The sequence below is a fragment of the Melanaphis sacchari genome, unplaced genomic scaffold, assembly GCF_002803265.2.
Source record: "Melanaphis sacchari strain LSU unplaced genomic scaffold, SCAv2.0 Contig116_pilon_pilon, whole genome shotgun sequence".
In the NCBI taxonomy this organism is placed as follows: Eukaryota; Metazoa; Arthropoda; class Insecta; order Hemiptera; family Aphididae; genus Melanaphis; species Melanaphis sacchari.
Genome location: NW_020270453.1, coordinates 764,457 through 908,635, shown reverse-complemented (window position 1 = coordinate 908,635; position 144,179 = coordinate 764,457). Strand labels below are relative to the sequence as shown.

The following is a 144,179-nucleotide window of genomic DNA, read 5'->3' as shown; positions in this document are numbered from 1 at the left end:
AAAAATTGGTTAAATGATTTAAAAGATAACAGTTTTATTTAAAATTTTTGAAAGTATTTTTAAATAATATTTTGAAGTATCTTTACTGAGTATAATACTGAATTATTTTCAAAAAGTCGTTTAAAAATACTGCATTTAAACTTTAAACTATGATATATATATATATGTTTAGCTTTGGTTTTAAATTTTAATCACGTTAGTTGCCAGATCACAGGTAAATAAAAATATTAATAATAATAATTTTTAAACATCTGAGTACCAGATACCTACATTTAAAAGATCTCTTTAAGTTTTTTTATTGTTGATGATTATTTAATTATACATAATACATAAATCGTATTTGTACAATTGTACACTTCTACATTTGAACGAAGGAAGCACAATAAAATATGAATCATGAGAATTTGCGTTTATTCAGTTTTTAATAATTAAAAATCATTGGTATATTACATTCATATTATATTTACATTCATTTTGTACTCGACCGAACTATGGCGATGTAATAAACTAATAACGAGTAAAACATAATAAACATATAGTGCAATATTTGTAATATATTATATTATTATCGGTAGACCATGTGATAAGTGATAACCGACATCGCCATCCGTCGATTAATACATTTGCCAGAATTCAATCAAGAGCCAAAATACATAAACACTTTCCATTTTTATTTTACTTTTAACGCTGTTTTACGTTTTAGGTTTACTGTTGGTGCTAATGAATTAGAACTGTGAACATACTTAAATCTCATTGAAAATATCCATAAAAAAAAAAAAAAAAACCATTTAGAATATTTAGATACTAGGAATAAATAATTATTAATTTCCCAGTATAAACATTAATCATATTATACCTACCTACGCTTAAAATGTAGCAGTGCCCACTTGATAACATATCTTTATTGGATATGCATCATGCATGGTTTAGCTAGGTACCTATACCTAATAATTCAATATACTGCTTTATAATAACATTCGCAATTAATAAAACATTTAGGTACCTAGTACTTACCTAAAGTTACAACAGAAACATAAGTTATCAAATACATATTATCAACAAATTTGAGCTCTATTACGACTGGCATGTAAAATATATTAAATTTAAGCAATTTATAATCCTGATATATTCTATAATGCTATGAGACATGCACGTGCACTTCGAAAATTGCCTATATCAAACTCCTTAAAAGCGGTCTGTATCGAGCTCTATTGAATTTTCTTTTTGTGGTTCTTTTTCTTCCGTAATCGTTTTTTAATTATAATTTCCTAGCTGCCATCGTGTACTACGTTAACCTGTTTAAAATGACACCTCTTATATGATTCAAAGCTTCTTTAATTACTCGGTGTAATGGTGTCATTTTGAAACAATACAGTGTATGAAAAAATGAAGATTGCCTATAAAATAACCTATCAATAAACAATCAAAAATAAAAAAAACGCAAAATACATGTTATTTTATTATTTTTTTAAAAAAAGTATTCTTTATAATATTGTTCAATTGAAAATTTCTATTCAACAATAGGTTAGTTGGACTAGTGATTGAGTGATCTAAGATTTAACAAAATAGGTAGGTATATTTTAAATTAGAAATTACATAATATATTGTGTTATAAAACCTATAACAAAACAATAATGCAATTTTATAGTTTTTAAAATAGCTTATAGCTTGTAGACAGTGTTTGGAAAAGGAACTAATTTACGTAGACGTTAATGGTGTTAAAAAAATAAATCCTATTTCCGTTTCTAATTTAAAAGAAATAACTAGTTCCTTTCTCTGTTTCTAAGTAAGGAATATTTTTTGTTCTTCAGTAATTTTTAAATGTTATTAATAATATTGTCAATAATAAATAAACAAGTTAATTTATAGAGATATTTAAACATACAGTTATTTAATAAATAAAAATGACTATATATAAGATGATAGTGAAAAAATAAGAGTAGGTATACTGAAAAAGAAATACTGCAATAGAAGCTGTTTACAGCTATATTATGACATAGTTAAAATATTATAAGCTATGTGATACAATTAAAAATATAAAATAAAGTAGTAAGCCCAAAGTTCCAAGTAATTATTTTAGTTTGAACAAAATAATATAATAAATTATACATAAAGTATAATTTATACTAACAACTAATGCAGGTAATTATAGTTTTATGGAGAATAGGTAAAGCCTAGATCAAGAGGTGAAAACAACAAATTGTTTACACTATATGCATAAAAAACACATTAAGGGTTATCACATTACCATAAGTCATTGATAGAACCCATAAATACGGGTAGAGCATCTAGCATTGATAGAGAAGGTAATTAACTGTAGACTTATGCACAACAAGCTTACCACAGTGAGTTATAGATTCTTTTTAATTGCTTTAAAGTTTTACAAATAAAATATACATTTTTATTTATAACTTGTAAAGTGTTATTTTATTTTCTATATATCTACTTTCCTCAATACGTTTTAAGATTACGTCGTTTAAATAATAATTGTGATACCGATCGCAGCGTTCTGCACAGTGATCACCACAATAATAATAAATAGATAAACTTGTACTGCTGGACAGTTTTTTTAGTAGCTATAATTATGTTACAGATAAGATGATGACTGACACAACATTTTGCAGAAATTGTCAATATTATTATATTTTGTAGTGTATATTATACATGTTTAATTAAATATTGACTTTGAAAATTATAAAAATTAAAAATAAATTAAATTAAAGAATAAATAGACAAAAAAATACTCCTCTGAAAAAAAGAACAAATTTCAGTATGTTCCATCACATAAAAATAAGCTGTCTTTAACAATTTCCAAAAATTTGAACAAAAACATTGGAATGAGTTAACCTTAAGAGCATAGGTATTTCATACTTATTGTAAAATTGCAAGAGCATATAAAATAAATAAACACTTCATCTTTCTTGAGGTGGGTGGTTGGGTTGGATAATTAACAAATCTAGCAAATATATATAGAAATATATAATATTATGGATTAAGGTGTTTATAAAAAAAATATTCTAAAATTAATGAATTTAATGCCTTCAATTACTTCTGAAGCAGAATTAAATATGTATTTAAGTTAATTTTATCTTTAGAATAATATGAAATACTATTTACCAAGAAATATCATAATTTAAAAATATATATTTTTGTTTTGGAGTAACGAGGAATAATTTCTCAGTTAAATATATAAGGTTGATCATTTTGATTTGTATAATTTAAATTATTTTTATACTGAAAAAAAATATTTTTAAAAGGTATAAGATATAATATAATATATCTAACCTATTCTTAAGTGTATAAACAATATTTTATTAAGCATACAAAAATGTTAAATTACATTAAGTTATACCAGGAAAGATGTTAGATAATTCATTGCCAACATGTTAATGTAAGCAATTTAACAAAAAAACAAATGGGTAATACATAGTAATACTGAATTATTATTATTTTTATTATTTTATTACATAATTAAAAAAAAAAAACTACTGATATTGAGTATTTATACATTTTTCAAACAAAATAATAAGATATTTATGAAAAAAAAAAAAAATTTAAAGATAACAAGCATATTATGAAATACTAAATTAAACCCATTACATGAATTATTTCAATTATGATAATATAAGTTAGGCCACATCAACAATTATTTTCTGAGAGGCATAATACTTAAAATAGAATACTACTTTTATTATTATTGTAGAGTATATTTTATAATATGTTTTGTATGACGTATAATTTAAACTCATTAGTAATAAAGATATAAAATATTAACTTTGTACTATGACCCAAGTATAAGTGGGTAATTGTTTTAAATACTTAATACATAATTAATAAAACAGTCATAGGGTTGGGAAATAGAGTTTTAAAATAAATAAAAATAAAAATAAAAACAAAAACAAAAATTTAGTGAGATTGAAATATATTTAAATATTTTTAAAGTTAAACAATTAATATATGGTATTAATACACTACAATATTGATAATATAAAAAGAAAAAGGGAAACACATTAAAACAATGTATAAATGATTAATTTTAATGCTGTAAAAAAAAGTTGGAATATTTTACAATACATGAGATAAATCTTACTCAAGAGGGAAAAATAATGGTAGATACTTCTCATAGTATTCCTTGTCAGAATCAAGGAATACACAGAATATTATGCGTTCAATCTGAAAAAGAAATGTTAACACACAATAAACATATTTGAATGCATTCTTAATAATCAAGTTTACAATTAAATTACTTATAGATGATAATGGCACCAATCATAATTTACATTAATTTTTAACACAAAAAGTAAAAAAAAAAGTTATAGAAAAACATAAATAATTTAATGAAAATCAAAATAAAAATATTACATAAAAATTTGACCGTAGAAAAAGAATGATAATAATAATGGTTTGTACTATTAATATCTATTTATTAAAAACTAATATATAAATTATAATTAAAAATGTTTTTGTATTTATTAGAATAAATATTTTTTTTTAGTTTGATTTAAACTTTAAATCAATAATTGGTAAAATAATGATGAAGTAAGGACGTTTTGGTGGTAAATTTGATAAAATATGTTAATGTTTTTATTTTTCTAAAAAATAAATAATAAAAGGTATTGTTAAGAACAATAATTTGGGTTCTAAATGTATAATTTTATTTGAAAAATGAAACTGTGATAATATATTACTAAACTGTGTAATAATTTAAATATAAGTAATGAACTCAATCAGGATAATTGTGATAATTTGAGGATTACATATTTCACATTTATAAATAATAATAGACCAAGAATATAGTTTTGGCTTATGAAAGTGAATTGGTACATTGTGCTATGATAGACGAAGATAAAAATATCATCTAAATATTTTATACAGTAGGGTCTCACGGTAATCCAAACAGGCTTAGGTTAGGTTAGGTTATACTAATACACACATGTATCATAATTCATAGTAATATGCTATACATGTACTTATTAACTGACATTTTATACATAATTATAATGATTTTGTCGATTTTGATTGTAATCATTGTGTTTTTCAATAACAAATTTTATGAATAATACTGCAGTATGGATAGACTAATTTAAAAATTTAAATTGCAAGAAAATTGATTTTTTTCTAAGTCGTAAGTAATTCGAACAAATCATTAATTCGAATGATCCCTTTTTCCAACCTCATTTGGATTAATGAAACCCTACTGTATATACTTTTAAAATAAGAACAAGTTTTTTTCAACTTATAATTTTTATGAACTTTAATTGATAATATAGACTTAGATGTATAAAATTATAAATTTAAAAATTTGAAATGTTACCAAGTTATGATCATGTTCTAAAAAGTCTCTTATAGCTTTCAAGGCAACAATGGATGCTTCTTCTTGTGGATACCCTAAACATATTTTCATTAAATTAATATTTAAAATTGAAATTATGTAAAACAAAATATACAATATTTAAAATTTACCATAAACACCAGTAGAAATACACGGAAATGCCTAAAAATAAAAATATTAATCAAATTAAAAAAAAAAAAAAAAAATTAACAATTTAAACTAAATTTTAATACTTACAATTGTTCTTAACTTCTTTTCAACGGCTAAATCCAAACTGTTTTGATAAGCTGATTGCAGTTCTTCAGCATTTTCTCCTTTTGGCCCAACTGTATGAATAACATCTATAAAGACAAATAAGCAATAACCAAACAGATAGTAATATAAAATTAAAATAAGAAAAATTTTCATTGAAAAGATTTATTTAATTCATATAAAAATTTGAAGTTAAGAAAACACTACACACATATGTGATGTATCCGTCTTACACACATACAACATTACTAATTTGGGTTCAGCAGAATCCATTTCATGTTGTTAGCTTTAACATTAAAGTAAATTTATCTACTGTCCTATTATCAAACTTCAAGGTAAGATTATTATCTAGGCCATCACATAGGCTTTTATTAATATTATTTCAAAATGAATTATAACTGTGTAAAATATTACAATGGAATAAGTTTTAGAACTTTCAAAAAAAATTTCTTTTTACACACAAAAATGATTATTAATAAATATTTTTATACTAGGTAGATTATAATGCATTTGTTTTATATAATATATAATAATATTGTTAATGAATTTATCAACTTACACTTTGCAGGGAGTTTGTAACCTTTAGTGATTTTAGCACAACCTGTTCTACAACCATTTAATGTAGCACATTCCGCCTGAAGTTCTCGACCAGCAGCTTTATGAATAGCGCCGTCAACTATGATATTTTGAATAATATATATTATAAATAATAAATTTGATATGCAATTATTTATAAATTAACATGAAATAATGTCAATATATTTTTACCTCCTCCCCCACCAGCTAATTTAGAATTGGCTGCATTGACAATAACATCTATTCCTAATTTTGTTAGGTCGCCTTGATACAAAGATACTTTTTCATTTAATTCTTTGTTAAATTCTGGTTTTGGGCCATCAATAGGTTTCAAAAATGCTGGTTTACCTGTAAAAGTAGGAATAACTTTATTAACAAAATTATATTTATTCAAATACAGTTATTAGGTATAAATAATAGCTATAATTAATTATATATTGAATAGTTAATAATGGTATACTGCATAAAATAAAAATATATTATTTTAAATTAAAAAAATACAATAAAATACCTTAAATTATTTTATTAATTAAAAACAATTAACTAGGCAGAAAATTTAATTATTTGAATTTTATAGTCTATAGACATGTCTGTGAAAATTAAGACAATTTTACTTTTTAAGGCAGGGGTTTTAGTAAGGCACTTCATGTAGAATTACTTATACAATATATCAAATTTAGAAGGTTAATTCTAAAACTTAATGTCTAAAGGCATCTGCAGATAGTCAATACTTGACTCTGTTTTATCTGTTTACTATAACTTTTCTGTTATTATTTATACTTTAAAAAGCCACTTCACGTTATTATGTTTAAATAAATAAAATAAAAAATTATTATTTTTTTATTCTTAAAGTTTATAAATTATATGTTGCAAGTAATAAAACATTAATGAAAACAAAGATAATTCTAATGTTCATAACATTTTGATGCATTTAATAATAAGGCATATGTTGGTATTGGTATTATTCAGCAGTAAACATTGTAAGTCAATAAAACAGATTTTTATTTTACAAATTAAATTTTACTTTTTATATTATTTATAAAATAATATCAATAAAATCACTTAAAATTTTGATTTAAATTTTTCTTACTGTTTTTAATAAGCAGGAGATATCTAAAAAAAAATTGTTTTAAATTTGTATTACTATTATTTGTAATAGGTAGGTGAAAATTTCAGGTTTAAATACTTATTTAAATGATTATAAGTGCATTAAGTAAATAAGTCTTGATAATAAGTTTTTATAAAATTATTATAAGTATTTATTGATTATTTCCAAAAGATGTATGGTTTTTTATGTAATGAGACAGTTGATTATAAATAGGATAAACATTGAGAAATAATGTTTTAAGAAAAAAGAAATTTTTTTTTAAGAGTTTTAGCATATTAAATCATACATATATGATTATAATAAACTATTTAAATTATATAGGTGTAAGGATAATTTATTATATGGCTTTTCAATATTAAGGAAACAATTTTGACTATTTTTACAAATACAATAATCTTTTTTCCTAATAAAATATATTTTGTGATGATAATAATTAACAATTTATATCTTTATAACATCACAAGCTAATATTTTATTATCTTTTAACTTAGCGAATGTTACAAATTTTGTTTAACAGTTACAGTTGCTTAATATGTTTTTTTTAATACCAAGTCCTCAGACTTATATTGTATTTTCATTATTAACAAGATTTTACAGCTAGAGCTTTTTTTAAACTAGGTTTAGTAAAAATTAAATAAGAAGCTACACGAAACAAACTAAATTTAATACAATAATGATTTGAGTAATGGAATAATGAGTTTATATATAACTAATTAATTATTTTATATAATACAAATAAATAGCAAATAGTATTTCTTTCTTTAATATCTTCTGAATTAATAATTATCTATTAATTGGGTACTTCTTTGTATGAATATTATGTATTATTTAATTTAGATAGTAGATAACTTGCAATAACTCTGTCTCAAAGTAGAATATGAGGCACGCATCTTTCACATAACGGTGCAGCCGTATGTGTTGTCTCCATCTTACAAACGCATGACATAATACATTTTTATTTACTAGTTTTAATAATGTAATTTTAGTAATGATATTAAAGTGAATTGGCCTATTATCAAACTCTTAGGTAAAAGCATTTACGGAGTTCCTTCGTTGAATTTTTACGATATTTTAATTTTTAAGTGAGTTAAGTATGGAAAATATAAATATTTTAAAATGCTCATAATTCACTTAGAAATTAAAATATCGTAAAAAATCAAGGAGAGAACACAGATAATGTTTTCACCTAAAAGTTTGAAACAGGTTAATTCATTCTAATATCAAATCTAAAAGCACACTATTAAAACTGGTGAACAAAAATAAAATTATTGTGTCATACATATGTAAGACGAAGACAACACATGCAGATGTGACGTATATATACTACTTTGAGACAAATATAGTTATAATGATTAACAAAAAAAAAAATAAAAATAGGTATTGCACCAACTTAACAAATTAAAAACACTATCGCTGAACTTAAATTGAATTTTTCTCAAGTGATATATAATTTTTTCAATCAAACTTTAAATTTATTATATTATATATACTTAAATAATATTAATAGGCCCCATTAAATTGAGAAAATGTAATTATGTAAGAAATAAAAACACAAGTATTTTAATTTGTTCAGACAACATTTATGTATTTGTCTTGTCATTTCAATGAAAATCAGGAACATCAGTCAGTAGGAAAACTACACATACCTATTTTAATTAGAAATGAAAAAACAATAAATATTTCGTCGGTAAAAGAGGATAAAATAATGAAAAACCATAGTTATAATTATTAATAAGTAATGATACATAGAATAACCATAGCACCTCTTAACCTATAAAATGTTTGATGCGAATAAGGTAGATTGTTATACTGAGAACCCAGTTCGAATGCATTGAAAAGCGATAGGAAAAATACAGAGAAAAATATGATTCGGTATCGATTAGTTTGGCGTCGACGAAAAGCGACGCAATCGCGCGATATACGATGGCGATTGACGGGCGGCCGAGGTGGGGAAAAGGGAAAAAAGTTTTGAAAATAATATGGACGTGATCCTTACTCGTGCTGTTCAAGACCTGTCTAAAGTATTCCGGCCATGGTAAAATGGAATCCAAGCTAACCGTAGCCATTTTACGGGAAATCCGAACAAAATAATTGTTGGCAGCGAAACGACGGCCGGGCACCAGTGTAGCAGTGAAGAAACGGATCAAACTCCAACGGGACGCCGACTAACACACAAATACACAATGCGAGCAACAGCAACAACAACAGTGACAGAAGTAGTACCGGAAACCGCCGTAGAGCTGACGAATTTGTTTTAATATCTATAATAGTACACGAAAATAATTTAATAATCGGCTACTACTATTATTATTATATTTACTTGTCGATCGAGACGGACAGAGTCGACGCGAGCCGATACGACACGAGAAATGCGACGCGAAGTGGATTGAACCGATAACGAATCGAGAATAATAATAATAATAATAATAGTAATATTATATTATTTGTAATATAAGTAATATACTTATATAATGCGTCGCAACTTGGGTATTTACGCGATGACGGCGCACCGAAATATCATAGTATTATAATTATTTTTATTAAAATTAATAAAAAAAAAAAGTGGAAAATTTCCCGATAACAGAGTGTAATCGGCAATCGCACTTCGCACTGATAATGTGCTGCGACCAGTCGTGGGAAGGAGTGAACAAATTTAACACTGTCGCCTGACCGACGGGTCCACTACACTAGTGCGGCCGACAACTACTGCTTCTGCCGCCCGATCGACGGACGGACCTCTAGTGCGGCTGACAACTACTGCCACAGCCATCGCCGACGCTGCATAGATAATTCTTATATTATCTACGCGTCGTTGCCGTTGGGGACGTTTTATCTCGAACGATAAAAACGATAACGTTGATGACGATAACCCCACTACCACAACAGCCTAGTTCACGGTTCTTAATCACCATTCACAACACAATATTTGTTATTTTCCCGTTGTCGACAGAAGCATTTCGCTGGTCGTACTCGCGGTAGTACTGTAGTATATAATTTTTCTCGATAATCGTCTGCTCATGTTATAATTTCATACGACGACGGCAAAAACGATTACTACAAGGCAGCAATTGTGGTGGTTTAGATATTTCTGCTATCCGTTTTCACCCCGTTTGCTGACGGAACCACATACGATCGCGCGCCCACTCGAGCCCAGCGCCTAGAACCACCCGCCCACGCATAAGCGCGCTCTTCGATCATGGTAAGTCTGTATTAATATTTGATATTGTCGATACTTGATAGGTCCACTGATCATATTATTATCATTATTGTATTACTTACTATTGTTTTTCTTACACTGAACTATTGATTTTTATTTCGAGTGTAGTATGTGGGTACTTGAGCAATGAGCATCCTTTGTAAGTAGGGTATTTTTCATTGGTGAAATTTTGTTAGACAATGAACTGTGAGGTAAATTAATTATTAAATTTCCCTGATAATACCCAAATTTACAATAGTATTTACTAGCAGCTTATAGTAATAATAATGAAAAAAATATCTTGATTAGGTATACCCAATTTTTTTCAAGGTAACCTTTTATCAAGACCTGTGAGACCAATACTTTAATAGTGTTCAAAATAATATATTGGCTTATAATTTCATCTTTTGGTACCTACTTACATAATAGTGTATTTAAATTTAATATAATTAATAGAATATATGTTAGACATTGGTTTACCAACTTTACCAGATGGCAAGTTGCTTAATGTTAAAAAAATGTACTAAACAACTGAAATTTTAATATTAAATAGTTTGGGATATGACAAAATACCTTCTGAAAAAGTGTACTATGTTTACTCACAAGATTTCTTGTGTTTATAACATAAACATATTGTACAACAAAAAGCTAAAGGCACTAAAATTGAACAAATTAAAATCTAACATCTCTGTCCAACATGTCTCATTATGAACTATAAATTGTTATACATACATTGGTAGGTACTGAATTTTAAAATTCTACCTATTGGTATTTAAAATTTGTATTTTCTATAATTTACTAGGCAGTTAATTGTTAATCATTAGTTTAACTAGAGATTAATAAAATGGCAATATTTTATTTTTATAATAAAATTATTAAAATTTATATAATTAAAAAACTTTAAAAATATGAGGAAAATTTATTTTTAATTACTTGTACCTATGTATTTAAAATTTAAAATTGTTTAAAAACAATTTTAAAATATTTAAAGGTATATATTTATTTATTTGTAAACAAACAACAATGTTATATATTGGTAAATTTCAAACATGGATTGCTCACCTCCTATAAGTAATGCGTGTGATAGAAGTGAAGAGTACTTAAAAAGTAATATACAAAGTTAAGGTGAAATTTAAGATATATGTAAAGAAAACATAAATATATATAGTAGAATTAATATTTCACAGGATTATAAACTCTTAAAATAAATTAACTTTACTAATATATTAAATTAATAATTTTACTAAAGTTTTCTTAAGTTGTAGTAATTGTTATATTAGTTAAGATTTACGTATCTCAACTGCAATATTAGTATACATTTTAAGCTCAAAAGACTCAACAATTAGTTTTGATTACATTAATATTTTTTTTTATACCTAGTACCCAACCTAGTAATAAGTTTATGCTCAAAAACATATGATTTTTATTTTTGCATGCTAAAAGTAATACATTTTTTTTAAAAGACCTATCTAGATTAAAAAAGTAAAAGTTTTTATAAATTGTGTACTAGAAAGATTTTGGTGGCTTTAGTATATATTTAATAATTTTGTTGTAAGTTATTTTTAACTTAGTGAGGTGGAAATTAAAATCCTTTCCAGGATTATTATTAAAAGTAATAACTGATCGTACAAAAAAAAAAAAATATATATATATTACTCATAGATTTTGTGTTTTAAATAAAACCTTAATATTTTTAAATATATAAAATAATTTCTTAAAATTGATGTCACATTATCAATATATATTTTCCATTTAGTAGAAAAGTTATTAATATAAAACTAAATTAATTTATGGTCGCCGGTGGTCATGTGGCATGGTAGTAATGATGAACTATGGGCGCCAGTGGTCACAAATGTATAAAATTTGAGAATTACAGATGGCGGTTAATATGTTAAAAACCTGATTATATCTGTTGTACAAACATTTAATATTTTTCTTATTTAATAGTATGATGGTATCATCAGCTCAACAAAATAATTTAGCATTTAAATTTAGATTCAGTAAGCAGTTCATGTAGATAACAAATAATATAGGTTCAAGACTGTTCCCTGAAGAACGCCATGACATATCTAAAGGCTGACTTTAATTATCATTTATTTTCACATTTTGTAATCTATCCATTAAAGAAGTTTTGAATGATTTATTTGCTATTTAACAAATCTCTGATTAACTTAATTTTCTTAGTAAAATGTTATGGTTCACAATACCAAAAGGTTTTTAAATGTCCATGAAATACCTGTTACTTTGTAGCTAAATCTAAATTTTTATAAATAAGATGATTGACAGAAAAGTATGCATCAGTTGTAGATTTTTTTTTTGAAGAAATCAAATTAATTTTTTTATGAGAATTCATTGTTCTCAATTTTATACATTTCTTAAAAGCTTTGACAGGTTAAGTGATAAAAAAGTAGGTCAAATAGGTCAAAGTTATAAATATGTAGTTGATATTAGTTTAAGTACATTGATTATTTATTATTTCCAAAGTAATAAATAATATTGATTTTAACTGTAGAATACGAATAAAGTATATTTTAAATAAGTTGACAAGTTATTATTTGAAATTTTAAAATAGTTTTTTACTCCTAAACATAATTTAATGTACCTAAATGTTATTGTCAATATAAGCTAAGAACAAAAGTATCTATCATAAAATTAAAAAGGTTAAAAATATGTTAAATTAAATTTACATTAGGTTAATAAGAATGATTTAAATAGTATACATCTCTTATCAGATTTAAAATTGCTTATTTTAATAAAAATATAAATTTACAAGTAAACCCATTCCCTAATAATAATTTAATCAATTTAATATAGTATTTTAAAATAGTTTTTTTTAAGTAATGACGTTTGCTTATTTATGCTAGGTTATATAAAAAATTGATTAATTTAATGAACTAATTGATATAGTTATTGTTTCTTGTTAGTTATTTAAACATTTTAAACCTTTAAACTTGCAAATTACAAACAGACACATAACTACTGGGTTACCTAGGAATTTATAATTTATATTCAAGTACATACCTATTTCTGTGTACGTTTATGTGGGTGTGTGTGTTGTATATAATATAGATGATATGATAACATATTATTACAAGGATTATCATTTTATTAAACATATGGAAATGTATAAGTATAAGATTAGCTTACGCTTATAACTACAATTTTATACAATGTATAGGTATAATTTTTTACTTTAATAAATTAGTCATGATATTTTTAGTAGGAATATGCTAATTTATTTTGGTTACAAAATCAATTATTGATTTTATAGTATTTGATCAAATGATAAACATCATCAAAATTTTTGAAAAGTAAAATAAATAAATACCTATTACTTTTATTATCAATAAAATTGATATTACAAAATAATAAATCTAAAATTTTTGCAATGTAATGACATACATTTTGTCATATATTTTTATTTATTGTTTAAGAATAAATACAGTAACAGACGGTAATGAATTTTTCATTATAATAGGTAAATAATAATCTGTAAATATCAATGTATAATTGACTAATATTAGATAAATACTATAACTACACAAATTGGAAAATATACTTTTACACATAATTTCTTTAGAGCAATAATTTTGAAAATGTGGAACGTAGTGTTATGCCATTTATGTATTTTACAAGGAGGATAGAATATTTATTTTGTTTTATGTATTTTAAAGAATCTGTTTTTGAACAAAACAAAATCATAATTATTTTCAATTATCAAAACTGAATGGTCAGCTATTTTATTATAATAGAATTATTATATCAGAAAAGTGTATCTCACTTTAGTCAAAACAGATTTTACACTAACCAAATTTCATGAAAAAGTATTAACATATTAACAGAAAGAGTATCCATTTTATTAATTTCTTTTCTATTGACATATCTCTATAATTTTGCATCTACAATTAAAAACAAAATGTAAATCATGCCTTTTAGAAAATATTGTAGAGCACTGCTGTTTAAATATAATTTCAAACATTGATTTATAATCATAATTATTATTGATTTATAAGTCCACCCATCATATTAATTTTAAAAATGTGTACTGTAATTTTATCTAGTTAATAGTTATTATCTACTATTAAAGTTTGAAGTTATTATAAAGTTTTATTCAGTGGTATTTAAAAGTGTGTGTATATACTATATATTAAAGTTGTGTGTTTTTATATGTGTTTAACACATCTAAAAATATTATAGCTAAGTTTAGGAAAAATAATAATTATTTTTTTAATGATTTTGATGACAAAAAAATATTCTTAAGGGGTCATAACAATTTTACATTAAATTAAGAGGAATATATTATCAAAAAGTTTAAGAAGTACTGCTCTATAGGGCGTACAAACCAAATTTGTTAGTAATTATGTATAAATACAAATCAAAAGGTTATAGAAACCTGAAACTATGGAGGAAATCATGTTAAAATTGCAATTTTTTTTGTTTGTGTTTGGTTTTAATTTACTTTAATGTTAGTATGTAATATTTTAATTATAGTTATTCTACTGTCATTACTGATATATATTTTTAGGTAATTAAGTGTTTATAAAATTTTATTTTAATGTCATTAATCAGTAGTCACTAATTAATATTATTTGTTACTTATCTAATCAACAGAACTTGTTAATATCATTTAATTTAATTCAAAATATAATTGCTAAAGATACTAGATAAATACTAAATTATTTTCAAACTTGCAGTTATAAACTTACGTCTAATGTAGCAAATTTTTGTTCTGCTGAAAGAGTCTTGTTTACTATTAGAATAATTGAACTTTTATAAAATTTTAAGTTGAGAACATTATTTGTGTTTGTACATTGCCTGTTTTACAATATTTTAATTTTTATGCAAATTTTTTGTATGTAAAATATAATTTAAAAATATTCATGACTACAGAAAAATTTAAATATTGTAAAAAGTCAACTAACAAACTTAGATAATGTTATCTTTAAATTTAATTATAGGTGAATAAATTAATTTACTGAACTGTAATAGTTGAATAATATTTATAATATTAAGAAAAACAGTTTGAAAATAAGTTTATATTTCTATTATTTTAGATCTGTTAATGAACCAATTTGTTAGTTATCAAAATCTTATAATTAAGAGTGTTTTAGATTATTTTGTCAATATTTAATATACTCAAAAGTTTTTTCTCTAATTTTCCCTTTAAATTAAAAGTTATGTAATATATATAATTATATTTTTATCAATTTTTTTATTTAATACCTAATAATAATTAAATTTTTAAAGGTGCTACTATTGTAACTTATTGGTTTTGATTTGAAACAATTGCAACAGCTGTGTCAACAATAATAAATAAAAATGAATTCTATTACTAATTAATATAAATTTAAATACATTTAATTATTTTATGACCTGACAATGGTGAATAATTTCTTAAATTGAAAATAACTACTTATATATCGACTGTTTATGACTGGTGTAGGATTTTATGTGAAATTAAAATTGTCAAAATATGAAATAAATAATTACGTTGATGAATTAAAATTAATTATTTTTAAATTATAATTGAATATAACATTGAATTAAATCATTTTTTTTTTTTAAATTTTCAAGAAAGAAATTGCTTTAAATTTTTAATAATGCAAAGTAAAACAATGGCTAACCATATATGGTTTTAAATTTAAAATAAAAAAATGAAACTATGTTGATTCAATCTTAACACTGACTTATATTTGTTAAATGAGTATATCAAAAAATGTTGTCGTTATTAATATTCAATGCAATAAAGTACATTATTGTCAATCAAAAAAATGTTGTTAGGAAAATCACAAATAAAATTTAAATTTTAAATGTTTAAGCATTATTTTGTTTATTTTATAGTCAGTTTAGAAAATAAGTTGACAGTTTTTTTTAAGTGCTGTTGTAAATTGTAATAAATACAATTATTTTTGTATCAGTTTTTCTGTGCATTTTGTTAAATAATAGCTGAATTAAAACAGACATGATAATTTAAGGTAATTGAGATAAATTTGTTAAATGCCATTAAATGTTGTATATTATTATACGCACTAAAAATATTTTTATGAATACTTATATCAAAGTATAGTACAATTAAACTATCAATATTAATAATACAAATTAACAAATTATTTTAGTTTTTAGTATTGTAAATAAATTCATGGAATATTTTGAAAATTTTACAGATAATGTTAAAATTTACATGTATATATGACAACATTTGTGAAAATATGTAAAATAAAATGTGCCTTATTTAATCATATAAAATAAATTTATCATGTTTTAGGAAAAATATGTATATATTTATAATCAAATATCGTGTGAAAATTAATAAATAATATTTGTTAAATTTGTTAGTTTTTTGTTTTGGTAAATCATAGTTAAGTTTAAGATTTATCACCATTGATTAACACATATTGAACATTTAATAAAATTAAAATTATCTTATTTTTGTCATACCTGCATTATATTTATGTTATAATTTTATTTAATAATGAGAAATTTGTCTTAACAGAATTTATAACATAATTATTATTATCAAAATATTAATTTGACTAATTGAAAATTGCACATTAAACTGATATTATATCTATATTCCACATATATTGGCTATCTCCATTTTACTAATACATTACATAGTAAATTTTATGTTAAGAAGAATCTGTTCTGTTATTTTTAATATTACTGAAAATTGACCTATTATCATGTTTCAAAGTAAAAATATTGTTATGTTAATATTGTATGTATTTTTAAAGAAAGTTTTAAGCATTTTAACATCGTGAATTTTAAAATTATCGTAAATTATTATAAAATTAAAATATCTATAAAGAAGCTTTTTAAAGTTCTTTAAATAATGTTTTAACTTTTAAACTTGATATTAGGTAAATGTACTTTAATATTAAAAATAACTGTGCAAAATGGATTCTTCTTATAGTAAAGTAAGGTAGTAAGAGGTAAACAATTTGCAGATACTTGTATTACGTCTTTATATTACAGAATAGTACACATCTAAAATAAATTATGTTTCAGATTAATAATTAAAAAATTATTTATGTTTGTAAGGGTAAAAAACTTTTTGTCCGAGTATATTTTTTTTATTGTAATTAACTTTAATTAAGTAGTTATAATATACCTATATTTTTTTATACAAAAATAATTATTGCTTTATTAAAATTTAAAGTATAATATTATAATATTTATGTATCATATATTTTAAGAATAAATTACTTTAAATTGTTTGAAATATAAAGTTCAAAGAAAAATGTATGTACAATTCAACTTTACTTATATAGACAATTAACCTATATTTAACCTATAAAAAGAATTTTGATTCAAATAATCATTGTTTTTACTTCAATTTTATGATTTTTTACACTAAACAAGTAAATTAGAAATAATGTGTATTGATTTTATTTGGCCTAAAAACTTAATGTAGGCATAAAATGTATCTATAGAAGTCAGTAGAGAGATGAATTTTTTATCATAATATGAGGATCACATTTTTTTAAATTGGTTTATGTTATTTTGTTATAAAGGTATATTATACAATGGTTAAATATTTTAGGAAAACATGTATTTAATTTTTTATTTTAATCAAAAATAATATAATATTTCATGTACATTCATTTACAAGAAATGTAATAGTTTATTTAATTAATAATTTTTTTTTTTTATAGTCTATGGGAGATAAAGTCACAAATCTTTGGAAAAGAGCCAGCGATGAAGGTGAAAATAGGGATGAAATTCCTTGGCACTTAAAATATGGTAGTAGAACATTAGGAACATTTGCAGGCGTTGGTATGTATTATTATAAAGTACAATGTATTTCCTTATAATTGTTACATATTTTACCATAAATAATTTAAATTATTATTATGTCTTTTTAGTCAATTTATTCACTGGTATTTGGAATGGACTAGGATTAATTTTTTTAAACACAGATTGTTTATTTGGTGGAATTTTACAACTGTATGTACTATCAAGTAGTAATTATTAAATATTTTTTTATAAATTGTATACCTATATTAACTAAGTTGTGTGTAATTTTAGACTACTTGGTATTTTACTTATTGCGTTAGAAGCACCTTTTCTTTGTGTATTTATTGATTATATGCAGAAAGTCAGTGATGTTGCTGAAAATAAACCTTACTGGACTAGAGCTATTGTTTATGTTGGGTAAGATATCAGACATATTGATTAATACTTAAAAATTTATTAAATATTGTTCGATCCAGTATTAAATTAAATTGTTATTTTTCAGGTTATCATTAGTACCAATGCTTCTATGTTTTGGTCCAAGTACATTAATAGCCAGTGCTTTAGTATTTTGTACTGGTTTATTGTATGGTCTCATGTCAGTTGGGAAAAAGTAAGTTTTTATCTACCTTTTATCTACACATTTTATTTAATAACTATATAAATAAGATGTTCAATATTTGTGAACTTTGTGTTTGTTACAATACTTACTACTAAGTAGAGGATCTAGGGAAGACATGGGAGCTATTGCTTCTCCTGTTGATAATGTTTCTCAACCCATGGGCGGACATCACACAACTTTAATGGAAGATCCAGATGTGTGGCGTCCCACTTAAGGCAAACTGAACTAGATTTTTAAAGTGTATTAGTTTTGCTTATTTTAATGGTAGTTCATCCGCTCCAATCATTCCATATAAAATATGCACTTTAAATAGCTAAATAGGATTTTGATGTACTTATAGATTTAGTATTCATGATTCATTACTGTAGTAACCCAAAATGTATTTTACTGCAGTAATATTAAATGTAGAAACGGTTTTTTTTTTAAAATTTCAATTAAAAAAATTGCACGTTAAAATCAAATATACTTTTTGTGAATTACTTGAAATTTTAAAATTAATTTTGATGTTTAAAATTTATTTATAAATGTTTAATAATTTTAATAATTATTTTTAAATACTTGTTATAGGGCACCAGCAGAACAAATGAAAACTACAGCATCCACATTAGAGCCATGAAACATGTATAACATTAGTGGAATATATAATATTTATTTATATATAACCAACCCAACCTTAGAATTCACTAAAACCAATTAAAAATAATTTATTGGTTCCCTAGTGATTTTATTACAATCACTATCCACATGCATTCCAATATACTGTGGTCTCCTAACTGATGATACTCATTTATCTATGGTAATCAGGTCCAGCAAAATTATTTAATTAATTCAATATGTATCTCTTAATAGATAAATTGATGTTCATTAATGGTATTCCTCTACTTTTCACCCCATTCAATTGTATAATAGATTTTCACTTAAATATCTAAAAACCTCAAATAGGATAATCTTTATATTTATTCAACTCTTACAATTTAATCTTATTGCATGCCATTAATGTATATTAATTTAGTTGTCATGTTTTAAAATAATTTTTAATCGAGTATTGAAATTTTTGTTGCTAAAATATAGATATAACAATTAAAAAGTGACTGCAGAATCTCTATTGAATCATTTTTATAATAATTATATTCAATATTATTAATTTATAATTTTGAAGTTATTTATTATGGTGAATAAGTTTTAGGTTACTTTAAAAGTAACTTAAACTACTTCTAAATATTTTGTTTATTTATAATTATTGTTTTTCCTAGATATTTAATTAATTTTAATTATTAAAAAAAAACCATGCTTGCATCGTAATATCCCTTTTAAATGTTCCTGGAATTGATATAAAATATTTTTCATATTATAATATAAACAAGTTTATGTATTATGGTAATCTTTAATAATGACTATTTATATAATTATTTATTAATATTATTTCATTAAATAATAATTAAGCATTATAGAACAAAATTAAAAATTACCTTTTGTTTTAATTAATATTATTAAAAAAAAAAAATAATTTTTCAAGTAACAAAATTATTTTCTTAAAATTAATTAATTAAATAAAAACAAATATGTTCACAATTTCGTTATTGTTTTTCCGACTTAAATTATTAAAGTGTAATAAAAACTATGAAAATGTTATATTTCATATTATCATTATTTACATTTAAAATGTATTCATAAGTAAATGATATATAGTAAAGAAATGTGTTAAAAAAAAATTATATATTATTAGGCATTACAGATATGTACAATCCATATTGTATATTCTACTAAAAAATAAAGTTTCTAGTTAATAGGGATTTGAATTGAATAATTAATTTATTCCTTCAATCGTATTAATCAAATGGAGCATAATGTGTGTTTGGTCACAGTTGCTAAATGGTGGTTAAACACCATCTGGCATTGCTAACTCTCGGATGGATAATCACCCAAGTTCTTAGCGACGAAGTCATGTCTATTGCACAAGAATACATGTTTCAAAAAACATAACGTATCATATCTTATCGTAACAAAATATATCTCAGCAAATGGTCATAGTTGTCAAAGCTTAATTTAAAAAAATATAATATATGCATGTATTAATTATTTATTGGTAACATTCTCTGATAAGCAAAAGTAATTAAATTCTTTATACTTAAAAACAGTTCTTTAATTATCTGATAGCTTATTCATATCTTTAATATCAACAAGTAAAAAATAATAATTTTTTTTTCATAACATAAACAAATATTTATCGTTTTATAAAATATCAGTGATTGATTTAAAAATGAATAAAATATGAATTGTACTTATCATTTTTTAACTATTAATAATATCAATTATGTGAGTACAAATACATAGAGAATTTAGATTTTTTTCTTCAAAATAATTTACTATAATACATAAGTTATTTAATAAAGTTATAATAATAATAATATTTTAAATTATAAAAACTGTATGGAAGCTTTTTGTTCATTTTTTTTTTATAGAAATATTGTTATTTTTAATAAACCATATTAATTGAATTTAGCATTTAGAAATTAGCTGTTTTCATGAAATATAGGCAAAAACATATTATCTATCAAATAGTTTGACTTTTGAATATTAAGTCATAGTTAAACATTGATTATTATCTATAGTTTTAGTTATAAGTTTAGACTATTAACTATTTTAATATTCATTGTAACTTATAATTGCTACAAATTGTTGTGAATTGGCAAAAAATATGTTACCCTACTAAATTAATACATAAGAGTATAGTTTATTAAATCCATCACAATACTTGCATACTTAACTACATATTTTATGGATTTTATAGCAATATTTTCATCAATATTTAAACGAAATATTAATCATTGTATTATTAATGTGACATTTAAAAAAGTTATTTAGAAAATAAATAAATAGAATTATATTTCAACTGTATTCAATTAAAAAAAAACATATTACTAACTTGAAGTTGTTGTTTCTATTTAAATCATTATGATTTACGACTGTATCCATAATAATATATTATATTATATAAAATGTACCTATTATAAGGGTTAATGATTATAGAAATATAATTAATTATATTGATAACTTTCAGATTGTTTTTATTAATAGTGTGTCATTTTTTCATTAATTTATTTTTAAACATAAATAATACTGAACTTTTAGTCATTTTATTTGTTTTTTTAATGAACAACTCATCAAAATTTTAAATTCTTACTATAGTTTATCTATATTATTTGATATTTAAGTTTAATTTTTAAATACTTTTATGTTACAATACTCAAAATAATTTTCTTAATATTATTCTTATTCTTAACAAGTTATTGGTAAAAGGTACTAGAATTGTAATCCTTACATAAATGTGTTTGAAAAAATATTATTATGTATTAGGTACTTACTCAAAATTTATTTTGAGTTGAAAATATCAATTGCTGTTTGTATGCAATGAGAGTTTTTCTTAATGACACTGACTTTAGTGATTATTTTACAAGAATATTATATTATTCTTATTTAAGTTGTAACATTTTTATGGAATTATTCAAAAAGTTGTGAAAATAATACTGGTACATATTTTGGAAAGAGAATTGAATCAAAGGAATCACAATTTTTCTATTTAGTGTAGAATTAGTAGGGACCATTATTTGATGACAAAAAATATTATTATTATTTATGAACAACAGGCAAATATTATATTTATTAGTTGTCTTATCTTTTACTTTTCTCTATAATCCTACTCTTACACATAGGTAGATTTAATTAGTTTTTAGATATTGACTTTAATATGGGTCATTATTATGAAGTTTGAAAAATTTACTATTCATATTATTTACAAGAATATTTACAATACTTAAAATAAGATTTATTTAAATTATACAACATAGTAATATAGTACATAAAATTATTATTAGTTTAAAAAAAATGAATTAGAACGAAGTACCTATGTACTTATAAGTAGTATTAAAAAAAAAAAAAACTTACTTATTTATACAATTTATTAGGTATTTAAAGAATTTAATAATTTATTATAATTTTATCACGATTTACCATATTTTATATGCAATTGTTATTCTTTCATTATCGATTAAAATTAAACGTTTATTAATTTCAATATAAATTTGAAAAATTTAAATTTCAATAAATTGTCACATCAAGTGATTAAACAGATGCAGTGAACTAAAAATATTAGACAAGTATATGGTATTAAATTAGACTTAATACAAATAAATTTATAATTCCTAAATATAATTTTGTTATATTAGGTAGGTACTTTGTTAACCCATCTATTCCATTTACCCTTTTTTAATTCATCACATTATTTTATACAAAGAAATTCATATATTTGTGTTCATAATTTTTGGGTTCACATTAGGTATAATACATAATAGGTCAACTTTCAAATTAAGTGAAATAGGATAAAAATGTATAAGGTATTGAAGTGAAGTTTTCATATACTTAGTAGGTATTTCAGGTATTTGGTAAGTAACTTATTCTATTAAATTTGTCTTTGAAAGATACGAATATCAGGAAGTATAAATAAAAATTGTAAAAAAAATTAAATTTTGGCTTCCGGGCGAAATAAAACAACTATATATTGTATTAAATATACTATTTAACTATACTGAAGGTCCTTGAGTGTTTGATATGATTCTCATAGGCCATAACTAATGATAAACATTGCCCATTGGGCATAAATAATGTTTTGTTGATTGATTAGTATCTTGAATCGTGCTATGCATTATACCCTGAGGGTGTTTATTCATATGATTGCATTTATTATTATTATAAAACAAATGATCAGAAACTAAATAGATAGATATAGATAGGTAGTTATTTAAAATGTTTATCGTTATCAACTCAAAACATATAGCTCGTACTCGATTCTATATGGCAACGCATCATAAATGTAAATAAAACCTAATTTAATCTAAATAATTTAAAATCGAAAACTATTTATTTTTTTTAAATTAAATATAAAGTGAATTAAATTTTACAAAGAATAAATTATAAAACGATGTCGAAACAATTGATTAATTTAAATGGGGTTAAACTCTTGACTAACACAAAAAACAAAAATATTAAGAAAAACCGGCTGAAGAAAAAAAAAAAATGTGTGTGCTGTTCTAGAATATTACGTCGAGATGAATCTTTAGAAAAAGTTGTGGCTAATGACAGAATGATTTACTTGTCTTCTATTCATCCTCCCGTCATTCTTGGCCACAAAGATTGTATTCAAGCACCAATCACAACACCCAAGCATAGAGGATATTTGTTGAACTTGGAAAACTATGGAGTAAGTACCTAGTGTTATTGACTTATTAGTTATTTTTTATTATTACACAAAGGTCATAATATACAAGTTAATACAACGATTGTTAATTAGGTATTAAAAAGATTTTAAATTACGTGTTTCTGTATGATTTTTGTTTGAAATTATAAAAAAAAAAAAAAGGTAGTTAAATAATAAAATAGACATTTTATTTTAGAAAGTTGACTGATTTAGATCCCAAATTTTACCTACAAAAATTTCCGTTCGGTATTTTACAGAAATTATATACCTGCATGTGTACACTTAATCAATAAATTTCATTATTTTTTTAAACATTTTTTTAGTAAGTAACTATTAAAAAGAATCTTTCTAATTTTTACACAATTTCATTGATAAATTTATATTAACATCTTACATTAGCTATTGTGAATCTATTTTTTAGTAACTCAGTTCTACATAATGTGACACCAGATTCATTGAATGAATGATTTTACATATCTATTTATTTTATTATTAATCATACAATGAAATCTATTCAGAATTTTTTGAATTTTGTCTATGAACCAAACTTGGCTAGGATTCAAAATTATATATTCAAAAATCTAATAACAATATTGGGTTTATAATGCAAAGTATATAACTTTTAATTATTTAAATTTTTGAGAATTCCGAAAAATGTTGTTTAATAAATCTTAAGTTTCTTATTGGCTTTATTAAGTTAAGATGCGATATAAAGAATGATTGATAGAATAATACCTATATATTTACCTAGGTATTGATTGTATTTGATGAGGAAGAGGAAAGGTTATTTGCATTTATTTGGTAGTATTATATTTTAGCAAATTTAAAGTAGGTATTTCACTGTTTAAAAATTAGCATAGTGTATACAATTATTGGAAAATTATAAAAATTTACAAAATTGAATATATAACTATATAGGTACTTTTTAATCTGTTAAAGAGTAATAAACAACAAAGAGAGAGCTAACGTCAGAAATTAGCATGACTATAAGTAGATATCAAATATTTCTGATAGGCCTGACCAATTTAAAATCATGAAGTAAGACCTGTTAAGTATGATAATAACCATATTAAGATGGAATAATTTACATTGATTGATTTATATATTTAGCAATTATACCTATAGGCTATAACTACAACATTGACTCTACAAAATGTTTTTTTATGCTTGTATAAATTACATAAATCTGATTATTGTGTCATAGAAACCATATTATCAGTTAAATAGAGATATAATGTAATAATAAGACCAGTAAAGTTCTATTCAATATATTTCCAAGTTCAATAATTATACTTTTACAATTGTAGCTTAATGTCTAATGCAGTGAACAAAATATTTATGCAACTTACTAGTTACTATAAAATGTTTATAATCGTTTTTAGACAAGATGGTTACCAGGTGCTGTAACTAAATATGTGGCTATATTGATGGAGAAAACAAAAGCAGGAACTCTTGGACCATTACCAGGGAGAATAAGAAATAATAGGAAAATACTAGACTAGTCAGCAACATTCCGTAGAAGAAATTAAACAACAGATTAAATACTATCGTTAGAGATGATTGTTAAAAGTCAAGTAGAAGCACACACACACACACACACACACACATATATAAACTTAGTTATTGGAATATAAGAAATCCACGAGCATCAAATACCGCTAAAATCTTGTACAACTACACTTAATCTAAGTGCTGTGGTTCTAAAAACGAATGTACAGATCAACTCCTATTACGCGGAATGTAGCAGTACCGTAATGTGTGATAATAAAAGGAAAGTTGTGGACTTTTGTACAATTTTATCAAAGTTTAATTAAATATTTTATACAGAAATACATTTATTTTTATTATTTTAATCAATTAAAAACATTTATTTTATCAATAGCTGCAGGTAGCTTGGTAAGCGTATTATAATAGATAGGCATTATAATCATTATTTAAAATATATGTACAACGATCCACGGAAGCAAGGTGGATTTAAAAATATTCGACACTATGGATTTGACGATTCATCTATAATTAGATTGTCTAGCATAATTATCTATGAACAGCTTGAAAGTAACATTTCTCTTTGGTGTATGATAATTTGATAATTGACGATTCGTTCAAACTTAAATATAATCACGTAATAATAAATGTAGATACAAATATATGGCGTATGAAATAGTGTCTTGAGAACTTTGCAAATATGATTCCATTAGATTAATTTTTAATTGTTAGATTAATACAAAATTCTCAGAAGAACCTATACTGACTTAAGTTTTAACGCACATTAAAGTTAAGAACATTATTTCATATTTGTGTTTAGACGATGGGTTTTTTACGATATTTCAGTATTTCTGTGACACGATGATTATTTTTAGTTTGTGTCATTTTACATACTTATTAGGTACCTAATTAATTAAAAAAAAGCTTAAAACTGTATAAAAAGCTTTTCACACAAAGCAGTATAGTAGAATGTTACTAGATATTTTTCTTCTGCAAGGAAAATTGAAAATAATAGAAAAATATGTTTTTGGAATAAGCCATATTAATTATTGGCTACAAGTAGATTTTAAATCAATGTTTAGATCATCGTTAAAAATGATGGTTATTCAGTTACTATAGTATCAGATTTCAATAATAATAGCATTATGCGAAATTGGTTACGACCAAAAAATAAAAGTAGTATAGAGGTACTTCGTTCATACATCCTAAAAACATATTTCGCGTTAAATTGAAATATTATAAAAAGTCCATCGTACTTATCTGTAAATTATAATTTACTAGGGTGATCCTTAATTATTATTGCTTATTATTGGGTTATTTCAATGTAGATCTGTTTTTGAAATCTCGTAAATTTTTCTATTTATCGGTTTTAATTTCATTAAATCAATCATTTGACAATGTTTAACTTCTTCGCCCTTCGGGAACAAATAAAGATAAACAAAGAAAATATTTCAATGTTTGTCCTGTTTCGGAATCTGTATTTTTAAATTAATCCGACAGACATAATCTTTATATTGTTTTCTTCCATCTGGATAAACCAAAATGAAACCGACAGCCCTTTAGCTCAGCTTTAGGCTATACTTACAAAGCTGTTATACGAATAACGGTTCAATATGCGACTCAAAGTCTGTGTATATTTTTTCTGGCTTCAAATAATTTGGGATTAAATGAAATGTGTTTATATATTGTGTCATGTGCGTCAATAGTTTTACTTGGAAGTAAAATAAAATTAGAGGAATATAATAATTATATTTTTTAATTAATTTAGTAAACGTTTTGACAATATCTAAAGAGATATTCTGACAATATTTCCACAATATACCGAAAATACAATTTTACTGTGTGGGTATGTCAAAAAAAAAAACGTCCCGACACACACAATTATACGGACAATATACATTATAGAGATTATCTGGTTGGTAGATGACGACAGGTTAAGGTCCTTAATTGTATTTTATATCTATCGTTTAATAACTCATCGAATATATCCATGGGTGGGCCGCTTACGGTATTATACATTGTTTACTATTATTATTGTCGTTTTTATAAATTATGTCAAGTTTGTTTCACTTTTATTGACCATTTTATCGTATTATACAAGTATATAACAGTCGACTAGGTACCTAATTATTATAATATGTGTATTTATATATATATATATATATATGCGTGTAGGATTTAGTGAAACGGCGAGACGAAAAAACACAGTACCAGTTATATACACTAATCGGCCGTCGTAAGCATTTGTGAAGGACATTTATTCGGCGGAGATAAAAACTTATTCGTCTGGCGAAAATCGGACAAGTGTTTTTGGACGAAACCGCTATTTTATTGTGTACTTACATATCATTATGTCGTGTACTATTATAGTATAGTAGAATTTGATTTTTTTTTTATGTTTTTGTATATTTTTATTAGTCGATCATATTATACTCTATGTAAGTGCAAAATATGTTTGACGGAAGTGTGATAAAAATACGATTTAATTAATTTGGTTAAAATTTTACGTAAGTCATTTTCAAAACAGTTTAAAAATATTAAAAATACGTCATGATTTTTTTTTAAAAGCATAATTATTTTGTAGTTGATATTGTTAAAAATTTAAAATAATTTAAAATTAATAAAAATTCATATTTTCAATTATAATATATCTATAGATAATAAAGATGAACCGTTTTAAATATAATTAAATAACATATTATTTTAAAAAAACGTTTATGATACATTTTTCATAAGTAGGTATATTTTAAAATTATGAATATCTATTTATATTTAATTCGAATTTATAATTGGGATTTTGGGATTTTTATTTAAATACTCGAGTATGATATTAATTTTAAGGATAATGATATTAGTGAGTTATTACACAGTGAGTATTGAACTCGTCTAAAACCAATATTGCAGTCTTGCATTTTCTTTTTGATAAAATTTTCTTTTTTTAATATTTCTTTACATATTGGATCACAATGAAATTACGTATATCTAACACAAAAATTATTGAAGCACATCAATGGAGGTAAATGTATTTGGATAATTTGAGTAAAACGATGAATTTTATTTTGAGTGAAATAATTCACAACATTCTCAATTTGTAGTTTTTAAAGTTTTAATGATTTATAATAATCATACAATTTTTTTATTTTCAATTTAAAATATTTTTGTTTACAATTTAAATACTTATTAATTCATCATTAAAAACATATCAACAGTTTAATTTTATAGTAAATTTAATTAAAAAAATACTATAATACTTAAATTAAAATGGTTAACTTTTAATAATATTTGGTTTGGAATTGTTGGTTGAGTTGGCATAATAATAAAAATAAAATAGTACATATATTTATTATTTACACATAGTTTGGCTCTACTTTTTATCTTAATTTAAATAATAGTACCTATTAAAAACAAACTTTATCATATTTGAATACCTAACCTTTCTCCCTATTTTTGTAGAGCTCTCGAGGTTGGGTATTCGAGAATTATATCAAGTATACAGTAATATAAAATTTTTACATGAATTATAATAATAATATAAAGTATATTATAACCATGCACCTTACCTGACTCGCAGCTACCATATTACGCTGTAGTTTAATGAGGTGACTCTAAGCACGTGAATCCGAATAAATATTGTACTAATATATCTCGTTAAAAAAAGGAGGCTCAGTTGTCGCTCGTAGGATTCGGCGTTGCTGATATGGCTTGTGCGCTGAAGAAATAGATTTCACTGTTATACCGGTCAAAGCCTCTGCTTTTTCAAGAAACCAGCTTTTTTCTGGGCCGCAGAGACCCTTGTTCGGCTATCCTCTGTTTCTGGTAGTATACAATAAAGGCATTTGTCTTGCGCTTCATTGTCACAAATACGTGATTAGATTTTTAATGTTGTATGAATTATGATGTCGTTACTTTGTCATCGTTTTTATTAGTACATTTAAATTATTGAATATACATTTATTTTGCACTTAAAAAAACTAACATGTTGAAAATGTTTAGGATTCCATCTCACCGGTATACGTATACGATGAGATAAAGACAAAGTTTTTTAAATCAGATTCTAAAATGATAAAATTTTGATAAACGATATCTATGCATTATTTTTATGAATTATATTACTTAACTGATTATATAAAAATGTTGAAATTTTTTTAATTTTGTAATACGTATTATAAATCAATATAAGTTTTGATTTATTTTTGTAAGTTCAAACATAAATTAACTAAACATATTTAAACTTAAATTAAAATATATAAGTATTGTATTTGTGCCAATTAAATATTAATTAAATATTATACACATCCATTTTTTCAAATATAGCAAAAAAATAAAATTATAATTTTTAAATCGTGTGATTAAATTAATGCTATTCTACGCCGAATACATGGAATTGAAATTATAAAGAATATAGAATTGATGATTAGCTACATAAAATAATCATTGATATCTTAAAAAAAGAAAAAATACTATACAAATTGAGTATACAAATTTAATTGTTATAGTCGTTACTTTGTTTACGTACCATTATTGATCATTTCGACCTTATTTGTTGTAAACGGAGCCAGTAGGTGTAAAAAGCGATTACTTGTTATACTTTATTTAAACTCATTATCCGTACAAGTATTGTACCTGAAAATACCTTTTTTGGCATGCCTAAACTGAAAGTTTATTTTTCAATGACAGCTGAAAAAACGAGCCGGCCGCTTGAACTTGGGCGGTAGTTAGTGGAAGAAGCATCCTCATTTGGTATTGCCAACAATAATTCCGCTGAGTTGGTGTGAAGGCGATTACTTAATCGGAGCGTAAACATTATCTTTAAAGCTCTCTAACATATTATGTGAATGAAAATTACACGATGCTCACCATCAGTAATACAATAAATACTGGATGAGAAGTCGATGACAAGTAATGCAAAATTAATACATATTTGTACAAACTTAATTTTATTTTTTTTTTTAAATTTCTTACGTAGTGTCAATTATTAATCTATTAGAGGTAAGGTTTAAAAAAAAGTATCACAATATGATAAATATTTCGAGAGGTTCAAAGTCTTAGTTTTTATAATACAGTAGAAACTCGTTTAACCGTCACTCTCTGTTATCCGTCATCTGCCACCGTCGAAAAACAGTCTTAAAACCGCCAGCTAGCCGCTTAAAAGCAGAAGCAATGTTATCAAAATGCATTTATTGGTTTGGAGTGCAAAAGGAGGCAAATGCAACGCAAGTCTTCGTAAAATACAATACGTGTCCGCTCAAAAAGCTCGTGCCTTAAAAAAATTACATATTATATATTATTTTTGTCTAAGAATTACATTGTAAAACATATACATTTATTGAAAAATTTCTGTTAACCGTCTATTCGATTAATCGTCATTGTCCCGGTCCTGACACTGACGGTTAAACGAATTTCTACTGTACATAAAAAAATTAAATTATTTGTTCTTGCTATTCATATTTTTAATTACCTACTCAAATAACTTAAAAATTCTGAACCTTGAATATTAAACCTTAATTATAATATAACAATAAAAAAAATAAAAGTAAATGATTCAATCAAACTGCAGGTATTGAAAAAAACTGTCACACGCGTTGACGGTGTATCTAAATCGTATATTTAATGCGCCGTGTTCATATAATTTCAAAACTGAAATTTGAATAACACAAAAAATATCTAATAAAAAATATTATACAATACAAGAAAAAAATATTATTATTATTATTTTTTTTTTATTTGACAATGTTATTAGATTAACACAAATAAATACAAATATACATCTAGATTAAAATATATTGATATCGTTTACTTTTTTTTATATTTATGAGAAATCCGTTAAAAATTATGTAATATGATAATAATAAATTATTCAACGAATAATAACGTAGTATAAAAGGATGTTCCCTATTCATTTAAAGCATCATTACTATTTATATTATTATTTTATGTCTCATATTTTAGAATGAAGTAATTGGTATTTAATTAAAAACTAAAATCCTTAAACATTGAGCCCTAAATATGTGTCATTTCTGATTTTATACAAAGTTTACGATTTCTTTAAGTAATAAATTTAATAAAATAAAAATAAATCTATGCGAGATCCTGTATGAAATTTTCAGTAATTTTTACCAATTAGTTCTTAATTATCGACATTTATAAAAAAAAATTTAAAAATAAGAACATTTTTATAATTTATAGTCAATGATTAGATAAATATTTTATGAAAATTTCAAGTATCTATAGACTATAGTTATTTGTTTTTAAATTACAATAAATTATTAAAATTTTTTAGAAAAAAATGTTATTTTACGGGTGATATGGAATGTCGTTAAAAGCTTAAATTTCAAACACTCATAAAAAATGAAGTTGGGTTTCTTGTTTTTTTTTTTAAAAAATATAGGTTGAAAAATTATGAAGAATCTTCTATTAAATTTTTAAATATTAGATATAAAAAATTTTCCTATAAATTTCTACCAATAAAATAAATAAAAAAATGTTCAAGATATAATGAATTTCATAAAAATTTTAAATTTAATTGCTTATAAAAAATACCGTGAGTACTTATTTATTTTTAATAATTTTTTATTGATATAAATAAAAAAATGGAAAGTATAAAATATCTATTAATAATCAAAGTTGAGTATCTAAATATTTTTTCGACTATACTTATCGTGTATAAACAGACATAAAAATAATATACACATTGTTTTAAAATCATTGCATAATTTATCGCTTCACTTAGAATCTTAAAAAGCAGGCATCAAAATAAATTGATTACCTACTGAATTATTTTTAAATTGTACATAAAATTATAGTTTATTGCATTGCATGGTATTAATATACGTTTAGTAACTAAAAATGTAGAACACACTCAGAGTGAGATTTTCTAAATTATTATTTTTTTTTAATTTAATAAATGGTGAATATTATATAAATTTATAAATGAATGAAAACAAGTCAACAGTTACAAAAATTATTTATTTAAGAATATTACTTAAAATAATATAATTTATTATTATATTTTATATAGTTTAAACATTTATTATATTAAACATTGTTTGTTTTATTATATTTTAAATAAGATTCCCATCTAGACTGTTAGTTATAACACTAGTCAGTAGTTACTATTGATATGATACTACTTATGGGCTATATTATGTTTATGCAGTATATGAAAACTGTTAACTTATTCATTTTTTATTTACTTAGGTTTTACGTTCTGCGTTAGATATAAAAATATAAAAAAAAAAATTATTATTTTTAAATGGTGAATAATTTTTGGTTTATATGATATTTTAAGTTTAGACAGAAATATTAAAAGTGAAAGGTAAATATTTTTTTTCCCGGTTTTTAATTACCATTACTGAAATATACATATAGCAATATATAGTTATCTCATTTAAAATTTAAATAATTATAATATAATTTATCAAGGGCGCCCATAGGGTAATATTCAGAGGAATGGACAAAATGAAACTAGATTCTACAACTAGTACAACTTATTTATAGTATATAGATACTTCGTTAGTATTTCTTGAAAAGGAATGAGGAAGAAATAGTATGACACCATTAGTTTAAAAAGAACGGTTTAGTGCTGAAATCAAGGCATTATAATATTCTGTTTATTTATTTTTAGATAATAACAATTGAAGTAATTAACAATTATCATTATATAAGAATCATAATAAAAAACTTTTTGATGTAGAATAATTAAAATTGTAAGTTTATTTTTTTAAGACAAAAATTTTTTTTAACATTGTCTATGAATTTATTTTTTCCCTATGGACACTAACCATAAATAACCCTTCAAGTCTTTCTTTGCTCATTGTTGATCTTATTTATGTTTTGACTCTACGCAAAATATTGAAAGATCTTTCTACAGTGCAAATTGTAAGTGAAAATGTAATGTGTAAATTATATTTATATTTTATAAGTTATAACTTCAGTTTTATTTGGCAAGGTATAATCAATAATATTGTACACATATATTATTATATATTTAAAAAAAAAATTAAACACTTTTAACATCAGTTATAAATTATATACAACTAAATAAGTAAATTATGCATCGAGGCGATAGTGAATAAACCAATATGAAATTGTAGGTATTGAGTGTACCTCGCCATTGAGTAGTTAGTCACTGTTAAGTATATTTAAGTGAAATACAATGTGTGCTATCTCCTGTTTTTAATTATCTAAAAATTTAAAAAAGTTCATTCGAAGGGTATTTGACATTTGGAACTACTTTAAAAAAAGTTTAATATTGTCTTCAAAAATGTGATACATGAAATAGGCCTGTTGAATGTTATTTCATACATGAATTCATTTTATTTCTGATTTTCGGAGTTTTTATGTATATTCGTATATGATTATATATATTATATAACAATACATGTTAAATTCACTGCGTTATTGGTGATACGAGAATAAGGTATAATAAGATTAATTTTTGATATCAAATGGTTTCGTGGAATTGAAGTATAGCCTAGTAGAATATTGGTAATTCACGGAACGATAACATCGATAACATATTCTGGCACGCGTAGGAATATGTCAAATTTCATAATGGTTAAAATTGACACGACGTGTTTTAAGCATCTAAAAGATCAATAAGCCAGACAAAATGATGAGACTTTGAGTTGATAGATTTTATTTTTGAAAACAGATTTTAATTTGTCATCTAGTTTTTCAAGTTTCGATTGAAGCAATTCTAGATATTCAAATTAATTATTAAAATATTAATAATTAAAAGAACTATATATTTCTTTTATTTTAAGACTTGGTACGTGTTTAATTTTTCAAATATCAATAGTCGCTTCGATCGAAACCTAGAAGACAAGACTACAAATCCATATCTGTTTTTAAATTAAAATCCATCAAAAACAAGCTTCACATTTTAATCTAGCATTTTGGTTGTTTTTCGATCTGTTTCAGCCCCCTTAAGAACAATATTTTCCAAATAATTAGGTTTTTATATCACTTAAAGAGTGTCTTATGAAAAGTAACCATTGGTTTGTATTGAATATACTGTTATCTACTTTTAGTTGTATTTTTAAATTGTATACAATATTTTAGTTTAAGTTACTTGAAATTTACTTTCATTTTTAATGTGTTAAAACTTTTAAGGACCAAATTATACAGGTGACGATGAAGATGTTTCTTATTATCCGGAAAAGAGACAGTAATACTGTAGAGTGCAGATTTTGCCCACTACTTTTGATCCCCTTTCCCACCATAAATGTATATAAATTAAAGAATAAATAATTGTTTGTATCGCAAATATTAATTGATATGGTAAATCATTATTTTAATTTTCGTATAAATGTGTATTCTGCAACTGTGTAAAAAATTAATTAATTCTTTCTTTTAGAAAAATTGATAACTTTTTAAAAACAATTTACAAGGGTATTATATAATATTATATAATTTTATAATAATATCATAATACACTTAAAATGTCACTCTTGTAAATTTTATGGAATAAACAATTAAAATAATTTAAAATTCTATTGCGCAGTTCAATATACATTCGATTAGATCCCCAGAGATCCCCGCGCCTACTATTTCATTCGACCTTGGTAATACCAGCATATATATATATATAATGATATACATGTATTGGAAAAAAATAACGTTAGACGGAACAGGAAAATGTCAACAGCAGCTTACCAGTAACAGGTCATATAGCTACAATTTGCTACAAACTCGAATATAATAATAATAATATAAAATATATTATAAACAGTGTTAGACTAATTTGCATACTTAATCATTTATTATTCATTATGTATATACACATAAGTATATTATATTGTATATATTACATCTATAAACTAACAAGAAAATTATTTTATCGATGAACTACTCAATGAACTAATAATCATTCGACTAGCTGATCAACGAACTCATCATTGCAAAGGGACATGTAAATATTTTTAAGTCAGCATTATATCATTATTATGGATAAATAATCAAATAAACATTTAAACGTATATAATTTTACTTAATTGTTTTATTATTGAGATTTTCCAAGTAAAACCTTGATTATACGTGTTTTTTGTTGGTATTACATAACATTTATGGGTAATAACGATTAATATTTAAATAATTGCATATCATAGTGGCATCGTAAAAATATTGTTAAACTATATTTGGTTTTGTCATAAATATTTAAGGTATACATATGTTAATATATTGTATCAATAAATATGTATTTAAAAACAACGTTATTACATTAATATAGGCTGAAATTTAATAGATTTCTTTAGTGATAAACAATAAATAAAAGTAAATAGATAACATTGGTCATAACAAAGAGAATATTTTAACACTAAAAAAAATTAATTTATATAATTTTCAGAAAATATATGTAAGTTCTACAAAGATGTACATTAAAATAGTTGTATAGGTAATATAAAATCGTTTGTTCGGTATAATATATTATTTTGATATTTTCGAAAATTAAATTTTTATTAATAATATCATGACAGTATTATGAAATACAAATATTATAATATAATTATTGAAACATTACATAACGACTGTTATAACTATAATGGTCTAAAGGTAGGTAAAGTAATGAAAATAATTAACTCAAGTTAAGTGAACAAATATTTACAAATAATATAATTGATTTACGAGTTTAAGGTTAATATAGAAAATAATATTATCTTAACTATAGGTTTAAAAAAGGTAAACCTTTTTACTTAGTTAATATGGGGAACACATAAAAAGTATTTTTCAATATATAACGTAATTTTCTCAAAAATAGAACAAAATAATAATATTAGATTAGTTGTATTTAAAAATTTGTACTTACAGTAGTATAATGATGTATAATAACATTAAAACCAACAATTTCAAATATTTTTAATTTTAAATTGATGAATTATTTTTGAGTCTACCGTAAAAAGCTAAGTTATTTCAATAACAGTCAATTAAACTATTTCTTAAGTTAATTAGAAAATTAATGAATAATTTAAGTTAAAAATTCAAAAAATAAAATACTTTAAGTAAAAATTTTAACTAGTTAATGCCCACTTTTGTGGTTTTGTATATTGCTATAATTATGCAAATTATAATGTATTATGTAAATGGAATATAATATATTATATATTTAATACATGTAATATTGTAATATATGCATATAATAATTGTAATGCATACTTAATTATAATCATCCATATGGATATCTCGTATTTAGGTATTTATGAAATTAACTTGGTTGAAATGGATATTACTCCTATTTTTTATAAGATTTTCACTCATATCTTATATGATTTATAATGACGTATATAATATCGATTCCTTTTCTTTATATTATTGTATTGGTATGTTTAAAACAACATCACCAGACCTTGAATGAGAGTAATATTGTAGAGGTACGTACCAATTATTCATGACAACATTTGTGTTCAACCATCAGTTAAATTAAAGTAAATAAATCGAACATTAAGTATTTGTACATGACGTGAATAATAATAATTAATCATCGTTAAGTATAAAAGTACAAAAATAGTCCTATAAATTAAATATAATACGTAAGTATATAACGTAATGCGAAAATCAGTGAATGCTATGAAATAGTAATAAATGACCATATAAACATGTGTAGAATTATTTTAGTGATTTGTTAAACAGTAATTTTTGGACGGTGTTTCTTACATGAAATCAGTCCTCATTAAAAAAAATATATAAGTTATTTTTAAGTTACCTAATTATTTAAATTCATAGGTCTGGCCATACACTGAGAAACATAAACATTTCTCGGAAAAAACCCGCGCATCATGCAAATAATAATAATATTATCATATTATTTTGTTTTCTCGTACGGATATGAGTAAACAAAATAAATTTAATAAATTATTTTTCTGTACTATATAGTAAATAATTTACGAACAGAAATATAATAATAAACAAATCAAATTAATTCGGTAAATTATTAAAATAATAAGTAATAAAACAAAAGTAAGTAATACGATTGTCAATAATGCGCAATAGACAAGTAAGCAATAAAACTATATAAACATTAAAATGTTTAGAGTATATTATATTATATTATATTATACACTAATGAGAAAATGTAAAAATATGCACTAAGAAATATAATGATACAATGCGTGTTAATAATTTGTTGTCAACTTACGTAAACTATTTGTTAATTAATAAAGAAAAAACTTGAACATTTATAAATATATAATTTATATTTGCGTTGAATATACAGAAAAAAAAAACTGAAATATGTTGCAATAAATAACGTTTAACGGTGAAAGTTTATGAAGATACCCATGACAAATGTATGTAAGGAATAAAACTGTGATCATATGACTTGTGCTCTATTTTATTGAAATTAATACGAGCATAAAACATAATATTAAAATATATAATACAAATGTAATTTGTGATAATTTGTGAAAAATGAAATACGATCAATTTCCTTAAACTTTTTTCACATTTGTCAGGGAAAAATCTATACCAAACTAATAATTGACTTATAGTTTTCATATACAAATTGTCAAATCGATTTAAATTAATTAATTAGTTAAAAATTTAACTATTAGGACTATAAAAGGGGTGATCAAACTGCAGCTTTCGTCAATATATTGTTTTTGATATAATATTTATTTTTATTTTTAATTATTAATTAATATCATATATTGTTTCGCATTTTATACATTTTATTACAATTATTGATATCTAATTATCTTCTTTACGATAATTTTATACATACATTAATATGAACTGTTTTTTTCATTTTGGCTCTTCCATATTTATTAATATATTGGACGGCTCGCAAGTCTCTTCATGCTGGCCATCTCATGGTCTATTATATTGTTCATTGATAGATAATACTCGTGATTAATAAGACGTAATATCTATGATTGAGATTTATATGTAATAAAGAATTTGAATATGTTATGTGCTAAAATATAATATACAATAATTAAAATGCGTTATTTTTTCTATTTGATCAAAATACAATTATTTTCAATACAATATTAAATTAGATTAATTTTTTTTAAATTTTAATCATTTCAAAATAAAATCATGGAAACTCATGTATTACCTTAAATTTTTGTTAAAATGTTAATATTGCCTATGTCAAGTTATTTATAATTCCAGTGGGGAACCAGCAATTATTCAAACAGTTAGGGGGAATTGAAATTTTTAAATTCAATATAATTTCTAAATTTTGAAAACCATAAAATTTTAACTTCAAATTATCGTAAGAAAAATTGTGTTTATGTATATTCGATATGTTTGAAGAATTTTGCAAATTTCAATAGATTTTTATTTAATCAATAAAAGTATTTCAACAACATAAAACAGAAAAAATATTTAAAAATTTCTAAAATTTTAAGTATAAATAAGACAAAATAAGCTAAAATATTTTGAATATCATGTCTTGAAAACAACTTTTTATTTGAATAATAAAAAAAAAAAAACTGGTGTTGTGTTAATATTTCCGTTTTTTCAATTATTTTCAAAGTATTTTTCTATTTTAACTCTCAAAATACTAATGTATACGTTTTTACTAGTTTATAAAATTCCATTTTTTATACATATTTAATAACTCATTATTTCATTGAATGTTATGCATTTTTAGTTACAGTATAGAAATTCAATAATAATATAATAATAATAATAATACAAAGATACATATTTTTACAATTTATATTTTATAAAAGTATTAAGTATATAACACATTGCTGGTATAATAAATTATAAACAACTAGTGGTTAAAATATAATTAATACATTGAAAATATTATTAAACACAATGAAATATGTATAGTACCTTTATATTTTTAAATTTATCAAACTTTTATTACCTCTCAATTTTTTTGCTTATCTATTGTATAATATTAATTAAAACAAAATAAAAATATTGAAATTGAAAGGTTTATTTTGATTTTTCAATTTAATTAATTTTGATGTAGATTGAAAGCTTCAATTCACTTTTTATGTATAATACTCAGATTCTAAGATAATTAAAAGTAGGTAAATAAAAATTGTTAACATAGTGTAAAAAATAAAAGTCATTATAATATAATATAATCGTACATATTTGTACAATATATATGAATTATTTACTAAGAGCTAACCGTTGTATTTACTAATCAAACACTAAAATGTATTCGGAAAATTAATAATATGAACATGTTTCGGAAGTCTGTAAAATTACATATTATATACAATTGCGCTATATAAATGTAAATAAGAGATACAAATTGTCTAGCAGAAATCTCCTTAAAAATTGAACATTGCATAATATTTGTTGTTCCAAAGGATGAATACAGACACAAAGTTAAATAAATAAATTCAAAATAAATAAACCCACATCATTCTAAAACAAATATTTTTGTCGCTCGGTTTAGGATCAAAAGCACAATATTAAATTTTATTTCCATAACTAGGTTGTAGCTCACGTACATGTCTGGAGATTGACCTTTTGGTTCTCGGTATGAGAGTGGGGTTTTAAAATAAATACATCATATTATAATTGAAGAGACTTGGCATTTTCTCCAAACATTTAGCTAAATTAGTATTTTCTTAACATACTATAGTTTCAAAATATTTTGTAATTTATCTGGACATTTTAAGTTTTCGTAATTTTTTTCAGTGTATAATTATGTTGAACATTTTTTTCCTAGTGTATATAGCTCTAAAATGTAATATAAGGTTTCCCAAGAGTTGTTCTTATTGTAATTAAAAAGTACTATAAACAGGCGTGTAGTTAAAAAAATTGTCAATAGTTTTTTTAATAGTTTTATTTTTATTTTCATATAATACTACTGATCTGCAGGGTTTAAATATTTATTAATTTTTTATTTTATTCGAATATTTACAATCTATGCTACAATAAGGTATAATAAGCAAATTTGATCATACATACAATTTTTTTTTTTTTTTGCAACATGAACACATGAAGAGGGAGGCCATGCAGTGATAGAACCCAACGTTAATTTAATTATTTATTAATTATTGACTATTAATATAAATTAAATTAAAATCAAATGGTATGAACCATCAATCATTTAATTTAATAAATCACGACACCAATTTCTCTTTAGACGGCGTGGGAGATTACTAAGAAGTGAGTTGGAAGCAAGTTCAGCGATTAAAGGGTTAGAGTGACATTGTAATTTAGAGTGAAATTTTTTATAATGTTTTGTGGCTAATTGATTTACTGTTTCTATTTGGAAGTCATTTTGGAGTGTGGAATTTGATACGTACCAAGGTGCGGAAGAGATAATTGGGAGAGTGATATATTGAAAGGCTTGGAGGGTACGTTTTAAATAAATTGAATATTTTTTTAAAGCTATTTTATATTTTAAAAAAATTGTATAAAAGGTAACTTACTCTATTTAGTGTAAAAGATTAAGCCATCAAATGTAGGCATTAACAATGTTTTAATATCAGGGGCGTCATTTTGAGGTTTTTTTTTTTGGCTGTGAAAGGTTTCAAGTAGGTAATTTTGAAATTTCACCAGGCCATATAAAATAGATGTACGTATATGTGCATTATTCTGCTTTTAATTATTTCTATACATCGCATGTACCGAATCATTACATCAATATAAATAGTGAAAATCAATTTAAAAACTAAAATATAATAAATGACTAACAATCATAATAATTGACATCTGACAGTATACCAATATTGATAAATGTCAAAATTAAAATTAAAAGACAATTTGAGAAGATTTAATTTTGAGTATTATCTCAGCAGGGTGCAGGCCAATTAGTCCTATTTTAAAAGTGAAGAGTGCAACCGCACACCTGATTCCCTCCTCAAATGATTCCCTTGGTTAATACATGATATTACACAGGTACACTTACTTTTTGTTATGATCTTATTTTCAACAAATAAAAACACTACGGTAATATTTTTCTTTATGATTATAGTCCAAAATCTCCATAGAACTGTATAAATAAAGAATATTTTTTTAGTGTGAACATTTTGACTGAATAAAGAATTTCTCATTTTCCTTGATCTGATTGTACAACGATAGCTGTTCATAAATAGTTAAAAATCAATTACAAAAAAACCGGAAAGCCCACTTCTGTTGCATAGCGGAGTTCAATAATATTTAATTAAGTATGAAAAATAATCGTGATTAATGAAATAGATATAAAATTTGAATGTTAAACTCTTATACAATAAAATTGTAAGATAACAGTGCATAAAAACTATATTTTCGGTGTTTTAAAATCTTTGAAAGGACAATTTTTGATAAATATTTATTATTTACTCATTTTATTGCATTTTCTACTCTTAATGACAGTAATACATTTTCTTTTTATCCATAAATAGCATAAGAGTTTCATAGAAAATTATAACATGCAACGTCATGATGGAAATTTTCAACTTTTTATGACCAGAAAGTATTTTTTAAATTACAATAAATTGATTAATATCGTTTAATAAAAATTGTATTTTTCGTTTAATTATCTAATTTTGACTAAATTTCATTTTAATTGTTCATAGTATAATAATTTAATGTTACTTTACGCTTGACTTTTAATTTTAATAAAAATAACCTAAGAAGAGGTTCATCAAATTACTTTTGATGGATATTAAAATTTAATTAAATTTTTTACATAAGTATTTTTAAGTACAAAATAATTTGTAAATTTTCTTGATTAATCTAAAAAAACTAAAATTAAATTGTAATATTATTATTTATTATGATTTACTTAACAATAGTTTATTTTTTTATTTTTTATTTTTATGTTTGTAAAAATGTGAAGTGAGATGTTTTTTTTTTAAAGTTAATATTTAAACATAGACTCAATTAGTATTATATTTTTAATTTCATAGGACTCAATTAGTATGTACCTCAAAACAGCCAGGGACTTAATTCGTTCAAAAAAGTTTTATTTGGAGTTAAAATAAGCAACTATCACCTTGGTATAATAAGTGTATTACTTACAGTTTAATTATTTTTAGTTGTCTCTGATTAAATAAAAATCTACAGTTAGTTTTTTTTTTTTAATTAAAATTACTGGTATTCATAATTACTTCAATAAACATCAGTTGAATTGTTTATTTTTAAATTTAAACTGACAAGGTTTTCGTCAGTCATGTATTAATAATATAAATTAAAATGCTATAAATATAGTGCTGTTATAGACTCGAATAATATATATTTTAAGCTTGTAATAAATTAATAAAAAAAGTAAAATTATTGAGAGAAAAAAATATTAATTAAATTATGTTCTCGCACCTATATATTATAATAGTATCTTTCATTGCACTATAAATATTTTACATACATTATATTTTATGTATTTAAAATTTATATTAAAAACCATATTAAATACACCAACTTCATAAATACTAGGTAACAACAATGATAATTTGCAGTATTTTACACACTAGCTATCTTCAAACTAAATTAATATTTGAATAATTTATATTGAATAATTTTATTTTAGTAATTATAACAATGGTCGTTGATAACACATCAATAGCAAAAGTTATCTTATTTTTTTATTTTTATTTATAAGCAATGGAATAATAGTAATTTAAATTTCCTAAAACAGTTTAAAAATTTAAACCCTCTTAAATCTCGTAAGCTCACGTGTGATGCATCTCCTGGATCCAAAGTAAATCTGGTATAAGTCTCAGCAAATTCGTTTCATAGGTCTGACCTATATTAATAGGTAGGTAATTATTGACAAATTTAGGTATTTAGTCAACAATTACTTATTTTTTACAATCATACACTGTCTATATGCATGTATTAATTTTTTATAAAATAAAATTATCTATACTTTGTAGTATACAATAGTTTTAAAAAATTAAATTATTTAAATAAAAAGTTTTTTCAATTTGGTTTTATAAACACAGTATCTTAGTTTTTAATTTGTAATTATTTCTTTTTCTAATTTGAAAACATTGTTCTTACATAATATTATTTCGTAAAAAATTAAAATCAATAACTAGCAAATCAACTTATTTTTAAAAGACATTTTTGTTGTAATTAATTCCATGGACTTTTTAAAATTTTTTTTTTCATCAATCTTTGTAATTAATTAAGTTGATAACGATAATAATTAACCTAAGCCGTTCTGATGTGACACAGATCTTTTTAAACCATTTTTAAAGATTTCATAAAACATTTTATATTAATTAAAGAGCATATAAATATTGAACGTTTATTTATTTTTCTAAATTGTTATTTAATTCGTTAATAAATTTATAATATTAAATACTAAAATGGTAAAATACATTTGAAAATCTGCTATTAGTTTACTTTGATTTTTATAGTGATACTATTGTAAGTATCACAATTAAATCACTGAATTGCTAAGGTATAGCAAATTATTTCATCTTAACTTATAACACATTTTAATGATATATTAAAAACAATATAAATATAGTATTAATGTTAATTAGACGAGAATTTTGCTAAAATTACTGCTTTACAATACATGACGCTGATCTGTTAGTCTGTTTTCACACATGTGTAATATTTGGAAGTGCAGCTTTTAAATATCTATTTTAACATTTTCATTCAAATTAAATAAAAATAAAAACGGAATTTTATAATTTTTTAAAATAAATTTCTCATAAAAATAAATAAAAACAAATATATTTAAAATATCAAATAAATATTGTATAATATTATTTTAATAGCAATTATCAGTAGTTATTTGGATATATTCAGTCATATTATCTGCTCATTCTATCAAATTTAAGATTATTTATTCATGTATACTGATAAGCCTTAAAAAAAATGATGATAATAATAATAATAATAATAATAATAATAATAGTAATAATAATAAGAAGAAGAATTATTTACAAATGTTGCAATTAGTCTTAATTTGCTAAAACTATTTTATTTTACTTTATTGAAAAATTAAGATATAACTTGAAGTTATAGTCAATACATTTTTATAATATCTATATAGAATATTATGTAAATTAATTATAATAGACAATTATTTAGATATTTTCAGATAAAACATGGGAAATAGTACAAACGAAAGCAATTAATGAATTAAACCGTTTTATACAAAAAATCAACTATAAGAAAATAACTATAAACTATAATAAAACTTTCTTTATGACTTTTTCAATTTATAATTTATCAAATTTTACAATACAACATCTCAAAGTTTGTAACTATGATAACAGAGACACTCCAACCTACTCCACAATAAATAGAGTGACTAAAATAAAATATCTGGGTTTGATGTTTGACTGCAATATGAAATGGAATATACATGTATTAAATATAATAACTCGGCTAAGGACGATTACGTTTAAATTATATAGCTTAAATAAATTAATTTCTAATGACACGATGAGAATTGTATACATGTCACTATACCAGTCCATATGTCAGTATGGAATAATTGTATGGGGTGGTACTACAAATAGTATACTTAATCCATTATATACACAACAAAATAATGCAGTTCGTACATGTCTTAACAAAAAAAATAAATCCGGGTCCACTAAGAACAATTATGTAGAACTTAATGTTTTACCGTTAAGTCTCTTATACAAAAAATTTGCTATATGTCATACTCTAAAAAAATATTCTCCGCCGAATGATATAAGAAATAAGCGTGAAACCATAGCTTATGATATTAAGATTTAATTATCCTAAAAAAAATATAGGCCAAAAATTCATCGACTATCTGGGACCAAAATTATTCAACGCCTTAAACTTTAATGTAAAAAAATACTTAAGAACAAATACTAAAATTAATGTAAATAGATATATAAGTGAAACATTGTTACATGAGCTTTAAAATAATTGTAAACTTTGTATATTATATTAGGTACTCTATGTATATAGTATATATGATCAGTGTATTAAGTTGTTTAAAAAAATTGTTGTACTTATATTTAATATTTCTCTTTTCTTTTTTTTCTTTTTTTTTCTCTTTATTTGTACTTTTTTAAATCTGTTTTCATTAGTATATATAGATAAACAATATTAATTATCATTACAACAACAAATTCATAACTAATAACTCTCTACTTCCAACTCAAGCTTTGCTTACAGGAAGTAGATAAACCATTGTAATTGTATGTTTGTGATTATAAAATGTAATAAATGGTTTATTTAAATAAAAAAAAAAAAAAAAAAATGCACATGGGGGGAGTACTTAAAGTACGTTCTGTACAATATCCAGAAAGTAAAACATATCAGTTTAGTTTTCAAAATTTAAATTTGTTCATCGAAATAATAACAACATAAAATATTAATCATTCTTTTATTTAATTAATACTTTGTTATCATGGTATCATTTTAGAGACTTACTAATAATTGCGTACATCTACATAGGGCATCATACTCCGTGTAGTAGGTACTAGGTATTTATAGTACTTCATTCTTAGTCGCAATTTCAGTTTTGTTAATTTTTTCGTTTTTTCATATCGGTTTAATTACATAATTACATTAAATAAAAACATATTATACTATACAAGCAGCTAGCTTGAAAAAACTGCGTTGGTATAAAATTATAAATATCAGTGTATAAAACACTATCTAAATTCAATATCAATAGTAAAATAATAAACATGAGTGTATAATATGAACAATGTAGGTACATAATTTAATATAACAAATGCAAACATAGTTAACTTATAATTGATATATTACTTTGCATAATACCTGAAAACAATACAACGTCACCGTGTTTTAGCAAAATGAACGGTTATGAAGTGAAAAATCTTGCTGGTACTCGGTAAACTGGGAAAAGTTAGACGTATGACGCGCGTGGTATGAGGTTTATTGAAAAAGACTATTTTGTGATACACCGATAGACATACATAGGCAAAAGACTATACGTACATGTGTGATATGTATGATAAAACATTTACTCAGTATAACCATCTGATGAGATACCGACGGATGCACATAGGTGAGAGACCATTATCGTGTGGCAAGATATTTATTTAAAATGACCGATGCACATCGGTGAAACCATAAGTACTTGTGTAACATGATATTTACTCGAAATGACCGGCTTACAAGACACCACGAATACGTTACGCTAGTTATTTATGATAAATGCTACACTGTTCATAATTTTGTCTTGTAGTTTACTGTTAATAAATTGTTACATGGGTATGTAGATTTTTCGACATTCGCAACGAAAACTTCAATGTCATTATTCTTTATTTGGTATTGAATATGAAGACTGCTGACGAGTGTTGTAGACTGCGTTGTTAAAATGCCTTGGAGCTTATTAACTAATGGATGTAACATTTAGGTTACAAGACAGTTATAATATATTTCTTCTCAATATACATTATTATATTTCTTCGATTTTATAAAAAATTTTCAACTGGAAATCTACCAATCGAACGGTTTTCTAGTTTAAAATCAGATAGATACAAATATCAACCCGCAACTTCTTTTCACCACCCTCACCATCACCATTAAATATTAAATAAGGCCACTGTATTTTAAGTCATTAGTATATTATTACTTAAAGATAAGTGTTTAAAAAGTTAGACATTGTCAGTAAAAATATGATTAGCTTCGAATCGTAACTTTGAAAGTTAACTATATCGTTAAAGACTTCATCTGTTATAACTATAATACAGTTATATATAGAGTCAAATTGGCTCAGTGGAAAGTAGGCTGTTTTATTTTTTTAGATCGTGGGTCGATATCCAGTTGTCTTATTAATAAGTTTAATAACGAATATCTGAAATATTTTGTTTAATAAATATGTATAATGAATTTGTATGGTGGTATCGGGTGCGATAAGAAAGTTGGTATGTATAATTGGACGGCTCTAGCTTCCAATACTGATTTTCACCACTCAATATAAAAATAATAAACATAGTAGATTAAAGTTGCAAATGTGGTAATTTTACTCGTAAAATAAATTATTGTAAATCTTATCAATTATTTTACCACTCAAAATGTTATAATGTGACCATTAAAAATATGTAATTGCAATTGCTAATGATTTAAGAAATATGTTATCAAATTGTTGAAGCTTTTACTACCTATACTCTGATGCCCCAGTGTACGAACAATATCAATGTTACGATTAAATTTGCACAGTGTCATTCAAAAAAAATATTTGCTCTGGAATAAGGAATTTATTTGGCTAATGAACTTTAGAAGTTTAACTTTTAAAATTTTACTTGGTAGTAAAAGTTTTGTGAAAATGTATTAATCAATTAAATACTTAGCTATAGATATTTCTGCTTCACTACGACAACATAGATGTACCTCTTAACACTTTTTTCTTTTTTCGAAAAAGTAAGTATGTATTATCTATTACAAAAAAAAAAACTCTCTACATAATATACTAAAATAAGAATTATCAACATAATAAAACCAAAAAAAAAAATTCTGAATTCTACTAATCGTGAAAGGGATAATAATAACAATTCAATATTACAAAACAAATTTACAGAAATTACTGTAGAAGTATCAATTTTACAACAGTCAGTTGAGTTATTCTTGATAAAAATATTAGTAAAATATTGATTGATACGTTCTAAGAACCCTCGGACATTTTTATGCAGATGTCAGCAGAAAAATGAGTCTTGGAAAAGGTTAGTTTCATCTATGACATAGATTCTCTATGTATTGGAAATTGGAAATAATAAAATGTTTTTTGTCACTTTTATTTATATTGTTACTTTAGAGTTTAGACTATTATACTTATTGACATATATGCATAACTTATATTAGGTATTGATTTTGATTTTTTTTAGGTATATATGCACCAATTTGAATAAAAAGATAGTTAAAAATATTAACTTTATTTATTTTGGTAAATATTAAATAATTAGTGCAATATTTAACGTTGGAATAAATTGGAAAAAATCTTTGTGTGTGTGTATGTTGGAATGTGACCAATGCACAGTAAAATTAATACAAATAATGGTCTATGATTAAAAACTAATTTATCATTAAATTGGTAACATTAAGATAACTTATTTACCCAAATATAAAATTAAATTAAAAAAGTTGTCTGTGAAATATATTGCAGTAATCTGCTGTTTTTCCAAGAGAACACTATAAACAATTTACAATTTTTAAATTTTCATATAGCTTGAGGCTTTAAAACAAAAACATAAAAGGAAGCTATGAGATTCATTTTATAATACTTTTAAACTTAATAAAAAGTCAATTAACTGTAACATTAAACATAAAAGAATTAAAACTAATTATTTAGAACGTATTATTTTGCTACCTATGCTATAAATATTTGTGAGTGTAGTGTCCTCTTAACATACTGTAATGAGATTCTCAAATACTATTACAATAAACAAGCATAATGAATTAATAAATAATGATCAGATTGCTGTGCTCTAATAACAAAAATTACCAATATAAATTTTTTTCACTGATGAAAAAGACAATCCATATTGTAAGGTCACGTAGAAATAGACACTTATTTGTTACGGTTGAACACAAAATGTGTAAATTTTTAACGTGTTGCAAAAAAAAAAAAAAAAGATGGTTAAAAAGAGTTCTCTGCCGCTAAAGAGAAAGCTATAGTTACTCAGAAACCTCACCTATAGAAGCGTAGCAAAAAGTCGATAAAGTCACCAATTATACTCTCTAGTCAATATAGGCTAAGTCGTATTTTTCTTAGTGTACGCGTACCCCCCAACTGGGTAGAAACTATTTATCAGAATATCAAATCCTGCAAACGATAATTGGACCTCTTTTAACGAGCTATATCAGCGTCTTTTTCATTTTTCTAATTTTGAGTGCGTCAATATTTATCCTAAAAATATTTTTAAGAATAAAGATAGTATAAATAATAATCATATTATTCTGATAGGTATGAGCAAAAATTAAAATTTAACTTAACTGATTAAATGTTTTACTAACAAAAAAACAATTTTAATAACAAAAAAAAAAAAAACTTTAAAGTCTGGTTTTACTGTTTCAGTCTAGTCGCTTATAAAATATGTATTATTTCAAGTCAATAAACCGCATGTGGTTTGTAATTAAATAAAAACATCATGTTTGATTATTTCATTTAATATTATTACGTTAGTGTATTAAAAACTTAAAAGTTAGTCGGTTTCTGAAGGAAAATTAAAAATTATGTATTAACTTATAACATTATAACCTATGGGCACCGATTCCGTTTAAAGAACATCATTAATGTATATATAAAATATATTAATGCCCGAGGCATAGTAATTTAATTATTGTATTTTAAAATTATCTAAATTACTGTGATTTAGTAATTGAAAATTATTTTTGAACAAATAAGAATAAAAAATATTGATTTTACGCCATGGATTGAAGTTTGATGAGATGAATAAAATATGTATGAAATATATGAACAATTTCTGAAGCTAAACATATAAATAAATTTAGATTATAAGTTTTTAATTAAACACCTATTTTCTATATAATGCCAATCAATAGTGTAAATGTTAAAGTATTAATATTCTATATTTAAAAATGAAGAATTACACGTTAGCCAAAATGTATAGTTAATGTCGACATTATCAAAATGTCAACATTACCTGTAACATATATGCGAGAAATAGACTGGTTCAAGGTTTTAAAGTCACTAATTTAGTTATAATTTTATGTTTATATTATATAACTTTTAGTGTAATATTAAAATATTTAAAACAGACAAGCCTGTTTTAAAACTCCATACGTTAATAGATAACTGCTTAAAATACAAAAAATAATTTAGTATTTAGTATTTTAATTTTTAAGTAAAGAAATTTTATTACTAATAAGTATAACGTATGAATTTCATACGTATTAAATAAAAGAAAAAACCGATCATATGATTATAAATAAAAACATTATTTTTTTTATAACTTAACTAATATTAGAATCATATAATATATGATATATTATATGGATACCATACTAAAACCAAAAATATATTTCACAGTATTATTGCCTATGTGGGATATCAGTATAATACAGTATTTTATTTTAAATAATAATATTATAACTATGGATAATACATTTAAACTTTTCGCTACTACGTATGTATTATTAGTTATTATTTACAATAAATAATGGAATGCTCAAAGAATATAGATTTATTTTAAATTATTAATATGATGAATCAATTTATTCTGTTATAGGTATCTCATATAAGTTGTATTGTACTACAGCGTATTAATTTACAACATTAATAACAGCTAGTAATATTATGATAATAATAACTAATCAATATAATATGCAATTTGTTTTTGGCAAAAATTATGTCAACCTAATATATAACCAATAGAAAAATAAATTACAAATATAATGGCTTAAATATTTAATAAAATATACTTAGAATTATAGACTGACAGACTGTTTTCACTCATAAACTATATTTTGTAAGTAGTAATAAATTTAATTCAAATCTAACATATGCATACAGTTTATACAAGTTTATATAGGTACTTACTCAATAATAATAAGGTAGTATGTAAGCTTAAATCCTATCATATATTGCAGACGAGCGAATTGCTTAATATTTTTTGTTACTAAAAAACTAATCAGTAATTTAAAAATAACATTTGAACATTTAAAATTTACGTAAATAGATTAGATAGTATTATATTGCACGTAAAAATTAGAGGATCATATTGCTTATGATTTTTTTTAAGTATTATAACCGTATTAAGTAACATTAATTTAAAACTATTAATTTGTTATAACACTTATAACTCTTAATATTTTTATTTTTCTTATACAAAGGTGTCTATATTGTTTATATATATATAAAAAAAAATAAATAAAAAATACAAGTTACATTTTTTAATTTATTATTATGCTAAATTTTTATTTAATTCAATTAATAATAATTAATGGTATATTTCAATTAGATTTCAATTGTTATTTTTTTTTTTAAACTTATATAGTTAAATTAAATTTAACATAAATTAATTAACAAAAATAACTATAACTTTACCATGATTTTCGTCTGTTTGTAAGAGCATAATAACAGGAAAATTAATATAAAAATTTTCATTCAATTATTCTAGAAACTGAACATTATAAATAGTAATATAACACATAGTAATATAGTGTGTTCAGCGTTGAAAAGCTATAAATTATAACATTATTAAAAAGAGTAGAATAAAAAATAAATACACTATAATAGTAGAAGTAATAGATATAATGTATATATAATATATATTAAAGGTAAAAGTAATATAATTTTGAACAAATGTCATTGGAAATAATATCTACCACTGAACCTTGATATATATACTTATACACCATGACAGTTAAACAGAGCAAATAATTCGGCGTTTTGTTAAGATTTTCTTTTGGGGTTTATTCAATCATTTCCAATGCTAAAATACAAGGTAAAATTCACTCAATATGATTATTAAAATATAATTGCATTTATCAATTTTACAACAAATATAGGGACTACATTTTATTCACAAATGTATCTATTGTATACTATTCCTAAATGAATAATTGTGTGCGATGAATGTTAAATAAAAAATGACAATGAATACTAATAAAACGATAGTTTAAATTGCAGGATACCTATTATTGTATTTTTATAATAAATGTTAATAAGAGTCAATTGACATATGTCATTTTAATGTTCTGTGTTCAGTCTAAATAATTAAAAACATTTTTAAGATTCTAAGCGGAACACTAAATGTATTGATTTTACAAAGATGTGTTTTTTTTATGTATGTTTGCTTGTGTGTGCGTGTATAATAAAAACAATATTTCGATATTCAATTTCTAGGACAGTTATCGGATGTCGGATAGAAAATTGAATCTGGTTTATACCTTAAACAAGGTAAAAATGTACAGTATTTAAAAGTAATAATTAAGAAAAATAAAAAAATTATATATTATAAATATCAATAAAATATTATATATTGGGGAAAAATACTTAAATATTTAATACGGAATCCCTATTATGAGATCTTAATTTACTAATTAAAAAGTTTCAAAATTTTGTGGCTACTTTTTTTTTTTAAAGTGTTTAAATTTAAAAATTCATGAAATCTCGAAATTTTTAAAATTATTGTGTAGTTAGAAGTTTATAAGAATTTTTTTTATATCTAAGTTTTTAAAATTTAACAGTAGGTTATATATAAATGTTTAAACATTAATTAAAATAAAATTACCGAAATGTTAAATAGATAATATTTGTCTGAATATTTAAAGTTAAAATTTTACGACATACTTTTAAAACAACTATTTTTTTACAAATAATTTTTTTTTGTAATTAAAAAATTAATAGCCTCAAATTTTTACTAAATTTGTAAATGATTATTTCCTATAGATGATAACATTTTCAAAATATATTGAATCTTTTAGATTTATTTATAAACTTATGTAATTTAAAATATTTTTAATTTTAATTTATAAATATTGATAAAAAAATTTCAATCGATAAAAAAGCTTTAAATATTAACACAAGATACTATATATCATTCTTGAAGATATGTAGAAATATTAAAGATAAACAGGCACAATTTTTCTTTCAAAGTTCAAATTTTGTAAAAATCGTTTAAATTTGCTATCTATTTTTCAGTTGACAATATTTTTTATAAAATGTGAAATTTTCGTGTCTTAAAAAGTTAATATAATGTTTTTTATAAGTAATTTATACTTAAACCAAAAAAAAATAAGCATAATAATTATAACTTATACTATAAATTATAAATAACTTTAATCGTTATTTTGTTATAGATCAAATATATTATTTGTAAGGATTTAAAACCCTACATATATTTTTAAAGATAAGATACTCCCAAATGCAATGTTTTATCAAAAATTAACTTAATGTTCTATATTAATAATAGAAACATAAATTTTCACACCTAATAGTAATATTGAAAAACATAGTATGAAATATATATAATTATTTAGGCTGATAAACTGTCTATAAATATAATGGTTTTTCGTATACAACAATTACAATAATAAATCAATGAATTCAAATTTAATGCATCCATTACAGTGACCCACTCCACACCTAATATACAGTAAAGCGATACCCACTTGCCCACCTTTTTTCGATTTATATTAATTGAATAATTTTAAATAAAAATTTTGAAAATTTAACGGAGTGTTTTTGTTAAGATGGTTTTATAAAAATAAGAAATACATAGGTAGTTCTATTTTTGTTTTTATAAGCATTTAAAGTTCAAGTTTTTACAAAACTGGGCACTTCATTAAATTTGATTTGAATAAAAATTAAATGCATGATTTTTTTAAGTCCAATAATATTAACTAGTGTAGAGTGTAAATAAAAATTATTTTAAAGTTAAAACATATATGTTTTATCAACTCGGCAAACTTTAGTGCGGTTGCACTGATTTTGCGCTCAATTTTCTTGCACTCAATAGTTTTTGCTTCATATTCCCATACTCAAACAATGGAACACCAAAAAATATTTTTAGTAAAGAGTATAATATTGTTTGTTTTAAATAGTGGCCAATTAACTTGTTTATAATGATTTTTGAAGTTATTAAAAATTATAACAATAAGTAAGCTAGAATAACTGTATTATTTTGTATATACTGAGTACATTTTAAGTACGATTGTACTGATTTTATTCACGTAAATAATAAATTTAATAGTTACATATATAGTATACTATATACTTCTTTTTTAGTATTTGCTATAATGTAAACACATTCATAAATAATAGTAGAGTATAATTGAATAAATTCTTTTAACAACAAAATAAATCGTGCATAATATTCAAAGATTTAAATACCATAAGAAAAGAGGTTTGTAATTTTTAATTATTAATATACTTATAATTATTTTTTATCGCCCTCTAAACACTAGCTGACAGCACTTGACTTATGCCTGTTGTTATTATATAATAATCTAATTATCTGATAATATTCAGTATAATAGATACTAGAAAGTTTTAAACATGTAAACACACCAACCAGCTAGAGTTTAAATTTAACAATCATTAGTATTTATTAACTGTTTAAGCATTATACAATTTTTATGAAAAACGTTAATATATACTTTCATACGTTATTTAATTTTTCCGTTAAACATTATTTTAAGTTTTCGTTTTAAAATATGTTATAATATTTATTACGTATTTTATGTATTAATAAATCTATTGAGTGATACTTGATGATAGCCTGATGATTAAAAACTAAAATATATCGTCATAAACGAGATAAAAAACGTGTTTAATAGATTCTAAATTGAGAAATATTTTCCGAATTATTTTAATTCTTTGGCTCCTTGAAGTGGAACGTAAGTGTACAAAATAATAGGTATTTAATTTATAAAATACATTCGAAATGTATTATATACCACGTTATAAAAAATTATTTTATTCAATTTTATTATCTATATATTTTGTTCTCTTGTCGTTTTTCTGTTGTAATGTTATAAAAAACTTTTTTTAAGTTCTGACACCAACGCTCGATGTTTTTTTAAATTTAATATTTACATACACATATTTATTCTAAGAATAGGTTCTCAAAATAATTGAACTCTCAAACACTCCGAATTTAAATAAATTTGAATACTTCGAAACTCGTTGGAAATTATCAATCGAAATTGAATATTATGAATTTGAATATTTTAAACGGTTTTAAAATAATGAAGCTGATATCGATAATATTGTATTATAAATATAATTTATAGTTTACAAAATATAAAATATAAATTTCTATACTTTATAGAATATTATTTTATTTTCCATATTTCACATATGGCCCTTCAAAGTTTTCATGATTTCATAATCGTGTTCATTATCTAATTTTGAAGTTCAAAATGCATGAAAAATTTGAAAAAAAAATCCAAATTAAAAAAAGATTTGTATACTCGATATTGAATAATTTGAAGTAAAAACTATGCTCGAATTCGATATCGAGGATATTGAAGTTTAACTCATTCCTAAATTATATTATACATAATAATATACATATATTATGCGATTATCGGAATCTGAACTTTGTGAAGTTTAAAACACCGCTCATTTAAATGGCTTTGCATGTACTCGACCTAAAAATAAATTATGTGGCGAGTATTTATATATGTATGCGGCTGGACGTTTTAGATGCATTATAGTGGACTAGTGATGTTAAAAATATTATTTTTTTTTTTCAAAATTTATGATCCAATTTATAATGTACTACCTGTGAAAAATCCCAAATACTGCTATCCATATATATTATATACTGCAGACTGACGCTCGACGATAAAACATAATTATTGCTATTACTGCGACATACTACATCAGTTAAATAATGAGAAACTGTGAAAGACACCATAAGAATATAATATAGTATATAATTATTTCATTCAGTTGTGACATTATTTTAACGACTTAGGTAGGTATATAATAATTATAACTCGCACGCGGTAGGAAATCGCCAAAATGTATATAATCGTATTGTGTATACAGCAGTAAAGTACTGAAATAACACACGTTTTATGTGTATTATAAAATACAAAGATGGGTAAGTTAATAAAAAAATATTAATTTGAGTTTGTTAAGTCAGCGTTAAGAACATTAAGCTATAATAGTTAACAATTACCTAACAAACAATTTATTTAACTTGAAAAGTTTAAAATTTGTACAGAAAAAAATACTAATTTAACTCAAAATTAAGTTAATTCATTTTATTTTATTTTCCACGTGGGTCACACATTTTATGTATTTTATTATATTTCATTGTTTTTTTTTTTTTTTTTAATAAAAAAAAAATATTTTATTATTAATACATCCAATACTTTGAAAAAAACATATGTTGTTACAGTGATACTTTTAGTCAAATTAGTTGTAAAATTAACTGGCTAGTTAAAAAGCTTGAGTAGTTAACTTTTTAATAGTTGATTACCACGAATATCTATAATTATATATTTTACTTCATTAAAACAAGTTTGTTTCAATTATTTAATAGCACTTGGATCAAAAAATAAAAATTTTAATACCTTGTTAGTTATTTTAATCAAAATTGATAATGATATAATTTAACGTTGAAGAAAAATTAATCCTCGTATTGATTTATCAATAACACAATAAGTTTTTCTTAAAAAAAAGTACTCTGAAAATTAGCTTTGAGTCAATTTAAATTTGAAGCTCTGGTTATTTTTAAATTTAAATTGTAAGGCCTATATCCATTTACAGTAAATATCTAAAAATTGCCGAAACCAAAAACAAAACAGAGACCCGCTATGATGTTTACAGCTTTCGAACTGGTAAGATAATGTCTCCAGAAACAGCTTTGTTTTTCCAGCACTGCTATTTTCATATTGTAAAAATAAAAATTGACAATGTAATATATGCTATTTATTGTAAAATATAATATATACTTTTTGATAAATGTAGTGAACTATGAAAAGCAAATATAACTATATCAATGAAAATTGTATTTTATCAAATTTAGTAAAAATGAGTATTGAGGAAATGTATTAACAATTTCACATAAGAAACTCTGGCTTTTTTGTGTTTATAGTGTACCACATTTTGGGTTGTACATAATATAAGCTACTAACTGTTAAAGTTTAGTGTTGAAATTCAAAGTAACAGTGCTGATGAAATGAAGCTTATAGAAACACAAATATATTACTTTACAAATTTAGATGCTTTCATTTTGTCTTCTTACTCTTATATTCGTCGCTAATTTATGAGGTAGTAAAAGTTTTGTTCTTTGTAGACCTGGTGCAAGTCCAGTAATAAATTTAATTTTATAATTCTTTTAGATCTTAACATATTCTTTGCAATCAACTCACGATATACATTTTTCATTTAATTCATACAATTTCAATACTTTTAAACATGATTTTAATTATAATAATATTTTAATATTTAAAGGTAGGTACATTATATAACGACTTATTAGCTAAAATATTGGTTAAAGACATATTGCTTATTACTTATTTTCATTTGATATTTATTTATTAAATTTCTATACTTAAAATTTCGGGATAATCAAAATTCATAAATAAACAATAATATTATCACTACGGACATTACGCCAAGACGATAAAAAGATATATATATATAAAATGAATAAATACTAAAAATAGTTATTTACAAATGGAATAATTAGGTAATGCTTTGATTTTTATAGTTTAGAAACGGTTTTTATAACCTATAAGTTATAAGTAAAATAAATTTAGTAAACATATTTATTTTAACAAAATATATTTTATTATATACTGTAAAATTTATTTTTGCAGGTATTAAACTTCATCAGATCTCTGAATTTTGTCATAATATTATTTAATTTTGTGTTTTCACAATACTTAAATTTAAAAAACAAGTTTTACATTTCAAAATAAAAATCAAGACGGACGAACTTCACGTCGTAGTAAGTTTATAGATATATCTACTTTTCCTGATTAAAATGTTTAACTATGTATTATTTGTGTTGCATATAATATAATATGTATGTTAACAATTAATATGGATAGACATTAGACTGTCTCTCTCTCTCTATATATATATGAAACGGTTTTTTTGCAAGTATATACCTATATCTGTAATCAGCATTATAGACACAACCATATATATAAACTTTGAAATGATAAAATACACAATAATATTATGTCATGTCGGGAACGCGCGGCATAGATTACCATAGTGATAATATCGTTTCGATAACTATATATGGTGGAGTGAGGCAATTTAAAATTATAATTTTAAAATTTAACTTTGGTTACCTTGGTTTTTGAGTTCATTATTTCTATACAATTTCAATAGTTGTTTGATTAATAGTTAGACAAATAATGATCAATTTAAAACATCTATTATAATCATTAACTTTAAAGATATTTTTGATTCGTTTTATAGGTTTAATTTCTATTCAAAGAATAACACTTTATGATTAAAAAAAAATTGACACATATTTTCAATGTATTTAAATGTTACAGATCAGAGGTTCCTAAATTGTGGGTCGTGATCATGCTCTTAGTGGACCGCATTGTATTTTTAAATAATACGTGTGTTTTTATAATTAATCTGTGTTTTTATTATTTTTCGTTGATGTTCAAATTCTGATCCAAGAAATAGCAAATAAAAAAGGATCAATGTGGGTCACTAAAATTTAAATATTTTCCAAAATGGGTCGTACCATAAAAAATTTGGACCTTCTGCTTTAGACAATTCATGTATAACTTTTATGCGAATCTTTGATAAAGAATTTGCAAATCAAGTTTGGAAATTGTAAATAAAAATTTAAATTTTTACCAATTTTTTTTTTACTTGATGTGCAAAGTCTAAAAAAATGGTTTACACTTATTTGCTAAATATTGACGTCAGTTTGGTGCAGATCAGAAAAAGTAATGGTGAGAGCCGGATGAAGTTGCCCTCTTTCCTACCAGAAATTAACAAATTAATTTACGGCTTTGCACGTGATTTTTAATTATTTGCAATTAATTTGTTAAGTATTTATACTATTTACATTAATTTTTCAAAGGTGGAGGGATTGATTTAATGATCATATAATAATCTTTAAACATCTATGGAGTCATGTATTATTTTTCTAATTGATAAACATTTTAGATAGCACATTTTTTTTTAAATGAATTCAAACAGCTCCTACAATCCTAAAATTTAATTTTCCATAATACTTTTCTAGTTTTCTAATTCGTTTACAAGATATTCAGAGAAAATATATTTATACATAATTTAACTCGTTTCAATATCAATTTAGGTGTATCAGCATGAACAAAAAAAAAAAAAAAATCTTAAAAAAATAGAATGATCTTTAATTGAAAAAAGAAGTTTTGTAATACTTTGCGTAGGGTATTCCTACTTAAATGATAATGTTTATGGTTAAATGGTCATTGAAATGTTTTAAAATATGATAGGTACTCGTACCTTAGTATACTTAAAATTCTTAAAAATCAAAATTTGATTAAATACATTGTTTAAGTAAGAATGTAGCTTGATGAATTATCCTGTATAATATGAATATTGAATATTGAATATAATATATTATTTTATTAAATTGGTTTGCGCTGCGTACAGTAAACACATTTAGCTAATTTATACATGTACTAACCATGTCTCTATTATACAGTACCTAAGCATAATATTATAATAATATAGTGACAATATCATATATTTATATTATGTACCTATTATATATGGCTGTACACTGTACACTGTACTGTATACACACGTACTCGTGAATATTATACCAATTTATTGCTAGTGGATCTGACCATAACGACTAAAAATATACAATATATTATAATAACCTTATACATATTTATATACTATATTATATTCATAATATATATATATATATATTATTAACTAATATTATCCAACCAACTAATTCTCATTCTATACTACTTTAAAAAATCTTTTAAAGAAATCAAGTATTTATTTTTTATTTTTAAATAACTATTATGATTTATTTTTCTTTATACTTAAATTTTGAAGTACATATATTAAACAAATACTGATACAATGGATTATCATATAAAAAGTATAGAATAATTATGTAAACATTAAAAATTACGATTTAGAGTCTGGGAGTACTTCCAAAGAAAGTAAAAGCAAAAAACAAAATAAAACATATGTAAAATAATAATTTGGTTAAGTTGATTGTATACTCCTTCAATTTTTTTAAATATTTTTTTCAACAACAACATTTTAATTTAACAACATCAATTATATTGCTATTGCCTATTTGTTTAGATAAAAATAGTGCTAAGCTTATTTTAAAATTAACTGGTGTTGTATTAACCATTAATCATTACGAGTTTTACTACATCGATGAATAATTACGAGTATTATTTTAACTATCGCTTAATGTGAAATCAATACTAAGCTTCTACTTTGGTATTTCATACCAAGCTAACATACATTGTGGATAACATTGTCACCAACACTTAAAATCAACTATTGATTTCCAGTTGTATATAGATGATAGACTTTGATTTTTCTATTTTTGCTTTTACAAAAATTGACTACAGTTTATTAACATTTTTATATTAACTTTACGTCGTTGTATGTAAAGTTTTAAAATTAATTACAAAATATTGCAATAATATGCCTAAAAAAAAAAAAAAAAACGAAATATAACCTTAAAATCGTAAGATTTGATCTAAAAACTGTTAAATATTGAGATATGCTCTAAAATAATTCGTATTTTTAATCATACATATTGTATATGCTTATTCAGTGTATAATTGACCAGTAAAATAATATACGTAAAAATCCGAGTCCTATTGTTATAAATAATTATATTATAATTTGTATCATTTCAGAATTATATTAATACTTTACTTTCTTATAGTTTATTTCTAGAAACTAGTATTGTTTTGCGAGAACCTGTTCAGATAATTGTTTTCAGCATACCAATAGTCTATACATCAATATAGTCTCGGAAAGGTAATGACCTCGGTCTAGCATTTCTACAGTCATCATTTACCAGTTAAGCCAAAAAAAATAATATATATATATATATATATACACATATAATACATATAGTATATATTATATGTAAGTATATAGTATAATATACGTATAGCGTTGAACTATAGCTGAGGTCCACAACCATTTTTATTCTAAAAATACTTTTTATAAATTTTTCAAAACTCACTCTTTTCTTGCATTTAAAACATTTTAATTCGGGTGCAAAATTGTATATTACCCCTTTGATTTTATTTCATAATTATTTTTAATTAAGTTAAATATAATACGCTCTCCCGCTCCTGGAAATTATTAACGCCTTCTCGTTTGGTAAACAATGAACTATAGCAGTTAATTCTTACTGTAATTGTCTACAATAGCGCTCAAATAATAATTTTTTTTTTTAATTTTAAGTTAAGTTAAGGAACTTTACTTAATATTACTTTACTTTATATTAAATTAAAGTAACAAGAATCACTCCTGTTTGTTTGCGTAGGTAATTGCGCATGAACCGGCAGCGAAGTATATACACTGCCATATATTCAAAATTAAGGACCAGGAGAGAAACATTCAACAGTCACTTATACTCACATAGACAAAATGTATTGATTCGGAACTTTTAGGGCACATAATATGTACATCACTATAGTATCTAAAAATAACTGATAGATATTTCAATAAAACTAGGAAAATAATCTTAATAAATAATTATAATTATTTTATAATATAATAAAGTATAAGCACACAGGTATTGTGGATACATCAATGATAATGTAGTATTATAGTCGCGTCTACGTATAACTTGTAAACGTCAAATTTTTAAAATCAAAATTAAATTTTACAACAATTTTTCTCCTTTTATATAAAAAAAATATAAAATATTTCCTCTTACTCGAAACTATTAATAAAATACATCGTTTTTAAACGATCACCTACACACACCTATATAATTCTATATCTAGTGAGTAAATATTTGATGGTTTTAGCAATGAATAGATTGATTGTAATTTATATTGATTATAGGTATTATTCAATTAAATTCTCCGGTAGAGCATACAAGTTAATACTATTGATAAATTTTACTGAATGTCTTAGACTAACGTTTCTTAGCTTGTGCTATATGGAAAGCTTATTGGGTGGCACACGGAGAAAATCTCCTTTTATGAACAAAATTGAAATGAATCATTGATTAAATAAATATATTTTTAAAATAAAATAAATTTATTATTTTAATTATACATTTTTTTTTTTTAAATAAATATTATTTGGTTTTAGGATAATTAAAGAGAAGAAAAAATGTAATAGGTTACAGTAGTGATACGTCAACATCCTCAAACTGTGTAGACGGTACACAAATATAAAAATGTTGAGAATCTCCGTCTTACACTTAATACATACCTGAATTGTATGCATTTTTTTCGTCGTAAAAAAAAAAAAAAATCAAAACACCTAATATAATAAAAAACCCATTTGTGCTGTTAAAAGAAAAATCATCTACAAAATGTAAATAGAGACACCTAAGACTCGTGTTAATCGCTAAAAATAATACTAATATAAATATTTAGTAGACCTATACACATGTGTATAAATATGTATTAAGTATGTATGGCAAATAATACATTATAGTACATTAATAATAATAAACAATAAAACACGATTTCAGTTTAATCTCCGCCGTCATCGGTCATCGCATTACAATATAATTTGTTTACATATTATATTACTCTCGTTAAACTCCAGCACTCGTACACTATACACATAATAATTATAATATAATAATAAAAAATTACGTATCTCGCATGTGCGTGCGCATGCGTAATAGAGATATATTGTAATACAATAATAATAATAATAATAGTTAGATAGAGATATGATATTATAATTTTATAAAAATAATATTAAACTATTATTATTATACGCGTTCCAAGGTAGGTTGCTGCTGCCACTACCGTCCGAACGAGACGCGATTGGATTTTGGGGGGGTGGTTTTCGCAGTCGGCCGCAGCGGCGGTGGCGTAATATTTTTTCTTTTTCTATTTTTTTCCCTCTCAATCGGCTGACCGAACACATTGCCGTCACGTCGTCGTCGTCACTGCGCGCGCCGTGCGCCGACTTGCTCTTGGCCGTGTCACCATCGTCGTCGTTGTCGTACAACCGTCGTCGTCGTCGTCTGGTCGCCGCGCGCGTATTTTACCGCTCTTGGCGAGTGTAATACCTGTGTGATAATAGCAAAAATAATAATAATATTATACCTGTGTGATAATAATATTATTATAAAAAATAAAAATACAAGCAGATATTGTATAATAATATATTATTATTTTAATAGTATATAATATATAAAAATATCTCCCTGTTATTATTTAATATTTTTCGTTGTTGTTATTATATCATTACTACTTTTCGTCGTTGTTATTGTTTTTGTCGTGGTCGTCGATTACAACAGTTGTTTTCGCGTTTCGTTGTCGGCTTATCTTTCGGTATTTTATCGAAATTTTGGCGGCCGAATTTCGAAGTACCCGTCAAAACAAATAAAAAAACTAACGATTTCACGCGTTCAAACGGTTTCCGAGATCGAGTGCCGGCCGACGAAATAATTTAATACAGCTTTGCGATACGTATAAAGTTATTATTTACTTTTTTCAATTATTAGATTTAATTTTTTATACGTTTTACGTTTATTTTCCTATCCGTCGATTGAGCTTATATGAAACATAGGTTTGATCGTACGACAAAAGGAACACTCTCGAAAGCGACACGATTGTACAGCGCAAGAAAAACATTATTACGAACTTTTCGAAAAGCCGTTAGATGTTTTAGTGTGCCAGTACCGTATAATACCATACGTATAACTTTACAAGACTAAATTATTACTGTGAGTACAAAATATAAATATTTATTCTATGATATGTTTAACGTTGTGATGTAATTATATTTTTTTTCAACCACATTTCAATCAAAATGTATTAGATATAATTATTTATTAATACCTAAAAACACTTGAACATTTTGTTCTTCACCGATATCGGATTTCGTGAAAATATTTATTACATCTAAGCATCTAGCCTAACTCAACCAAATTTTACACTACAGTTACTGTACTTTAATTTTTATAGCATACAATATAATATTTGGTATAATGTATAATTTTTATATTTTTCTACTACGTTCTTTTGGTTTCATTTTTCATCATTTTTAATATTTTATAATTTATTGTTATTTAGATAGGTACTTAAAAGTTTAAAGACTTAAGTTATAAAATGGCCATATCCTATTGTAAGCATATTAAATTGACAAAGATGATAATTGATAAGTATTCCTAATAATAGTTGTAGTTATATTATTCATATTATATTACTTACTATGTTTGTAATTTATAATAATATATAATTATGGTTTTCGATAAATGTCGAAACACAACCAGCATTAATCGTGTATTTTATATAATAATATAAATCAAGTATTTTATATAATAATATAGTAGAGAGATATCCATGTGATATATATAAATGTCGGTCAAGTTAACGATGATAAATTTAATTCGATTGATCAAAAATATTTAATCGAAAAATTATAATTACGCAAACATTGCCATGATGGAACATTCGTGTTTATGTATACTCCGTGTAATATTATAGTATATAACCTTCGTGCTAAGTTTATACATCGAACTTGATACAGTCTACGATATACGCGTATATTTATTTTAAAAATGATTACTTATTTTCAAAGTTTAATAATATTCTTTCTCAAAACGTTCGATTCCATTCAATCTTTTTATTTTGACACTGCAATTATATAGATTTAATATCGTGTACTCCTGTGATTGTGAACAATAGAAAACACATTCACCTATCTATCATCATATTGTTAATTTCGTTACATTTATATTAGTAGGTAATATAACAAATTTACCATTTTTCTGTTTGAAGCGTCAATGCGTTTTTACAATTACATATAACCACACAGTTTCTGAAAATCCTACAGCTGACGACGTTATCTTGGGTTTTTTTTTTTCGTCAATTGTTTTCTCGGTAAAAAGGCAATTTAGTAGTTTTAGCGGGGAAATTACGCAGATGATGTGTGAATAATAATAATAATAATAATGTAATAAACTGTTAAATTCGGTCGCCGAGTAAGCATGTGCGTTGCGTAAGGTGGCGAAGCGCTATGCAGGTGATTTACTCTTTAACCATATCAGCCATTAATTAAAAAAAAAAACAAGCAATTATTTAAACCAATGTATTCCTTGTAAAAAATATGGGCTTAATACGCTTCATACGTTAAGTACAATTTAATTTCTATTATGTCCATTATATGGGATTTTTTTTACCGAATTCTCGAATGCAGTCCAAGCAGTATACGTACGTCATTTATATATGAATATATATATTATAGAGTTGATGATAAAATTAAAATATGTAGTAATTAATAAAGTATTATTCTTAATATTTTTGTATTTGATTACCTCTCTGTTATAGAGATATAATAAAAGGCAATATTTTAGTATGTGATTAGAATGTAAAAATGGGCTAGTGGGTACCGCTTTGCTGTATGAGTATATTAGGTGTCGGTGAGTCACTGTATTGGATGATTTTTATAGTATATAAAAATAGTATACGTAAATATTATATTTTTATAGTATCATTGTATACAAAAAAAATTACTATTTTGAGCGGAAACCGATTTTTTTTTCATTTCAATTAGCTTATATCATTAAGTATATTTCATAATATGTTTTTTGATATAGGTAGCTATTAAAATTACTTATTTTAGTATTAATATTACAGTATTTGATTTAATTTTTCCAAAAATATTGCATTTATTTATTATTTAATAATTATAATAAAATAAATAAATATATATATATATATTATATATGTTGTATTATATTATTAATATTAATTAATAACGCTTTATCATTAAATGTAAAAATTATGAATACGTTTTAATTGTTCTATTCGTTATCTAAAATTAAAAATTCAACAGATTAGTAAATGTTTTTTTATCTCATAATGTTAAATTAAAGTAATTATTACATTGTTATTATATGCAAATATAGTAAATATTAATAAAACATTGAATAAAGAATAACCAATTTATGAAAGAATAGGTTAAATTAGATTATATATATTTTTATAACAAAATAATAGTAATAATATTATTATAATATGTCAGAGGAATAATTTTTAACTTATTTTAGTATAATGTATGATATTTTCAAATAAATATATATTAATTTAAAACACAATATGTAACAGCCATTTTCTGTATAATGTTAAATGTGTCCATGTGTGTGTAATAATTGACGAATTGAATAACATATTGCAAATGGTTTCAAGAAAATTTTTATTGAATAAACGAAATTGAAGTAATTTAATAAAATCATAAAAGTGAACTTTTATGTCAAATTAAATTATGAACTGCTTTCCAGAAAATAAACTTTTTAAGTGATTGACAATTTGATTTATATTTTTTAAAAGTCAATACTTGATATTGAAATTTTAGTATATTATGCTTATATATCTATAAGTAATATAAGTCTATATTTATGAATACCTTGAGATATGCAAGAAATATCAGCCCTATTTTATATAGGTATACATATTCATACAAAAATATATTTCCACGATTCACATTTATATTATGAATATGACTACCTACTACAATATATGTAATATCAACTCATTCAACTACGTAAATTGTGTTTTTAATCATATCTTTTATAAAATATATACAAAATATATAAATATCACTAAACCTTAAATTAACATAATATAAATACAAAGTTAACAAATTTAAATTCAATTCGAATTTTGTTTTGACATATTTTTATTTGCTCAAAAACCTCAATCACTCGTAAAGATTCTTCTTTTTGCTGTATTTGTTTTTACTATTACATATCATATAAATATAATAATACTAAAAACTATTTATTTATAATTTTCAAAAACTAAATGTTTAGTTTTTATAACCCAAAAGGTTAAAAATATAAAACTACGTACCTACCTAATTCTTTAAATATTTATTTTTTACTTAATGTAATCAATTAATTAATTAATTATATGTTTATCTATGTCTATAAAATTTTGATTTGCATATTAATTGCATAAAATATCATTAAGTACTAAAATAACTTACAAATGCTTGATTCTATCAAGACATTTTCTTATATTTAAAAAAAATAAATGTTTCTACCTAATATTAATAATTAATATTTTATTTACTCATAAAACATATCAAAATATTGATACTATAATTTACTGCTTTAATAATTTTATAATGATAGAAATCGTATATTACTTTAAATTATAAATTTTGTTTTTTAAATGTTTTAAAACATTTATACCACTTAACACATATTATATATATATTAACACTTAGCACACGAAACATGATTAGAAAATATAATTTGTTAGTTGTCTTTTATGATGCAAAATAAATTAATGCATATCAATTTATATTATAATTTATAAGATTTACATCCAAAATTTATTTTAATTGATTATCTTATATTATAGTAAATTGTGTAGATATGTATTAATAATTGAATCCTAATTTCACGTAGCAAACAATTGGAGGTAGTTAAGAAAATTTATTCAATTGCACTAGTTGATTAATTAATCTACTTATAATTCATATTATAACATCAAAATATTGAAATATATTTATTTGATTGAGCGTTTCAAGTGCTATCATTTAAATGTTTTATATTTTAATATCTGCCATAGAGACTAAACAGATATTTGAATATTATGTACAGAACACTTGACCGTAAATTAATTATTGCCTCTCGATTTTTTTTTTTTTTTTAAATAATTTGTTATACAAAAGTGAACGAGTGAATGTAATTGAATCAAATCTGATTTTACTTCTATATTATAATATTTATATACATTTTTGTTTATCCATTATCCATTAGTTATTACCACTAGTATATATTAATGCAATAAAACGGATATTGGAGAATGCTCATATAAAAATATTTTCTTACATGTATCATGGGACATGGATATAATATGTTTGATATAATAGTATAATTATACTAGTACTTACATTTGATATTTTAACTCATCGTTGTGGCTTCATGATGTCAAACGATTACTATAAATTTAAAATATTCGAAAATGTGTCTCTGTTAAACAATTTTGGCTATCTTTGCGAGGTTAGATGTATAAACTTAGTAATTGTAACCAGGGATTCTCAGATTTTTTTTAATAATGTAACAATAAATATTAAGGTACATTATTAAAATATATATACACTGATTAGTGGATGTAGCATTCGATATAGAGAACAATAATTTAAACATACTTATTCTTAACTTATTTTGAAATAATTTTAATAACTATAGTCTTTTATATAAGCATTATAAATGAATGCCTATACAGGTGTTGAATATATTTTAAAACCAAATAGTAAAATAACAATTATTTGTATAATATTATATTATTATTTAAATGGCATTTTGGTAAGTAACTAATACGTATTTGCTTAGACATATTAAGTAGTAATATTTCGTATTTAAATTATTTGAATTTTATTGGTAACAGTTATTTGTAACTTTATAAGCATATAAGTTGAATATATATTTATTTTATATATAGGTATATATATATATCCATTGATATTTTAAATTACATAGAAAATATCACAAATAAAATACAAAACAGTCATTAAAATATTATATAAGTAGCTACCTATTATTAATTATTATTGGCGTTAAAATGTTAATAAAATAAAAAATAACCACCCACTTTTTATACAAATGTTTTTTAAAGATACCTTTCTATTGGAAATAATAAAATAAAACTATCCTTTGCTTTTTTCTATTAAAACTATACTAACTGCTGTACAATACTACCAACAAATCCAATACTAACCAAATTCGTTGTGCATATTGTATAATATATTAGTTGCACACTTGCACACGATATTTAAACCGGACACTCCAATTAGGTTTTTTTTATATGACTCGCATGTTAATGCGTCACGCATTATTACAAAAAAAAGAAAGAATTTTTTGAAGATACGTTGTTTAATTATTAAACTATAAAATGAATAAGACGTGAATTCAATAATTGTATTATATAAAATCTATAATTCTGAAATAAACTTCGGTCTTACTTAAGTATAATATTTATGCTAAATTACTTTAAAATTATAAATTATTTAATATAAGTATGATATTTGTGTTCAAGATGTTGATCACAAAAAAATGAAAACTAACAGTTTATTTAAAATTTCAGTGCACTTTGTATTATATTAATTTTCTAATCATAAAATGTAATGACAACTTTAGTTTTCTTCATTTGTTACTCCAAAAAGTGGTATCGGTTTTCGAATTTATAAAAAAAAATCAGATCAGTAGTCCGTAGATATACTCATGTTTAATATAAGCTATATGTTTGTTTTTCAGTTACATTATTTAATATCAATGATAATACAAAAGTTGTGACTTATGTGTTTAATGCTTTATTTAGTATAAAGCATTGTATGATCTATATAAGCTGTACAAGTAAACCTAATAAAATAAGGTTTTTGTGTATTTAAATTTAGATATGTGCAGGTGAGCATATTATGCAATTAATCATATTAATCACAGTCTATGACTGAAGAAAAAAAATTCGATTTTTTTATTATCGGATCTGATTTAGAAATATTAAAAAATACTGAATATATAGGTAGATAAAGTATAAAAGCGTGATTAACCAGGTATAATCACTTCTATTTTTTCCTTAAAAATAATAAACTCATTCAAATTCTAGTTTTAAATAGCTGCATAAGTAAAAAAAAATAAAATGAACATTCTTGGTAGATCACCCTATATATCTATGATATTTATGTATCTATGATGATAATGGTTTGATTTTTTTTTGTGCTTCATAGTAGACATTTGAGTTTTAAATTTTTAGATATCATGCCGTCTTTAATATACTTATAGGTAATATTATTAAAAGTATTAGTGTCTTCTTAAAATATAGGTATATTTTTAACATTAACACTTGGATAAACAGGAAATGTATTATGAGCAACGTGAATTGAATATCAATTTGTACTTTATGTTCAAAAACACATTATATATTCTCCGCCTGGATTGAATTGGTGATTTGACACTAAATAAATCAATATTATTTTTTATATATTATTTATAATCATACATTTATATTTTATACGTTAAGTATATGAAACATATAATAACTATGTAAATTATTTACGTTTATTAAATAATTTATTTTGAATTAATTAAACATGTGGGCTTTTATTTTTTAATAAACATGAATTTTTTTTTTTTCTTAATTATTATTGAAATAATATTTACCATAATACCATACCATACTATATTAAGGTACATATAGAGATACAGAGATGAGATGACATTTTGTTGGCGGCAAATGTATTCATATTTTTTTTTTACAAAATAACAAAAAAATATTTTTCATTTTACAAAATTTACTAGTTTTTTAAATAAAAAATATCAATAAAAAAATAATATATTATAATATGTATAATTTAGAATTAAAAATTTAACAATCGCGGTCGTTTGTTTAAAATTAAAGAGTTACATAATATAGACATATACGCAATACGGTCGTAAAAATTAGAAAAATAAATAAGTTATAATTTGTAAATTACAAAAACAAATATGAAGTACAATTTGATTTTCATTAATAATATATCTTTTTTATAGAAGATAATATAAAATAAATGTATCCAAACATATTTTATAAATAATTTTAGAAGATAAGAAGGGGAAAAGTAGTGAATAGGAAAGTATCTATAGAGAAAAACCTTAATATGTCCTAGGTACATAAAGTATATTCATTGGCGTCATATTGATGCGCTTTAAATGTATTAATAAAAATAACTTTATGAACTTTAAACAATTTTATTAGAGTAGAAATGGATAATTTAACTGTAGTTCTCAAGAACAAAAATCAAAGATACATATATATAATATATATAGGTTATAGATAATATGGTTTTCAATACATTATAATTTATGCGTGAATGCTAAACTATATACAAAAATCAAAGTAATGATTTTGTTTGCTGCAATATTGTAGAAAAATAATTTGTCAAACAAAATTAATAATAATTATAGTATAATTATCGGTATACGATTATGTTAATTGGACTAGAAAAATCAAGTAAAAAAAAAATATGAGATTCAAAAAGGTAATGTGTAGGTACATCAATTATGCCAAACGATATTGCATGAGGTACGCGTGAAGTATAAATCGTTTATGCTAGCAATACATTTGCATTTTTTCTGCCATACATATTACCATTAGAAAAGTGAAATAATATAATAATGAAACTAGTACGTATTCATATCAAGGAATCAGTATTTAGTATATTATTGTATCGTTTAATTTTTTTCAAAACTAAATAGTTTGTTATTAGTTATTGTCGATGCAACAAATCAAAAGAAATTCTTAATATATTGTTATTATTAGTAGTAGCATTACCTAACACTAATATAGTTAATAAGTATTAAGTATGGAATACTATTCAAGATTTTAGACAATGAGAAGTCTAAATTTCGTCTTAAACTTAATTTATATTATACTAGTAGTTAGCAGTTAACACAGTAACTTTTACTTTAAATTCCAGGTATTATAACATAATTTACTGATGATAAACATTATTTTAAAATCATTTAAAATACTCAAAATGAGTAAGTAATTGCGTAATTATAGAAAAATTAGAGAGGTTTTTAGTGTGGATTTTCAAGATTAATATTAGTAAAAAAATTAAATTACCTAAAACGAAAGTCAAACGTAAAAATAATGAAACATATTTTTAAAATTTGTAATTTCCGTCATCAATCATCATTAGTGAGTTAAAGGATTTAATAAGTACAAATCACATGTTTTGGAAAGTTTATTATATTTATCTATTAAAATAAGGATTTTAAAAGTTTTCAGCTAATGACATTTTTGAAAGCGTGGAATATCAACAAAAAGTTTAAAAAAATGATTAATAAGTTTAGAACTAGAGTATTACTAAAACGGAAAACAATTTCGATGTAATATTTTATTAGTCAGCATACAAACTGAAAACATAAACTCGACTATGAAGTCCCTTCTACATTTTTTAAAACGATATTATGATTGTATTTTTAATCATATTCACTTTTTATACGATAATGATACGCCTATGAATTATAATATATGACGCGTATATTGGAAGTATATTATTTTGATCCATCTATTGGCTTTATTAGTGTCCTCATTCAAATGGTTCATTTTTTATGGTTTGAAAATTAATTTTATTACCACTAAAATAAGTTTATAAAACCTAAATAATTATGAAAATAATTACTATGCACTCGCAACTTTTAATAGACATAATTTATATTATATTATATATTAATAGATCGTTCAAACGTTATTTGTGTATAACAGTCGAAGATACTGTTCTTTGTTCATTTAATATTGATTCATCGTTTATAAATATAGGTAGTATTTAAAATACTTTTAGAATAATGTTTTCTAAAAATATTTTATGCTTTATTTTGAATACTTTTATAGTATAATATTGAAATCAAATTTTTTATATTTATGTTTATCAATCATAAATCAAAAATTCTATCTATAAATACAATATATATATATAAGCTATAATTTCAAATTATTCCAAAGAAAAATATAACTTTTATAACATCTAAAATTTATTTTTAAAGTATTTTATATCCTTTATAAAATTTTAAATATTTTATTTGAAATAAATTTTTTTATAAATATTTGAGTTTTAAAGAAGTGTTGCTAATAAATTACTTCCTCAATACGATATTTATATTCAAAACATTTAACAAAAAAATATACCCAAGTCTGACCATATATAAGTTATAGATTTAGTATGAACCATAAATCTTAAAAATTAATAACATGATGTTATATCAATATCATAAATAATTTTATTAAAATATGTATAGTATATACTATAGAACTATAGACATACTTATTCAAAATTTGTTAAAGAGTTAAAGAGTTAAAGACTTAATGGATACAATTTATAATTCATCAAGCTTCATTGATCATTGATGATAATAGGTATATGGAATATTATGATCTTCATTTTAACTTCACACAAAATTACAACTTCACTCTTGCCCACCCATACTGTATATCTGCCAACATAACTGTCATAGTGCAACCCACTTCTTTTCAAACCTAGATAGTTTTCGTTATAGATGAAGAATTAATGAAATGTTTAGAAAAAATTAAAAAAGAGGAGATATACTAGATAAGACACAAATACACATACATAGAAATAATTATTTTATTTTTACGTCACAATATACAAAACATCAGATAAAACACTATAGAAAAGGTGAAAAAGTTAAATAGATTTTGAATGTATCTAATTTTTGAATAGATTACTGAGAGTAATAAACATGTTAAATTTTAATTCAATGGCAAATCATTTTACTATAGATGACAAATGATTTTGAACGGAGGCGATGAGTCATCGAGTCAGTCTCCATATTATAGTGATTTCTACTTGATATTTTTATTTTATTTTTCTATTAGTAATATGATAAGATTTAACCAATTTTTGCAAAAAACATTACATTTATAAATTATAATGAGTATTATTACAATATTTTATCATAGAATATCGGTACTAACTAGTAAATCAATACCGACGTACAGACCGTATAGTGTACAATGCGGTGTGAATAGGTTTGCGGTATAAATATAGCTTTAAAATAAACTAAAAAATTAATATTATTAAAATGTCATTGTTTTTATATTGAAATTTGAAATTGAATTAAAATTTAAGTATTAGTGGAACGTTTTAAATTCGCGGGATTAATTGTTTTTAAATTTTAATAAGATAAAAAGATAACAAAAACTATTTGAATAATAATTGTTAAGATACATTTGTGTGTAAAATTTCATTCAAAATTAAACATTTAACGTAAAAATAATAATGGTTTACATGTGACTTTTTTTTTAGATTCTAGCACGAACAACTTTTAAGGAATCTTGATTTTTGAGCATTTGACCTATATATATGAAACAAATGTAACGTTTACTACATTGTGAACCATTGAATCGATTGTTTATCAAATGCTAACAATCATATATTATAAATTTAAACTTAATAAAAAGTTAAAGGGAACTAAATAGCTAACAACGGATAAATATTATGTAAATGATGTCTATTATATATATATTATACAATTAAATTAAATTATATGAAAAAAACATTTTCAAAAAAGTTGAAACTTCAAAATATTAAGTGTAGACATTCAAATGGATTGCCTATAATATTTAGATGAGTGTAATAACTGTAATATAAAAAAAAATTTCACCATTTTCAGAAAGTTGTTAATACTATTATTTAGTTCATTTTTTTTTTTTTTTTTTTTAAATTAAATATACCCATACAGTATGTTATTATGTTTTATTTATAAAGTCGATACTTGATCATCAATCAATTCAATCGTAATCAAGTAAATATTACACAATATGTATCATATGTTCAGAAATCAAAAAATATTGATATTTTTATTTTTATTTGATTTGTAAATCGTCTGCACTTGCAGTACTATTTACATGAGTCGGGTTAAGTAAAGAATATACTTTTAACTTAAACAATATATTTTTATTAAATCCAAAACAGGCCCAATCAATATTTGGAGAACTTCTAACAGTAAATTAATTTAATTCACTGCCATTTCGTTATTGTATTATCAATAATTGGAAAAATATTTCGAATACGTTTATATATATATAGACATTTTAATTTAACAAAAAAAGTATTTTATTTCTCATATTTATTTATTTGATAGATTTTTCTTGAAAATTCATTAATACATAAAATACATCTTGCGAATCAATGCGAGTATAACACGCGATTTGTATTATGTTTTCCAAGTTTATAAAGAAAAAATAATATTCTTCTCCAGTTTAGAAAAACATTCATGATGTTATGTATTAAATTCTATCTTAAAGTAATACTAAAAACAGAATTATAAATTAGATGCTATTTTATTGCTTTATGACTGTTTATATAATGCTCAAATAAAAAATACGTGTGATATTTGTAATACAGTAAATTTCAATGATCGAAGGTTGAAATGACCTCAAGGTCTACGATCCCGTCACCACACATATGCGTATATAACGTCAACTGGCGTACAAAATTAATAGCACATTTCAATGGGAAATTATCGATTAATAAAACATATTAGTCGATATTTAAAAAACTGCTTACAAGTTAATGAAAAACCATACAATAGAATGCGCGTAAATTAAATTAACTAAATAGATGGTTATATCGTGTCTATATACGTATGCACAGTTTATTTTAAAAATGTAGCCATTTTTAAGAAAATTTGATAAAAATTTGTTTTAAAAAGTTATTTGTATTGCAGTGTTTTAAATCTACGTCTTATTTTAATATAACATACGAGTACGAGTAATACATATCCGGAATAATTGAAAATAATAATAAAAAAATAGAATTACAAAATGTTTTTATAAAAGCTCAAAATGTATGTACGCTAATATATGAAAAATATAATATACATATTATATTAATATCACGTATTAAGTATAAACTGATAATATTTAATAATATATAATATTAAAAGCAAACCAACAAAATAAAGTTAATAATTAATTAAAATTTTTGTTTTTATTCCTTTTCGCTTATAAGACTCGCTTTGTGTTGGTCCCAAAGTTTACTGTAGTATTTTTTGTCATTTACTATTTTAAATATTTTTTAAATTTTTGGATCATTGATGAAATATTATGCAATATATTAAAAGTTACTAAACATTTGATTACAAATGATTTTAAAGTCGATTTCATTTTGTTAGAATTCATTAATATGTTTTTATTATTCATTTTAATTAATTTCAGTGACTGTTGTCAAAAATAGTTTTATTTTCGTTATTCTTCAAACTAAAAATAAAATCTCAATAGATCTTTATCAAAAAACGATATCACATTTGCAATATATACTGTATCGATATACAGTATAGTTATCTGGAAATTTAAATCATCTAAATGATATTTTCTGTAAATTTTTATTTTATTTTTTTTTATATTGATATAATACATAGATTCAATATAAAATACTGTTACTGGGTATTAAAAATTTAATATTCTTTGTATTATTTTAAAAACGCTTATTATATTTTACCATGGCTTCGGGGATATACTTAACTTTGCATTCTTATTTTTTTAACATCAAATAAGGGATAAGCTATGTATTCAATTTTATTATCAAAATATGTTGCTATTAAATGTCATTAAAAAATATTTGAAAACATTAAGTACAATATAAGCGTAAAAATGTTATATAACTAATATAAGGATTTAACAAGATTTTTTATGCATGCTAGTATAAAAATAAATAAAATCCAATTCATAAAATATATACATTCTAAGTTATGTAAGTTATTTGCTCGATATTTATCAACTATTGAATGTATGTTAATTTTATAATATTATGGTACTTATTTATACTTACTTCTTTAAAGAAAACAATTTTTGAAAAATGCATCTTCCTTCATCTAATGACCCGGAAATCCTGGACTCCCTGAATAATTTTTACCGTCACATTACCTATAGTACACGATTGTCAACCTGGTATTCAGGTAAATGACCTATAGCTCGCATCACACCACGCATATTTAACTAGATGACATTAGCATCTTTTATATCTACTATAACTTATAATAGTTTTCTACATATAACATTCGACTTACCCCTAGGAAACAATGATGACAATGATTTTAGAACGACGTCTGTACTAGGTTAAAATTATGTTAACTGTGTTTACTTAAATGGATTTAGTATCGGTGTAATAAAAATACATATATACATATATGTTTAATGCAGAGGTATGGTAAACATTATATACATTAATATTTAACTAACCGTGTAGTGTTTTGAATCAGTTGAGCAGGTTAATGTTTAACAATAAAAAATAAAAATATTTGGTTTGTATTAGAAAAATGTATTAGGTAAGGTGATATCGGTCAATCAGATTTGTATAATATGAATTTAAAATCATTTACTATTACTTCCATAATTTACTGGTCTAAATTTTTTTAATCACCTCTTTTAAATTTAAGAAACTGGTCTGGAGCAGTGAGTACCTAATTTAAAATTATATAATTAAAATATAGATTAACACAGAAATAATAAATAATACCACATGGTTATAATCATATGTTAAGATTTAAAAATGGCAAAACATCATAGCTAGTAAACACACTATTGATTTCTAAGACATTTTTGACGCTTAATTTATATTTCTTTGATAATTTAATATATAATATATTATGTAATAAGTTATATCTATCATGTATCAAGTTACAAATATTATTTTATCATAATCTAATATTTATTCTGATAAAAAAAAGTTAGTCATTTATTTCAACTTAAGCATTTCTGCTTTCGGCAGAAAATTTTAAAGGGATTAATTTAAGCCTATTACAACATAAGTATATACATAAATCATAAATAAATAACACGATATACGATATATAAAATTTTTGTTGGTAAGTGTCAAAAAAATTGATATACATATATACAATAAGTAAATGTGTATAAATGTCGGCAGTCTCATATTATGCTTTTATTTATACAGCGAAATCTCTAAATACTAGACACTGTTGATCGCTAAAAAAGTGTTCACAATTAAGAGGTAACCGCTATTCAGATTGTTCAGTTTGTAGTTAGATCCAAAAAAGCGTCCGATATTTGGAGGTATTCTGCTGTTTAGAGGTATTTGTTAGAGAAGATTTCACTCTATTAATATTATATTACGGTGTGTTGCTATCTATCGTAATAATCGTTGACCAGTGTGGCATTTTTCCAGGCCTGATGCAAATTATATTAATTTTAGGAGAGCATTTTTCGTATATGTCTATAAAGTTATAATGATTATATGGGAGACGTAGTAGATTCTTGTATTGAATATTTTTTTATGTTACGTTTGTTTAATGTAATATGTATTTTATTGTATAATAAAAATAGAAAAAGTCGTGCGTAAATAATGCTTGAACGTTGTGTGAAAACGCATTTATTGAATATTATTATAATTTCCGTTTAAGTCCTAAAATTTTGATATTTGTTCGTTACTTTTCCCGAGCAACAATTATAATTTGCATATCAATAATGCTCGTTACACGCTTCTACTATGTATATTATATTGCTGAATAATTACACCAACGAACACCATTGAATATACCTAATATAATCATCAGTGCTGCTGATTACTGATTTATGTTTCACTATTAATTATTAATTAATGTTACAATAATAATAGTATTGTTTTCGACCGAACATTTGTAAATGACATAATATTTCATTTAGTCATTAATAACACATATAGGTATCTATATGTATTTCTATACACACTACGAACATCGATGAAATTACTATTACTAAAATATTTATAAGCTTATATGCATTATAGATATAGATAAAATTTTAACATTATTAATAGATTTTCATAGTTCAGTTCTTCTTTTTCTCAAAAATCAATGTTGTGATTTATCATGATTGAAATAAAAAAAAATTACATTAAACGTATACATACGCATAAATACACACAGTGGTGTAGGATTTACTTTTTCTGAGAAGGGGGCTGATAATTCGTTACATAGAGACTTAACCAGGATCTTCATAAGTACGATATGTTGATGACTATGAATATATAGTCCCTTTATACTTTTACAGCAACCTTCAAACAAACTACAATAATTTTAATTTGTGCGGTTACCTTCACATATTGTGTACGTTCATAAAACACTAAAAGTATTTTCAAATTTTCTAGAAATTTCGAGGTAGGATACAGCCCCTCAGGGCTTCAGCTCTACTGGGTACGCCGCATGCATGAATTTAGTGTTTTATAACTATGTAGATAGGACAGATAGGTAAATAAAATTATAATAAAATTTTAACTAAAAATAATTGTATTATGATTATTTCTTAAGTTTACCGCAATAATCTGTCAACCATTTAAACAACCTTGATAATAATGATTTAAAAATATATTATATTTAATAGAATGTCGTATAACAAGTATGAAATTACAATGAATATGGATTTTTAAAATCTTTTTATTTTTGCAAACACAATAACTTACAACTCTTCTCTCACGAAAAACCCATCTAACTTTTAGCATCTCGAATTCACGATAATCTTAGTTTTGTTTTCATATAATTTTATTTTGTGAATTAACACCGATTTGTGACATTGAAAATCTATCGTGTTTTCGATGACCTCTAAACATCAAGTAGTTAATTATATTATAAAATATACATAACATTTAACACGTATGATGTATTATAACTAAAACCAAAGAGACAACCATTTCAAGCGTTATGCTCGATTGCAGACGATTCCGAATCAGCCGCATAATTATAAATCTAAAACAAAGAATTATTGTCTGTAATAGTTATAAGTACATTGATTATGTTTATTTTGAAAATTTTTTAGCAAAAAATGTCCTTTAATATGTAACAAAAAAATAAAATATATTATATTATTATAATTAACAGGGCCTATTTCTGTATCTGTAATACATGATTCGTTATTTTTACTGCGTATTACTAAATTATAAAACAACTAACGACTATTATATAATTTACTATTATGATAGTATATTTAAAATAATTTGATTTATAACAATTTTAATTTAAAAATTTATTTTTAGGTCTGATATAATGAGTAATATTTAATAAGCTTTGATTATTTTTTTATTCTTGATGGCCGTGACAATAATTTATCAGTTATACTTATACGTTCTTAATAGTTTGACTAAAGTATCCGGTAATCTTTAATGTATATAATGTACCTATATATTAAATTATTATATAATATTATAATTTTTAAATTATTTAAAAATTTAAACAGGACTACAAAATAGTAAAAGTTAAAACCCATTAGATGTTTGATCATTATAATTTAAATTAAAAGGTCAAAGTCCCACGTGTGGTTTGTGTGTTGTAAGTAATAAAATGCAAGGTGATGGGCAAGTTAATGAAAAAAAATAAAATTAATCTGATTTATTTAAAGTTTAAAAACAAGTTAATTAATTGTTTTTATTTACCTACCACCTAGGTCACACAAATGATTGTGTAACATTAAAACTTGTCAAATAATAAAAATAATAATTAAATATTTTGTTTTAATTGCATTCTACTAATCCTTCTTATTTTTGTTCCTATTACGCGTTTATTTTAGTTTGGGCATAATATATTAAACGTTAGTAAACATATATTTTTATGTTAGTTAAATTATTAAATGAAGGAATTTGTTTAAAATAATTATATACCTATACAGCGCGCTTAAATAAAAATAATAATTAATTAGTTTTAAATATGTTAAAATATAAATTAGTAATAATATGTATAAACTTGATTGTATCGTAATATATTTTTAAAATTAAAAATAGTAAAAGCTAAGTGAAAAAAAATTAAATTTTTAAATATTTAATAATAACCTATATCGATGAGATCTTTGACATTACAATAGTGTATATTAATTGTGGAAGTAAATATTATTCAAATAGGACGTAGGTTGACTTACTCTTATATTATAGTATTAAATAGGAACGTTTGTCGATGGCGTACGTGTTAGATGAAGCCAATGTAAATCAAATGGGCATAGATTTACGTACTGTGTAGTAATAATACATAATGTTATGATATTATGTTATATGAGTATTTGTATTTAAATAACACGTTTACCTTCGATTAGTTTCCGCTATAGGAAACTGCTTCTTTTCTCATTTGTAGCTCTCCCGAACGAGTTGGTTTCTATAAATATATATTTTTATTTTTTTAAATGATTCTAATCGATGACCAGTGAACGAGTAGTGAGGAAACGTGTTTATTTCGCGGATTTACAAATGTACAATGCTTTCCACTGATATAAACATAATATAATAATATATTATACTGTTAAATGAAAAAAAAATGCAAAATAGGCGAATTAAAGAAGAGAGGGAAAAGCGAGCATGTTTTCATATGATATTTAGCCCGGTCTGCGATATTCCACATAATTTAATGATGATAATAATAATTAAATCTGAGCAAAATAATAATTATTTTTTAACTTATTTAAGTTAAAAGTTAATTGAGAGTTAAGAGTTAAAATTAAGAGTTTTTTTTTTTGTAGTTAATTTCATTAAATTAAAATATAATGTATCACATTTTTTAACTTTTTATTAAGTTTAAAAAAGCTTACGATACAGTGTTTCTATGAAGTATTTTAATTGAAGTTTTTAGTCACTAAAAAAAATCTGAAATATTTTTTGACATGAAAGTGAAATTGATTTAAGTGTATAATAAAAATTAAATAAATTTGAAAACAAAAATGTAATTTGTTATTTCACGTTAATTAACAAAAAACAATTAATTTAAGTGAATAGTTATAAATTAATAAAACTCAAATTAACAAGTAAGGTACAAAGTTTAAATAAAATTTTCTTATAACTATACAGTTTTAACTCGTTAATGTCTAGTCTTAATAATTATAATACATGCAAAATAAACGAAATATTTTTACCTAGCTATAAAAAAAAAATGACATTGTATCATAATATTTTCTTTTAGAAAATATTAAATTAAAACGTAAAATTTTGAAATGCACCAATATAATATAATTATAGCAAATGATTTTTTTTTCGTAATGCGTTAGACACGATTTTCAATAAGAACAATATAAATGTATTGCGACAAACGAGTAATAAATGTAATGTGGTCTATAAGCCCGCGTTTGGGCGCCGAGAATACGACAAGGTGATCTACCTACACATCTCTAACTAGCCCAGCATAGTTATTACATAGTTCATAAGATTGTCTACATTTATTTGTTTGGAAATCGATTTTGTAAACTAGTTTGTGTACATACAAGACCATAATATAGATAGGTACGTTTACAATAATATTATCTATCGTTCGACTAAAACAACGTGGGTATGTTATTACGATCATAATATAATCATACAGCGATCATCTACCGAATTATCGTTCAATCTAATCGATCAATATTGTAAAGGCGCTTGTGAATTAAAATAAGTATTACAAATTTTTATCAGATATATTGTAATATACTATACTATAATATAATATAGAATACGCTACGAATCTCGATCGTTTATATAACAGCGGAGCTTGTAAAGCATACTTTAGTCTTATATTTTACGTACTTAATGTTGTTATTACTAAATTGACTATTTTACGAGTAATGAACCAACGTTCCTCATGAATTGAAATTGTTTTATATCACCGGTACATCCATTTATTATTAGAGATTATTTAACAGACAACCGGCCTTTGGATAATATCTAAGAAATATTAAGTTAATCAATTAAGAAATCAAAAGTATTATAAAAAAATTGTCTTTAAGTTATATTCAAGATTTATATTAAAATTGAAAAAAGTTAAACCAATAATTTATACCAATGCGATAATTCTTTTATAAATTATATCAAAAAATTAGTTTAAAGTTTTGAAAAAAATTTTAAATTAAAATTAATAATAATCTATAAATTTATTATATTATTGTTCATCGGTAGCTAAAAAATTAATAACTAATATTTCATTTTCTTAGACTCATTTTACAGTCTCACGTAAAAAAAAAGTTTTTTGTAATTTAAAATCAAAATTAAAATTATGAAAATGTATAGTTTATATTTTAAATTAAAAGAAAAATTATGCTGAAAATTGCAAATCATATAAAAAATAAATTATAATTATGCAGTTACATAAAATTTTGAAAAAAACAAATATCGGTAAGTAAAATTGAAATTATAAAGTCAATAATATCAATTTCGATTTCAAGCCCCAATACCTATAATATATTTATGTCTAAAATAAGAACTAACACTATCATATATTTATTTAATAACAATGTAATATAGCAGGTTATTAAGTATTGCTAATTGGTTTATACTAAATAACAAATATTTTCATTTTATGTAATATATTATTGTGAAAATATCTTTATAAATTCTACTATACATATTTTAAAATAAATGTAAAAAAAAAAAAATGTATCATTTATTATTCTTTATAATTCTTCCAAAAGTGTTTTTATTAAAGAGATTCTATACCGTCCGATTTTTTTTTTTTTACAAAAACATGGCAATGCTTTTCTACTGCATTAATACATTTATTAACACACTAAGAAATATGAGAATATATTAACATTTTTTTATGGAGTTAATATTAAATACATATATATATATATATTTGTTATATTAAATAATAAATATATATTTGATTTAAATAATAAAGAATGATTAAACAGTGAATATAAACGATGGATAAAAAATACACACTTTTTGGTAAAAAATACTATATAATAGTCGTCGACAGCAAATTGGTGACACGTGTGCTTCGTGATTTATTTTACATTACGTTCACTTGGTTGTTACTTTGCACACATCTTGAAAACCTAATCCTTAGAATAAACCAATAATGTATCTAATTTATATGCATATTATTAAATATTATAATATCATAGTCGTGATAACTATCGTGTTAGAATTGGTAATGAATCTCATTAAATGAAAACAATATAATCATATACATATTTCTCGATTAAATTATATAGTGAATTCAGATTTCGGTTGCGGATTATGATTATTGTTGTTGATATTATGATATCACGTGGAAATACAGAAAGATTTACTTAGTACAACCACCTCATTTTTCACTATATTTTATAATGATTTAGTATATTTTATGTCATATACATATTTAAATTTCTGGAATTTATAAGAATACGTACATACTTAGATTTTTTTTATAACATTTCAAGAATTGTACTAACCTTTTTTTTTTCAAATGAAAATTAGACTTTTTTCTCTGAATTTTTTAAAATCTGTTGATATACCTTAATTACAATTTTAACGAGTAGCTTATTGATTATATAATTTTTGGTAGATACAAAAAATAATAAGTTCGTGATGATAGATTTAGCAGATATGGAGCCTATAATAATTAAAAAATTTTAATTTACGTATATCAACGTTCTATTTTAATTACACTATGTTTTATAGTTTTGTACAAATTTTTATTTTGTTACACTAAAAATTAAAAAAAAAAAAAAACCACTTGATTGACAATATTTACAGTAAGAAAAAGATTAGTTATCATTAGAAAAAAACTTCGTATCGCTACATCCCATAACACATTCCTACTTAAACGAATTAAAAAATCTACGATCTATTTTAAAATACTGAAAACTTAAAAATTCTAAACTGAATAAATCATTATTAAAGGAAAATACGAGAAGGAGCGTCCTTGTTCGATCACCTATAAACTAAGAGATATACGTTATTAAAATTATTTACAAAAAAACCTATTAGTATAGGCTGCACGTATTCCCATTCGCAGATGAAATTTACGTGTACTTATTTAATAATAATGTAATTAAACGATATCACTATAATATTACAGCTATCCCGAACCAAGGTGATCGAATCAAAACGAGTATATTCAAAACCAATTTTTTATATCCGGTATAAAAATTTTTCTTAATTATAATTATTTATTTATGCGTTGAGTATATTTTATTCCTTCCCCTCCCAGGGCAATCAGCGATTATAGCGATTCTGTCGCATTGAGTACGTGAATAGCGATGACCATGGCATTTTAAACTATACGATTATATGGACAAGTAGATAAACTAATTTTTTAACATGATAAAAAAAAGAAATAAAAGCATTAAAATATTATTATCTTAGTTACCTATATCAAACATAGGAATAAAAATTCAAAAAACCAAGGTAATATAGCTTTGAATTGTTTAGTGTTATGATTTCCAACAAATTCTTTTATTAATACTATATATTTTTGGGTTGCAAGTGGTTATTATTTATTAGGTAGATAACCTAGTGCGCAACATGGAAGTGGGAACCGATGAGTGTATAAGATTGGTACATATAATTTTCGCTTAAAACCACAACAACAACAAAAAAAAATGTATTAAGGTTGTAATTTACATTACTAACAACTAGATTAAAGAACATAGCATATTTTAAAACAAATAATTATCATAAAATTAATTTTTCAAATCAAATAAATTAGAATATTGCTAAATCACTTTTTTTTTTATACTTGTAATTAAATAAATAAACTTTCTGTCAATTTTTTTTCTTGGTTTTCTATTATTTTTTGAAATTATTCCAACCTATTGATACATAATTATTATTTTGACATTGAATAATTGATAATTATTATAAAAAGATTAATAATTAAAATGTTACGTATATACTAAGCAAATAAATTAGACTCTATTTTATAAATTTAGTCTCTATCTCAAAATACATTGTTATTTAACAATGATATTACGAAAGGCACGTGTAAATACTAATGTAACATGTTAAAATCCTAAAACTGACGTAAGCTCAGTAGATTTATCAGGGCATTTTCAATAGTTGAAATTAAAAGGATGGCGCAAATTACCAAAATTAACCTTTATATGTGACACAAATTACTTGTTGATTTTTTATAATTTGGCGCAGATTACAAGTACCCACAACATTACATTATTTTTAATCAGTCATGTCGAAAACAATGCAATTTCTTTTATACATTATTTATTTACAAAACTCCATATTTGCATAACATCAATAAATAATTTAGTGAGTTGTAATCAAGCATATTCAACTACTTTTCTCCTTCAATATTCAAAATCTGATTTCAGGAAGTTTCATATATAATTAGAACCAATATTTTTAAATTTTTAAAATTCTTTGTACTGTCTACTTAAACATTTTCCTTGTGTAGATAGGTATCAACTTCTGTTTTTTTTTTTTTTTTAAGAACACTTTTTTTCTATTGTAAATTAATTAGTAAATTAAACCCACCAATATCAAAAATCGAATGATTAGGTTATAGTTTTTTTGTAGTAAAAATAATATGTAGATCCATAATACTGAATTTAGAAGGTATGGAAGTTATGATGATATGAAAATTGTTAAAATTAGAATTAATCTATTAACATTTTGTAATATGTTAAATTATTTCAAGTATAATAAATACTAAATTAAATGTAACATATATTTTGTATTATTATAAAGTTATTTTTAGTGACTATTATTCTTAATGAACATTTTAATAAATGAAAAACTATTTGTTTGAATTTTGAATTGAGTATATTATTATTTTCAAAAAAAAAAATGTCCACTAAATATTTTATAGTAAAATGGAAGTTTTATTTTCACAAAACAATCCAAAGACATTGAAAAATCAAATTATTGTAATAAATTTATTATTTTTCATATAATATAACTTTTGGAGAACTTATTATATTTTTAATCAGGTATAATGCAAAAGTTTCGTTCTCTTTTTTAAGTTCTTAAAGAACTGTGAAAATTCTCAAAGTTGAAAATGGTGTATTCATTATTAAGTGTATGTTATGGGATATTAAATGGTATGAAAAATCGCTACAAATTATTTACCGATAGGCTACAAATTCAAATCATGTCTTCAAATAGCAATGAATTCAATATAAAAGTGTACACGCTTTTACCTATATTTTGTTAATTATTAGATACATGACTCACTTTTTTGTAGCGTAAGTGATAGTTCATAATTTTTATTTTCGTTCAACATTAATGCATAAAGTATATTTTTACAATTTTAATGTTTTTATATATTTTATAAAAAAAATTAAAACGAAATATTTTTTTTTTGTATTTTTGATATTGTGAATATAGTAAGACGTAGGTAACAGTTATTTTAAAACAATCTACTATTCTTAAGTGTTGCAAGATTTTTTTTTAATCGTTAAACATTTATTTGTTTTTGAGATTCATTATTCATTATGTATTTATATTTCGATATTTTTATTGCAAAAATCTTCCAAGTCATAAAATTAATAATTCTAAACAATAATAAACGTATAAACTATTCAATTATTATACTTTTTAATCACTAAAAATGTAAAAAAATAAAACTATAATATATACTACTCACATCGATAAAGAACTTAATAGCAGCTCAATGATATTAGAAAAATGCCATTTACATTTGTTTTCATAACTTACAATGTAATAATATACAGAATTATTTACCAAAAATACCCACGTTAATTTTTTTTTTTTTATTAATGAATTAATTTTGATTTTTTAATTAAAATTATTTATTAGATAATTTTGTTGGATATTTTAATGCACCTAGGTATTTATAAATTCAGTAATACAATTTTTACGTATAAGTTAAGGATAATGTTTAGATAAATCTTTAATAATTATTTTAGCAAAAATTTAAATATTGAATCTAGTATAAAATTATACTTTGACCATTTTCACAAATTATAAATGTTAATAGATTAATATTAATAATAATAACGTTCAAATAGCCCCTAAGTCTTTCAAATCCATAATCATGAACCAATTATTCTTGATTATAAACATAAACAACTCAAAAAATACTCGTTAGAATTTTGATTTTGGTAGGTAAATTTTTTTGAAAAAGTTGTCCATTAAATAACAGTAGAAACTAGGAGTTATTTTTAAAAAACAGAATTTTGAATTTCGAGACACTCATTAAGTAATGTAAACAAATTTAAAACTAATATTTCAAAATACTGAAAATCAAATTTTTAGGTGTTTAATAGCTGTAAGTACTATTAAATAAGAAAGGATGTGAATGCTTGATGAATCATCTTATAAATACTAGCATTTATAATCATATAGTAAAGCCGCCTTCGATAAAATACTTTACAGTTAGGCAACCGAAATGAGGACTTACTAACTCAAGTATCCTAAATCACAAATACCAAAATTATTATGGTGTTATATGGTTTTATGGATTTAGAATTTCAAAGACTGTAGGTAATTTATTCAATTTTTATTTTCTTCTATGTGCATTTAGTGATATCGCAAAAATATTTCTATTTAGGTGCACACACCAGAAATAAATTCATATACAATAAAAATATTATGTTCAAAGGTTAAAATATAACCGTAATAAGTGACATAAAATAATAATTTTATAACCCTTAGGTATATTATACATTTTACATACTATCGCTCCAATAGATTTTTAGGGTTGATATAAATAATAAATAATAATAATATATCATATTAAATACAGTAAAAAAAATTGGTATATCAAAAAATACTGACCACTTCGTAAATAAAAAAATAGAGGATTCGATCTACTCAGTACTTCCTGTTATGCTGTATAGTAAAATGTCGAGAGTGCTTCGTCGTTCTATATAGAAGACTGTCATAAATGTATTAAATTAGAATTAAATAATAAATTTAGTTGTATATATATATATATATATAGACATACAGATATGAAAAACGGTTTTAAACGTAGACAGTCTGTCATTTTCTATTTATAAAAATATTTTATAATACTTGTGGTTCCCATTAAATATACAGCATCCACTTTCACTTATTTCAGAAAATATTGACGTACTTAAAAATATATCTTTTGCATAATTTAAACATGTTACAAAATAACGTTTTTGGATAAACATTATATGTGCTATACTAATTTTTTTTTTTTTATTTTTTTATTCTTTTGAATGAAAATAAACAATTTTAATTTTTATGTATCGAAATATCTCAAAATATATATTCTACTTTGGAATAAATAATTAAAATAGAATTTCCAAATTTTAGACATTTTATTGCGTATAGCAAAATTATTCATAATATATGTAAAATTTAAGTGCCCGCTAAAAATGTTTTTGAATTTTAACAAAAAATCAACATTGATATTCATTGTTAAAATATGAAAATTCGTCCAAATTTTAACTTCAAATATCTTTAAAAAATAACCGTGTTTATATATTTTTTTAGAGATTTTAGTTTTAATATGACTTACCTATGAGCAAAATTATATTAAATTTTAAAACTTAAGCTATAACAATTAAGATTTTACTTATAGTTTGTAAATTTACGAATTGTAGGCAAATTTTATGAAGATTTGAGATTTTAGTAAATACAACAATAAAATGTTGGAGATGTTAATTTAATATTAACATAAAACCAATTTATGTGAAATCTTGTATAACATTTTCAAAAACTTTGATCAAGTAAATAATTTTTTATTGTTATTTATAAAAAGAAATTGAAAAAAAAATGTAATGTCTATAAATAACTCAAAAAGGATTAATATACTTAGAAAATTATTCTATATGTAGAAAATACAAATAAAAATATTTGATAAAAATTTAAATATATATTGTTGTTTATTTTTAAACTATAATAAAATATTAAAAACTGTTTGAGGAGAAATATTTATTATATGAGTAAACATCCAATGTCGTAAAAATGTGTAACTTCAGACAGTCATAAAAATAAACGTAATTTTCTGGTGAACTATAATTTTATTATAGATAAAAAATCTAAGGAAGAATTTTGTATTAAATTTTTGAATCTTAGATATAAATAAATGATTTTTACTAATTTTTAAATACAAAATAATTTGCAAACTTTGTGATTTTAACGAATTTTATAAAAATTTTAACATTAAACGTATACAAAAAAATATTGTGACTATAAATTTTTGATATTTTTTAGCTAGTTTATAAAAAAACTATGGGCGACTTTGCATTAAATATTCAAGTATTTTTACTGGGCTTTAATTTTTTATCAACATTTATATTTTATAGAAATAAACATAACAAGAGCGAAAATCAATTAAAATGTTCGTATTATAAATAATAGCTAAATAATTAACTTTAAAATATATAAAAATATTATCATGTTTATCAAACATAAAAATTTAAAGTATCTACAGTAATTTGTATCCAAATTATGAGAGTAAAACAAAATCAATTTTGTCAAGTACTGGTTTTACGTGAAAACTTCCATTTTTCTCAATTTTTTTTTTATTTTTCCCCATTATTTTGAAAAGTACTTAGGATTTTTTATTTTTTATTTGACAAAGTACCAACTTGATCCAATTTTTTAACCATAAAACACTTCCAAAATTGAAAATTGAAGTATTTTTACAGTCTAGAAAAATGTTTATTGATAAAAAAAGTAAAAACACATCATTGTAAAATCAATACATTTATTAACCACTGATAATCTAATATGTAAAAAGTAGAACATTATAAATGTCTATAAATGACAAAAAAATTCAAAATATTTGAAAATTATAATCATATCTATAAAATACTAATGTTAATGTTTGATAAATTTGTTAGGTTTCTATAGTTATTAGTTTTTAATTAAAACGAAAAAAAAAACCAATGGATTTTATCAAAAATAAGAATTTTGTAAGTATTCCCATTTTTTAATTATTTATTTTTCTATTATTTCGAACAGTTCTTAGAATTTTTCACTTTGGCCTCCAAAACTACAAACTATATTTAACGTTTTACCAGAATCATATATTTGTAATATATCTTTCTAAGAATTTTTTAGGGCTTTTTTTAATCATTTGTCAAGTTAACTATATAAAATAATCTTTCAAATAGTAAATAAAAACAAATAACTTCTAATTAATTATATAGATGTGGTTTGTTAGGGAACTAAACATTTGTCGGAACTTTAATTATTTTTGATATTTTTTTAGATTCTTGTTTCTAAAATATTATCAACAATAGAAAAACGCTCCAATTTTTTATGGAGATATTTTTTTTTAGTTATATCAAAAGTTTTTGTCCAGGTATTTATCATGCATAAATATTTGATACTTCATGGATAAATCATAGAAAAGTATATTGTAATTCAAAAACGAATATCCATAAAAAATTGATTTTTCACCAAATATTTAGCACTTTTTAGAGATTTAAAAATAATTTGTATTTTTTTTAACAATTTACAATATTTAAATATTCAACTTTTTAGTTTTTAATCGACTATTTATCATACTACAATTGTTTTTCTGTGAGTTAAAAAGCTTAATAGTTTAATACAAAGTTTGTTACAAAAATTAAAAATTGTAGATATTTTATAGTAAAAAATAGATATATTTTTTTAATTTTTCGCTTAAAGTTTGAATATTTAATGCAATGTTTCTCGTATGAATTTTTATTAGAATTTAAAAAAAAATATCGTGGTAATCGTTAGTATAATATTTATGTTAACAATTGAATTTCAAGTTTTTACATTGAACGGGACCAAAAATTAGCCCAAAAACCAGAGCGGAAAGACATCTAGAATTATATATAATGTTTAACGAAATACACTCTATGATACGTAATATCATAATATTTACAATATACTATATTAGTATATTGTAAAATCAATGGTATTATAATAACAATATCTCCGTTTTTTTTTTTTTTAATACATCATCAGAATGACATGTAAAATGCGATACATGAATGGCCGGCAAAACGATAACTCTTGAACGTTGAAATATAAAATACATATACGCTTAAGTCTAACTACATTTGATATGCTTGTTGATTATAGTATTATGATGGCGTAATACATACGGTGACCTAAACAATTACAATATAACTACCTATGTATACCAATTGATATATTATGTTTTTGAATAGTATGTATCAGTGAGCTTGCAGAGGGTAAGTGTTAATGAATATCTGATCAGTACGCGTACTGTCATTGAATTTTCCGGTGAAGCATTTTACAGGGGGATTTGCCATGCAAATGTTCGACCCTTTATTTTTATTTAATTTTATATTCATTCAAATCCTGATTCTCAAAATATTGAATTACATATTTTCAAATATTTAGATTAGTGGACTGCTTATGTACCATTATTTTGTTCAAATTAGAATTACTCTGTTAATTATAAACCGTACGAATTATTTAAAAATGTTAATAGATTTTAATCAAAATTTGATCAAATAGTTTTATAATTCAATACTAAAATATGTGGATTATGATAATTTGAAACTATTAGTAATCAATCAAAACTATTAGTATCAACGTATTTTATTTTTTCAACGATTGTCTGAGTATAATAATCAATAATAAATACTACATGTCTATATCCAATATTATATCTGTTTTACATTTTTGTAAGACCACTTTTTAATGGCTATTATCCTTAGTATAATAATATATTATACATTTTAATAACTTGGGAACTACTAGTTGGAGTTTTGATTTAGTTAGGTACATAAATATTTCCAAAAAAAAATGTATCTGCTTAACAATCTTCGATAAAATATATTGATTCTCAAGACACTTGACTTTATAATGTTATAATAAATCTAAGTGTTTCAAAATATTGCTCTTTAAGTATATATTTACTTAAATTCCGGGGCGCGAACGTGATTAACGGATTCGCATCCTGTATAATACAGTATATACTTTATAACTTTCTCAGACCAGTAGGTATACGACCTGACCAACCCGGACAAAATAATATTGAAATATTGAAATATATAACACGGTGCGTATAATATTTGGTACTTATTCTATTTATATTATATTGCCTCAAGCAACGATGCGTTATGAACTTGCGGCATAATACAAGTACATTATTACATAAAATATAATATAACTATGTATAATGAAACTACTCTTAGTTGTGACACGATCACATGGACTGCTGCAATATTAATTATTGTTGTCATCGTAGCGATTCTGTGGGCAGTTATATTGTTGTTGAAGTTATGATAAATTATGTGGAATAAAAATATGAGATTATTACATACCGATTCGTAATTACCATTAAACCATTGAAATACGATAATGTTTAAATCTATTATCTATTCCAATTATATCGATTGTGAAATTTAATTTTTCGTTGGCATTCCTGAGCGTTATATTAATATTTTTTTATAATTTGAAAACATTTACTTACCAACCCTACTTTAAATAAAAATATACGAAATAATAATTTATTAAATTAAAAGTTTACGTTTTCTACAATATAATATTGTTTGATTCAATATTCTTCTCGATCCGTTATATTGTCATTTTTAGGTAGATATGGACTACGCATTATAACGTATCTACAAAACAAAACTTAATATATAAAAAACACTATATGAAATTGCGCGTAAACATCGCCATATACATATTGAACGCCGACAAAGTAATGGTATTTTTTTTTTTTACTAAATTTAGTTCTTTTTAGGGTTCTATATATCTCTTGATAAGTCGAAGTGATCGATTTTCACGACCGACAACAATAAATCTAATTACCGACAAAACCTATACCCAATTTCATATAAAAATACGAGGTTTTTTATTCAGATATTTTCCCATAGTAAGAGCTTACATAATTTAATGCTATGAACAGCGGTTAGTAAATGATAATATTTTATTTTAATAGGTAACAAATAATCGGGTTTCCATTTTTAAGAATAATAAGAAAAAATATACAAATATAAAATTAAATAATGATCTCTACATTGAATCTATAATAAATAATTTTAATAAATATGTATAATATTATGTATATATATATATTATGCAAGTAACTAATAAGCTAGTTTGCTGTGTAAAATATTGTTATTGGCTGTAATATTTCTTATTACATTTTATTACTTGAACACATTAATTTGTTTACAAATTTTTAATTTAAGTTAGTATAGAAGATAGTTGTAATAATATTTCATATTATTCAAAATATGAACTATTTTATAATAAAATGTAATTATAGGTTAATAATACATTATTTTACGTAAAAAGATGCCACTCCCGCATGCGCTGTCAACGTTTTACAAACGTATTAATGTGTAAAATAGATCATTTTAGCAGGATCTATTTTATATTATTAACTTTATTATTAGGTAAATTTAATTGAATTTTTAACAAACTTAAAGGTAATAAGAACTTTATCTATAATCAATAATAATTAAACTTTATTTTTTTTTTTACAGTATTCTATATTTAAGTTATTTATAATTATTTGAGTATGTAGAACATAATAATATAAAAATATTTAAAACTCAGTCGAAAATTAAAATTTTATGGAGACCAACTTCAAGTCACTATTATTTGCTCCTATTATAAAATATTCGGATGCATTCGAACTGAGTTCCAATAAAACCTCTTTGAACTAATTAAGTCCAACGGCTCTTTAACAAATTATTTTTTTTTACTAATTGGGCCTATGTTTTAATACTGAATCTTGCCAGGAGAGAGGCCGTACAAATTCTACAGATTTAATTAAAAATGTTTTAGACTCTGAATGGAATAATGAATTTTGATCTTACAAAAAAGGTTTTTTTTTTTTAGTGTCTATTATTACTTTTTGGACCAGTAAATGTAAATATACTAGGTTACATAAACAATCATTAAACATTTAAAAAATCAATAGTGAGTTTATGGTCCTTTTAAATATGATTTAGTGACCCGTGATTGATCCACTATATTTTATTGAACTATTAAATTAATAGATTTTTCATGCAGCTTGGTATTAGAGTTATTGCTCATAAAAAAAGTTTAGAAATTTAATATAAGGCACCTAATTAGTTTATTCTGAAACCAAAAATCTAAAAAATATATAATTTATTTTTTAAGACATTATTTAAAGTTAAAAATTAGATATTGAACGAAAAATAACGACTTTAATTATTTTATTGTGATTTAAAAATCACGCCGTTTTATGTGGTACAAGCAGTGTTGGCTTAAAAGAATCAAAAGTTAGGTAATAATAATAATTGATACAAATATATTATGCTATTACAATAATTAAATATCAATAATAAAATAAATGAAATATGTTCGGCAAAAATTTAATCGGTCTACTATTAAACTTGTAGTAATAAAATTACTTTAAAACAATATCAAAAAACATAAAAAATAACTATGAAATAGGCCGATTGACTATCTAATCGGTCAGAATCGTTTTTCAAATGCAATAATTTAGTATTAAATTCTAATTAAAAACATCCGTATACAATAAACTAAGTAAGTGACCTACTCTATTACGACTATTACGAAGTACACTCGACTCTTACTACTTAGTATACAAAAGAGTGGTTACCTACTTTATGTTAATTTTGAAAAATTGGATAAATTCACGTAATACAGTATAATACATGTATGTATATACACAATTCAGTTATTTGAACTGGTTTATACCTATTTATATTTTACCTTCCGAAATACGAACTCAATTAGTATTCAACGAATGTTCGTTTGCATGTTAGTAAAGACAATTTGATAAAATATTATTTTTGCGCATCCAAATTCTTCATGATAATTGTAAAATAAAATTACCATAACAACATTAGGTACTATATTATAATGAATACTTATTGAAACATTTACTTTTATACTTAAACTCAACAGTAATTGTTTAAGATAATACAATAGAAAAGTTGTATAAACGGTTGGCAGTGACGCGTCATCCATAAAAAAAGAGATATGACACTTCATAATTTTATTTCACCGATTTACCGATAATTTCTAAATTTTTAAGTTCTCCATCTTGTTGTGTTTATCCACAAAATTTTTAAAATCTATTCTGTTGAGAACAGTAAGCAATTATCAAATGCTAAAATAGTAAATATAATTAACAACTAAAATATTTGACTGGAGAAGCCATTCGCTTTCGACAACACTACTTATTTTGAACATTTACTTGGGTTAAGTTATTTAGAAAATCGCAACACTTGCGGTTGTGCTTTGGTGTCTTTGAAATTTTCCGGAATGGAAAATTACGATGTTTTTTCTAATAAGAGGGTTTTGATGACAAAGTAGCTATTATTTCGAAGTCTAACGAGTGGGGCGGGCCATCAGTTAATTTTCTGAGGCGTACATGCACGACAATTATTAAGTTCTATTTTGTAATTTTTTTATTATCGTTTTTTAGGTCTGAGCCGCAGGCGACTTTCACATCCCGCACACAGGATTGTTGTATCCGCACATATTTTTACTCTAATATTATATGATGGACGCCTCTCTACTGGCATCAACCACTCCGACGGCCACTGCGCGTACGATCGCTGTGGCCACGTCGACGACCGTGGCCTCCACGATAATCCGAAGTGGCCAGCGCAACGGCACGCATCGCGGAGCAGTCAACGTGCACGGCCGGCTCATGTACGATGAGATCGTCATCAACGACGTCTGGATCAACGCCATCTTATCCACACTGGCCCTGTCATGCGCCGCGTGCGTGTGCCTGTGCTTTTTGTACTGCAAGATCCAACAGTGGAAACATGGAGGTAAGACCGAGTCTAAAAATCGTATCAATTACTGTCATGATGTCATTTCAATAACTTATAATATTATTTATCCGATTGTTATGAAATAATTCATGACTCGAAAGTCCAAGCGAATCCATGTTTTCATTGATAAGTCTTGGAACGTCCAAAGATACAAATTCGTTTCGACATATTGGCGTATACCTACGACTTATTTTTTTCTCACATAAATAAATGAAATCAAACACATTTTGATGACTTATTTTATATCATATTCTCATCGAGAACGTCTAAAATTATAATTGGAACTATCGAAAATGTAGAAGTGAATTATTTTTGTAGAAATAAACAGTCGGTAGGTATCGAATTCCTAAACATCTCACACTTAGCCATATATATCTATAAATTATGATAAAACAATGATTTCAAAGCATAAAAAATGTATATGTTTTCTTTTAAAATTTTACTTCGAATATTTCTTAGTTTTTTACAATACATATTTAACGTTTTCAAGTGCTAAACAGTATTTATTTAGTTGCTATAATTTCCGATCCCTTATTGATATATTGAAATAAAATGTGTTCCTCTTACTTTTCTTAATTGACTAAATACTGAAAAGAGACTTCACGAGGACACTTAGATTGATATTTGGGACAACTTCATGAAAAAAAATCGTAAAAATGTTCAATTACGTCATTTTAAATATAAAAAAAAAATTGCCTAATGTTTTATATAAATAGCTATTATACTATATAGCAAATAGTAGATCTACCACTATAATTTAAAGTATTTTTATATTGGTGATATTTATATACTTATTCAAGTATAACTTACAATAGTAGTCTTCGTATTTATACCATCATTATTAAGCGGTTATTGTGTAATACTATGAATATTTTGTACGTAAAACCAGTTTTTAGCATAGTCAATTTTACTTTTTTTTTATTGTAATTCAAACGTAAATAGCTACAGGGACTTGCAATTTTTACAAAATACTAGTAATAAAAATGAATGGACATGATTAACTTTCAAAATATTTGTGTTTAGTTGTGCTATTTATAGATATTTAAAAATTGTTGAGTTTTTAATTTATTTTCGATTGCTGTTTTATAAAATCTTTGTATAAGTATGAATAAAAATGCTTGAACATTTAATGTATGGGTTCTTTGCAAATTATTCTTTTCGCAGTTAAAAAATATCGAGGTCATATTATCTAAATTTTTATAAAATGTGTAAACTATTTTGTAATAAAACTTAAAACATTTTTAATTTAACACCTAATAACTAATTATTTTCATATTGACGCTATTGAATAAATTAAAACGATATGTTAAGTTAAAGTTCAATCGTCATTAATCAATATTATTAAAATATTAATAATTATAAATGTACGAAAAATAATATAGATATACTACTAACATTACTTATATACACAAAGGACTATTATTATTGTATACTACACCTGGTTCTATCATTTTGGTAATTATTTTAAATACTATGTTTTACTTTCAATTTATATATAGATTTAAATAAAACTATCAATTTCAAATAAATATGTACTACAATATTGAAACCCTTACTTATCTCATCACTTTCAAAAATCGAAGAATTTTATTAGAAATGTGCTTAATAGATGTTTATTTTATAAAATAAAAATATACATAATATATATATATTTACGCGCATTAATATAGGTAAATAGTGTAATTAAATCGATCATGTTTTAACCTAATGATAGAAATCTTAATTTAAAACTTGTTTCAATAAATAATAATGACTGCTCTTAAATATTATAAAATAATTATATATGTGTACTTTTGTCAAATTATCATTTTGTTGGACCACGGTTGTATTAATTTAAGTAGCAAGTTTTTATACTTATGCGTAATATTCCTAAATATTAGGTAATATTATAATATAAAGATATCTTAATATCTTGATAATATTTTTCTCATATTTTTGATAATGATATTAATTCACAGATAATGACGTATTATTATTTCATTTTTTAAATTTAGTTTATTCCTAGGCACACGCAGATTGTGGGGGCTAACAAAATTGAATTATGCGTTAATAACAATTCTGCAAGAGATTATTTTAAAAATAATCACATTTAAAAAAAATACCCATATTATATATAATTGTTTGATAATCACGAATCGAGATTACGATTACATTTTTATTTTAGTCAACAAAATTATTACATAATATAATCGAACATATTATTGTAAATGATAATACAAGAGTTCCTGATTAGTGATTTATATAACACATATTCTATAATGACATAGCACTACCTGTAGGTTTCAATTAGACATTTTAAGTTTTGTTTTCAAAATTTCAGTATATTTATTATATACCACACTTATTTTAACTTAGTTATCGTATTTTTTTATATTTGTACGTATAATATAAACGATCATAAATTTTGTAGTTAATTGACTAAATCTGGATAATAGAAGTACCTATGTCGATTACCTTGCAATTCCTATATGCCTATATTATAATGTATAATAATTAGAGGATTTGAAGTACTTGCATTTTTGTTTTGCGTAATTTTTTTTCAAAAAAAAAAAAAAGAGACAACCAGAAATAATTAATTTGCGTCATAACACGATAATTCACGACAAGAACAAATATGTAATTTTATAAAGCAGCATATTTCGAAACACATCTATTTATCTTTGTTTTTGCATTGTGAGAAGTATATCTTCTTTTTTTTTTTTACTATTTTTGCACATTTTCTTTTAAATAATGTTTATCAAAACAACATTCAATTCTTATACCATTTAATTATTTGAAAATCTAAACGCACTGCCGATTGAATAGGTATTTAAGTGCACTCTAGTAACGACTTAGACACTGCTCATGTTTTATTTAACGATGTCTCATTAAATAAGCTTTTTATTTATTTATATATATTCATTAATAGTCATTACAATAAAAATTGTAATGCATATATTAGGAATTTTAAGTGTATAAGTGCATGCATATTATTAAGGCATTTTATTTATTATAATTAATATTTTTCGTTTTTAAGACTATATATCACTGTAATATGATAATTAAAAGAACCACACCGAGTCATTGAGTTAATCACCATCTTATTGTAATTTTTATCAATATAATATTATTATTATTTATTTTTTTTTTTTTGAGTTACAGATTTTTACCCAAATAATAATTATTGATATATATATATATATACTAACTAAATCACCCGACTTTGCCCGTGTGTAGTTTATGCTTTCTCAAAATGACTGTAATGACGAATAAAATTATATTACGAATAATAGATCACTCGTATGAATTTAGTACAACCTTGTGAAAAAAAACAATTTGGTAAAATGTTAAATGGTATTGTCACAAAATGGTAACATAAAAAATGCCTGTTCTTTTATATATATATAAGGATAAGAATAAGGATATATATATAAACAAATTTTGACACTAATAACACAGTAATATGATGTTTCATTATGTAAATAATAAAAACATAACCACAATAACCGTTAATCACTACAATTAAAAAATACCTACCTACGCGTACGTCATTATATGATATTGACACATTATAAGTTATAATGTCGCCCCCCAAATGACGTCCCGGATAATAATTATAGCCATAAATTTCCTTCAAAACTGAATTCCACAACTGATAATTTTCCTCTATCGTCATAATAGAATATCTAAATTCCATAATATCGTTCTATATAAATATATAATAATAAAGTTCATGTATAAACATAAAATATAAAATAACTTAAAATTAATAAACATTATGATGAAATATTGTTAAGCATTGTATTTTTATAATAGTTTATGAGCATTTTAATAACTTCGATTTAAAATATAATAAACAAATTTATAAATTCAGATTTTTTTTTAACTATATAATACTAATGTCATGATTGTTGTAGTGTAATATGTTCCAGGAAAACGGGAAAATATGAAATGACTTTCAAAGAAGTAAAAAAATGTTTTTATTTATTGAAAATAGAAACTAAATAACATGCTATTAAGATACCAAAGGTTAAAAATCTTATTTTTTTAAATTAATATCCATAAGACAGTGTCAATTTATATGAATAAGTTTTTGAAATCGAACGCTAAAATTACGTATTGATCTTATCATCACTATGGGAACGCAGCGAATTTTCTTTAAATATGAATTTTTAACTTATAAATATTAATTGTTGTAAGATGATAATATATACTCTATTTTTTAAGATGCTGTCTCAAAAAAAATTGCACATTGTCAAGTCAGGAAATTTTCGGTGTAAATAAAATATTAAACCATGAAATAACTCGATATACATACAAATGGAAAACTTTATTAAAACTATTGATTCAAAGGATTTTTGACCTTTGGACTATTAATGTCATATTATAATATTTATTTTTTTTTATTTTTAAAATAAATTTACAATCTGTACCTTGGCACAATAAGTAAATGCGATAAAGGAATAACATAATAAAGTATTGAACATATCTAATCTAATCTAACGAAGAAAAAAAAAATAGTACAATAAGTTAAAATATACATAAATCATTTGTGGAAAGCAGCCACCCATTAGAGGGTATTATAATATAGTCTCTGTTTTCAATGAACTCAAATTTGTAAATACTAATAAAAAATATTTATTTTTTTTTTCAAAAGCGAGATAAATTGTATTTTAAAAGATACATTACCAAAAACCTATCTATATATTTTTATAAATGTTTTTTTAGAATGTGCATAACTTCATTACCAAGAAGTTATATTTATTTTCGCAGATGCATTTTTAGTCAACATACCTAAAATTACGTTTTTAATTCTTATATTAACTATTAATAAATGACATTTATATTTTTTAAATATTTTATTTTACCTGAAATATTTTTGAAACGTATTTTGCTTATAGTATATAAAAAATAAAATAAATTCGAATCTATTTAAAGATTGAAATATTTAATATCATAAAAAGTTCAATTTAGTATTTTAATTTAATGCATTTCATCAGTTTTTATATACCTAAACTAACATGATGTAAAGTAATTTGTTAATTTAAATAATATTATACGTTATGAAGATTAACTCAGATAAGATCTTCCTAACAATGTGACTTTTTACCAAAAACAGTGCTATTCAAACTGTAAGCAGTATTGTTATTACAGAGTGGAAAGGGCATGAAATATATTTTATGACCATAAAAATCATAATTATTTTGTTTATCAAAATTAAATGGTCACTGCGTGATTCTTGGGTCAATAATTTAATAACAATATTGTCTTCATGGTTAAATTAATTTAAATACCGAAATGTTCACGGGCTTACGTGATTTTCTTATCACATAAACTAGTTTTCAATAACAACTTCGGGTTCAAGAATTTAATAATTAATAACTGATAATATCTCTGCAATGCGACAATAATTATATAGGACCTACAGCATCCTGCAGCGTTTTTTCTAAATACCATTTACAAGTAAACAAATAAAAGACAAGTGTTAGTCTTGTGTCCTACAGCTATTTAGTAATGAGAAAAAATTAATTTTTAATTTTCAATTTCATTGAGATTTCATTTGTTAACAGAAATGTCAAAAAGGAGATTCTAATAAGTAATTTTTGGAGGAGAGAGAGTCTTGAAAAATTTGTGCTAGCTCACAAGTAAACATACATAGAGCTGGTTTTAAATTTTGATACAAATAATATGGTTAAAATCGTATTATTCCTTTTCCTTTAAATGTGTAGACATATTTTCTAAATAAGCATACTAAATAAAATATATAATTAAAAAGATTTTTAGTACTCCTAATTTTAGCATTTTTCTCGATAATGAGTTCCATTTAGTATTTTTTAAACTATAATATAGCAATAGCAATATATTATATAATAATATTATTATAATATAAAAATTAGTGTTTTAAATAAATGCTATAAAATTGCTTAGAAGCCCTCGAATTATTCAGGTATTATTATATTACAGAATATACAATTTTATAAGAATCTAATTCTTAGAGCTTTTATAAAAACTAGAATCCAAAGTTAAGAGCACAATATTATAACGTTGATGTTGCTTTCCTTAAAAGTCGTAAAACTGTTACTTAGCTTATTTAAAACTATAAGCAATAATTAACTAATTTATAAATATAAAAATTAAAAATACCTATTACCTACGTATATAATACGATATAGTAACCAGATATAATACTAAAAACAAATAAATACTAATTTAAACACATAAACAATAATACTACTGCTAGGAAACAAAGTACGATTAACAATAAAATTGGACTCAGTTATATAAAAACTTAGCTTAGATAACTTAAGTTTCTACATTTATTTAATTTGAAAATGTTGTTGTTGTTGTTTTTTTTTTTTTCATTTTAGCCATAATGTAGTATATTTGTAGACATGGAGTTATTTAATTTAATTTATTTTATTTTTCCATTATATCAAATATTAAAAATAATAGTTAAGATAATTATACTAAGAGCTCTTTCGCACAATCTCTTGTAAGGGAAATAATAATGTTTTTTTGTTAACTTACATATGTATATTATATACTTATGTTCATAATATTGTTTGATTGAAACAAATACTCAAACAATAAAGATAAGAAATAATAATATCTAGTACATTTGTGCGGGTCGTTTACCGTTCATGTTAAACACGCCAGATTTTCAAATAAATTATCTATTTTCATAAAACCGTATGTACATTGTACATATATATATTATATACTATATAACTGCTGTTCTATATAATCTATACATATATCGATTAACGATTATGTAGATACAGAAAACAATGTTTTTCATGTTTTCATGTTAATAATAATTGTACATATTATTTTATATAGTCATATGATTGTAACACAAAACACTAACTCAGCTGTATTCACTCGTTTTTCGTAATGTTAAAAAAAAAAAATAGATAAATAAAATTCGGTTACTCGTGGTTTCATTGTGTCTTTCACTGAAAAAATGTCAAGAGAGCGGCCGCTTTGAGACAATAATCGTGTTAATTTAAGACTGTACGTGTGCATAGTCCTCACGTTATCGTTGCTTAAATTTAGTTAATGGGCCACATAAAAATAAATACTTTGCATAAACAATATTTATGTAGCACCATATAGCTATTTAAAAGATAATGGGATAACAACCATTATTATCAAGGTCCCTATTTTCATATCAGTGTAAAATATTAAGATAACAATAGTGATGGTAATTGTTAGTCTTAAAAATATTTAAAAAATATACAATATGATTATCATATGCCTACTATAATAGTATAATAGAGAACTTTATGTTATATTATGATAAATTTTATGGTATTAACCTTTTAAAATATGCTCTATTCGATACATCTCTAGTCTCTACAAATAACCTAAAGTAAATTATACAACCACACAATTTTATTTGTACCCAGTACTGACATTAAGATTTGCGAGGCCCCGATCAAAATGTGGTTCAAAGTATATAGCTCTACTTAAATCATTTTTATACATAAAACGTATATTGCATATTTCCATGCATATAAAATTAAAATGTATGTGTCCCTTATTCCAAATAAATTTGCATTTTACAACTTGGTTGAAAGATTTCTTTAGAATTAACGAACAGAATTTTTATTATATATTTATTTGTGTCAATATAGGTATCTCAATAATAATTATTTAATTAACAAGACGAAGAACATTTGTTTGATTTAGAAGAAAAATATTTCAAAAACAGTTACAAAACTTGTATTTAAAATCAAATTTAATAATAATTATAGACAAGTACAAGTATAATTTCCTTAAAAACCACTAGGTATTATTTCCATTTTCTCCTCATTATTTTCATTCTTTTTTTTCATTTCATTTATAAATGCTTTACTAAGGAATTAATAAATTTTTTAAACTAAAGGCACTGGGTCACGTTTTAATATATTTTTTTTTTCATTAGCTAGTTTGAATATTTTTTTATGATCATATGAGTTACTTCGAATCATGTTCACGACGCGTTGATATGACAATTAGAAATAATAAATATGATGAAATAAAATAAATAATCTTTTAATATCGATTTGTATTGTATCTATAGGACTAAAAAAAATAATGTTAAATAATACACAATGTAAACAAGTGTAAGCGCTAATATAAACATTACAAAGGACAGACTAATAACTATTAAAGTCGAACCTTAATATTATAAATAAAAAGAAAAAAGATAATAATCATACTATAAAAAAAAAAAAAATAGAATTTCAAATATATACCTAACCAGTAACTTATATTAAGAAACCTACGTTTTATTTCTTCTTTATGATAACTTATAAGGATCGTGATATATATTATAATATAATAAATAAAATGACTTCTCTTTACCCAATACAACGTTAAGCTGTGTTACTTCCTCACGTCAATATGGCATATATTCAACCTTTCCTAAACGTAAATACAAAAAAAAAGAAGAATCTAATATACATTTTAATAACTACCATTAATTAATTTTTAAAAAAACAATACTTTAATTACGTGAATTAACTTCGTCAATTTTTAGCATGTGCAATACGTGAGGATGCGATTTGAACGTAGAAGCACGCGTTAGTTTGTACCTGATCATAACGAATCTGAATTTTTAAATAACGCGACACTGAAACTCTTACGTGAAAGCTAAAAACACTATGAACAGTCAGAACCTATATACATATAAGAGCTTAGAGTGTGTAGTTTCCTAAAACGCGCCTTATTCTTCTTAAATCCTTTCGTCAAACACTGAAAAAATCCTATGAATTCTTATTTTCAATAGATTATTTATCAGTAGCTATAATGTGGGCATCTAGGAAGGGGATCAAAAGGGCTTGTGTATCTCTAAAAAAATCAATGCTTTTTTTCACCGTAGCGTAACACGAACAAATATCATTAAAAATATAAAAATCTCTGTACAATTTTAGAAGGAGTTTTTATGATGGATGATGGTTGGGCCAAAATCGTTTGCGCAGTTTTTTGGATAAATGTGATCGCCCTAGTATAAACCTACCTTAACGCAAAAAGTTTATGTCGAAACGTGGTGGTGTGTGCCAAGTACATGGGTACTTATTTAAAACTTTTGCGCGTTATGTACCTACAAGAACAGTGACATCGGTTGTCGCTAACGTTGCTGGTGACCTCGACCGCAGGTAACCGGTCGGAACAACTACTATCATTTATCATACTACATATGGGTAACTAGTAACATCGATAAAGCTACTTACGTAAGACGCCAAGCTTCAGAAGACGTCTCGCCCGTCATATTGTGTTGTCTCCGCCATACAATAACGTAACGTAGCAAATTTACATTCAGAAATAAATACTCATTAAAATATATTAACTTCGTCAATTTTAATATTAGAGTGAATATACATAACTTCATCAAATTTATGGGTAGCGATAATATATTCTTATAATCCTGTAACAGTGTACGTATTTCAATATTTTAATTTTAAAGCGAATTATGAGCGGGTAAAACATTAAAATTTAACATAACTCTCTTCAAAATTAAAATATCGAAAAAAACACTTCCAACAAACTATTAAATTTGTTGTTACTTTTGAGTTTAGTAAATTCTTTCTAATATGAAAGTTAACGAAGCTAAACAATAACTTCTGAATGAAACTTCACTACGCTACACACTCATAAGTCTGCGGTGACAACACATTCAGATTTAGTTTGGCATAACAATAGGATAGCACCATGGGAAAAATACAACGGGCTAACGAGTATAGAAGGAAAATATCGCATTGAAAATATAATTTAACAATAGTATTGAAAAATAATTATTTATTTCGTTTTAATATTATTCAAATAAACCATAATAATCCAAATTCATAGTTTTCAACTATCTAGTTATTCTACATATATATTTCCGATTCATTAAAATGTTGAGACTAACAGATATGTATGGCTTGGCGGCTTAGTATTACTTTCAATTGAACAAGAAACTGTTTAAAAAATCACAATGTAATTACATTTCATCATGTAATGTACGACATTTATAAATTATAATTAATGTTTAATGTACTCTGATCCTTTAAAAAAAAAAAAACTTTTATTTCATAAATTTTTTACTGTTACAAAAAAAAGTAACATTATTTTTTTTAAAAGAGCAGTTCATAGAAATTTATAAAAAAATAAAGCTTATTAATTTTATTTATTTATTTTTTTTTTTTGTTACGAACTTCGTAAATCTTAATTATGTCACTGCCTCTTAAACGTCTTATGTGTGAGTTGTGGCCGACACAAAAGAAAAAAGGCGTACCTGTAACTATATCTAAAACATTATTTTTTTTTTATTACGAAACGGTTCTTATTGTATAAGTTATTGACTTCTAAGTATAACATTTTAAATTTTACAAAAAAAGTTTAAAGTTTACACAGTAAATTAATTAATTTTAAAAAGAAAAATATTGATCTCCGAAGGAAATGTGCTTTATTATAAATTATATTATTATAAAGTATTAATTATCGAGAACAAATAAGTAAATTTGAAAATATTTCGATACGAATCAAATAGTTATTCTTTTCACTAAAAACGAATGTTCATAAAAAAAATTTAAAAAAATAATAATATAAAATATAAGAATAATTTATGGAAAAAATTACTTAATGGAGGCCTACAATGATAGAACCTTATACTAATTGAAGTCATAAATTATTTGTTAATTTTTGATAAGTTAATATTTAAAACATGATGGCACTAACGTCTCTTTAAACGTCAAATTAAGTTATTAGCTGATAGTGTTATTGTTGATGGATTTTAAATCATTATTTTTGTATAAAATACTGAGATTGTAATTATAATATCCAATGATATGTACTAAAGTAAGCATTTTTGAGGCAATTGCCTCAAGACCAAAATAGGGAATGGACGGGCACCGGTACCAATACCAATTGATTTAGTACGATGAAAAGTTTTTAATAATAACATTTATATTACAAAGTAAAAAAAAAAAAAATGTTAATTAAAACCTGAATGAGTCAATGAGGGGGTGAATGGGTGAATGGGTGGTCAAATGGTAGTTTATCTTAAATCTGAAAAATTTTCAGCACGTTACTGGTATGCCTACAGTTAAAAATAATACCTATTTTTGATTATTATATTTTTTGCTTTTATAAAAAATTCACTTAAAAATTAGTGACTACATATCGTGTAAATAAATTAAATCGTAAATTAAAAATTGCATTTATTTTATTTAACATATAACAATCGCAAAAATGTTCACTTGAAAATAAAAACATATTTAAATATTGTGGTATTATAATATCACGAGTTTAAAGGAATTATTGATTAAATGAGAAACGTTTAGTACTAGTGCAGTTATGTAATAAAAAAAAAAAAAACATTTATTTTTTCTTTTATTAAAATCTTAGTTGACCAGCTTAATCTACTAATTTTACTAATTTTAAAAAGGTCTTCCAATTACAAGCGATACACAGACGACTTGTGTAACTACTGAATAGGTGTGAATAATGATTTAAAGGCTTAGATTATTAGATTGCATTGTTCAACAAAAAGATCTGGACACGTCTTTGAATATTAATTTATAGAATTATAATTGAAGCTTACATATGAATATTAAACATATTTTTACACATACAAATCAGGTGTATGAAATTTTAAACACATGTTTATTATTTATTGGCACTATCATCATAACATATTGTACAATTATTTAATCGAAAAACGAGTAGAGATTTTAAAGAGAGGACCACCGTCGGATTAATATTCGTATTCATATATTTCGATAAGTTATTGCACTTATATGTAATATTATATACAAATGCATATAATTCTGTAATTGTTTCATTATACCAAATTCACCGAAACGTTCGAAACATTTGTCCGTATTTTATAATACCGTACACGCATTGTCATTATTATATTTAGTGATTCTTCAAATCAATCAAAACCGTTCATTTGTCGTATACATTTTCACCAACTCTAACGATGTGGCGTACCTACACAACTTCTGTGATCACACGTGCAACAGTGCACATCACACGCCTATGTACAATGCTAAAAGTTGAGCCCCTGAGACAAGGGCCCATATATTTTAATCTGTAAACAAAATGTAATTTTCTTTCTTTCTAAAATATGTGATAAAAAATAAATAACAAATATTGTTTTTAATAGACCTGTATCATTTCTCAAAACGTTTTTAAATCATTAACTCTATAGTATTTACAGAACAAAAAAGTGGCGATTTAGATTTAGTCATAATCGAATTCAATAATTTTAAATACCTTTAATAACTATACAATTTATATATAGACATATTCTGTTATTATAATGAATTGTGTTTTGTTATAAATCATCATTACTATTGTTGTTTTTATATTAAAATATAATATAAAAAATTTAATTCATATAATTTATTAACATTTCCGACTTGTTAGAAGAGGGCCTAAATAAAGAAGGGTATCTAAAAATGATTTAAGCATTACATGAAATAGTATTCTGGTCTGCTATTATGAACATGTCACATGTACTTATATTTACAAGTATTATATTACATATATTTGTAGGAAGTGAGCCGATGGGATTTGCGTCTTACGACTATCGATATATGCTGAAAATGTTTAAAAATCAAAGTTACCCAAAATAATATAATTAAAAGAATAATATAATTTGTAAACAGTTAATAATGTGTAGTGAATATTATTATGTAACATGTGTAAAATGTATTGAATCAAGAGTGTTGAGGACGTCATTTTTGGAATCAATACAATTAAATTCTATTAATGTTCATTATCTTTAATAGATTTGTTATTGAAAACAATAGACACTTTTTTAACACAATTAATACCCTGATGGTTTTAGTCATTTTAAATAATAAAAGTGATAATTCCTTTAATTTTAATTCTTCTATAGAAATGTTTTTTTGAACTTTTTTTGACTATTTAAAATATTTTAATAATAACTATTGTCTTGAATTATTTTATGAATTTTCTTTTTAGTAATCATTTTAATTGAAAAAATATTTAATAATATTTGTACATGAAACTTGTTTTAATTTTTATTAAGAAAAAACGATCATCAATTATTGTCGTAATGTTTAATAATGATTTTCTAATTCAAAAATACTAACTTTGCGAGCAGACCTTATACTAATATTTGTATATTATTTTGAATTGCATAAAAAATTCTGAAATGACTTCAATTCGTAAAAAAATCAATTCAGAAAAATTGAAAATTTAGTAAAATTTACTTCTATTCCACTGCATTTATAGTATAAATTTTATACTGTATGGTTACTATATTTAAAGAAACATTTTCCGACGAAGTATAAAAGCAAACTTACTTTGCAAATAAAATACATAAACGACAAATGACGTAATACATTTATTTTTATGATTTCGTATTCGATATACGTAGTTCACCATGGTAAATATTGTTCATAATATATGAATAAGAGGTGGGTAATACTCATCCGGTGTCTGGGTAAGTATTTGAATTTTCGAGTTATATTATATTATATTTGTTCTAACAATAATATTTACATATCATGTTAACACAATGATTATAATGCGTAGTACTATAGCGTAAAAGTATCCTCTACAGCATTATAGGTTATGCTATAAACAGTGTAGACACTATTGACGTATATAATAATAATAACAATCTTACCTTTTAAATATTGTTGTTAAGTATAATGTTTTTCACGTAGTTCAATTCAAACTGTACGTACGGAGGTGTTTTCGTTTTTACGACGTATACGAGTATCATTATATATTATAATAGTATACATGACGAGACGTACTAGGATCTATCATATACCATAAACGACGTATAAGTACGATGGCTCTGAATTACGTTACAATAAGTATGGAAAAACCATTCACCGGCTACTCACCCGCCCACCAACGTTTCAACATTCGTTTAAACAATTATTTTAAGTAATTTAAATAATGTCCAAAACCGATATTCTTAAAGTACAAATTATAATTGTATTAAATTTGCATAATAATAAAGACTTGGAGGAAGTATCTACATATTTCGGCGGGAAAAATATTTTTAGCTTTATAATATTTAATTAAATAAATAAATTTATAGTTATCTAAGGTTTTTAACATTGTCACTTACCCACATGAAAAAGATGCATAAACCCACATTTTTTTTAATACATGACTATAAGCATACAAATGTTTTTAAATTAATAAGATATACATAAACGTAATGTTTAAATAATTTTTTCATGGCCAATCATCTACCTTCTAAAAATTTATAGGATGACTGACCTCCTCCACCCACTGTTAATAGGGATGCCCCCAAATGCAGTGCAAGTATTAACTTGTGTATTTTCGTTTATGTCACGTCGTTAAAAAAAAACACTTACGTCTTCATATAATAATATGATTTTGTCCAAAAGATCGAACCTTCATAATATAATATTATTTTTTTATAAATGGCTTTTTGAATTTATGCGAAAATGTACAACATTGTCGTCAAGCAGATGCATTTAAAATAATAATATTATAATTTATAATATTTACCCATACCTATTTATTATGTATATTATGCGTTTCTGACGATTATTTTGTAAATCTACTTTAGTAGAAGTAGTTGTTCCAGCCACTTCTCGTCACACGTCATACACACAAGTGGTCTATCTACATTTTTCAGCAAAATATACACTCGGAAACCTGCCAGAAATGTATAATATCGAGGCAAAACCATTAAATATATAGAATTGATTAAATAACAATTAAGGAGGTACCCATTTAACAACAATATTATTATGCTCTACCTGTTATTATTGATTATTATTCTTATTATTAATGTACTCATACCTAAATAAACATAATATACAAAAGTATAAAATGTCCATATCACTGACAGACGACGGATGAGCAACTAGCAAAAAAACACTTGTAATAACTATCTATCATAATTCCTTAACGTGTAAAGGCCTCTTTTTCAGTCTATGCATTTTATTAATGACTTTTACAAATTCTAATTACTTATCATATTTATTTCAACCTATTTTTTTTATCAAATGTCCATTTATGAGGAACCTACAATTTAACATGTTTACGATTAATATGTAATTATATGTGTTATGCACTAAATAAAAAGGACGCACTTGACTGTTTATCTTGAGTAAATAATTTTCCATATTAAATTTTTTCTACATTTTTATTATTCGTTTAAATTGTAAAATCAACTAATTTATTTTAACAGTGTAAGTTGACTTAAGAAAACTAAAAACACTTTTGATTATAAATAATTAACTCGCGTGTTTTAACATACTTATTTAAGTCTTACTAATTTTGTACTTGAACTTAATATTATAGTAAGTACATGTTCGTATAAAAAAAATAATAAAAAACTTTAAAAACCAATCATGGTAGATATTAACTATTAAAGTTCATAGTTGTAATTGGAAATTTCCAAACAAAATTTTTAATCATTTTATACTATGATAGGTCAAAGTATTTGTAAACATATTTTAGTAATGATAAAAACATCACGCTCCAATATATTATGTAAATGAGTAAATCAATTACATATAACCTTACATATTTTTAATTTTTATTGTTATTTTGTTAATCAATCATAATATATTAGTTATTACTCTAAACATAAACCATAATAGTAATAAGAAATGTCTTACATACGTATATGCATACTACAGTTTACTTTAAACAGTAGGTACACAGTAATAGATAAGTTTCACTATTTAATTGTTAATAATATTTTATCACATAATACAATAAATTTACTGATAATAATTTATTAATTGTTAATCACTCATAAAACAGTTTAATTTTTTATAGCTATTACAAAACCATATTTTTTTTTATTTTTTTTTTTTTTTATGTTGGTTTGACATACTTTATTGTCTCAATGCTGATGCATTGAGTGCATTATTTGGTTTTTTTTCTCTGATCCACGAGCAATGTAGCAAATTTTCAATCAACAGCGCCGATTTAAAATTATGAGCTTTAATATTATAGTTAAATTACGAATTGTCAAACTTTAAGTTAAGATCATTATAATACGTGAATGCAAGTAAGATTTTTTTTTTAGAATATTTCAATTTTTTGATGAACAATTAATAGTTTACTTTCATGAGTGAACTTAAAAATAATTACGATTTATAGCACCAATAATTTAATCAGCCTTTAAAAATATAGAACAACAACAAGAGCAACAACAAATACAACTACTAGTCCTTCTCAAATGACGACGCTTTTATAATTTAAATTTAAATACAATTAAGTTAGTAATCATATTAATAGTAATAAGTTAACAATTTTCCAATCAATATTCGAACCAATCGCAGCATGAAACACAAAAAGTTAAACGTTGAAAATAAAGTCACTTCCTAAATAATAATATAAAATTTCAGAAAAGTATATTCTAAACGATAAACTAACATTGGTGTCATCTAATATTGTGGCTCATCAGTCATCGAAGGTTCACTTAAAATAGTGATAGACAAAATATTACTTAATAATTAAGTATAATATTGTAGTCTCTGGTGATACATTATACTATTATTATTAATATATATAATTTAGAATCGATTTGTATCGTATATCCTACATTACTATAAACTCATAATGCGTACAGAGTTAGTAGGAACTTTTTATATATAAAACTAAAAAATTGTAAAAATATTCCAACAATAATATTCTAATAAAAGTTTGTATTATCATAAACATATCTTAAATACATATTATACTATTGGCTATTGTTAATTAATATTCAAAATTGAGGTATACAAACTATACTTAACATATAACATATATGTTAATTATAATATGACACATTTTAATAAAATCGATTTTTTGCTTGTATATTTTAAATAATTATTTCATACTCATTGTACGATAATTTAATTATATTTTTATTACAATAACCTCATAAATGTCTAAGGCTAATAATTAAAAATACTATTGATAAAGTCAACCAATAAAATTCAGTATTGTCATATTTGTATGAGTCTAATAGTTTTTTTTTTTTGGATGGCAAACAAAAGAATATAATTTAATTTTTTATTCAAAATATATAACTATTAATGATTTTAAGTGCATATAGGTAGGTAGTTTATATTATTAATGAATACTTTATTATTTACATGTACTTCGTATTATTTATGTTTATCGACTTATTTATGTCCGTATTGTTTAATAATAGATACATAATGTTTCTAAGATTCGGTCGCCGACACATGATTTTGTCATGTTTGAGAGGAGAGGAGGGGTGAATCTAATTTTTATAAATATTATGCACATAATATGTCACTTGTAATGTCCCATAATATAATTAAAAATGAAAACAAAAATATATTTATTAAAAACTTCCAATAAAATACTGCAGTATTGGGCAAGTTATTATAACGTAATTAAAATAAGAAACTTTACTTGTTATAGGTCATAAGTGTTTAGAAACAACAAAGTTACTTACTTTACTCGTTAAACAAATAAAATTGTATTTATATTAATTTACACTTTAATAAAAAAAAAAATTAAAAAAAATAACTTCATTATTTGTTAAAAAAAAAAAAAAACAGTATACAGATAATTTTCAATTTTTTTTTTTTTTTTATCAAACTTCTATCTAAAATCTACGTTAGTGGAAACAGCTAAGTATAATTTGAGCCAGAAGACAAAAAGAATAAAAATCTATTTTTAGAAGAGTTAATTATTAAGTACAGTCCAAGTGAATTATATATTAAAAACTAAATTTAGAGTTAAAATATTATTTTTTCTAATAAATTAAAAAAAATGAGCACGTCCCTTACGTTAAGTTACCACCCACACTGATAAAATATAATAATAAATACAGTATACTTTTAATTATCCGCAGTCGTCTGCAGAACTATGTACATACAAAAAATAAAGTGTTTCTTTGCATAATACATAATATACCATTACGGTTCCATGAATTAGTGTAGTTAATATTTGATGACTTATAACCTGATAACGCGGAATGTACGTTGATTGCAATAAATTTATCGTTACTTAGGCCTAGACACACGTGTGGTACTATTGCACGATGTACACTAAAACAAGTGAGCCATGAAAGAGCTCTCAAACACATTAACGGGCTCATTCAATATCAAAAAAAAAAAAAAACAAAACAAAACATATAAATCTCTGTGAAAAAATCTTGTTGAAAAAATTTCGATCGCGTGTAAAAAGAAATGTTTTCAAACAAAAAACAACTATTTGTTACTGATTTTTTTTACTAAAAAATGAGTAGGTATTAATATTGTATGTCATATTATATGAGTTTTTAAATAAAAACAAAAACTGTTCTTATTTAATCTTCCTTAATACTACATAACATTACAAGATTATATTTTTTAATAATATAATTATTTTATTATTGAAACACAATTTGAATTTAGCGCGGATTATCTGCGGAATTTGCTTATCTTTGGAAGCCACGCCACCCTATTCCGCGAATAATCAAGAATACACTCTAGAATATATCGAGAGTATAAGAATTCTAAATTTTATAGGGGCACAAATTTTCGTTACCATCGTCTTTAATTATTCAGGCTGCTCGATTATGTTGTACCCGCAAATCAGTTTTATCATTAACCCGTGAACAGTGAACGTATTCATAGACCTATGGAGGTATCATAATATGATAAAACCAAAAAACATGATTATAAGACTTTATTGTTTTAATCATCAACAGGAAAATAATTTTGATATCAAAAATGTAAATAGTTTGATCAGACTAAATTATAGATACCGCATAAAAATATTATTTTCATTTTCATTTTTTTTTTTTTTTTTTATACTAATAAATATTGAAAAAAGGTTACGGATAATATAATCCTCTCATTGTTTATCATTTTATAAGCCCTGATCATCATTTTTTATACTATGTAATATGATAAATAAGTATAACAGATATAAAATTTTGTTTTTCAAAACTATCTATCACCTCGAAGCTCAACTCAATCTATTCAAAAACTAGAGCAAACACCACAATATTGAAAAATATATTTGGGCTTTTAAATTGTATAACGTTAAAGAGTTAATTAAATAATTCGTTTTATTAATTTCGTCTAGCTGCGGTTTTTTCCTTTATCAAAAAAAAATATAAATAATAATATGATTTGATACCGCTTGTTGATGTTATCTTTTCTGTGGATAATATTATAGACAGGATCTTATTTCTAAGATTATAATAAATTGCAGAGTTAATAATTTACTCTGTGGTATAATTATTAATTAACAATTTACAAATTAATATTTTATCTAATGATGTCTAATGTCACTATAAATGACATAATGGCTTATAGAAATAATAATATAAGATTGCTTTTATTTAAAAATTATTCATAAATATGTATTATTTTATTATTAAACTTTGTTCATAAAAATTAAATTAAACATTAACATTTTCTGAAAAATCAACATTATACTAAATTTGCAACTTATTTATTATCAATTAATAATAAAATTCATACATTTAAAACCATTATTTTAATAATGTAGAATATAACGGGTTTGTGCGTTACTCCAAAGAAATTATTTTTAAAAGTAATTTCGTTTAAATTGCGTTACTTTAAGTAAAATGCAATGAAATAAAATTACTTCTGTATAACTGAAAAAGTGATTTTGTTACAGTAATTTGTTATTTGCGTTAACCTAACACAGTAAAATGTTATACATATGACACGCACATAAACACTAATACCAATAATTATATTATCGCAGTATACATTTTGTGGTTTTTACTTGTTTGAGATATTTTTTTCAAATTTTATTTTAATCTATGATATATGTCACTCTAATAATACCCTATCCAAACAAAAATAAAACTAAAAGTATATTATGAATTCATCTTAAAAAAAAATAAAATGATGAATGATAATAAATTTTACTTTAAATTTATCAAGAAAAACTTGAAACAATACTCATCAGTAATAATAAAATTAAAATGTAACTACTGAGTAAGAATAATACTTTTTTAATTAATTATTTTTTTAATAACAATTAGCAATGAATAGGGGAGTGAAGACAAAGCTTCAGCGGGTTACTTTTTAGGAAAATGTATGCCGGGACCTCAACCCCTCTCTGCCTCACAAAATGTTTGGGCTAGTTGAACCAATGTCCAGTCCAGCGCAGATCGATAGGTATCGGCCTATACTTACGCCGAGAAGAGAAGACGTTGAAATGCAACTTGTTTGATGTAACTCAAATTATGAATGAATAAATTTGTTTTTAACATTATACATAAACATCACATATACGTAACTATATATAATAAATATAGTTGATATACGATCAAAATAATATTGTTGTTGACAATATTATTATTGTCTATTAAAACAAACACGAATGAAACGAGAAACTATAATATAATAATATATGACGTTATACGAGCATTTGTGTATACATATTTACAATGGAGGAATTTCAAGGACTAGTGTATTTGGATTGTCTTGTTATTTTTATTAACTGTTATATCAAAAATCTCTGTACACAACGTGTCAGTGTTCAGTTTAATTTCCAAGTAGGTTTGCCAATAATAATATCATTATCGCTCAGTAACAACATCAAGTCCACATAGTTTTTCCACGAAATCTCAATATTGAAGTATAATATTTTATATTACTGACTAATGTCGGATGTATTTCATCGTATTGCTTAAGGATATTGTTTCGAGATAAATAAAATAATAATATGGAACTTGCATAAAATACTAGTTGTAGTTAATACCAATATTTGTAACTTGTTCATTTATAATCCATTAAATTTTTTTGGTACAAGACGTATCTTCTGTTTGAGTATATTATAGGTAGATGGTGATTTGAACTGCAATTGAATGCAATAAGATCGTTAATTCTATTAATTACTTATAACTTAGGTATAATTTAAGTCCGAATTTCCATACACTTACATGCAAAACAAAATACGAAAAATCCATCTAAAATTTAATTATTTTTATTTAATATTTATAATTACACCAATAACGTTTATAGCAAACAATTTATACATACAAAAAGTTGTAAAAGTTACAATGGTAGGTATGAAAATGTATCAAACAAATTTCCATATTAGAATACTAAATAAAAAAACTTTAAGTTATAATATCACAACAATATAAGTATATTTCATGTATATTTCCCAGATAGCAATATTACGTTACAAAAATATTAATTAAATATTGTTAAAAAAAGATTATCATTGCAACAATATGTGTCTCATTAGAGAAGGCAATACTTTTTATTTCATACATATCTCATATTTTTTAAGGATTTTTTTGACAAAATTTTGAAAATTTATAAAATACACATGATAGGATATAATATAAAATAATAAATATTTTGCAACAATATATTATATTCAAATTAATTACCTAAGTAAATATAATAAATGTTTTATCCATGTATAATCGGGCAAAAACAATATTTATCAAATTCAAATTAGAAACAAAACCTATGTTCATAAATACATTATAATTGATAATATATAATATTATATACTGCTTAATTAATTATAGTTAGGTACCTGAAGTGGAAATTTATGCAGAAACAGTATGACTTTTAAGGGTTACAGATGGCATTACAATTGAAAAACTAAAACTTTTAGTTGAATCATCAGGATATTTTATTTTTTAAATTATAAAATTATTTAATATTAAGTTATAACATAAATTATTATAATCATGTGTCAGAACAAAATTATTATCATAATAATTTTAAATATTTTTTAAGCATAGCTTGTGCCGTATTAAAATAAAATAATCACATTAGGTTTTTTTTTCTTTATTTGAAATATACAATCTATACCTAAGAGGTACAATGAGTACATGTGATGAGGGTGGTTACATATATATATATTGTACATTAATACTACCAAAACTAACTTAAACATATATATTTACATAAAATACGGGACGTGAGAAGCCATCCATCAATGACACTCACTAATGAGTTAACATTAGGTTTTAATTTTTTTTTTTATAATATTATATTTGTATAATAATATAACCAGTAAATGCAGATGTAGAAGCAACATTTTTTGAGGTTACAGGCAATGCAACCGAAGAATTGCAAGTATTATTAATTAAACCTTTTTCATAATATTTAATCACTGGAATATATTTAAATACAGTAAAATTAATATTTTAACTAAACCATTAAAAATAGTATATTTAACAATGAATGATTCTACAGGAGCAAGTGCTTGAATGCCTTAAACCACTTATTAACTACAATAATCTGTTTTACATTACACTTATTATTATTCTGATAATTTATATTTGTTGTAATTACTTTTACTGTATCACTATCAACTATTCTATAAATTTAAATTTAAGCATAAATACCAAATAGTTTGTACATACAAATATACATCAAATTATAAATTAGTATTATGGTATGTATTAATTATTGAATTCCAAAATTGTATTTTAATTCAATATAATATCCAACTTAAAAAATCAATATATACAATATATACTTTAATGTACTCTAATTAAGCGTAAGAGCTTAATTAGTGCAGTTAAAGAAAGTACTAAAATATATATTTTGAGAATATTTCAAAATATTAACCCTTTTGGTAAGTGCATGTGCAATATAACTTATTTTTAGACTATGTTGAACAAATTAAAAATAAGTTTGAATATACAAATAATAAAATTAATGTTTTTATTGATATTTTAATGATGTTCATTTACTTAATCACTTAAGATTTTCAGCCTAATACTGTAAAATATACTATTTTTATACAGAGAAGATGTAAATAAAGTATAAACATGAAATAATGCTTATTAATATTTATAAATTTTAGCTAACTCTAAATTTGTCAATTTTGCTATTCAAGAAAAAATGTTCGTACAAAAATTGTTCAAAAAAAAGGGTATTCAAAATTTGTAGAAAATACTTGATGTTGCCATTAAAAAAAAAAGTTGTGTTGCACATGCACGTACTATAAAGGGTTAAAATGTTGAAATTTTTTCAAAATACGTATTTCAATACTCTATTTTTGTTTTGAAAATTTAATTTTGATGTGAAATCATCTAGCTGAAATATTAATTAGCGATACCTTAAAGCGTTAATACGCTATATATGTATTATTCTCAATGAACTTAGAATAGAAACTTAACTGCTTAAAATAACTCACCAGTTTTTATTAAATATTTGTTAATGTCCTTCGATTTCTTTTTTAAGGACAATCATTAGGTACATGAATTAAAATTACACGTCTATCTCATAAAAACATTGTTCAGTCGTGTATATTTACTTCGACTAATTTTAAAATTTATATTAATAGAAATCGTATATTTTATGATTTTTTTTTTTTCAATAAAAAAATCGTCAAAAAAAATGATACTGAAAGCCAATTAGGCGTAGGTAGTTAATTTATGAATGGAGTTTATGTACAGTGACACAACTTACTCATTTATGAACTCGGTTGACGTGCATTCGTATATAGGTATATACACTAGTCCCCGTGTATCCTAAATTAACTTTTCGAGGTCTTTACATTACACCGTGCGCGTAAAAAATCATTCGGATAAAATATAATCGGAAACAATACAATATACCTACGCGTTATGTATAAGGTAGTCATGGTTACTCGTGGTTTCCTCGCGGTTTAAAACAATATTCATCGCGGTCGTGGCGTTCTGCAAATCGGAGAATAAAATATTGTTGAAAACATACCAACTCTCGAGCGATAACATTCAAGTAATAACAATATGCATACATTATATCGATATTATAATCTATCGTTACGCGTGGAGTCAGAAGTTAAACCGCGGTTTTATAGATACGAATCGTTACAATAGTCACAACGAATGTAGGTTAATTCACAGCACCGCAAGGGTCAATAACTATTTTATTAGGTTCACGGACGAATGTGTTCAATGGAACGAAGGTAAAATACCATCATCTATACGATCTTCGGTCCTCCCTGTAGGAACCTATATAGGCGTAGTTGAGTTTTCCTTTCTTATTTTATCACTTCTCGTGGTTGTATAAACTGCGCCGCGCGTGTACCTATACTAATAACAACTGTAGACTGCTATCAAGTATCGGACCGCACGCCGTTAACTCGCAAGAGCAATAAATTATTATATTATGGAAATCTTAATGTTTTAAAATATTAGTAAAGCAATCTTTTATTTTAATTTCTGAGGAGAATGATGAATCAACATATTGATTTTACAAAAATGTGTATTTTTTTCTATCTGATATTGGCACATCATTTTTTGGGACAATATAAATGCTACAATTTTTAAACTTTGATGGTAGTTTTTGGTAGCAAATTGGATCTATAGTTAGTACTTTAAGGTGGTCGAAAATTACCAGCGTTTTAAAAAATAACAGGAAAAAATACTAGAATATTAAATTTACGCAAAACCAAATTCGACAAAATCAATTTTTTTAGTCTTTTAACAGCTTATAACAGTTTTATTTTTTTTAAAACATTAAAATTATATACTATTCAGTTTATTATAAATTATTAATTTACTAATGGATGCTTGAAACTTTTAATATGTACTATTATATTTTATTCACGCAATGACATTTTTAAATTCAGTTTTTTCGAAAAATCTAATTCAACCTATTACGCATTACTAATACTAAAAATTAATACTTAGTAATAAGGCAAACACGTTTTTCTTCGCTTAGTACAATGCAATGAGTTATCATTGAATTCAAATTTAATGCATATATTTTAATGACTTACTCTTTAATGACAAGGTTCTACACTCAACACCTACTGCACTGCATATAACACTGGTTACCTACTTTGCCACCTTTTTTTTTCTTATTTTTTTTTTTAGTTATTGTTATTATTTTTGATGAGCAATAACTTGATTAAACAACCTCGATCGGTTACCATTAAAAAATTATAATACATACTATATTCTACACCCACGCGAATTCTGTCACACAAAAATAAATAGCCACTCTCTATATCTAATAATTAAAAAAATAAATAAAAAACGTATAAGACAAAATTTACAATTATAATTTTGTTTTCCTGATTATCAATTCAAATATTTTCCAATTAATATCAAGACAAATAACAATTAATAATTATTTAAGAATATGTCGGGTGTAATAAATGTTTTAATAATTATTATTATCTATACTAATTGGATTTAGATAAATTAAAATACCGCGAAATTTATCCATATATACAGAATGATTAAGTACATTTTCACTGCATTTTTTTCTAATAATGCTGTAGTTCATAATGTTGAGGTTTATACTTCAGGGGTGTTCTGCGGAAATACAAACTTTTTATTTTCAAATTACACCCCCTCCCTTGTCTACTTTAAATTATTTAGTGAATAATTTATCTAAAAATTTAACGTACCAAAATTCAAATAAAATGCAATTATAAGTTATTTAAATTGTATTCTAAGAATAATAGATTCATAGTAATGTGTTTGAAAGATATTGGAACTAGGGCGATTTGAACATTTTCATTATTAATATTATTCTATCTAATTTAAAATTTGTAAAAATGGTCCAAGTAATAGGCAACAAATACTAGATCAAATATTAATTTATTTTATATTTTTGTAAGACCATTTTTATAAGAAATTATTATTCTTAGCATAAGCATCGTAATAGCTGAGAAACTACTCGTTTGCATTTTAAATTAGGTATATAAATACATTCAACATAATTTTCCACTTAATAATTTATACTAAAATAATTTTTGAATTAAAAGAAAATTATATCGTCACAGAACACATTCCTTAAGTAGTACTAAATGTCTTAAGAATTTAAAAAAATGGTCCTTTAAACATACCTATTTAAAAACTTCAAAAATTAGAGTTTTAATAAATTCATTGATAAAGGAAAAAATGGGAATGAACATACTTGGTGAATCTCCTAGTATACATATTTATAAAAAAAAATGTTATGTGTGTTTCTTTAATACTGGTTTGACAGTGATGGCTTTGTAATCAATAATACCATTAGCAATTACGTCGTTTAAAAAAACAAATTTTTAATTGATTTCATGTACCCACAAGTACTACATTATTAATTATAATATTTTATAATACTAAATAAAACTAAATAATAAATTAACTTTTAAATTTTAATTAAAACGTAGGCTTATACAATGGATACCGCAGTTGTTTGGATACCATAACGTCTGACGATATTTGTAGGGGAAGTAGGTACTGATGCACATTAATTGTAATTTTCGATTATTTTTGTTTCCACTCTACGTGTCTCTTTACCGTTTTGTACGTTCGTTTGAATAAAATATTAATTCAAAATCAAATTGAAATCATACGCATGGACAAATTTCTATTGGACAATATATTCTATTCTATTTTATTATATTATATGTTCGTAAATATTGTAATAATAATGTTTATTATATGTATTCAAAAATAAATATTACCGCGGCAGTTGGGGGGGGGGGATTATAAAACATGAAAAGTATAAGCCCCGCAACAATACAAAACATTTTATGAATTCGCTCATTGGAATAGCTCTTATATGTATATACTGTATAGTATATGAATATAAAATTTAATCGTCATTTCTTCTTCAGCATTGTGCGTAATACCATTATGATATTTTATTGAGTATATAATATACGTACACATTAGATCACGTGATGGACGACTATTATAATAGTTTTATATGTTATTTACGTACAGAACAATTATTACATACGTATAAGAATGTGTTAACGAGATAGCAATTATAATAATATTATATTATATTATTCAAAAGAAGCAAAATAAATACAGCAATTTTATTTAATGACTGAAATCAAATTATGTATATTGTATACTTTATTTAGCCACACGGCTGAGCATTTAATATGGCTGGTATATGCACTTAATGTTTAAAACTGTCACAATTAATTACGCGTAATACTGAAAATTGTTTTATTTTCACTCCATTATTACTATGGACCGTATTAAGTGTGTTGTGTATTATGTACATGTTGAATACATTATTATTCCGTAAAGCAGTATTATTTCGATTTTGTAGACAAAAATGCATTAATCTTTCTTCCTAAACCTTTCATAAAATATATAAAATGCAATCATAAACATTCCTTTAAAACTTCAAGCATCTATTATATAATATAGATATCTATATAATAAAATGATCTATAGATTTAGCTGAATTGATAAGTAGGTACTAGCAGATACTGTGACTGCAAGTTGCCGATCAGTTTGCTATGTTAATATAATTTTAATCTCGTCAACACAAAATAGTACACCTTACATATTGATAAAGCTGAGAATTGACGAATTAATGTTTAAATTAATTTACTTTAATTAAGTTAAATTACGAGTTAGGTTTTTTTTTAATATAACTTTTAATTTAATTAGCACACGTTTTGTTTCCAATGATATATAGGTAGACATGTAGTTACTACACTTAATTTATTCATTTAAATTTTATCGCCACGTCAAGGTAATTGTTTTTTTCTTTATTGCATAAAGTCCATAGATCTAAAATATATTTTGGATTCTTTTTATGGAGAAAATAATAATAATAATCGGAAAATAGTATTATTTATAAATATAATAAAATTATAATCTGACTTAAACATGACGTATTAATTTCAAATCTCACAACATAACACTAACAAACCCAGTCGACGTTTAAAAAGACTAGTGTCATAGTTTATTAAAATAAACCTAAATTATTTCTGATTTCAGTTAGTATGATTCTCTATCATGGGCTCACCTAACTTTCATTTATTTCTTCTGTCAATCACTCTTATATTATGAATTATTTTTTCTATGTATTTCAGTTTTTGAGTACCAAACTATATATGTATATAATTTTATCAAAGCTACTTATCATACTTTGACATAGATTGTAAATTAGTAGCTAAAAAAAATAATGTACCTAATAGATTTTTAACAAAGTTGTGTTACTTTATTGTTTTAATTATTTGGTAACATTTTTAATTTAAAAAATGTGATTTAACTTCATATTTTCTACATAAACTTATTTTAACAAGTTTAAAAAAATAATTGCCCAGCCTTACAGATTGATCTTATGTAACATAAATTATTTTATTTTTTTTATGAATTTTGAAATAAAGATTTTAAGCAAAGGTTATGTATATGTATATCAATTGAACAATTCAATAATATTATTTTACAAAAGCTTAATTCTAAATCTCAATATTTTTTTTAAATATATTTTTTATTTTTTTGAAAATAATTTTAAAGGATTCTAAATGTTATTACTCATTATTTATAATATTGAATCCTGTTTGTATTCAATTTTTAATGTGGATAGGACATGCTATATTTTTATATGCCTATATGTAATATGTATATATTGCAGCGTATATATATATCATCGATAAATGTTTTCCGAACCAAAAAATAACTAATAAATAACAAAATAAGTTAAGCCTGGTGCCTATATAATTCCCGATCAGCGTCAAAAACATCTGATCATTAATTTATCATAATATTACGATTAAATATCTATAAAAGCATTTTGATGTGCGGCTGCTCTTATCACAATCATTACTCATACAGCCATACTAAGCCTGATGGTTTTCTTGTTTTCGTTTAAGTATCCATAAACGAGTCAATTAATAATACTTCACATTATGTTTGCTTGTATAATTTATATAACTAATAGAGCAGCTGCTCTTGTGTGTGTTTAACCATTGTACAATAACATACCTACCATTATTGGAGATTACCGCAACGACTGCTGTACCACCCTTTCGTTCAGTTTTTTTAAAATTTATTTTAATAAATGTTAACGGTGTGTAGAGCTTCTTTTTCAAAAATATATATAATTACTTGTTTCTTACTCATATTAATTTAAAATAAAAAGTATCTGGTCCATTACACAATCTTTTAAAACTTTTTTTCATATTACAAAAACTTCCAAAATATGTCATGAATGTAAAAAATATTGAATTTTTGAGAGGCTTAGCCTTTAGTCTCCTGTTATTTGCATCTATATAAATTGTATATTTATTTTAAAAATAAAAATAACGAAAGATGAGCTTCATATTGACCGTTTTATCAAATAGGTATAGTGTGATAAAATAATAAGTTAAATTAAATTGTTGTTTATTATTGCCTTATTGGTCAACCAATCGACACGCACATACGCACTGTCATGTTAAGACGCACCGATTATAAAACTAAACGGTTTGATATTTTTTTTTTTTTAAAGCAAGACGATATTTGACAACTATATCCTACTGTGAGCTGTGTGAGCACACTATAATCTATATGATTATATTGCACCACCAAATATAATGTAACTAACGAGTATTTAACGTGTACACTGTACGTGTACGCGTGTCATATGACCTTGTTATGCCTACTCGTATAATATGACCACACAATGGTAATAATAATTTGTGTAATTTTTATTTCACTAAGCGTTTATTCCCAGCCGTATATAATATAGTTCTTTCAAATCGTGAATAATATCAATGATGGCTGCAAATTTTAATGTACCTATGGCTGAAGAGGCTTGAAATTATATTAATATATAAAAAAAAATCATTAAAAATCATCTAAGAAATCAAAAATAATACCAAAATTGAAAGTTTTTTTAATAACATTTAAAATTTATATTGAAATAGAAAAAAAATATGAATAAATTTAAAACTCAACAATATTTGATAGTTTTATAGTATTTTTCATTGGTAAGTAATCACTTATGACTAAAATTTCATTTTATTAAGGCCATTTTACAGCCACGCGTAACAATGAACATCAAACACTTGAATATAATTATATCTAATTATAAAAAGAGACCAATGTAATTAGAAATCAAAATTTTAATAGCAAAAATGTTAAAAGTGATATTTTAAATAAAACACGTGTTTAAAAATCTAATAATCAATCGTAAAACAATCAAATTGATATTTATTAGGCATTAATATAAAAATCATACAATCAGAAATTCAATATATTCTTTTAAATTGAATTAATTAATTTATATTAGAAAAACAAATAGAGTGAAATTGAAATTAATATCAAAAAATTTCATTTCAATTTCAAGCCCGACGTGTAAGATATCATAATATTGTGCAAGCACTGTGGAATTTATTAAATCGAGAGTAGACGAAAGAATTTTACGCACAATAGGTTTTTATGGGTCGCTAAAATTTTCGATGCCATCCAGTTTTTTGAATGGCAAAAATGCCATTCATAGATTTAAGGATTTACTATAAATCTTTATCAATTTTACATTTTATCGTACCAAAAAATATTATGAAAACGAAATTTTAACAACTGTTTGATTTATAAAGATATCTTTTAAGAACTTATTGTTTATTATTATTTTTAAATGTATTTACTTATTTATTTATGATTGTCAGACTGAGATTAAGGACTAAATGAGAGTATACCTACACCAATTTGGTGAAAATAAAATTACAAAATTTTAAAATGTCTAAACATGTTGTAGAATATATTTTTCTTAAATTAACTATAAATAATAGTTACCAAATATTATGATAACTATATAATATTATAGTTATATAGTTATTATTTTAAACTTATCTTTATTGATACATTTTTTTATCAAAGTTTTCTTAACAGATTAAGTATAACATACATATTTAAAATATTTTACGAGTGAATGCATAAATTAAAAATAGTATATTATTCTATATATCAAATGGTGAAAATAAAATGTCGATGCTTAATAATCTTTATATATATATAAGTGTATTATTATTATTCTAAAAGTTAGCGATTAATTTTGAACAAAATTTTCTTACAAAAAAAAATTTGTAAAATTATTAATTTATTTAACTACTACTAAACTGGATCGATTATAAAATATAGATAAAGGTTTACCAATAATAATATATTTTGTTATTATTTATTGTATATTAAGATTTTGAAAAACGTATTTGTTTTGCTGTAACTTTTGTGAGCAACTTTGTAATGTATCTAATAAATTAACAAAATTTCATAGTAAATGAGACAATGAAAATATTTCTTTATCTTTTGAAAATTGAAAAAACTCAAACGATGCTTCCTGGTAGGCACTTGGACCATGTAAACCTAATGTTGTAGCTAATAATCCCATTTCAGTAGCAATTTTGTGAATACCACGATCAGATTAATTTCAACAGTTCTACCATCAAAACTGTAACACATTCATATCAACCTAAATAGGTAGTTTTACTTTATCATTTTCTAAATTCTCGCCTTATCTCAATTTCGGATGCATTCTATGGATATCGCAGTATACTCAGGAATTAGTTGTCAATAGGGTGCACTTGGTTAGATTAGCAATACTTGACCTCCTGACTACATTTTATCATGATAAAAACTTGTTATTTAAATTATTGTTATTTATTAAATAGTATACCTTTCTGTTATACCAACTTTAAGTAAAATTATACAAACATTAATGATTTAATTGTCTTTTGTTGCTTCAAACTTGAAACTGATAAAAGAGTTATAAGCTATACTAATATAGTACACTATTAGCATACTATACTGACCTTAGAGTTATTTATAAATATTGTGGGAAAACGTATTATATGTACCTAACTGATAAGACGCTACAGAATACCAGCAACGTCCGGCTTCATCTACCAGTAATAATAAAATTAATAAATAATAATGTGTATAATCGCCATAATCGTCATTATAGCAGCTGCTGTCTGATGTTTTACTAATTTCTATTTAATATTGAACTATTATAATAAACGTTAAATATAGAACCAGAGAATGGTAAAGAGATATAGTGGGTGTGGGGGGGGGGGGGGGCAAAGCCCCCACGTTTATATTTAAATCACATTTAAGCGTATACTCACTAAAAAATTACGACTACATCAACTGATTATGTGTCGTCATAAAACTGATAAAATAAATATAAACTGTATTAATCTATTTAAGCCAGGCATACTATATAGGCAACTTAAAATACATTAATCGTTATTAATCTTCAAAATAATATAATGTCGTTCGTAATATACCTACTCAAAGCTTAGTTTTTTATGCGCTAAAAAATAATAAAAAAATTGTTATTAAATATATAAGTAGCACGATTTAAAATATACAAATGTCCTTAAGGGTACGTAAAAACTTTTTATTTTAATACTGAATATTTTGGAACAAATAGCACTATAAGAAAAAGTTAAATATTCGACCCTAAAATTACATTACACAATTTTTATATTTTTTTTTATTAGCAAAATAAAAAAAATGGTAATTGGTTCATTTTTTTTTTTTTTAAGAATATATTAATAGAAAATATATTAAAATTCAAATGTGTGGTAAATTATGCATCTTTCTAAAGCATATATTACTTATGATTTATATTATATATATATATATCTTATTAATAATAATACATTTTAGAGTACAGAAATGTTTAATACACTATTTATTTCTGAATTAAATAGCAGTCAATATAACTTATAATAATAAAGCCATTTAAAGTTCTAAAGAAAATTACGATTTCACACAAATACATTAATTTCAAATCATAAAACAATAAAACTACCTGATAGCTAACGTTTAAAGAAGTCAATGCTGTTAAAACAATACCTATAAATGACTTGTAAGTTAAGTTATAGTACTGTTATATGGTTCTATCATTGGATGACTTCCCTTTTTGGTATTTTTTCTTGTATATACCTACTCGTATTATTCAATACTATCTATTTTTGTTTTTGTATACACTATAGTTTCATGAAATTTGCATATAAAGTGTTTCACCATAAATTTCAAGTAGGTACTCGCATAACACATCTAACTGATTTTTAAATTTGTAACTTTAATCAGTTAAAACAGTAGCTTCGTAAATATATCTATTATAACTCAAATATTGATTAGTTAAAAAAAATCAGTCTTACAAATTATCATAGACCTTATAGATTATGTTTATTTTTTTTTTTTCATACTGTTATCAACAATTCAATTGTTTTACTATAGCTATTATATATACTCACGCCGTACATAATCCATCACATAATAACTCTACAGTTACTATACTTTTACGATTTTTTTGTGTTTCCGGTACCCGCCGTACCCGCAGTTCAACGTAGGAGGAACGAAAAGAACTCGCGGAAGCACGACGCCGACTCGCTGCCCAGCTACACGATCGTCACAGGGCTGCCCACTTACGACGAAGCGGTGGAGCGCATGAGAGGAGGTCACAACAATTACGGTGGCGCGGCATCCGGCCGCAACAACAAGCCGTCGTCCAAGGAAGCGCCCGTGACCGTGTCTGTGGTGTGCGTCAGCGACCCGACCCCGCCGAAACCAGACCCCAAGTTCGGGCTGGTGTCGCACAGCCTATTCGTGCACGACGACGGGTGCAGTCACTGCCTATCCGTCCAAGAGCTGTTGGAGACCTACAACGTGCGATAGGAAGCTTGCACGTCCGCCCACCACCACCCCACGCTTCGCCCTAAACACCCTGCAACCCCTCTCGCCCGTCGAGACGCCGCTCGGTGTAATAATTTATTTTAATATTTATTATTATTATTATTATTATTATTGATAGAATGTCGTATGCGACGCGAGCCAGACGCGCGACGGACATCCACGCGGTCGCGGACGGTTTTCTCCGGTTTTTCGTCGATTTCACACCACACCGACTGCATGTATAGAGTACAAGTGTAATATATCTCACTATATAGGTTTATCGTTGTATGTCATATATGTATTATAATCCGTGATGAGGTACGTTCGTGCATTGTGCCATAAGTCTATTATAACCGTCGTGTCCTACAGTGCTGCGTATATTGCATAAAGCCGATAATAGAGACGTGAGACCCAGAACCACCCCCGGAACAATATATCGTACATGTATTTGGTACTCCCTAATCTAGGACTTATAAATAAAACATACGCCTATTTCACGTACACAATACTTATACATACCTACATGAATGTGTGAAAGGTGTCACCGTTTGTCCACGGATCGACGCGTAGAGATTTGCCACTACGGCGTCCAAATGCACAATGACCGCGTCGTACAACAACATTGTTGACGCAAGTTGTTCGACATTTCGATTGGATGTAATGTAAATGAAGTGAAACACCATTTTAGAAATGTAATTTTTTAGAACTAAAAATCGTATTAACCACAACAAAAACATCGATCTATTTTAATTTTTTAATTCATCAGATCCCATACAAAGTACCTAATAATAATAATATAAATGCTTAATGATTTATATTATTATATTATGATAATGTACACTCAAACGATTGTTATTGCGTGTATTTTTTCAGTTAACTTTAGTCGCCTTATTAGCGCACTTGACGGCGGCTTGGGTGGTTAAATGATACATTTATGATTAGTACCCATCTTCTACTCCTTTCCACTGTTTTAGATTTCCTGCGATTCCGATGTTATATACATACATCAACCCCGTAGGCGAAAATAGGGATAATCAAGAGGACTAAGCCTTAAACTTCTTAAGCCTTCTCCATTCTAAAATTAAAACTGTTCGGATACATAACGTAAACATTATAACATAAGAATAATATTTGTAAAATTTCATCAAAATATAACCAGTCCTTCTCCCTCCGAAAAAAATAAATAATGTAATGCATATTTACGTCACTACCATGTTTAGAAATCAAAACATTTTCGATTCGATATAGATGTCTAGGTAAATCAAATTGAACAACATAACTTATTATTATAATACAACTTATAATCTGATCTTAACTAACTTAAGTTAGCATGCGTGTAAAGATTGAATTAATCAAGTCGTTTTATTAAAAAGAAAAAACCACTATAGTCAATATTTTAAATTCTATTATGATAAAATATTGTTGTTTAAAAAAAAAAAAATAAAAATTGATTACAAATAATATAACTTAACATTTTACTGTTAATTTTTAAATCTTCACAAAAAAATTCTCCAACAAACTGTCTTAATTCAATACCTACACTTTAATTTTCAAATATACTTCTCTAACTGTTTATATAAATGTCATATAAAAATATAAGATTTTCGTATCTATTATACACGACAGACACGCGTCATACTAACGATAAGTAAATAAACTTATGAACAGCACTAGTCCTCAAGCCTGTTTAAGATAAAATCTTATTTTACATAATATCTTACTATGCACTAATTTTAGTAGACATTTTTTTTTTTTTTTAAGAGAGAGAGAGAGAGAGTGATAGGAGGTTATTAAGTCTCGACGGAAATTCAATGTGAACAAATAATACGCATACCGGCATACCTACCTATAATTTACACGTAATAATATTTAAAATAAAATATTTTATGTGATTAAATTTCCAACAAACTTTTGAGATTGAAGAAGATTGTCTCCCTCATATAACCAACGAGCTGCAGCGTCGCCTGTATTATACGTCATAATATTTCACTGGAACGCGAACATTTTTATTTTCGTTATCCGGGCGGCACTTTTCCCTCGCCCCACACATCAAAAATTTTTATACCGCGGATACCTCCATTATATAGATGGTTCGACTAATGCTACGTATAATACACCATAATAGACGTCATATTTTATTATAATAATAGCATACTACCCGCTAAAATATTACACACCAATACTCGCGCGTAAAGCATGTGCGGCGTGAATAGTCCTCGAAAATCTTTTGTGTGTGTGACTTCCGTTACGCTTACGACTTTGACTTTGAGTTCTGTTTTTTGTTGTTATTTTCTATTGGTTTAATAAACACGTACATAATATAATGTACGACGTACTTGATTATCGATCACCACAAGATTCATATTCGATTTAACAACATGATATTGAATATTATTTCAACATAATATAATGGTATAACATTAACGCGGTACGCAAAACATATCATTTTATGTTTTTTGTTATTCGAAAATGACTTTGCTTGTGACCAAACCACTCAAATCGGCTACGTCGCCTTAAAAAAAAAAAATAGCAATTAGTTAATCCTTATAATGCAATTATCAATAATAATTTCCGAGTTCAAAATCGAAAAAATAAATTTTATCAGTAATGTCTACAGATTAAAAAATACTAAATTATTGAAAACTTTATTCTCTATAATCAATTATTGATAAAAAAATATTTTTTTTATCTTCAATTTTTGATTAATTTTACGGGTTGAATCGCATTTATTCTTCTTGACTTCTCGAATCACGCACAGGACAGAAAAACACGATGAAAGCATTTGGGCTTAAAAATGTAACGTTCCAATTTACTACACTCCATAAATCCACTTACAATGCTTACAGCACTTAACACTTTATTTGCATGTTTTTATTGATAAAATGTATAATGTTCTTGTACAGTTAAATCACAGGCACGTTCACTTTTATAACGATTTTTAAATTTCCCGAAGGAGACTTTAGAAAGTTTACACACCTACATAGTATTATAAAATAATATATAAATACATAAAATACTCGTTTAAAATTAATATTTACAATTTCTGTAAAATGATCAGATTTAGTGCAATACAAACATTACTATTTTTAAAGTTTTTTAAAGCCCAGTGTGAGTAGAAAATATTTTTTTTTTTTAGGTGAGGAGTTATGCAATTAAACTACTTCCAATTTGACATTTGGCATGCTCCAGATCGGACTCGAATTCTACCCCTTTCGACGCTTCATTGAAATAGATAAGCGTCGGTGTTATTCACGATCTCTGTTGCAATCGTAAACGATAAATTTAGCAGATTTAGCAATGCAGTTTGTTCACATAATATATTAGTATAATACTATTTGATATTCCCTAAGCCTACCTATGTATATATTATCTATTATATTGTACCTACACGACATTTTAAGATTATGAGAATTCGTTCACATCGGTTTACGAGTTCAAATTAAATAACGCACACCACCGCTGACGTTTCAAAATGTTTGTATTTTAGTCGGATCGTCCCTCAAAATGATTTAGATAGTCGCGCACCGTTATAATAAACATATTGTTACGATATTGTGTCTAGCATAGCTTGTAATGTAGAATTGTATTTATTTAATTATTATATTATTGTTTTTTTTTTTTTTTTGACTGCCGTCATGTAAACTATTACATGAATATATTAATTATTATTATAGATATGTAGTATGTATTTTAATGTCAGCATAATTTCATATTTAACTAGTTATAATAATATAAAGTCATTTGATTAAGAGCCATCCGTGTGTTTCATTTTTAAATTATTATATGAATAAATATTATAGCAAAATTATTTACGTTATTTTTTATTGAACCTTATGTCTACATGCCAATCACTTATCTGTAAATAATAGATTAGGTGATCAGTTTTACATCGGTTTTATGATGAGTGATTAAACAAAACAAGTATAAAGACAAAAGCATACACAGAATATGTCGTCAAAAGTTTAAGATAAAGTATAACTTTTTTATTGTTATTTTGTTTTTTTTTTCAAAACTAAAACTTGAAAGATTAATTAAATTTACTTTTCAGACGCCCAACTTTAAAAAAAATATACTAATATTTTGTCTTGTAAACTAATATAGTTGCTTCAAGTATCTACGTGATAACTCAAACTATTTTTCATTTGAAATTTATACCCTCTACCTCTACAAAATTATTACATTATTATTAAAATATAATATTATTTAAAAATAGTTTTTTTCTCAAATCAAAAGTTTTGCTTATTTTAAATTATTAACTATTAAATATTTACTTTCGCGTTTGTTTATAAAATACGTGTAATAATATTATAATTATATAACAGGCAAAATGAACTATTTATATAATAATATAGGTATTTGTGTCAATAATGTACAACAGTTGTGCAAAAATGTAAAACTATTGAGTTGAGAATTTTTTAATTTAATATGCATGAATATATTTTTATTAGCAATATTCAAAACAAATTACAATGGTTATGCGCATTATTTTCATATTACGATTTCGTTTCTACGAAACAACGAATTGAGTAACACTTAATATACCAAACTTCGTTATAGTTACTATATCGTTACATTACTACCCAACACGACAACAAAGTACCTATATAAAAATTATTCAGAGAGTAAGAAACAAAGCTTAAGAAGCTTGATTGAACGTGTTTAAGCATGCCAGACTCGACAGCAGTAGAAAGATCTCAAATTATTTTCCAATTAGATCAAATAACGAGCGGACTAAGATGAAGAACGGAGTTTTCATAACTATATAGTTTATAACTATAGTTTTCATAATCATTTTAAATTATTTTGTATGTCTGTATATATATGAAATAGAATACGAAAATTAATATAATTTTCAACTTTGAATATGTTTTCTAATAGCAAATTAGATCTAGTATGTGCTTTTTACAGGTAAAAATAATTGAAACGAAAAAATAAACAAAACATTTTTTTAAATAAGAACTATTACGCAAAACCAGATTGATATAATTTAAAAACAAATATTCGTAGGTGCTTGTAATTTTCATCAATTTTTGCAATAATATAATCATTAATCAGTAAATGGTAAACTTTTCAAATTTGTTTTTCTTTTTTTTAATATTTATAAACGATTGAAATTTTATTTTTAATTTTATTTCAATAAAATTATTTTCTTTTATCAAAATACTTGAAAACTTAAAACAAGATCTCACATAACTTTTTATTACATTTTATTAAAAATACATGGGTACAATTTTTTTGATAATTATTTGAAGTTTAAATTTTGATAAAATACGCCAACATTTTCAAACTAGATTAAAGTAAAAAATTGATAACATTGTCAGTTGTTATAGCTAAGACTTGAAAATTGAATTAAAAAGTTTCTCGCAAAAAGTTCATATTGAAACCAAAAGAGCTAAAAAAATATGAAAATATAATTTACTAATGACAATTTAAATTGAAATTTGGACAAAATTAGACAAAAAATTATGATTTATGATTTAAAAATATTATTAATGGATACTTTGGATACTTGAGACTTTTAACGTATAATATTATATTATAAACACATAATGACATTTTCAAATGCAATGTTTTAGGCGAAGATTAATAAAACTTAGTGTGCCTACTAATTATAAAATAAATACTTAGTAATTATATATTATGATAGGCTTATAGATTAGGGTCGTATTTCTTATGCAATGATTTATCATTGAATTCAAATTATACACACAAATAATATTACAATGACTTACTCTACAATAACGAAGTATTAAGGTACTCGACACTCCTACTGTACACTACTGTACAGTAAATCGGTTACCTAATCCTTTACCGACCTTACCCTGTTATTTTAATATAATTTATTTAATTTTAACTAGTAATTTGTTTACATTCATACTTAACTATAAGTGCAGTACTGTTTATTTAATACATAAATATATATCATACTAAAAAAATATTAGCCGTTTTAGGAATGATATCGCGGTTGTTTTCTCTCGTCTCCAAATATATCTATCCCTAAAGTATATTACATTATGAATTAAGCTATAAAAAACTGAAAAACAAATCATAAATTATTTATTATTTGAGACAATAAACTCAAATCGCCATAATTATTTCATCTATAGGTTTATTTTTAAGCTATATAACTGAAAGTATGTCGTGTTTTTTATAAATTATTATTACTATTATCATCATAAATAAAAAATATTATACTACCTATACAGTGTTGTGTAATAACAGTACAAAATATTTAAACAGAGATTTGTTTCACTTTAACAAGTCCTTAAAATGTTGTTATAAATATATAATGAATGTGCCTACAGCATTGTGCTTATATATGCGTGTTATGTAATGATGCATTTATTTGAAGTACAACTTAAAGAACACTTGTAAGTCAACATCACCTGTATAATAAGTGTAACCATTGTGCGTCAACCAAAAATGCACATAATATTGTTATAATAATATAAAAGTACAATGATGTAAAAAAAATAATTTTTTTGAAATAGATTTGAGTATAAATTTTAAATACAATTTTAATTATAAATTAGTAACTATTTTACTATAATTTATCATAGTAACTATTTATTCGGGTATACAGTTTATTTTAAAATATATTTCCTAAGTTTAAATATCAATAGAATTCTAATGAATTAATTTAAATTATTTACAAAATACTAGTTAAAACCATTAATAATTTCAGTACTTTATGGGAACTTGTTTTGTACCATGTTATTATCTATTTGTTAACTAACGATATCTAGTATTTATTGACTAATTAAAATTAGTATCAACATTTACTATGATATATTTATAATGCTATTAATTAATATATTTTATTATATTTAAAAGGTACGGTAGTTTCAATTAATTTCTGAGAAAACAATGAATTTGTTATATTATTATCTATTGTTTTATATTCTATTACTTATTTATATCAAATTATCACCGAATTACCATAAAACGGAATGAATATGTTCGTGTTATAAGTTATAACTATATAAACATATTATATAGTAGTATAAAAATCATAGGTTATGTATATAAAATATAATAATAAACGTGTAAGTTTCAAATCTTCGAGAAAAATATTTTTAAATTACAAAAAAATAATTAAATCTTTATTCTTTATTTAAGTATTAAATTTCAAATTTAACTTAAATAAATATCTATGAAAAAAATTATGCATATATATTTTTTTCGATTTATTGATATATACTTTATTTGAGGAGCCTTAAGTAAATTAATTTTTAAGCTTTTTAGCCAAGCAAAAATTTGTATTGCTATTTGTAAAAGAAAAAAATATCGAAGTGTTAATAAATAACTAAAAAAAGTAAAAACATTTTGAAAGTTATATCATGTCTGTAAGTAAACGCTAATATGAATATTTTATAATTGCAAATGTTTGTTTTGGAATTACGATGAAAATAATAAATTTAATTAGATTTTATTTTGCATAAAAATTTTCATTTTTCCTTGTTTATTTTTGGTTTTTTCTGATTACTTTTAAAACCTTTAGGAATTTTGATCCAACAAAAGTATTAACTGGATTAAATTTACTACCAAAAATGGCACTTGAAGTGAATTAACAAAGCATTTTTCTATTATAAAAAATAATAATTAATTTTAAAATTATCATTATAAAACAAGTATCCTATAAAAATGTCCATGAAAAATTCATTCACTAAAATAATATCCAATCGGTAAAATAAAATTAGGTTATTTAATATATAATATATAATAACAAATAAATATAAAAATTCAAAAGTGTATAAAATGACCAATATAAACCAATATAAAACTGCAGATACCGATTTAAAATGTTCTTTAAATGTTTATAATAGCATTTTTTATTTATAATATAATTTACTAAGTATTCTGACTCTTTTTGAGTTATTTATAAACATTTTAAATTTTCTATTTTTTTTTTCCATTAACATTAATAAAATATTTTTTGGTATACAAGATTTCTCACTAGTTGTTATTACTGGAATTAAAATAAATATTTAATTGCAAGTTCATTAATATTTTTTATTATTTTTCACAGGATTAAAAACCCTTAAACATATTATGCATGATTCTTTATAAGTTTTTGTTTAGTTACTTAAAAATATTTGAACTATAAAATAATAAGTTTATTTTTTATTTATATGCATTTAAAGTTTAAATGTTGACAAAATTCATCAAACACGAAAATTTGCAACTATAATGTTACCCAATAAAAAAAAAAAAAAACTGGAAAAATGTATAAACATTTGAACAAAGTTATATTATAACTTATCTAAACAACAAATTGTAAATGGAAAACGATTTTAAGCGGAAACAATTTATCAACCTATATTACAAGTGATATGTTTTATTAGCTATTAAAGTAATTTAGTAATTTACTTTTACTATTTTAATAGGATGTAATAATTTTTTTAGAAAATATTGCATTTTTTATAATGTTAGTATTTAATTATTATAATAATATGTTAATATATATTTATATATTATTATATCAACATATATGACACAAACGTAATAACATCTTTCTGTAAATATCTGTCAGCTTATATCACCAAGTATATGTATTTCATGGTATATATTTTTGATATAATTATTTAAGTCATTAGTTATTAATTAAAATATTAATTAATTTCTATGAATAATAACAAAATGTAGGTTATATAAAATAAACAATTATTAGAAAGTTGGCGCCCTCACACCTTTACATCTTTTAAATATTAAAATAAAGTATGTTCATGATGTGCTGTAAGTAGGAGCTGCGTAAAACGGTATACTTATAAATATGAATTCTATAGTTGTTTTTATTGTTCTTATGCTTCAAAAACTTTGGCTATTATGAACCGCATTAAATTAAGTAAAGGTTTAATTTGATAAGTTTTACTACGGGTAACCGTAGTTATAAAACAACTTTTTTTTTTTTTGAATGATGTTGGATTTGCTTAAAAATTCCAGTTTTTCTTAATTTTTTATTTGTTTTTATAATTATAAAAAAAGTACTGAGAATCTTTAATTTATTTTTGCCCTCTCTAAAATACAAATTAGATCCAATTTTCTATCCAAAACCACTTTCGAAGTTGAAAATCGAAACTTTTATCGACATATTAAAAACACATCTTTGTAAAATCAATATATTCAAAGCTTCGCTGTGAATCTAAAAAGTTACAAATTGAATACAAATTTTAAAAACTAATTTTTTTCTTAGTTATCTATATATTTAATATATGTGATACAGTTTTATCGCCCAAAACGATCTTTTTTAAAATTGTTTTATTCAAGAAAATATGTATTTACACTCTATTCAATAAGTATAATATAATGTGTACCGGTGCATCGTGATCCTTTGGTAAAGACAATTTTGAAGAATTAAAGGTAAAAAAACTTTTTTAATTAATAGTACTGCTTTAAACTAATTACATACGTAGATTTTTTGTGTTACAAGAGAAGTTCTGCCTGTGTCCATCTACTTGACTACTTTTTGCACCGTGATTAAACGGTCTTTGTCCAACAATAACAGGATGGAAATTGCTGAATCAGCAGATTCCTGTCCGAACGTAGTCACGTACGTCAGTGTACAAAATACATGCATCTATTATTACCAAATATGTTTTAATGTAACTGCATACAGTGTGCACACATGATATATCCTTAGGGCCAAACTTTAACAGTTCCTGTGACTTATCATATACATATAAGTATACAACAACAAAAATAAATAAATAAAATGAGATATAATATGTACATTAATATTTGATTTCTACTATTTCCAAGTTAAGAAACATAGGTTTTTTGTTTTTTCAATTTTACGATTAAAAACATGATTAGTAATCATTGATTACTATATATTACTTCAATTATTAAGATACATAAATATTCGACCAATTATATGATATTCGAGAGGAGCTATCAATGTTTTCTGTTCTTTTATTATCGGGTTTTCGTTTCGTTGCGAATTTGCGTATTGACAATTAACTATTGCTAGTCAAAGATTTTTTTATACAAGCCAAAATGATCGATAGTCTGGGTATTAACACCTTCTATATCCTTCTATTTCCTTAACATTACTCATGTTCAATAAAGAATTTTTCAGTACTAAATCTAAACGTATGATTGATAAATTGGCTTAAAATATGTGACAATGTTGCCATAGTTGTATAGGTGCCCCGTCAAATTATCGCGACAATATTATCGCCGTAAAAATATCGCGAAAATAACGTCGCGGTAAATTTTATTGTACATCAATAATCTCGCGCATCATTATTATCGCAATATTTATTATATTTACTAGTTTAGTTACAACATAAAAATAATTTGTGTGCTTAGTGTAGGCTTTAGTGGAATCTCAATTTCACCAACAAGAAATGTTATCAAATTTAATTTATTATTTTGAAGATACATGGATCGGCAGACCTAATCGTAGAACTAAAAGAGCCCTTTTATTTCAATTAAAATTTGGAACTGTTATTCAATGCCAAATGATGATATTCCACGAACAAATAATTCTGTTGAAGGCTGGTATAATTCTTTTAATTCTATGTTAAGTGCGCTCCATCCATCGATTTAGACTTTTATAACCGCATTAAAAAAGAAGAAAGTCTTAACCGCTTTAAAATTGAACAATATACTGAAGGTTTTGAACCGCCTAAGAAAAAAAAAATACAAAGATTCCACAATAAAATTTAAAAAAATATGTGATGACTATAAAAACAGATCAGTTAACGACTACTTACGTGGTATATCACATTATTTTCAATATCAACAAATATAAATTAGCAAATATTAAAAATATTTACTACTATAAAATTATTAATTATATTATATGACTATGAATCCTAGATTTAGAACACTTCATTCAAATACGGGACGTGTGGGATCCCTTATATAATATTACTGTATTTATTATTATTTTTTAATTAACTAGTGATAAAAATAAAATGCTATATTAACTATTTATTATACATTTATTAATTATAAATGTCTGTATTTATTATTTTTTTTTTTTACTTAACTAGGGATAAAAATAAAATACTTTATCAATTATCTATATAAAATTATTAATTATATATGACTGTATGTATTGTTATTTTTTACATAACTTGTGGTGAAAATAAAATATATATTATTGAGATATTTTTGTATACACAATATTTTAACCACGACAATATTGTCGCGATATTTTGACATATTGTATCCAGTTGTATATAATGTTTGAGATAGAACAATACTATTACGGCCAATGCCTTTTATATAAAACTGAAATGATTTTTGGAGATTTTTACAATTTGGGGTTACTAAGTCGGAATGTGGATAATAAATCCAAGAGTCAGTTTTTAATAATCAATTCCAAATGCTCAAATAGATACACACGCGATATACCCGTATGATGTAGGAAAGTGCTCAAATAATAATTGGTGATTGTGACAATTGTGTTGTGCTCTCCATTTGTATACCAAATATAACAATTGTTGCAACCTATAAGATATTTACTAGCCTCTGACTCACGCTCTATGACCAATCTTATTCATTTAATTAATATTAAAAAGTATTTATTAATGCACCCAAGAAGTTTCTCCATGTCAGTTAATTATTTGTGCCATTAGGATAGAAGTGCATATTAAAAATAACTTACAACGCTAGTATAGATTTGTTGAAAAAAAGAGTATAGTAAAAAAAAACTACGTACATTTTAATGAATCCCTGTGAATCATTAATTTAATTTTTTCTAGATTCTTATAAATTCCGGTTTTCTATTTTCTTTTCTGTATTGTCATATTATTATTTTCGTTAATTTTTAGTACAATATGAACCTTGCCATTTAGGACCTAATTTAACCCTTAACGTTTTGTTCTGAATTAGTATTTGACGTTATTATGAATTGCTATTGGGTGCAGTGTTTGGTCATATTTGCTTTGGTTTTGATTTTATTCCTTATTAGACGTTCTCGAACAATTCGTTGAACTTCTTGTAGTATTCAATTTTCTTTGGGAGCTGAAGTTTTAATTTTTACAAATTTCCGAATTGTCTTTAAAATTTTAGATCAATGCCTTAATAATTTAACTTTAGGTCAGAAGACACAGTGTACTAGATGGAACTCATCAGTAGCAGCTAAGATATCTTAAGTCACTTCCTAAATTCGATGATTTCAATAATCCTGTCTTTTGTCATCTACTATAAATTTGTAATAGAATTTCAGTATTGAATTTGGACTTAACAACTATTATTGTGTTCAATTTTTGATTACTTTAACTTCCAGAATTCGACTAAGTGCGTCGGCGTAGTTAGTGTTAGACTTTCCTATTTTGTAAATAACTTTGTACTGATACTCGACTAATTTTAGTCTCCAACGCAGTAATCTTGAGCACTAATCTTAAACATTGAATAACTAAATTAATAGCCTGCGGTCGGTGTAGATTTTGAATTATAAATAAGGTCTAAATTTTTAATACCTAAACTATGCTTAACAATTTCTAAGAGAATTTCGAAGACTATATGATATGATGTGAGTCATGTCCATTAAATTGACGTTGGTAATGAAAGGACTAGAATAGATTAGTAGAAATAATATAAATTATTACAGCGATAATATCTAAACATATATAAGTTAACTTTGATGGTAGTTCGGTACTTTTAAATATATTGTGTATAATCGCATATAATGTCTTAAATAATATATTAAAATAAACTAGCAACTGATAAAAAGCTAAAAAATAATACTACAATAGGATTTCGCTCCACTAATTTCCGGAATTATATTATTATATAATATATTACAATAATTTATAACATCTATTATAACATTATGAATCATACAGCGCTATCTATTCGTTATTGATTGGGTATTTAACAAATATTTTCCATTGTCTAGAACATTTTTTTAGGATAATATAATTTAATGAAGTGACATGTATGAGAAACTTATCGTTGGCATGGCTATTCCGATTTTATAATTTCTTATTATTGACTTGATCAATTGCTAACTTCAAACTCGTTAAAAATAATACTACCAATTATTATTATATAAATATTATTTTTATTATAAATCATTGGACACTGATTTAAAAACGAATGTAATATGTCATAAAGAATAAATTTGGGCTAGGGAAAATATTTTTGGGTAGTGTTTAAAATACATTGTATAGGCGCAATTTGAGATAGAAGGGATAAGATTAGATTTACTTAGCACTAACAGGATTTAAATTAAAAACGTTATAATAAATGACATATTTTATGGTTAATGCGTTCTTGTTTTATTAATAATACTATTGAAGTATTTATTAAATACTCACATAAGATTATTCAATCGAGGATAAACTTGTTGGTAATGTAATCTTTATTTATAAGACTAACTGAAAAATAATAGGTATCAACACCCCCCGTTTTTCCAGTGAAATTGCACTCCATAATATTATATTACCTCTGAAGGTTAGCAGTTAAACTTATATTGTCTTTACAACTGCGAAGTAAATCAAATTATTTATATTTAACTACCGACATAGTTTGAAATCACGCCAATCACAGCTATTCAATACAAACGTTTAGGGTCAATTTCACTACTTGTTTGAGGTTGTGGATTAAAAAATATATTTATTAGCTAACTATTATTTAAATTTCTAGCTGATTTGTGTTATTAATTTAATTATGCTATAACAAGAGTTAGTTTATTAAAATATAAATAAGCTCTGCCAATAGCGTTATGCAACGATGAATATTTGAACCTCATCAAACGCGTATCGATTAGGTCATAGATAGTGATTGATGGGGTAAACAACGCCAAATCCCATTCACTATATTATACAATATCTTGTATGTAACTACCCTCGATGATTTATTACCTATTTACGTGATTTGTCAATTTTCCATCGTACCTCGGTCGTGTCATCGTCAAAAATCAATAGCTAGGTATCGTGTATTGAGATATCGTATACGTTTCACAAAAGCTTAACGTATAATATTAGATATTTTTCGTTGATCGATTCCCAAACCATAAAACGAGTAAATATTGACACTTATGATGAAAGCTTAATCAATTCTATTGTTGGTGACTCCAATAACGAATACTGCACAAAATATAATTTAAATATTTTAAATATACCCCACAGGATTTACATTTTATAACTCTAAGGCCACTTTACTTTCGAACAACTAGCCACAATAACGACTACTGGAAGAAAAAACAAGTATAACAGTATCTTGCTACCTTTTTCCAAAAGTGATTTTCCCATCGCAAATGCCTAAGATGTATCCTCGAGATTAGATACTCAAAGGAAAATAATAATAGTTTTTAAAAAGAAAAACAAGTAACTTTTGGTTAAAACCAACTGAAATATAATAAAATCGATCTTACAAACAAAAACAAAATAATTAACTTTTAAAAAAAAATGTCATTAACTACGACACTCCTCCGCTGTAAAACCGTTCAGGCTTTATATCGTCATTGAAATTTGGTCGACTCGACTTTCGTTGATTTTTACCTCGTGCAAAATAATAGTTTTAGAGTAATATAATTTTTTTTTTTTTTAACCGTATATAAACAACATATACAACAGTGGTATGATTAATTTTATGAGTGTATTTAATTTATTTACTATCAATTTGGCTTCAACTTAAGTGAATACAAAAATGTTTAGTCTTCCCTACAAACTGGGCTCATCAACTCAAGAAAATTTAAACAAATTTATTTAAGAAGAATATTTTTACTAGACAAATTCTTATTAGCACATTTCTTAAAAGTTAATTAATATGTTAAAGTTTTGGTATACACCGACATACCGTACACTTACGTCATAACTAACCATATGTTATCCTATTGGAGTACTTACCTTTATTACACAATCTATCAACAAAAAAAAAAAAAAAATGCAAGTAGTACCTAACACAAATCATATCGTTACAAATTAAAAAAAAAATTGTTTATTGTTGTGCACCAAAAGCACTAACTATGCTGAGTGATGTATTTCAATCGGAATTATGGTTAA

The 144,179-nt window shown here is 24.0% G+C and overlaps 4 protein-coding genes across 6 annotated transcripts; 3 read left to right on the top strand and 1 right to left on the bottom strand.

The window, feature by feature from the left end:
* Positions 1 to 4,007: 4,007 nt before the first annotated feature.
* Positions 4,008 to 9,815, bottom strand: LOC112603975 (macro domain-containing protein CT2219-like). The gene is made up of 8 exons (XM_025352816.1): positions 9,589 to 9,815; positions 9,265 to 9,529; positions 6,353 to 6,508; positions 6,144 to 6,260; positions 5,570 to 5,673; positions 5,464 to 5,494; positions 5,315 to 5,388; positions 4,008 to 4,173 (listed from the first exon to the last, which is right to left on the bottom strand). The coding sequence occupies exons 2-8, from the start codon at positions 9,332 to 9,334 to the stop codon at positions 4,087 to 4,089; spliced, it is 639 nt and encodes a 212-aa protein (XP_025208601.1). The 5' UTR covers positions 9,335 to 9,529; positions 9,589 to 9,815; the 3' UTR covers positions 4,008 to 4,086.
* A 326-nt stretch (positions 9,816 to 10,141) lies between these two features.
* On the top strand, positions 10,142 to 19,872 carry LOC112603976 (calcium channel flower). Of its 3 annotated transcripts, none has more exons than XM_025352819.1 (7): positions 10,142 to 10,467; positions 18,120 to 18,240; positions 18,330 to 18,411; positions 18,493 to 18,618; positions 18,704 to 18,811; positions 18,920 to 19,060; positions 19,388 to 19,872. In XM_025352819.1, exons 1-6 carry the CDS (start codon positions 10,465 to 10,467, stop codon positions 19,032 to 19,034), a joined length of 555 nt encoding a protein of 184 aa, XP_025208604.1. In that variant the 5' UTR covers positions 10,142 to 10,464; the 3' UTR covers positions 19,035 to 19,060; positions 19,388 to 19,872. The 3 variants fall into 3 exon arrangements, with proteins under 3 accessions (XP_025208604.1, XP_025208602.1, XP_025208605.1); XM_025352817.1 differs by having other exon boundaries at positions 10,143 to 10,467; positions 18,920 to 19,035; positions 19,388 to 19,871; XM_025352820.1 differs by lacking the exon at positions 18,920 to 19,060 and having other exon boundaries at positions 10,150 to 10,467; positions 19,388 to 19,866.
* A 3,926-nt stretch (positions 19,873 to 23,798) lies between these two features.
* Positions 23,799 to 25,576, top strand: LOC112603986. Its single transcript, XM_025352829.1, has 2 exons — positions 23,799 to 24,077; positions 25,457 to 25,576. The coding sequence occupies exons 1-2, from the start codon at positions 23,799 to 23,801 to the stop codon at positions 25,574 to 25,576; spliced, it is 399 nt and encodes a 132-aa protein (XP_025208614.1).
* Positions 25,577 to 63,221: 37,645 nt separating this feature from the next.
* Positions 63,222 to 132,868, top strand: LOC112603949. Its single transcript, XM_025352779.1, has 4 exons — positions 63,222 to 63,736; positions 95,573 to 95,927; positions 128,885 to 129,304; positions 132,353 to 132,868. The coding sequence occupies exons 2-3, from the start codon at positions 95,648 to 95,650 to the stop codon at positions 129,217 to 129,219; spliced, it is 615 nt and encodes a 204-aa protein (XP_025208564.1). The 5' UTR covers positions 63,222 to 63,736; positions 95,573 to 95,647; the 3' UTR covers positions 129,220 to 129,304; positions 132,353 to 132,868.
* Positions 132,869 to 144,179: the final 11,311 nt, after the last annotated feature.

Bases quoted from the DNA above. Each gene is read 5' to 3' on its own strand.
- LOC112603975 (XM_025352816.1), bottom strand. From the start codon at position 9,334: ATGGCTACGGTTAGCTTGGATTCCATTTTACCATGGCCGGAATACTTT. The intron at 6,509-9,264 runs GTAAGGATCACG...CTACTTTTACAG, and splicing joins ACAGGTCTTGAACAGCACGA to GTAAACCAGCATTTTTGAAA. The intron at 5,495-5,569 runs GTAAGTATTAAA...TTTTATTTTTAG, and splicing joins AAAAGAAGTTAAGAACAATT to GCATTTCCGTGTATTTCTAC.
- LOC112603976 (XM_025352819.1), top strand. The intron at 18,412-18,492 runs GTATGTACTATC...GTGTAATTTTAG, and splicing joins TTTGGTGGAATTTTACAACT to ACTACTTGGTATTTTACTTA. The intron at 18,812-18,919 runs GTAAGTTTTTAT...ACTACTAAGTAG, and splicing joins CTCATGTCAGTTGGGAAAAA to AGGATCTAGGGAAGACATGG.
- LOC112603986 (XM_025352829.1), top strand. From the start codon at position 23,799: ATGTCGAAACAATTGATTAATTTAAATGGGGTTAAACTCTTGACTAAC. The intron at 24,078-25,456 runs GTAAGTACCTAG...AATCGTTTTTAG, and splicing joins TGAACTTGGAAAACTATGGA to ACAAGATGGTTACCAGGTGC.
- LOC112603949 (XM_025352779.1), top strand. From the start codon at position 95,648: ATGATGGACGCCTCTCTACTGGCATCAACCACTCCGACGGCCACTGCG. The intron at 95,928-128,884 runs GTAAGACCGAGT...CCGTACCCGCAG, and splicing joins CCAACAGTGGAAACATGGAG to TTCAACGTAGGAGGAACGAA.